The 113798-nt window shown below is 42.2% G+C and overlaps 6 protein-coding genes and 5 long non-coding RNA genes across 19 annotated transcripts; 6 read left to right on the forward strand and 5 right to left on the reverse strand.

Annotated features, from left to right (window-relative positions):
• Window positions 1-2011: 2011 nt before the first annotated feature.
• On the forward strand, window positions 2012-5942 carry HOXD10 (homeobox D10). The gene is made up of 2 exons (XM_034428086.2): window positions 2012-3085; window positions 4868-5942. Exons 1-2 carry the CDS (start codon window positions 2269-2271, stop codon window positions 5143-5145), a joined length of 1095 nt encoding a protein of 364 aa, XP_034283977.2. The 5' UTR covers window positions 2012-2268; the 3' UTR covers window positions 5146-5942.
• A 2535-nt stretch (window positions 5943-8477) lies between these two features.
• HOXD9 (homeobox D9) lies at window positions 8478-12837 on the forward strand. The gene is made up of 2 exons (XM_034428074.3): window positions 8478-10514; window positions 10974-12837. The coding sequence occupies exons 1-2, from the start codon at window positions 9692-9694 to the stop codon at window positions 11204-11206; spliced, it is 1056 nt and encodes a 351-aa protein (XP_034283965.2). The 5' UTR covers window positions 8478-9691; the 3' UTR covers window positions 11207-12837.
• A 3293-nt stretch (window positions 12838-16130) lies between these two features.
• LOC117671879 (uncharacterized) lies at window positions 16131-18851 on the reverse strand. 3 transcript variants are annotated; one of them, XR_009621527.2, is made up of 3 exons: window positions 18713-18851; window positions 17914-18045; window positions 16131-17432 (listed from the first exon to the last, which is right to left on the reverse strand). It is a non-coding gene; the product is annotated as an uncharacterized LOC117671879 (long non-coding RNA). The 3 variants fall into 3 exon arrangements; XR_015731162.1 differs by having other exon boundaries at window positions 18616-18713; XR_009621528.2 differs by lacking the exon at window positions 18713-18851 and adding an exon at window positions 18283-18397.
• HOXD8 (homeobox D8) lies at window positions 18271-20669 on the forward strand. Its single transcript, XM_034428098.3, has 2 exons — window positions 18271-18862; window positions 19722-20669. Exons 1-2 carry the CDS (start codon window positions 18271-18273, stop codon window positions 20015-20017), a joined length of 888 nt encoding a protein of 295 aa, XP_034283989.2. The 3' UTR covers window positions 20018-20669.
• A 4747-nt stretch (window positions 20670-25416) lies between these two features.
• Window positions 25417-27141, reverse strand: LOC117671884 (uncharacterized). The gene is made up of 2 exons (XR_004593040.3): window positions 27002-27141; window positions 25417-26044 (listed from the first exon to the last, which is right to left on the reverse strand). It is a non-coding gene; the product is annotated as an uncharacterized LOC117671884 (long non-coding RNA).
• Window positions 27142-27203: 62 nt separating this feature from the next.
• On the forward strand, window positions 27204-82900 carry HOXD3 (homeobox D3). 7 transcript variants are annotated; one of them, XM_034427984.3, is made up of 5 exons: window positions 27204-27450; window positions 49140-49166; window positions 69374-69457; window positions 76642-77264; window positions 80094-82900. In XM_034427984.3, the coding sequence occupies exons 4-5, from the start codon at window positions 76721-76723 to the stop codon at window positions 80846-80848; spliced, it is 1299 nt and encodes a 432-aa protein (XP_034283875.1). In that variant the 5' UTR covers window positions 27204-27450; window positions 49140-49166; window positions 69374-69457; window positions 76642-76720; the 3' UTR covers window positions 80849-82900. The 7 variants fall into 7 exon arrangements, with proteins under 7 accessions (XP_034283875.1, XP_034283882.1, XP_034283889.1 ...); XM_034427991.3 differs by lacking the exon at window positions 27204-27450 and adding an exon at window positions 28306-28416; XM_034427998.3 differs by lacking the exon at window positions 27204-27450 and adding an exon at window positions 47974-48098.
• Window positions 52120-58173, forward strand: HOXD4 (homeobox D4). The gene is made up of 2 exons (XM_034428123.3): window positions 52120-53679; window positions 54146-58173. Exons 1-2 carry the CDS (start codon window positions 53238-53240, stop codon window positions 54454-54456), a joined length of 753 nt encoding a protein of 250 aa, XP_034284014.1. The 5' UTR covers window positions 52120-53237; the 3' UTR covers window positions 54457-58173.
• On the reverse strand, window positions 65457-68163 carry LOC148116600 (uncharacterized). The gene is made up of 2 exons (XR_015731164.1): window positions 68024-68163; window positions 65457-67710 (listed from the first exon to the last, which is right to left on the reverse strand). It is a non-coding gene; the product is annotated as an uncharacterized LOC148116600 (long non-coding RNA).
• LOC117671889 (uncharacterized) lies at window positions 73654-76647 on the reverse strand. Its single transcript, XR_004593041.3, has 2 exons — window positions 75729-76647; window positions 73654-73957 (listed from the first exon to the last, which is right to left on the reverse strand). It is a non-coding gene; the product is annotated as an uncharacterized LOC117671889 (long non-coding RNA).
• A 15328-nt stretch (window positions 82901-98228) lies between the features above and the next one.
• On the reverse strand, window positions 98229-104430 carry LOC117671900 (uncharacterized). The gene is made up of 2 exons (XR_004593044.3): window positions 104311-104430; window positions 98229-100430 (listed from the first exon to the last, which is right to left on the reverse strand). It is a non-coding gene; the product is annotated as an uncharacterized LOC117671900 (long non-coding RNA).
• On the forward strand, window positions 104344-107896 carry HOXD1 (homeobox D1). The gene is made up of 2 exons (XM_034428163.3): window positions 104344-105282; window positions 105809-107896. The coding sequence occupies exons 1-2, from the start codon at window positions 104748-104750 to the stop codon at window positions 106132-106134; spliced, it is 861 nt and encodes a 286-aa protein (XP_034284054.2). The 5' UTR covers window positions 104344-104747; the 3' UTR covers window positions 106135-107896.
• Window positions 107897-113798: the final 5902 nt, after the last annotated feature.

Raw genomic sequence — 113798 nt, forward strand, 5'->3', positions numbered from 1 at the left:
AAAGGTCTGTCTCATTGTCACAGGGAGATTGTTAGTTGTTGTTTTTTTTAAGATGGGGGAGGTGTGCAGAAAAAGGCCAAGGAAGGATTTTTAAAAGAAAGAGAGAGAGAAAGAGAGAGAAAGAGAGGAAGAAAACCGTCCCCGACAATCCCAAGGATAGAAAATGATTTTGAAGATAGTAGACTGGTTGAAGGAGCAATTTGTCAAGAATAGATGGTCAAGGAGGCTAGGAATCAACCATTAAAAGATTTGAGGTTTGGTTTGACTGAAGTTTTCCTTGAAAAGAAAGGAGGGGAAAGGGAGGGGACCAATTCAATTAACAAAGAGGAGCTGATGGCCGCAAATATGTCCATGAAGCAACACAATATTTATTCTTTAAAAAATGGAGGATGAATGTGGTATGCTGGACTGTGCATGTCAGATACATTTTGGAAAGGAAAGGAGAGGGCTGGAGAAGGGAGAAAAGCATATTCTAAAATTTTAATTAAAACCCAGTCAGTTCACCCCCATGCATTCTTTAACCTTATTTCATAGGAGAGAGAAGACAAAACTTTTATCCTAAGCTATATTGGGAAAAAAGTATATTTAAAGACATAACCTCTAAGTTGTCAAACAGGCAGAGGTAATGTTCTGTTTTTACCGTTGGTCAGTTTGTACATCCTTGCCATTTTTGAAATGTATGAAGTTAGGCCAAGAAAACTATAGGTTTTGTTTGCTTTTGTTTTAGGTGAGTTCATTGGTGTTTAAGCAGTTCAGTATTATATAACATTACTGTAAAATACCTTTTAACATAATAGCTTTTTTTGTTCTGTTGTACTGGGCAATGCGATATTGTTCATATGTATATTAAAAGAAAAGTTTGTGATTCTCCCCTTTCCTTTAACCTAATAAAAGGAGGGGGGGAGAACAAAAACAAAAAACAAAACAGAATAAGCCCTTATCGTAATAGGCCAGCTTTTATATCTGACAATTTGTATTAAAACAAAAGTTGACCTCGGTTAAGAGAGAAAAAAAAAAGGAAAAATCAATGGTATAATTTTCAATAATTCATAACGTGAACACTATTATGCTAAATCTTAACTATTAATCTTCTCCTTCACAAAGTCTAGATTGATTTGTTAATAAAGTATCTTTCCTGCGTGTGGCTACAGAGGGAATAACTCTTGAAAAAGCTTCAGAAGCAAGAAAATTACCAACTGGCTTGGAGCATGTAGATGAGGATTGTATTGATCGCCCTGATTCCTCTTAATCTGTATTAATCAATTCTGTTACCTTTTGGATCTTGTCAGAAGCCAATGCTTTTAAAAAAACCCATAAAAGGAAAACGTTTTCCCACCCCTGCATTCTTCCCAAACAATGACATTTCTAGGGAACAAACATCCCGCAGATATTCTCTGTTGCCAACTCACCCTCCATGCCTTTCTTTTGTCAGGGAGATCTTACTGGTTGGGGAGTCTCCCCCCCACCCCCACCCAAAAGAGAGAAATTTTGAAGAGAAAGACAAAAGTGTGTATGGTCTAAGGTCAGTTCTTCTGAAGGCCTAGTAGAGGCCAGTTTATGGAAGTGGACCACAATGCTGTTGGAGACAGAAACAGACCAGGGTGGTGATGATGATGACCAATGCTCTACATTTTGCATTCTTTCACTGCATGTATTCGGTGCCATCTTCTCCCCTACCCTCCTTTTGCCCTCTGTGCAGCTTACTCAGTCTTAGAACTGAAGTAGGTGTTCTACATTTTTTTTTTTGGAACAAAAACAACAGAAACTGCTTTAAATTCAGGCTCAACTCAATAGCCTCTGTTGTAATAAAAAGGAACCGGGGGTTTGGAGAGAAGAATTAGAACAGCCTATTGCATTTCCTTCTTTTAAATCAGCAGAATTGCACCGAGGATTGACTTTTGAAAATACACATATCCCAAAAACGGGTATCGGGGGGGGGGGGTTTACAGAGAGATAGAGAGAGAGGGAGGGAGAGAGGAAGAGGAGGAGGAGAAAGATGGCAGGGGGGCTGCGGCGGGCAGGCTGAGCGCCTGCATTTCCTCCTGGGTATCCTAGGTGTCGCTGTTGTCCACCTTTGCGCCGCAGCTCGGCGTGTCTCGGGGAGCACGTGATCGGCGGGGAGGCCGCGGCTCCCGGGCCGTTTTGGAATCTCATTGGCTCGCCTGTCATGTGGTCGTGCGGAGGCATCCACAATTACACCGGGCATGTTTTCGTAGAGATGTCAGCCTACAAAGGACACCCTCGCTCTTCTCCCAATTCCTCCCCAAAATGTCCTTTCCCAACAGCTCTCCTGCCGCCAACACCTTCCTAGTCGACTCCTTGATCAGCGCCTGCAGGAGCGATAGCTTTTACTCCAACGGCGCCGGCATGTACATGCCATCGCCCAGCACAGACATTGGCACGTACGGGATGCAAACCTGTGGACTTCTACCGTCTCTGGCCAAACGAGAAGTCAACCCTCAAACTATGGGCATGAACGTGCATCCCTACATCCCTCCGGTAGACAACTGGAGCGAGCCCAACAGGCCGTGCCGAATAGAGCAACCTGTTACTCAGCAGGTGCCCACTTGTTCCTTTGCGACCAATATTAAGGAAGAAAGCAATTGCTGCATGTATTCGGACAAGCGGGCCAAGCTGGCCTCCCCTTCCGACGTTCCTTCCTACCAGAGGTTAGTCTCTGACTCGTGTCCCATTGAAAACCCCGAGGTCCCCGTCCCAGGGTATTTCAGACTGAGCCAGACCTACGCCGGGGGAAAAGCCCAAGAGTACCATAACAGCCCTGAAGCCAGCTCCGCTCTCATGCTGCAGTTAAACCCGCGCGGCGCCTCCAAACCGCAGGTCGCCTCCCAGGTTCCGATGGACAAGAAAATGAATGAAAATCCCAGCGCCAACGCCAACGCCCCCGGCCACAGTAACGGCAACGGCGGCGGCGGCCATCAGCACCAACATCAGCAGCCGGAGAACTCCGCCAAAGCCTCCTCCCAGGTGGAAAGTCCCGAGTCTAAGTCCGCGCTGCCGGACGAGCGGAGCTGCCTGGCCGAAGCCGCCGTCTCCAGCCCAGAAAGCCAAGAGAAAGAGAGCAAAGGTCGGTATGGTTTGCCAAGTTGGGAACGTCCGTAAATGCCAGGAAAACGCTGCCATCGTTGCTCGGCTGAAAAGACGCTCTTTCCCTCCCGCCCTCCTTCCCTCCCTCCCTCCAGCCGTCCCGTCCTGTCCTCACTCGCCCGCTCGCCCTCTTCCCCTCGGTTGGGTACTCCAGGTGTTTAGACGCCCAGGGAAAGCGGGAGCAGCTGCTAGGGGCTCAACTGCAATCGGTGTCCTACTTCTCTTTCCTGGCTCTGGAAATTGCTTTTTGCCCCCTTCGTTTGGGCTGGGCGTCCAAACAGAATATTCCAAGAATTGTGAAATTCAGCACCCCCAGCCTCCACCCTAGTCCCACTAAGATCCAACCTTTCCTCTGTGGGTTTTCATTCATCTAACTGGGGTACTGGCACTTCAAAATAAGAGTATTCTTCTGCCGGAAGAGGTGGCGGCAGAACTGGATAAAAGTTTGAAAGAGGGAGGCAGTTAGAAACAACCTTAAAAAAAAACAAAACACTAAACTAAACTAGGATGCACAGCCTTTGGATCCAGTTTAAATCTCCAAAGGTTGGTTATAGTTTGGAGGAGAAAATTTTATTAAATACTTAAAATAAATGTGCTTCGTTCATTATTCTTTTAAAAGTAAAGGGTGGTGAGCCACAGGAGATTTCATCTCCGGAGGGGTGGAAGGAGAATAAGCCCCCGCCCACAAATAATTTTGCAGCCGCTGGTCAGAATTTGACCTTATTGTGTACATTTAAAATAAAGAACAACAACGGGCATTACACACAAATCAAAGATAAATTCTGCATCTAAGGTGAGGATGGAGTGGGGAGAATACTTAAAATGAAAGGGAAAAAAATCTTTGCTCAGTTTGGTATTCATTGTTCAAACTTTGGGGTTAATTGAGAGCTTAAAACATCCCTGTTTTAATATTCAATGGCAAGAGAGTTATAGGTGAGGCCCTTTCGAAATGAGTGAGATCAGAGGGTTTTTAACTCAGGCTTTCCATCCAATCTTTTGGTTAAAATCAGTGTTTTACAAGACATGGGCTGATTGTAAAAGTCACACCCATTAAGTAGTATTGTTGACAAGGTGGCAGGATTGAAACAGTCCCCGTGAAACAGTTGTAGTTGAACCAAAATGTGTCTGTTCCCAAACAGAGTGCCTAGATATTCTCGTGCCATCACTCTGTTGAACACCTAATTCTCACAATACTGTCTATGTCTATTTACCCATGTTGTATGGCATTATTATTATTATTATTATTGTTGTTGTTGTTATTATTATTATTATTATTATCACCATTATTGTCTTTTACTACCCTCTCTTATTGCTATGATGATTATGATGATGGTTACTTTGTTGCTTTGCATGTACACTGAGAGTTTCAGCACTGGAGACAAATTCCTTGTGTGTCTAATCCTACTTGCCCAAATTAAATATTCTATATATTCTAGTATATATTCTATATGCCACAAAGAATATAACTGAACATTCCCTATCATGGGAAATTGTGTGTTGCTGGCATTTAAAAAAAAAAGTTAATGTAGAAAAAAATGGTTTTTTTTAAAGAAAAAAAATCACACTTCTTCCTGAATTAATGTAGGCACCTAGCTGGCAATGTTTCATACCCACAAGGAAAGAGGCATCCTTTCCATCAGACACAATGGAAATGGGTTCATGGCCAAGGCTATAGTATAAGAGACTGAGGTCCTTTCTTTTCTGTTTTGTTTTGTCTTGTCTTCCTCCCCCTCCCACTTCCTTCTCCCTTCGATTTCACTAGAGGAAGCCAAGTCTGATACTCCAACCAGCAATTGGTTAACGGCAAAGAGTGGCAGAAAGAAGAGGTGCCCTTACACTAAACACCAAACACTGGAATTAGAGAAAGAATTCTTGTTCAATATGTACCTCACCCGAGAGCGCCGCCTAGAGATCAGTAAGAGCGTAAACCTCACTGACAGGCAGGTCAAGATCTGGTTCCAAAACCGCAGAATGAAACTCAAGAAGATGAGTAGGGAGAACCGAATCCGAGAACTGACTGCTAATCTGACCTTCTCTTAAACTGCACAACCTGGTCTGGCCACGATGCTGTTGCCATTGGTTGGCCCATGATTACGAAAGACTGGCCCAGGTGGGTGGGTGGGTGGGTGGGTGGGTAGGTGGGTGGGTGGGTGGGTGGGTAGCGGCGGAGGGTACATGCCTTCGTGTTCCATTTTTTAAATTTCTGATATAATGTGTCCTTTTGTTATTATTTTTAGTGATGCAAATGTCCATGTATGTTCCTATGATATGTCTTTCTCTCTGACTCTCTGTCTCTCTCTGTGTGTGTCTCTCTCTCTGTTTTTCTCTCTATCTCTCTTTCTCTCTCTGTCTCTCTTGGGTTCACATGTATAGTTTATTTGTTTTTCTTCATCGTAATGCAGGGTAAACTCTGATTGATCCTTATAACTTGGTCTTAACTTATTAGCGCTGTTGACTTATTCCGACAATGTACTTTTTTTTATGTTTTTAACTAAACAAGGGGTATTTATGTGGGGGTTACTACATGGGCCATTACATTTGGAATATATACAACAGTTTAACAATAATTGAATAAAATGAATTAATAAATGTGCTCCCTGGATTTGGCAAACGAAAGAAAGGACAAGCAAGCACATTTGACATGTAAATCTCCATCTCCATCCTTCCGTGTGTTAGGCTTGTGCTTTACGCCAAGGTCTCTTTCATCTACAGCTATGGACGTATCTTTTTCTCTCTCCTTGTGGTGCATACGTGGAATTGTGGTCTTTACAAGCAATATGTCTCCTTTTTGTGCATGTCTTATTTGCATGTATAATGCAATAAATTCTGTAAAGTTATTGAGTTCTATTCGTCTTTCCAGAAAAACTGAGCAGCAAAGAGTTGGCTGAATCCCTTGCTGCAGGCCTGGGAAAAGACAAGCCTATAGGAAAGGGAAGCTGCTGGCCACTGACTGGTTCCCATTTTCTTCTTCCTTTTCCTCTTTCTCCTTCTTTTCTGAGGACTATTAAGTGTAAGATCAAATGCAATGGCTAAGCGCTGGTTGCAATCCTTTCAGGATTGACGAAATCTTTGACTTAAGGCCAACACAAGAGTCCTTTTTACAATTACATGGTTAGTGGATTTAAAAACAAGCAAAGCAGAAACCGCAAACCAAAGTAAAGCAATCTTTGGAGCAGGATAAACAGGATGTTTTGTAAATACTGGCCATGGGCAATCTAGCAGGCAAGAGAAACTTAAGTGAAACCTCCTACACATCATGCTTTATTTTCTTTTTGTGTGTGTTTAACTAGGCAGAGGAAACTATGAAGAGTATTATTCGGTCACCTTCTGAAAATCAGAGAAATAATTTTGTCTGTCTATCTTACCTAGCCCTTTTCTCTCCACTTTCAAAAGTTGCAATGGGTGCGCTGGATTTGTGGGGGCATGGATCAGTGCAAATCTGTTCCAATTTCCCTGCAATCTACGCAGGGAAGTTTTGATTGTTCTTGTACCAAATGTCAAGATAATGGAGCCTGGGACTTTTTGCATCCCACATTCCTGCAAAATAAATATTACTAGCAGTCACTTTATCTTCTGAAAAAAAGAGGCTGGAAGAGAGGGAGGAAGGGAGGAAAGAAGAAGGAGGAAAAGGAGGCAGAGAGAGAGGGGGGGAGAGAGAGAGCTTGGGGCAAAGAAACATTGAAGCAAAAACGACGTTTAGTGGGAGTTTGCAAATGAAGGTGACTCTCAAATGAAGTCCAAATGGTACCATGGAAGAGAACATTTGTAACTCAGGATTGGACCGTGGGGTCCTTGGTAGTCTCTGGGCTTGGTTGTTTTTTTTGCAGACGTTTCATTACCAAGTAATGTTTGTCTGCAAGAAAACAACCAAGCTGAGAAAGTACCAAGGACTCCATGGAAATTCAAATGCTTGGATCCGTGTTCAGCTTCAAAGAGTAGGCACCCCATTGACCCCCCTTGCGTTCTAAACCCAGACTTTCCGAAAATACTGCATTGATTCCCTAGTGATACCTGAGTACGTTGGAAAAGGAAGCCCAGAGCATTCGTTGGGTTCGCTGCTTTTAGTCGGGCGAAGGAAGTTTTTTGACAAACTGGGGAAGGGCTCCGTCCAGAAGAAACTGTTTTGAGTGTTACTAACTTCCAGGGATGTATTGAGAAAACTTTTCCCATTAGTTTACCCACTAGTTTTTATTTCTTTATCTGCTGATGTACCTCGCCTGTTTCTAAACTAAATGCGTTTTGATCTGGTGGATCGAGCACGTTTTCCCTTATACTTGAGTGGTTGAAATGTCAGTAAGTTTGGTATCCGGACACTTTACTGTACATAACGTAAATTTGGATTTGTTAACATCCTTTGAGGGGTGAAGAGGGAACATATATTTTCAAGAAACACCCACACGCTGCCATTCTTCGGCAGCGTCTCCGAGCCCACTTTATTTTGAACATAAATTCTGCGCCAGCCGAGGCCAATGGATTCCACAGTGTTATACCAATTAGGATAGGTACGTTTCTCAGTCTTACGCGTGGCTGGCTGAGTTGTGCGTGCTTGTGCATCGACACATAGGCACGCAGGCACGGGCATCCACCTATAAACGTGTGCGTTCGCCGTAATAAACAGTAAGGCTTTCACGTTGTTGGAAATTAAAAGGAATAGAGCTGCAAACTCGCAACACGCCGCCTTCCAGCAAATCTCCGAAAGGAGGGGTAGAAAACAGGAAAACGCCCCACCTCGTCTTTCTCCGCCTTTCGGGAGGCCAACGTGTCGGACAGAGGCGTCCGGCTTGTTTAATAGACGCAAGACCTTGGATTCGCACGGATCTTGCCCCTCATTCAAAGCAAAGCCAGGTTTAGCCTCTCTGAAAAAGAAAAAAGGGGCGCGCTTGCAAAAAAGGAAGGAAGGAAGGAAGGAAGGAAGGAAGGAAGGAAGGAAGGAAGGAAGGAAGAAAGAAAGAAAGAAAGAAAGAAAGAAAGAAAGAAAGAAAGAAAGAAAGAAAGAAAGAAAGAAAGAAAGAAAGAAAGAAAAGGGGGGGAGGCAGTTGAATTACTAGAAGCCCGGCGAGACCATTGTTCCTCTAGTGCTAAAACCTACAGCCGGAAACTTGGCCTCCACTAGTCCATAATACAGGCTGTAAAACGCGGCTGAAGCTCCTCCATTTAATTGGGTCGAAGGGGGGGGGGGAGAGAATGGAGGTGGCCGGAGGCTCCCGGCTAGTTTAAAAAAACAAAAAAAAAAAAGAGAGCATTTCTTCCTGGAAGTTGGCAGGGGCGCCCCCACCCCTCCCTCTTTCCGACTGCTGTCTTCCAGCGGGCTGGGCGTAGCAAAGCCGAGGCCGCTCCATTCATTCACTAGCGCACTCATTCATTCATTTTTTTTTTTTTAAATTCTCTTCCCGAACTCCTGGAAGTTATACTACCGCTTCTTTGAAGTCCTTTGCGGTTCAGACGTCTGGGAAGCGCCGGCATTCAGCTTGATGTTAGCCCTGAACGCAGAAGTGGGGGGGAAAGGAGGGGTGGTGGTGGAGAAAAAGGGATGGAAAAGGGGAAAGAGAAAGACAGAGACTGAAAGAGAGAGAGAGAGACAGTGGGAAAAGCAGAGGCTCCGTGCCATCAGTCCGTTTTATTAGACGACGAGCACATTAATCTGTAATCAAATGCATCTCATAAAAAGATTTATTGAAAAGCATAAAATCATGGCGGGGAATGAGAGAGAGAGAGAGAGAGAGAGGTCTCGACTTCCACCTGTTTCCAAACAAGACCAGGGGGCAACCCTCCTTTCTTCCCACCCACCCCCGACCCCTTTTCTCCCACTTATTCAGGGGTTCCCATTTCACTCGGGCTCTCCCGGTTTGTCAAAGAGATTCCCTGGCAAAGCGAGCCCCGCACTGCGCAGTTGCACGAGGTGCCTCGCCTCTCGCTTCTCTGTGGGGCGAACCGGGATCGCGACGGGCGATCCTTCCTTTCTCCCTCCTCCTCCTCTTCCTCCTGGCGATCTTTCAGGGGTTCCTGGCAGCGGGAGAGGGGCGAGTTTAGCCGGGCCAGCGCTCCCCGCTCGTCGGATAAACGACTGGCAGCCCAAGAAAGGCGAAGAAATAGTCCGCCAATTTGCGCCACAGCTCTCTCTCTCTCTCTCTCTCTCTGCGGGAGGGCCACGCCCTCCCGGACTCTGGGCTGAGGCAGGGCTAGCCGTGGAAGGATTCGGCTCTTCTTCTCGCTCTCTGGCCCCCCCCAACCCCCCGCGGCGCACAATATCAGGGTCTTCGTGTCTCCAAGGCAGTTGGGAGGGCTGCGCTCCCCCTATGGCCGATGTGAGAGAGAGAGAGAGCGCGTGAGGGGCGCGCGTGCTTTTACGGAACGCTGCCAGCCGCCCTTGCCGAACGCCAACCTAGCGGATTGATTTACTTCGAGTTATTGGTAAATATGATCACGTGGGCGGAGGGACCAATAGTTGACGCTGGGAAAGGCTGCAAAATTCCAAGCAGGATTCTTTTCCCCGGACCGGGAGAAAATCCCCAGTTAACAGTGTTAACCACTTTTTTTTTTTTTTTTTTTGGATCTCTCTCTCTCTCTCTTCTCCCCCACCCACCCCATGCCGTGCCACGGAGGGAATCTCCCCAAAATGTCGTCGGGCGGCGGCGGCGGCACCCTCCGCAACTACTACGTGGACTCGCTCATAGGCCCCGACACCGAGGAAGGGTACTACGGAGGAAGAGCAGGCGGCGGCCCCGGCCGGTTCCTACCAGGGGGTCACCCTCTGGCCGCCCCCCGGCTGCCTCCCAGTGTGGCAGCCGAGGGATCGGAGTTCGCCCCTTGCAGCTTTACCCCCAAGCCGTCCGTCTTCTCCTCCTGGCCGGCCCGTCCTCCTCCTGCCGCTCAGCCCTCCCCTCCGCTGCAGGGCATCTACCCTCCGTACGTGGCCCCGCCGCACCTTGGAGGGTCGGGCGAGGGGGCCAGGTACGTCCCTTCCTGGCTCGATCCCTACGCCTCCTTCCGCGGCAGCCACCACGCCGCCCTCTCGGTCTCCGACCCAGGCACCGTCGCAGCCCCCGGACGCCTCTACGGCATCGGCAAGCCGGAGCCCGCCGCCTCCGCGTCGCTTGACCCCCGAGCTTTCGCTTCTGCTGCCTCCGTCCCGTCCTGCGCCTCCGGTTCTCCGGCCCCACGGACTGAGAGGTTCACCCCCGGCGGGGGCCGTTCTCGCGGACTCGACTACACGTGCGACTCCTCTCTGGCCGAGGCCGGCGGAAAGGCAGCGGAGGCGGCGGTGACTGCCGGGCTGGGTGGACCCGCTTTCGCCTCCACGGCCAGCAACGCCAGCCTCAGCCCGGCCAAGCCAGCCTCTGGAGGCAGCCGTAACCCCAGCCCGCTCAGCGACCTGAAGGAGGAAAAAGAGGAGCAGCAGCTTGGCCCAAGTAAGTCTTAAAAACAAGAAAATAAAAGAAGGAAGGAAAGGAAGGAAGGAAGGAAGGAAAAGAGAAAGAAAAGAAACCACACACGCACAGACACACAGAGGAGCTGATTTATTGCCCCAACCTGTAAGGCTCCAGTGTGCGAAAGGGATAGTTTTACAAACCTATAAAAACGTCTAGACTCCTATCCCAGCAAAGCAGCCACAGGCACCCATAAAAAGGGAACCCCATAACCGCCTTCTATCATCAAGAAGTCCTCACTCATCCAGCCCCACAGACTGGGCCTTTCAGGCTTTTATGATAATCTCTCTCCTCCGTTGTGAAAAGCGCAGGGATCCTTCTGAAATTAATTTAACGACCTTCCTCTCATTTCTCCCCCTTCCCCTTCGGCTGCCCTCCTCCCCTCACCAAATCCCCCTCTCCCTTATTTTCTTCCCCTCTCCTGTTACCCCTCCTTTTCAGATAACCCGGCTGCAAACTGGATTCATGCTCGCTCCACCAGGAAAAAGCGCTGCCCTTACACCAAATTCCAGACTCTGGAACTGGAAAAGGAATTCCTCTTTAATATGTACCTCACCCGAGAACGGCGCTATGAAGTGGCTAGGATTTTAAATCTCACAGAGAGACAGGTTAAAATCTGGTTTCAGAACCGGAGAATGAAAATGAAAAAAATGAATAAAGGGAAAAGGGAATAAAGGAGAGTAACACTTTGAGGCATGTATTTGTGAAAATATTGTAGCGTGGATATTATTATTTTTTTGATGATGATGATGATGCACACAAACACACATGTATACACAGCAATTAATTGTTCTTAAATGTTATTTTCTCAGGTGTGTTGATTCAAACTTTAGATCAGAGGGATTTTTTTTTAAAATGAAAGATATCGGGCGAATGATACTTTAGAATGAAAAGGGGTGAACGGGAAAGCCTACTCAGGGCAGAAAAGACTTCCGCGAAAAGGTGGGGTTTTTTTCCTTTCACCTTCCACTTGGTTTTGAGATATAATGTGTGCATATTGTTTAGGGGCAGTTTATTGTGTGATGTGCTTTGCACAAGTGACTTAGAACACCCTCCTTTCCAGTGTCTTGCCCAGAGTTACAGCAAAGTTAAGGAGTTTCAGAATAGAGCTGAATGGTCAAGCAAGCTTTTTTAACACTAGCACTAGCACACAAAGCCTGCACTTCCTCAAAGACAGCTTGACTGTTTCCCCAATCTCTCTGGGTTCTGTATACTTTGTTTTCCAAGACTCATGTCAGAGAGGGGGACTAGGATGGGGATTCTTATGTGTAGCTAACCTACAGTTAGACTCACCGTCTAGGACTGGTGGAAACTTAATAATTCAAGTCTTAATCAAGAACCTAAGAATTATTCAGGTAGTCTCTAAGAATGTAGGCAATTCCAAACAGGGTAGGGTTCCGCCCCCCCCCTAAAATGAAGGGGGATTATTATTATTATTATGGTTAATTAAATAGCCAGATGTTTTTTTAAAGAAGGTGAAATCACAGCTGCCAGTTATGAGATTGGCCTTCATTCTCATTGAGTTCTTCCCAAAAACCTAAGATGTCATAATTGTAATCGTAATCAGCATAGTATATGTGTGGATCCAAGCAGTGGCCTTTTGAAATTGGCAGATGGAAATTTTGTCACTGAGAAGTTTTCTAAATGCCATCCAAGATGTTTTGGTATGGCATCGAGGGTGCCATTATTATTATTATTATTATTATTATTATTATTATTATTATTATTATTATTATTATTATTATTATATTTAAACACAGCTTCCTTTCTTCAGTGCAGTGTATTAAGAGTGGTACTTGAAGCTTTATTAATATTCCTAGTGCTAAAACACTTTGGCTCACAGTCTGTACTTTTGTTTTATTTGCGATCCTATTTAAGAATGAATTATTATTATCCATTCACAACAATGTGAAGCACATCTGCCAATTCTTTAACTAGTGTTGGCCTTTATACCTATCGAGATCTGCCATAAATTGTAATAATACATTGGCGTAGTATATATGTGGCTTAAAGCAGCATGGTCTTCTAGAGTTGACAGAAGAAAAAGTTGTCAATGCGCAGATTTTCTAAGTACAGCCAAGATTTTTGGGTTTGGCACCCAGCATGCTGAAAATCACTAGGACAACCACAGCCAGTTTATGCCATAATCTTTCAATTTTGATTTTCAGATCTTGATACCTCGTGATAAAGAATTCTGCAATCCATTATGCTCTAATATTAATTTGCTTATTGTTCCCTGTTTTTTGTTTGCTTGCTTGTATATGTCTCAGGTTCTGGAATAAAATTTTGGCTCATGAAAATAAAATCTTCAGCTTTTGAAGGGGAAAGCAAGTGGGAACACAGATTATCTAGGTGTGACATAGCTTGCCTCTCTATATCCCCAAAATTCCCTGCAACACTGCAGGTAGGTTGCAGGCGCGGGGGGGGCTGCAACCCCCGTGCCATTTCTACCAGATCATCCGTAGTCTAAATACAGTGACTGGCAGCATAGAAAGACCAACTCCATTCTTCAAAAGTCTTTTCAGTGACTGAAGGATTTTCTTCCAATCCCAACAGATTACCAACCTAGGAAACAACAGTATTTTTATTGCTGGCATCCTACAAACATATTGCTTGTTCAGAAAATAATAATAAAAAAATAATACAAATAATAAAAAAACAGTACAAAGTTTTCTGGACCTATTTCTTTTTATGGGATGGGAAAATGGTGAGATTAACAAATTTCTATTTGAGATTTTTTTTAAAAGCAGAAATTAGTTATAATTATGGTATTCTATACCTCCAAATGGTATCTTCTGGAACTTTTTTCTTAAAAAAATAAATAGATTTATGCCAGAAAAAAGTGATAAATTCCGCTTTTACCTGGCCAGTTGTGCCAATAATACTCAATGTCTATTTAATCCTGGCCTTATATCAATCAAATATTTACCCAAGTGACTTCTTGTGACTATGTTTACATGCCTGTGTTTTTTTAAAAAAAAACTTGCTAAAATCCACTAACAAGACTGAAGTCCTATTGACTTCAAGAAATGAGATTTAAAAACCAGGGATGGATGGATGGACAGATGGACGGACCGAGGGAGAGGCGAGGGTGGGGGAGAGAGAGAGAGAATAGAGGGGCATAAATGTTTTTTGGAAAGAGGGAAGTATTGCTCCATTCTGAATTTAAGAATCTAGAAATAAATACTGCCTTTTAAGGTATCTGAACAACTATTTAAACACAGAGAAACTGCCTCAGGGACTTTGAGTCTTCTTAGATCTGGAGATGGTATCACACTTCCCTTTTCTCTGCTCCCCACTCAGCAGGCCGAAGGATAAAGGGCCAAGAAAAAGGTGCTGGATTGGTGCTCTATTCATCGCCAGCTCTCTGCCTATCATTCTTTTTGAAAACAGGAAGAGCCAAGGTATAATAAAACCATTGAAAAGAGCAGACGTCTGGACCTAATGAGTTTACAATAGGGAATGGTACTTTGAGACTATCATTTTGATGTTTGTGGGGTATTTTGGAAAGGGTGAAACACAAATGCTAACAAAGTGAGGTCTTAAAATGTTGGACCATAAATATCAACGTATAGACGCCAACATCGGAAAAGTTGGGACAATTCTTGGGTTGAGATTGCCATTGGAGGATCAGTTTAGAAAAACAGAAATTGTTTTTAAAACAGATTGGGAGTGGGCTAAGGGCGGGCTAACAGACGTGACAAAATTAGACCCCTCTCAGACTTACCAGACATAGCAATTTAGAGCAAGAAAAAGCTCATTTCAGTCTTCGGAATTGAGCTGAACTGAAACTAAACTTCCCAGGGTTAATCCAAGTCCATGTGTATTGATTTCAAAATGTCACTAGTTAGTCTGGTGGATTCTGTCTGAAAACATGGGCATCTTCAATCTCTTCCAAGTTGCCTGTTCTTACATGTGCTTGAGAGTTCATATTTAGCATGACATGGAAGGGAAGAATTATTACCGTAACATCACGCAGGGAAATGAAGGTTAGGGTTAGGATTTTAATATTTAAAATAAGTTCAAAAGCAAGTTCAAAAGGGAAAGTGTATAATATGAAAATAAAAAATGTGAAAAATTCAGACTGCATCAAATTAGTTCAGATTTCATAGTGCCTTCAAATTATTTTTATATTTTCCTCTTAAATAAGGCATTTGGTTAATAAAAAGACCTAGTAATGAAATAACCTATGTGCAGGCTAATAGAGGACAACACTGAAATTACTGTATCTATTTTGCAATTTCTAAAAATGTCAAATAATAATATACAATAATACTTTCTCTTACAGTTCATTGGTAATTTTGCAATAATGCATACTTTGCTTTAAATTTTGGATTAGGTCAATAATATTCATACAAGGAAAACTAGCATAGGAGATTTTTTTTTTAAATTAAAGGAGATTAAAAGACAATGGAGTTAATTTTCTAATCTTTGTTGAAAAAAACTGATAAAAGATGGGATTTTATTCGGAAAGCCAGTTTAGATTTTGTTTGCCACTAGAGGGCGATATCGCTCTATTCTCTTATAATTTCCCAGCTTTGTCCAAGAGAATAATTGTTTAAAATATGTATACAGTTTGGGTTTTGTTTTTTGTTTTTTTTGGGGGGGGGGTGGGGAGGACAGAAAAGAAGAAAAAACATGGATTTTATTTTTTCCCCATCAGCATAAGTGAACATGACTGTTATTTAGTATGTTTTATTAATTAAGGGGTAAAAGAAGCAATTCAGCATTTCCAAAGTACTTATAATAATTTATCAATTAAACTTAATATTATCAATTAAACTTAATTATTAAAGATTGCATAGGTGCCAATGAAAAATATGAATATTCAGACCATTCTTTTGTATTTAAAGCACACGGTAGGAAATTAAGTGAGACCTATAGAAATGTGTACTTTGTTTATTTTACTTTATTTTATCAAGAGGTTAATGTTGATTTTATGGAAACAAAACAGAGCTTGAAGTTTGTCCCGCAAGGGGCTTCAAGTTGCACTTAGGGACATTTTATTAATTAAACTTGTACACTGCCTCAATCCCAGAGGCAACTTACATATTAATATTAAAGCAGCAAATTTATATTGGTAAGCAAAAAACACGATACCCAATTAGTCATTAGAGAGGGCGTGGGTGGGGGGGGGAAGCAAAATCTGGTGTCAAGTTTTATAATCTTTTGTTCTTCCACTCTGGTTTCAAATGCAGCAACTATATCATTCAGTTAAAGGTCTCAGCAGATGGCAGCACTTGGATGAGCCCAAATTAAGCAGGGACACAGCTTGGAAGGAACACCATCAGGAAATCTCAAGCAGAGACCTAGCAGGGGTAGCCCCGGAGTCCCAGAAGAAGCCAAATGGTAAACCACTCCTGTCTCCTGCTAAGAAAACTGCTCAAATGTGTCCATGAAGTGACCCAGAGCCCAGCTTGACTTTTTTCATTCCTGGAAATATACAGGGTGACTGGAAGACAAATAAGGCCTTCTGTGTGTGTGAGGATGGAAAAAAAGTCTCAAGACAATCCAAAATCTGTTTTGCTATGTTGCCAATAGTCTCACATTTAATATCTTTGCTGTATGAGAGTTCAGAATAAAAACACAGACACAGAGTTTAAAAAGAGACATTTATTTGAAAGCGAGGCCCATGACAATGGCTAATCAAAAGAAACAATACTTATATGTTAACAGGGCTCAGATCCTCTCCCACTCCACCCGAAAGAAGACATACATGGTAGATACAAGCTGGTGGAAATCTTTTAATGATTTAATGCTGAGCTGGGGGATCTGACTTTATGGCTTGCTCTGTGCGGGCTGAGTGTTGGGGCAGAATTTCTCGTACCACTGCTGTCTGCCATGCCAGACTCCCAAATCAAGGATTTGAATCTGGCCCGGACGGCCCTAAAACAAATGCCTTCTGCGGGTTCTGTTTTCTTGCCTGGCCACCACACCTTTTCCACCGAGAGCTCTCCGTTGGCTGGGAAGTTGCTAGGGCCTACAATTTAAGAAGTCTCAGCTGGGCAGGAAGGTTTAGAAAAATTTCTCTGATCTTTCTCTCGCTGGAGTTTCACCACTCCTTGCCTGCTTGCCCGCCGGGAGGTTCCCCCAAGACTCTTGGTCCGATTCAGGGTCCAGAGACGTGCTTTGGGCCAAAGACACAATCACCAAACCACCTTCGGCTCTGCTTTGGAAAGGCAGCTGTTGAGAGAGAGAGAGAGAGATACAGGCCGGATTCGGCTGTTCCCCGACTTTGTGCCGCCTCTCCTGGGGAAACATTTCCCCCCACCTCCTCTGCCGCACCCCCCTTAATGGGGGTGATGTTCACTTGCTTGGCTGGGCTAATGACGCCCGCCGATGGGGAAATTGTGGAAAGCGTATTCATGGGCATGATTGCCATTAAGGGCCAATGAACCCGGGAGCTGCAGCACTGCGTCAAGGGGAAATGGGCATCGCATTTGCCCGCGGCCTTCCCAGTCCCACTGCATCTGCCGTCCTCACTCTCCTCCCCCGCTTGGTGGGCTTCACTTTTCTGCGCTTTCCTCCTCTGACCCAGGCTATCCTAGCAACCCCATCACAAACATCCCAATTCGGCCCAGAATACCTAGGCCCGAGCCACCAATATATTTTCAAGGGCGACTAACATGGCCTCGAAGACATGTGTGGTGGTGGGATACCACAAGTCCCTCCGTCCCCTGGTGCCCTCTCTGTCGCCCTGGTCCCTTGTGGGGTTCTCGTGCCTTTTGAGGGACCCCGCTTCGACAAAAGCGCCGGCCCAGGGAATTGGATCCGCCTCTCCTAACAGGCGAGGTTTTGGGTTTTTCTGGGAAGCTGGGCGAGGCCGTTTGATCCGGAAGCAGAAGTCCTCTTCCCTATCCAGGCTGGCCACCACTTTGCACATGTCCAGAGGCACGGCTCCTGAAAGAAACAACTTCGCTGAAGGGCTATAATAACCTTAACATAGATCACAACCACAGCACAATCCTGAGCGATCTCTGCCCCCCAGCACTACCCTTCTGTAGCCAATCCCAAAGGTTGTCTTGTCTCCCCAGAAGTCCTACGGGCCTTCTCCACTCGGTCGCTTCTCCTCCTCCTCCTCCTCCTCCCCCCCCGCCGGAGATCCTCGGCGTAGTCCGCGCTCTGCCTTTCCCCTCCAGCCCCTCCAGCGCTCTGCTTTATCTGCCCTTGATCGCTGCCCGCTCGCGCTTTTTGCGCTCAGGCCTCGCAGCGTGGAGAGCCCGGCGCTCACCAAGGGGCGGGCTGCGGGGTGGGCAGAGAATAGAGGCTGCTTGCCAGGGGCATCGAGGGGGCTACTGTAGGAAGGAGGGCAGGCGGGCTCCGATTCCGGTTCTCTCCCTCCACTCCCCCAGCCCCCCCCCCCCACACACACACTCCATACTTAGTCTGGGGCTTGGTTGTGGCCTCCGGAGGCTGAGCGCGCCAAGCCAAGCCAAGCCGCTCTCCTGCCTTGCCCTGAACTCTGGCCCCTGTGAGTGAGTGTGTGGCGGCGGGACGGCTGGTTGGTGTGTGCCTAATAGGAAATAGTAAAAGCAGTGAGGCAGGTCAGTCGGCCAGCGATCACGGCCCGGCTCTGCTCCACGCCGCCAGCTCGTCCGCGAAGGAAGGCAGCCGCCGGAGCAGCCTGGCCTAGCCGCTGGGTTATCCGGGCGGCGGCTGCGCAGGCCTCGGTTGGTGGCGGCGGGCGCTGCTGCTGCTGTTGCGGCTGGCGGCGCCTCCGCTCGCCCCCCGCCCACCGATGAGCTCCTACTTTGTCAATCCGCTGTACTCCAAGTACAAGGCGGCGGCAGGAGGGGGCGAGCCGCCCATCAATCCCGCTTACTACGACTGTCACTTTGCGCCCGCCGCCGCCGCCGCCGCCGCCGCCCTGCTCTACGAGAACAGCGCTGCAGCCGCCGCGGCCGCCGCCGCTGCAGCCGCGGCCGCCGCCTCAGGCTACCCCCCTGCGCCGTCGGCTCCTGGGCCCGGCCCGGCCGTCAGCGGCGCGGACTACTTCCATCCTTCTCCCCACGCTCCTCTTCCTCCTCCCCACTCGCAGCAGCAGCAGCAGCAGCACCTGGCCGGGGGGAGCCCCTCGCCTTACCAGCCTCCCCCGCCTCCCCCGCCTCCTTTGCAAGCCCCCTGCTCCGGCCTGCCTTGTTCAGCGGAGCCGACCAAGTTTTACGGATACGATAACTTACAACGACCGACGATTTTTACGACACACCAAGAGGCCGAGCTGCTTCAGTATCCCGACTGTAAATCGTCCTGTGCTAATATTGGCGAGGAACCAAGGCCCTTAAATCAGAGCGCGTCTCCTTCTCCAGTGTTTCCCTGGATGAGACCACAAGGTTGGACCCAAACTGATTCCCTTTATTCTTCCCGTTCCCTTTCTCGGCGGCGGCGAAGTAACTTCTTCCTTCTTTCCTTTCCTTTCTTTTCCTTTCCTTTCTTTTCCTTTCCTTTCCTTTCCCTCACTTTTCTTTCTTTTTCTTTCTCTCTCTCTTTCTCTCTCTCTCTCTCTCTCTCTCTCTCTTTCGTTCGTTCGTTCGTTCTTTCTCTTTCTTTCCTTTCCTTTCCTTTCTGTCTGTCTCTCTCTCCTTTCTCTCTGTTTTTTCTTTCTTTCTGTTACTTTTTTCTCTCTCTTTTCTTTTCTTTTCTTTCCCTCTTAAACTAAGCTGCCAGTTTTACCACCAATCCCCTTTTTCTTTCTTTCGTTCTCCTTTTACAGTTACATTATACTGTAATATTGTTGTTATAGTGATAATTCCTTGTTAACAACACACTCGGTACAATTGTTTCTGACAATATTAGGATTTCTTAAAAACGCCCAAACCACAAATGATTTGAATTGTGGCATTAAAACGATATTTTGAAAGAAACAAGAACAAACCAGAGAATATTTCAGATGTTATGCCGAGTGTTACTGCGTTTGGATCACGTACGGTACACTCAGAGTACTTGGATTTATAGCGACTTAATTCACTTTGTTAGTTGTAACTGAGGAAGAGATTTGAATAAATAGCCAGAGCTCATGCTTTGTGCGCTGGAAAATAATTTGTTCAACATACTTTACTCTCTGGGGCAGGAAAGCTAAAAGCGCTGGGGCTGCGAGCCAAGCTGCTGCTTTTAGTTGTTTTGTTTCCTGGTTTATTATTTTTTTCTTTCTTTCCTTTTGTAAAGAAACGCTGTGGTTTTTGTTTCCAACAGCAGCTCCCGGGAGGCGGAGAGGGAGGCAAACCTACAGCCGTTTCCAGACTTTGGAGCTGGAAAAGGAGTTCCTGTTTAACCCCTACCTGACCAGGAAAAGAAGGATCGAGGTCTCCCACGCGCTAGGACTGACCGAGCGGCAGGTCAAGATCTGGTTCCAGAACCGGAGGATGAAATGGAAAAAAGAGAACAACAAGGACAAGTTCCCTGCCACTCGGCAAGAGGGGAAGGAAGGAGAGGTCAAAAGGGAAGCCGACAGAGACCTCGAAGGACAAGCCTCGGGCCCGGCAAATTAAACTCTTCCTCTTCCTCCTGCTGCTGCTGCTGGGAACCTTGGCCAAAGACTTTGGGGCATCAACGGATAGAGGGGCCAGGTGCTTGTCTTGGTCTCTGCCACGTCCATCATGATTGGGACTAATCTCAAGGCACCTTTTGTTGTCTTTGAAACTACCTTTTGACATTTCTGGGCTAGATGAGAGTTAGGCTTTTGTTTCTGCACTGGGCCGCCTTCTTAGTTCGATTCCTATATGGCTACTGCTGCTGCACTTTCTACATTTTTTATTGTCTTTCTTTCCTTCCTTCCTTCCTCCTTTCCTTCCTTCCTTCCTTCCTTCCCTCCCCCCCCCAATTTCCCTTGGCCTTTGATACTAAAAAGGGTAGCAGTTTTTTACCTACAGATTTTTACTGGGGATTTATGTTTTCCTACAAGGACGGAATGTCCGGCCTCTCTTATTATATTTTAAGAATCAAAGCAGCTAAGTGCACTTCTTTCAATCGCTTCAAATTCTTCAGTTCCCCCTTCTTTCTCCTAAACTAAGTTAATTAACAAAGGAAATAATTTGTGGGCCGATGAGGGAGATAAGGAAATATTTTAATTTTAAACACTGATTTTTTTTTCATTATCGATAATCAAAATAATAATAAAAAAATCCGACGTGTTATTTATGACCCGGCTTCTTCCTTCGTATTTTCCTTCGTCTATCACAGAAAGTAGCTCAAGGCAAGCGGGCAAACTACGGAGGCATTTGGGCCCCGTTTCTCCGAAGGGTCCTCGAAAGCGCTTTGTTCCGGGACCCCCTTCCAGCGTTCCTTGCCCTCCTCTTTGGAAAAGCTGAGCCTGACCCGAGATCCGAGCCGTGAGCCCAGCGCCTGCGACAGGAAATCGAAGCCCCTTCCTTCCCTTCCTTAACCCGCGTGTTTTGGGAGGAAGGCGAAGCCCGTTTTGTTTCACACGGCCCTGCTTCAGGTAAACGCGTCTCGCTGTGCTGTACGCTGGAAAGAACGGCTAGATTAGTAGTCAGTTGAAGGCAACAGAGTATTAAGGCAGCCAGGCTTCTGTCCGGCAGGCCGCGGAGCCCCCACTGTAAACGCAAAGCCTCCTAGATTCCTGCCGGATACGCGAGTGCGAAGATCAGCTTCCGATTGATTTTCATGGGATTTCAAAGCAAGCGCCGATTTCCTCTGGTTTGGGAGAGGGAGTGAAAAGCCGACAAACCAAGGCTGACTTCCTCTCAAAAACCGTGGACTGCCGAGACCCTTCTTTATAACACCTAATGTTGCTTCTGCACCAGTCTGCTGTTGAGAATGGCTATTGTATATTCTCATCTCCATTGTTGAGAATGGACGTTGTACATTCTCGTGCATATTGTCGAGAATGAATATTGTCTATTCTCATATTGCTGAGAATAAATAGTGTGTATTCTCACATATTGTTGAGAAGGAATGTGGGCGTATAAATTTAAATGCACGCTTCTTTCTTTCTCTTTCTCGCCAGTAAAAGAGCCCTTGTAACATTTAGGCTTATTCAAGGTTAGTTGATGTGGCCATGCCTTACTCAATGAACACAATGTTCTGCCTTTGCATGACCCGCTGGGCTGCTTTTACTAATAACACATTTGACTAAAATGAGGTTGGCTAGTTTGTGCTCACATATTCACCACCACCACAAGTTCTGACCAGATCTTCTTGAAGACAGAATGTTGGATTTTGGTATCTGGAAAAGGAAGTCTAGTTATACATCCAGTATGCTATCCACATACAATCTATCAAACTTGCAATGCACATATGTGTTGTTGTTGTTTTTACCGTTCAGGGTGAAATAGAAGCTTCATTATAAATATGAATCTTATTCAGTTTTCATATTAATAACACAATTCCAAATATCAGTTATTTCCTATTTATAAACAGTTGCCTTCTGACTAGTTAGTCTGCTGGGATTATCTTTAATCTGGGTATTTCCAAGATTACTTATTCCCTATATATATATATGCGTGTGTGTATGTGTATATGTATGTATGTGTGTGTGTGTGTGTGTGTGTACACACACACACACACACACACACACACACACACACACACACACACATATATATATATATATATATATATATATATATATATATATATATATATATATATATATATATTTGTCTATGTAAGTTTTCACGGGTATATATGTGTGTATAGTTAATATTTCGGGTTTCTTCCCCTGTAATTGTGGATATATCCCTAAAAGGGTAGAAGAGACATTTGGACAGAATCTCATCTGCCATCATCAGGCTTATGTGAGGAGTCTTTTGCAAAAGAAACCCGAAATATTAACTATACACACACACACGCGCGCGCACACACACACACACACATATACACACATATATATATACACACACACATGCATAAATATTATATAAATATATAAAAATATATGTGTGTATATGTGTGTGTGTGTATGCTGCCCTCAGTCATTCTGGCTATTAGGCATGATCTGCTGGGATTATCTTCATTTTGGGAGTGGTGCTTTCATTTGGATCGATTGGTGTATCTTCTTTCTTTTCTTCCTGTAAATAGCAGTCCAAGCATGCTGGTCTATATCTAGGAAGATATGGAGATGTTCAGAAGCCTGGTTGCGGAATCAGAAACAAAGGAAAGTTGAGGAGGCGGTCCTAGCAACAGCAAGGACATTCCTACATACCTTCTCCCTGAAAGCCTTACAACAGGCTCCTCAGAGGGACCAATATGGTGGGATCCTTGTATTGCAGTGTGAAAGGGAGAGACTAGTTTACCTAAAACCACCTAAAGAATTCTGGAATAACTGGGCCAAGATTTGAAGGTGGTTTATGTTGAAGATGGCAACAAGATTCTGCAGCTCAGGCTCTTTAACTACCATGCTGTTACCGTAACTAAGATGCAAACTGCAGTTAGTAACAATTAAGCTCACAGGTCTGTAGCAACCCCAGATCTCATAGAAAGAGAGAAACCTCTTTAAGCACCTTCAGCGAACTTTACTCTATGCTGGAGCCACTGTGTGTGTGTCATGTTTGTAGATAATAGGTAGAGTAGAAGGTTCATAGATTCCTCCACAATTTGCTTAAATCTCTGGTGAATTCATTTCCTCTTCCTCGTCTATTTAGAAAATGGACTGAGTTTGCTTGTGTGCATGTATTGCTTATTTATTTTTATGTATTTGTATCCGCCTTTATTATTTTTACAAATGACTCTGCCCCCAAATTTACAATTTACAACAGAATTACTGAGCGGGATTAGCCTGCTACCCTGTTTTTTCTGGTTTGTAAACTTGTATACAGCTGTTTTATTTTACATTCTTTTCTCTGGTATAATTCTCCCCACTCACCTGTGGGGAGATCCACCCTCTCCACGATACAAGTAAGACATATAAAACAGCACCTTTTCATATCTATGGCCATTCTTATCCTACCAGCTCCATTTATTTCAATGAAATTGTGTGATGTAGTCCAAACTAGCACTTACAGCCTTTAATGAGGAGTTGTTTTTTTTCCCCACATCGCCCAACGAAGAAACCATTAGTATTCTCTTGACAATTTTAAACAGGATGCTTTTCCGCCTTAAAAATGCAGCTAAGCTAAACAAAGAGCTTTCTCCATCAAGAAGCCCCTGGTTGATTGTGGTTCAGAAGGCTGTCATCTGAACCGCATCTGAGCTTTCATTTCACAGCTCCAAGATAATTGTTTAGAATTGTGCTTCCCCAAGCAATTCACAGCCCTGTCTTTGGAATTCCTGCACCTATCGACCCCAGCTGGCAGTGGGGAATAAGGGTGTCATCCACTGTATCTAAAAATCAGTAGTTGAAAGGGACAGGTTTACAACTGACCAGTACATAGAGAGCAGCATTCCATACAGTGAATTAGGGTTACATCTTTTTGAAACCAAGAACAAACTAGCCCATAAGAGTCTTGTTCTTGTTGCACTGCTAACCAAGATATTTTTTTAAAAAAGAAGTCTTCTTTCTCTTCTTTTCTTTCCTTCCTTCCTCCCTCCCAACCCAAAGGTCAGAAGTCCCCCCAAATGCTAAAAGGCAAGCAGAGAACAGTCTCTGGCAACCTTTGCGATATGGTATTGGGAGCTTTTTGAAAATTTAGAAACTGAGGACCTTCCTCCTGTGAATCACCTCCAACAGCATTTCTACCACTTCAGAGCTGCTTTTTCGTAACTTGTGTATAGAAGCTCTTCCCCCCCACCCCCAACCATATAATTCTCTTTTCTTTTAAGAAATCTCGTTTGGGCTTGAATGAACACACAGTTGTTGAATGTTGCACACACAGAGTTCTTTGCTCTATAGACTATCTGCTGAACCATTAGCCTAGCTAGTCTCTTTCTTGGATCCAAAGGAGTCCCTCCCTGCCTGAAACACACCCCCACCCTATATTTTCAGCATTACAGTAGCAGACTGGGAGCTCATCCACGTGAAGGGTCTGCGGCAAAAACTGCAAAGCAGACGATTTGGTGCAGGAATTTGCATAAATGCGGCAAAACGCCTTGCTGGTCATACTGCCCTTAACTTATACAGATTAAGTCTAGGGAAGCAGCCCAAAAACCTGGCAAAGGAGAAAGTGCATTTGTTCTAAGTATACATATTAAACAATGAACAGTCTGTAGTATTATATTTTTAATTGTTCTAAATTAGTATTGTATTTTGTAAGTCATCCAAAGTCCACTGGAGCGGATGTCTATATTAAATCTAAAAAGAATAATAAAAAAATAGAGATGAAGTATTTCTTGCTGGAGGAAAGCAAGACTTGGCTGAATGTTACAATGCAGGCTTTGTACAAGTACAGCTTCCTCAGAAGTTAAGTCTTGAAAGATTAGGTGGAACTTACTTCCAGATGAATATAAGCATGCAAGCAAGATTGTTTCTAAAGTTTATAGAATCAATGGGGGAAGGGGGCAGATGTGTCTGTGTTGGATTTTGGAGATTTCATACAACCGGCAGCACCTTAACTGAAGGAGACACCCATTTTTTTCCAAGTTGAACAAAGAGAGTGCCTCACTTTTAGGCAAAGCTAGTTCAAAATTAAACTAGGATGCTTTGAATGAGGAAAGCACTATTCTTTGTTGTTCTTTTGCTAACTGTAAAGTGTTATTTTTCTATAAAGCATTCTATAGTAAAAATCACCCCCAAAGCTGGGCTTCCTCTTCTTGGCAAGTCTAAAAATTGGCATCAAAAGAAACACCGCCCTTTGTGTCCTTTTTTTGAAGGCAGCAGCCATTTTGGAAGCAGAGACTATATAGTCCTTCAAGGTGACACATCTGCATTTTAAACATTGAAACTGAATCTATTTGTGTTACTGATTTGGGAGCAAAACCCAAGTGGGCAGGAACTTACTTGCCAGGATGGCCGCTTCCGTTCTACAGCCCACTTCATAAACCAACTCCACAATATGACCCATAAATGTTTATTTCATACAACTTCACACAGAGAGAGAAAGCATGAATGGGTTTACAACAAGAGGCAAAAACATTTATTACAGCGAATTTCACTTGTTTGCTTTTCTGGATCTAGGGCAGTGAAAATAATGATTTCTTTCGCTTCCCTTTCCAGCCTTAACATCTTCCTTAGAAGAAAGTCTTGTTGATTTCAGTCCTACTTTATGTCCACATAAAAATAGTCATTTCCAACAACTAATTAAGGTTTCATTTTTTAGGGATGTTTTGTTTTGTTTTTCTTCTTGAAAAGAATCATGTACCAACCTGTCAACAATTGCAGTCAACAATTGCTAAAACAGCACTCAAAGCAACAAGATTTAGGCAATGGCGATTTTTTTAAAAAAGAGGGATTTTGAGTGGCTAATACCCTAAGAAAGAATAGAGGAACAAGTCATTGTGGCGAGTCCTATATCCAGATTCAGCTGAGCTTTGGAAAGCCAGTGGTTTCCCTTTTCTGACTTTTTTTTTTTTTTTTTTTAGCAATTCTGGGTGCATTCATTCTTCCTTCTTTGGTGTTCCGCACTTCTCCATGCTGCAAGGCTACTGGATCCCCACAAAGCCTATCTGGAGAAAGCCATTTTCTGCAACCAGAGAGAGAGTCATGAGAACCTGTGATTTTTATTTCTTTCCCCCAAGAAAGTTGCTTTAGGTGCCACTGCTAGTGGTAACCCTTTCTCAAGGAGGGGGCCCTGCTCTTGCCCGAACACCAATTTCCAACACTGTGCTCCAAATAGATAGATAGATAGATAGATAGATAGATAGATAGATAGATAGATAGATAGATAGATAGATAGATAGATAGATGATAGAGTAGTTTTAATGTGAAGGATCTTCCACATTTGGAAAACGGGACAAAAAAGGGTTAGAACGGAGCAGGCCGTGTTTCTACCTTGACAGGCCTGCTAGAGCCGCCTGGCCAGAAAGGGAGGGCGACTGGGCTTTCTGTCCCGCGCTAAGGAGACAGAAAGCCTCGCCTGGCACACAAGGCGAGGGATCCCGCCGCTTCCAACTGGGCCTGAATGAGAAAAATCCAGTATAGAAGGAGACTCCTCTACAAGCTTGGCTCTACAGACCTCCCTCTGGCTTCCCTCCCTCTTCCTAAACTGCGTAATTCAAGGCCCAGTCAGCAGCCACTCTCTCAGGCCTCGGACGCGGTTCTGGTGGAGCTGGGAGCAGGAAAGCGCAATGGCGGGAGCAGGCCAGAGAGAGAGAGGGAGAGGGAGAGAAAGCGGAAAACAGTACTCTACTGGGGGTGGGGTGGGGGGTGGGGGCAGCTGCAGCGGCCTGAGCTAAAAAAAAAAAATCCGCAAGGAATTGCAGTAAATTCCTTTTTGTTTGAAGAAAATTTACAGCTCGGTAATAGAGCTTTTACGACCGACTTGGGCACGTCATTGGCTGCGCCTGGTCATGTGCGAGCGCTGCTGGCTCTCCGGGCCCTCTTTCCCCCCCTCCCCTCTCCCCCCTCTGCCTGATTTCCCTGGCGAATTTCACCCCTGCATTCTCCTTTCCCAGCGCCTCGACCCCCGTCTTTTCCCAACCTTTGTCTCCGATGTGTGGCGCATTCCGGCTGGCTAGGCTCGGCGATCCGACCGAACCGGGGAAGGCTGGTTGGTTTTTTTGTGGGGGTTTTGTTTTTGGTTTTGCAAGCCGCCGTCCCCAACGCTCCCCCTGCCTGCAGCCAGTCCGCTCTCCTCGCCTTTGCCACCCCTGGACGAGGCGCGGAGTGCGGGCAAGACGGGTGGGCGGGGAACGGCGGCGGCTGGGGGTGGCGGGAGGGCGGCGAGCCTAGCCAGCGGGGCAGCTTGTTTAGTCCTGGCCACAAAACCCCCCTTTCCTTCACGCCCTACCTGCCTGCCTGCCTGCCTGCCTGCCTGGCGCCTGCCGCTCTTCAGGTTATAACTGGACTCGGCTCCCGACCGAAGGCGCCTTGCAATGGATTACAGGGATGCGCCCGGATTCCTCGCCGCTCCACCCTGGCAGCGATCGGGTAAGGAAGTCCTTTCGTTTTCATTTCTGACTCTCGCCGCGGGGACTTCCCCTTCGGCGCTGGAGACGCCGCTCCAGAAGTCATAAAAGAAAGTGGAAGAGGTTGTGGGGGGGGAGCCCGACAGAGCAAGCGCCCACCCTGCGTTTAGTAAGTAGTAGTAGTAGTAGAGCACTCCCAGAGAGGAAAAAAGGGAGAGGTGAGGTCCTGCTCCTTTTGTGCCCACCTGCCTGCCCCATACGGAGGCTCCCCCGGCCCCTTCAGACCCACCTGAGCCTCTCTCCCCGACGGCTTTGTGAAGTGCGCTGAGCCTCGGAGAAGCTCGAAAAGGAAAACAAAAAAAAAAACCTATCAACGGGCAAATCCACAAAGAACCAGAGCGATTCCAGCAAAAAGAAAGAGAAAGGGAGAGGGAAGGAAGGAAGGAAGGAAGGAAGGAAGGAAGGAAGGAAGGAAGGAAGAAAGAAAGAAAGAAAGAAAGAAAGAAAGAAAGAAAGAAAGAAAGAAAGAAAGAAAGAAAGAAAGAAAGAAAGAAAGAAAGAAAGAAAGAGAAAGAAAACAGCCCTCACTGAATTCCCTCCTCTGCGGTTTCCTCTCTTTCACACCCCCTCTTCCCCATTTTAGAACACTCCCCCCCTTAATGTTTGGTCTACTAATCGTAGAATTCCAGCGTCTAATGAGCAACAGGTGGCTCTCCTTCCTTCCCTCCCTCCCTTCCTCCCTCCCTCCCTTCCTCCCTCCCTGTCTCATCCGGGTCCCTAAGAAGGCGCAAACCTGAGGTGCGGCTTGCACCCAGGTTTGCTGCAGGGTGATTGCGCTTCATGCGCCAGCCAGAGAGGTCCTGTGGCAGCTTAGGTGCGGGAATCCCACCGACTGAGTAAACGTCTCTTTTCGATCGGAGTAGCCGCGCCGAGATGTCTCGACAGCTCGACCCTTCCTTCTCTCGCAAGGCAGAAAACGACAGCCCAGGTTCGCGTTAAATTTCTGGTTGCTTTTGGAGGGCGAGGGGGTGGGTTGGGGGGCGTTCATAAGATTCTCTCCAGACCGTGTTCCGATGCTGACAATTCCTGGCCACTTTTAAAAATGGGGATCTTGTTTCTTTTTCTTTCTTTCTTTCTTTCTTTTTTTTTTTGCTTTCTCGCTTGAAGGAGTGTATTTTAAGCAGAGCAATTAAACTGTTCTTTAGTATACAGTCCTGCAAATCTGATCTGCACTGAAAATCTAAATAGATTTCAATGGTAAAGTGCAATGGGGAAAATGGCACAGGTATGAATGATATCCATTATGGTCATCTAAAAAATGGAGTACACATATTTAGGATTCAGACATTACTAATGCGTTATACAGCCTATGGCTAACTGAATGAACTGTGGGTGGGTGTGTATATGCATGCATTGGAGGATCTGTTGTGTTCATAATAACAGCAGAATGGATTTTTTTTCCAGCTATATTCCTGATATGTGTAAGTAAGTTATTTCAGTAAGGCTTGTTGCTAAATAAATATAGGTAAGATTGCAGACAATATATTGTATTTGCCCAATAATGTTATTGTCTTTTACTTTTTAAACAATTCATTCTTTGCAATGTACGATAGTTTCTGCATTGTTGCCTGGGTAAGGAAAAATGTTTTGCTTTTCTATATATTCCTAAATAAAATTAATATAGTTCCCCAAAGTCTGTTATTTATTATCTCATTGAAAAACAAATGTGCATAATGTAATTGCTAGAATTATATTATTTCTGAATTTATATACAAATACTGTATTATAAAATGTTTAATGGTTCAATAACCAACTAGAGTGATAGGAATAATCCTCTTTTTTGGAGTTTTTGCTGAAAAAATATAAAGTGTTTAATTTTGTCCTTCTCTTGAATTATTAAAAGGGAATGTATATTCAGTTGAATGTATATTTTTAATTACTTTTGTAGAACATCACTTTCTAAATATTAGCAACCATTCTAGATGGAAGAATAAAACATCATTAAAAACTCTAGTCCAAACTGCAAGGTGATTATAGGATTACTGCATATCGTAATGGCTCCCATTTATATCTGAGATTGGCAAAGCATTACAAACAATAATATTCATCTGTGATTAGGGAAGTCCGCCCACTTTTTCTTCTGCTATACAACATCTCTCCTCCCCCATAACTCTAGCCATTAGAATTGAGTTTAGTGTAGCTGCATTGATGACACAATACACACCTTAGCTAGAGGTATTTAGGATTTAATTCCTGAAATCTTATTGTTTGCATCCCATTTCGCAGTGGGGTTTTTCAGCTGGAAATCTGTCTCAATCCACAACCCAATTAAGATTAGTACTTAGATAAAAGTAATTCTTCTTATCTATATAAATTTAGGGGATAGAAAGAGACTATATTGGGATACATAATACAAACTAATTAATAGGCTGACAAGACTCTGGATCAAATTCCTGCTTCTGGACATGTCCCTCCAGTGGAAGAAATTCCATTGGTTTCAGGCCAATCTCCCCCCCCCTCCTTTTTTTAAAGTAGTTAGCAAATATCTTTGAGATGGCTTGATTCTTCACAGAAAATATGGTATTTGTTAGCTGGAAAGAATGCAACCAGACTCCTTCTGATTTTAAGTTCCATTAAGAAATGCCCAAAATTGTACAAATGTATCTCTTAGGGTCCAGTGCTGTTCAGCCCTATTCATTTTTCAAAGAAAATTTATAACATTCACATATTAACAAAATGAAGCCTTGCTAATCAAGCAAAAAATAGAAAAAATAGTTTCATCAGATGCCTAAAATTAAAATATGAAAAATGGGGAGAAGAGCCACATCAAAGTGTAAAGGGTAATTTGTATGGCATAAAACCACTCATTCTTGATGATCATATCCTTGCAGATGTTTTGTATGGGAAGCAAGGAGGGAGAAAATAACACTTAAACCACTAGTTGTGTGTATATTAATCGTAGTCCTGCAAGATGAGTGTGTGTGTGTGTGTGTGTTCACACATACATACACACATATTCATTCATTCGTTTCATGGCTTCTTGTTGAATTGCTTTGTGTTTGTGTGATTTCTGATAGAAATGTATTTCTGGTGGGCTGTTTTATGAGATCCTGGAGCTGGGATGGGGGGGGGAGGTGGGAGGTGGGAGAGAGATTCGGAACAAAGACAGTATTTCACTCCTTGGTTGGCAGGCAGCTGTTAAAGGTATTTACAGCTCTACTGCATTGCGGCACTGAATGCAGCTACAGCGAGTGTTAGAGCTAAAAAACAGGAAGTGAAGGGGGGGAGGAGTCGCCATAAACGCTTCATTTGGTCGGTGGGGTACAAGATAGAAAAATACACCCACCCAGAGATAATAAGAGAACATTAAAACACTTTGCATTGTGAAAACTGCTTCTTTCCTAACGAGGAGTTATATTCAAATTGGTACTTATACAGTAATTGGGATAGGAGAGAGAGTATTTCCTCCCCCCCTTTCCATTATCTTCTAAAGAGGAAGCAGCACGAGGGGGCAAACTACCCACAATAAAACAAATGTGAATAGGAGGACGTTCATTTGTGTTCCTAACTTGGGGGGGACAGAATTAAAGGAAAACCAGGATGGTTTTGAGGAGAGGAAATCGGGCACTAGGCTCAGTTCTTTGTAATTAATGCTGGGACTTTCCTTCCTTGGAAGCACTTTGTTGCTTCCCAAGTTGTCTGTTGTGTTCCACATTTTTGGATAGTTTCACACCTTGCTCTTAGATGAAGCTTGCTGCTTGACGGAACATTGCCCTCTGGTTCTCAAATCGCAATAAACCATAAAACCTGGTTTAGGTGTCCTGTTCAATGATGGCTTTGTTTGCCCACGACTCGCACAAAGCCGAACACCTGGCTTAGCACAATGTATGAAGCCAACTGTTCAAGGCAAGTTTGGTTTCTTGAATGGTCAAGACATCTAGGAAGCAAATTAACAAAAATCCTCCCAAAATGACTTAGTAAGGGGCAAAATAATAATCTCTAATGGTGTTATGCCCACCACATTTCAAAGCTTTCCAGTGGAGTCCAGGCAATTGTGAGGATGGCATTCAAGATACAGACCCTCTGCAGTCCTCTGCAGGGGTGGGGAATCTGTGGCCCTCTAGCTGCTGTTGAACCACAATTCTCAGCAACCCTTGCTAGCACTGCTAATTATGGGGGATGCTGGGAATTGCAGTTCAACAAATGTGGCAGACCATTGGTTCCCTTTTCTTATATAGTATTGTAAGGGGTGGGCGGAACAAACGAGTGTATCATAACTAGACAGGATTAGGTTTACACTGGATTTAGGAACATTTATGAGAATGAAATGGGAACAAGTACCAAACTGGTTCCAATAATAGATGCATTGGAACCAGAAAGGCTTATTGTAGGAAATTTGATTCCTTTCACCTTGGTATCTTTGATAGATGTTCCTTTTTAAAAAAGGAGCCCATCCCAATCTGCCTCAGACATTGACTAAGTGACAAGATTTCCTTCATTTGAACAAAGGTAAAGAACACCCAGTGGCTGGCACCTATGGTTCGAGATCAGGAGACCCAGATTCAAATTCTGACCAGTCCTGGAGGGCCAATTCCTATGTTTCCTTAGTCCCACAATATCTATACAGGGTTGTTGTGAGAACAAAAGGAAAGGCACAACAAGAGAGCTGCGTATTGCCTTGAGCTCTTTAAATGGAAGGCACGTTTGGATTGGGAAACGCTGCACAAAGGAAAACATCACCGAAGCCCAGAATTCGATGTCTCGACTCGCTCCACAAAAAGCGAGAAGACCAGTTCAGTGCATTGGAAAAGGGGCCAACCACGACTGGCCCCTTTCTCTTGCCTTTTATTTGCTTTCTCCCCCAAGCCGGTCCTGCGGGCGTGCCTCAGTGTCCCCTTTGCCGTCTCTTAAGCAAATCGCCTTGGCCATCCCACCCAAGGCAACAAAGCAGCTCAGCCCCGCGTTTCCTTCTCCGATCTCTGCTGGGCGAAGCGATTCCAAAGGGGAAGGGGAAGAGTCCTGCGGGTACCGAGTCAAGAGCCATCCCTTCTTGTCCAACCTTGCAGGCGGGCACTTTTTGAACGAAAACAGGGGTGGGGGTGGGGGTTAGGAATTGCCCTTGAGGTTGGAGGCCGCTGCCCTGCGGAGACACTTCCGCGGCGATGCTCAAGGGGGCGCCCTTCTTGCTTTCGGAGGGGACCGTATAATGCCTGGTGGCAGGCGAATATGGGGAATGTGGGTGGCATAAGCGTTCAGCTACCACTCCGATGCAAGGGAGGGGGGGGCATGACACGAACGCTGCCACACTAAGGATTGCTCGTGTCTAAGATGCCCCTCTCTCTCTTTTCTCTACCCTGTAATTCTCTACCTCTCTAAGAAATAAGTCTTCCTCGCAATAGTTGCCCTGATTTGAGTTAGGAAAGGCCTAGGCGGGAACGCCGTTTCCTTCCCAGACTCCCTAACTATTTCCCCGAAGGGATTCTTCGCCCACGCCAAGAGTTGCCAATCACCTCCCCGCCCCTCCTCCGCAAGAACGGGAGGGCGACCCGGCACCAAGGAGACCTCCCCCCCCCTCCCCACCGCCGGCCTTTTGCTCTAGGAGTCCCCTCTCTTGTCCAGGAGAAGGCGCTATAGGACAAGCCTGCAGCGCCTGGGCCTGAAGCCTTGCCCTGCCCCCCCCCCCCCCCGAGAGAGCAGGAGCCACTGTGGCCTGGCTCGACCACCGGTCCCGGGATCACGCTGACCGCAAGGGCAAAAGCAGCAGCAGCTCCTCAAGGGAGCGCTGCGCAGCCGGCCATAGAAACGGCGCTCTTCGGAGCCCTGGCTTCTTAAAGAAGCGCGACGCCGGCATCTCCCCCCAAATAATCCCATCCGCGATGGTGGAGATGCAAGGGCCACTTAGTGATCGAATGGGGGGGGGGGAATTGGACGGAGATGGCATTTCTATTGAGCCCCTGCAGCTTCGTGCTTAAACCACCTTTGGGACGCAGTCTGCGGACCTGGGAATCCTGGGAATCGTAGTTTTATCAGAGTCTCTGTGTTCCTCAGCCTTCTCAAAAAAAAAAAAAAAATCCTACAGTTGCAGGTGTATTTCAGGGGGAAAAAATGGAGAAACCGATGCAGATAAACTGGTTTCAATCTAGTTTATATTTCTTGTACCTCATCTAGAGATATAAGGTTACCCTATGTATGCTTACTTGAAAGTAAGGCCTGTGGAACTCTGAGACTTGTTGACAAATATAGTCTCTGACTGTACACTTAAAGATGGAGTCACTAATGGTGAAAAATGATAACATGCTTGATTTGATTTGATTTGATTTAACATGTGACATGAACCCAGGAATTGTGGTTTTTATGTCACTGTATGTGGTATACAGTAATATATTCACATGATTATGAATTCAGTCAATTATGGTTTATTCAATAAAGTATACTTAAACAAGCCATGGTTTAATACCAGTAATTGGATTCAGTGCTACTGAACGTAGCCCTGCAAACTTTTATCTGCAAAGAAATATATAGGGTTGGGATCCTTACTAGAATGAATCCCAATAGCACTTGCTCCTGAGTAAACTCAAATGCATGGATTTTCCCATTTCTCTGGGTTAAGCCTTAAACTAATCTTCCAAAGAAGGATATTGGACTCATTTTGGACTCACACAGTTGTTTATCAATCAAAACATTATGAAGGTTCCTATGAAAGGATTAGGGTTATCCCATAGGAATGAATTGGGATTGAATGGGACTCTTATGCAATTAATAGCCAAGCCAGCCATATTAATAGCCTTCTCTACCTGGCATCTGAAAAGTGCATTGGGCTTTAATTTCCACTTTCACCAACCAGTGTACCCCACACCCCAAAGCATGACAATGATTGGGTTGATAATTATTATAAAACACATGTGAAGGAATTATTATTTTATTCTTTTTAAATACACACACACATTATCTTGTATAAATAAAATAATTAAAATAAATAATTAACAAATATAATAATATAATTAATATAATATAATATAATTAATATAATAATATAATATAATATAATATAATATAATATAATATAATATAATATAATATAATATAATATAATATAATATAATATAATATAATATAATATATCTCAAGGTACCAAACATGCTTCATACTTCAGCCTTTTGTTTTTTCCAGTCAGGTAGATTAGGCTGAGAGCAACTGGCCCCAAATCACCTAGCAACTTTCATGCCTAAAGGAGGCCTAGAAATCAGTTTGCTGATTTTTAGGCTAGCATCTTCACCACTACATCCAACTGACTCTTGATACTAAGAGATAAGAACAGTGTAGCTAGATTTTTTTTTTTGACCACATACAAATCTGTGTGGTTTCAGAAAAAAGGAGTGTCGGCCTCAATACAACTACCACAAAGAATCTTAATCATACTATATTTCCAGATCTTAACTAAATCAGTACCATTTAAACTACCCTCAGTCAGCCTTCTTCATTCTCAAGTACGGCCTGTTTATGTGGCTGTATAGATGAGTGTCCCTTTGTATAATGGCAAACAAGTGGTCACAGCTAGTTACTTTGGGGATCATAATCTGCCTAGACTTTGATGTTGTCCCTTTGATTGGAAACAGCAGTCATTCTTCTTAAAAAGCTTGTCTTTTGCCACAATCATCACTAGGGCAGTGGTGCAGAACCTGCACAAAAGAAGGCGATAAAAGCAAATTGCTAGCCTAACTTTCCCTCCTTCCTGTCTGTCTTCCTGCCCCAGTTCCATTCATCTGACTCTTTCAAGGTTCATCTTCCACTGTCATGACACAAGTACTTGCCCTAGCTTGAACTTCCCCACTATTTAGTCAACCTCTCATTTCACCACTTCCCTTTTGCTAGTAAGTAACTGTCACAGGTGAAATGGATAGGTCACTGCCCTCCTATCAAATATCTAATTTCTATCCCCTTCATGTTTCCACATTTCTTTATAATACTGTACCTAGAATTATACAGCCCATACTGATTCATTGAGATGAGAGAAAGACAGAGTTTGGATTTGCACAATTTAATTTTTATTTTTCTAGGATGTTGCGATGCCAAACAGGTGTAAGAAAACAAAGGTAAACATTTTCTTATCTCCATGAAAAACTATACATCTGCATCTGAGTTTATCTAGGATTTTAACATTAACCAGAAAATTGTTAAACTGTTGGCAGTCTTCTGGTACTTTTGCTGATTTCTTACAAAACACTTTTTTTGGGGGTATCTTTAAGTCAATATTGACTCCTAGCAACTGCAGGAATTGCTGTTTCCTTAGCAAGATTTCAGAAAACCATTGCCTGATTCCTAGGGCTGAGAGAGAGAGACTGGCCCAAGGTCATCCAACTGGCTTTGTAGGACTAGAACTCATGGTCTCCTGGTTTCTAGCTTGGTAGCTTAACCACTACAGGTATCCCTTAACTTACAACCCAGTGGTGGGTTTCAAATTTTTTTACTACCGGTTCTGTGGGCATGGCTTGGTGGGCGTGGCATGGCTTGGTGGGTGTGGCAGGGGAAGGATACTGAAAAATCTCCATTCCCTCCCCAATCCAGGGGAAGTTTATTGCAAAAGCCCCATTTCCTCCCGATCAGCTGGGACTTGGGAGGCACAGAAGAGATGGGGGCGGGGCCAATCAGAATTTTTACTACTGGTTCTCCGAACTATTCAAAATTTCCGCTACTGATTCTCCAGAACTGGTCAGAACCTGCTGAAACCCACCTCTGCTACAACCACAACACAAAGCCCAAAGTTTCTGTTGTTAAGGGAGACATTTGTTAAGTGAGTTTTTTCCCTATGACTTTTCTTCCACTGTTGTTAAGTGAATCTCTGCAATTGTTAAGTTAGTGATACAGTTGATAAGTGAATCTGGCTTCCCCATTGACGTTGTTTGCCACATGACCCTGGCACACTGCAACCGTCATAAATATGAGCCAGTTGCCAAGCATCTGAATTTTGATCACATGACCATGGGGGTGTTGCGATGGTTTTAAGTATGAAAAACAGTCATAACTTTTTTCAGTATTGTTGTGACTTCGAATGGTCATTAAACTAATGCTTGTAAGTTGAGGACTCCCTACACATCAAACTGACTCTTACAAATCACCTAGAAATGTACCAAGATATCCCTTTTTATCTACTGATTGAAGAAAGCTGTACCTATCTTTTTTGACAGCCAAGTGAAAATACCATCATCAGAGTTCTATTAACTCTGATTTCTTATGATGGAAGAATTCTGTTTGAATACTTTTCTCAAAATTAGCTATCTTCCACATGAGTTGGGCTGAACACCAATCACCTACGGCTAGTAAGTGAATTTAGAACTTTCTATATGAAACATCTGGAGCATTAGGCTGGAAGAACATTGCTGGGCACCATAAGAGAAGAAGTCCTGCTATGAATAGAAACCAATAAACAAACCTCCTTCAGTTTGGTGTCTTCAGGAAGTTCCAGGTTTTAATTTCTCTGACCAAAAGGAACAAATATTTATGTCAAGTATGAGTAGTCTGGCAAGTTTCTTCCTGGGTTAATTTCTAGTTCTTGGAGTGATAAATAGCTTTGTAAATGTTAGCTGTTTCTAACAGAATGCTATTGGCTACAAAAGCGCATTACATATTTCTTGCTTTTGATCAAAGATGCACATTTGGTCAAGGCATCCTCATGGATACAAACAAAATTTGGTTCCAGTTCATCACAATTGTTGGGAAGGACCTAAGGAAGGTAGAAAGGAAAATTCTATTTTAAGGAAACCTTGACTAACCCATTGATATTTATTTCAGTGGGTTAGTTGGGGTTTCCTTAAAAATAGGGTAGATTGAAAGAAAGGCAACTTCAGCAGATTGGACACTAGTTGGGTAGGAGACCACCAGAAAATTTAGGCTAAACTGGCAAGCTGAAAGAAGTTCCTGGAAGATGCAATGGCAACCACTTCTTTGACATTGCCTAAAAAACCTACATGGACCCATGGAATTGCCAGAAATTGAATCTTACTCTGGCAAGTCTTTATATTTAACAGGCAGCCTCAGCTTATCTGATAAATGGGTATCTATCTAAGATAGGATGAAAATTTTAAAAGTAGGTGGGTGGGTGAACATCTAAAAAGGAATGCAGTAGTACAGATTTAAGTATGAAGACATTTGATGTCTTTACTTGAGCCCCAGACTGGATGATCAACAGATTTCCCAGTAGGGGGAGATCCAAAAGCATGGAATACAAGAAGCAATTGGACTTTTTCCCAAGAAAATGTTACAGTGCCTCTTAACACAGTGTCCTCCAGATATATTGGAGCCAGCCTTCCTCAGGTGAACATCAATCACATTTTCTGGGATGGCAGTTCAAAGATCTTGAGGTCCCCCATGGTGGGAAAAACGCTTTTCTTTCACAGGAGAAAAAGAGCCCCTATATTTTCTCTTTCTAGAATTTGCCTTCCCAAATACTTGGTATATCAGTTTATCAATTTGATTTTGACTTAGTCTCTTGATCAAAGGACTATGTGTGTGTTTGGCTTCCCTGCTGGAACTGCTCTCTCCCATGCCTTTACCTTCTTGGGAAGACTTTCCAATTGCTTTGAACAGAGCCCTTTAAAAAAAACAAAACCCTCCCATTTTCCACCTGAGAACATTCTGCTTCCCCTTACTAATGATGCATTCCTGACCACATTAATGAAAAGCCACATCATCTGTTCCTCCAGCCCATTTGCTTTATTTCCTACCTATATGATTTTGGAATATTAAACTGTCTGTAATTTCCCTGGGAGGCATTTATCCTGAAATGTGTGGATTACCACAAAGAACCTGATTTCTCTTTTTTTTAAGGCCTTGATGTTTTGAGAAATAAACAGGTCATTGACTATGCCATTTCCAGCATGATCCAATGCGAGTGTAATTTTGTTTAGTATAACCCTCGTAATTTGTTTCCAAATACCATTCATCATGCCTTCCATAGGAAGTTTCTGAATTGGATTGCCATTCTGTGCAATTGGAAAAACACTCCCTCCCTCCCTCCCATCCATCCATCCATCCATCCATCCATCCATCCATCCATCCATCCATCGCAGAACAACCCAGATTAGGTTAGGCTAAATTCTTTTGTTCATTTGCCCTGACAACTGGAACAGCCTCATTTTACCCCAGCCCATAATTGAAACAGTCTTATATTTTTATTTGGAGCATTAGAATAAACAGATCTCACTCCCTACAATAGTTGATCATTTTCCTATTTCAGATTTCAAGTACCACTCACCCTTCTTTGTGGATATTCAAACTAATATCTGCGTAAAAGGGGACCTTCAAATAGAACCTGGTGATTCTATTTGAAGAACCACCAGGGGACCTTCAAATGGGCCTGGTGGCTCAGCAGACTAAAAAGCATCGTGATTAACATCAGCTGTCTGCAATTACTGTAAGTTCGAATCTCACCAGGCTCAAGGTTGACTTAGCCTTCCATCCTTTCTAAGGTAGGTAAATTGAGGACCCAGTGGGGGCAATAAGCTGACTTTGTATAAATATACAAAAGTATGAAGGTTATTGCTTAACGCATTGTAAGCTGCCCTGAGTCTCCGGAGAAGGGCGGCATATAAATCATTTTTTTTTTTTAAAAAGAACATCCCTATCTGTTCTTGACTTCTGCCTGCCCTGTTACTATCCAGATGTGCAACAGTGCTGGTCCTTATAGTCCATGGGTGTTAAACTCGCAGCGTAATGTCGAAAAGGGAAAAACACTAAGTATATTAGTATATTTATATCTACATTTTTTATACTTTGTACTTAACAAGGTCAAACTCAAAATACAAAAAGGTATTTCACAGAATCTCTTAGAAACTTCTTCCATTGTAAACTGGTAATGATGAAAAATGCTTGAAAGTGGTTATGTGTCTTTAATTATATTTGTTAGGCTATGGATTATTTTAGAAGATGACCTGAGTCCTAGTTGTTTTGGGGCAATACCTCCTGTAATACATTACTATTGGCATAGAGATATTACTATATCTTTGGAAAGCCAATGATTAAGCTCTGGCTCTAGAAACCAGGATACAGTGAATCCTAGTCCTGCCTTAGGCATGAAAGCCAGCTGTGTGACTTTGAGCCAATTACTCTCTCTCAGCCCAATCTACTTTACAGGGTCATTATTGTGGGGAAAATAGGAGAAGGAAACATTTTGACATTTTTCCCTTTGCGGAACTTGGGTGGTCGTGGCCTGCATATGATGCATCTGGCCCTCAGGCCGCCAGTTTGACACTCCTGTAATATAGTCTGTCTGAATGGTTTCCTCATCTGGCTTTTCTACTATGCTTTCTTTCATACAACCAGTGGCAAAGCAACCTGGTGTTCACATTACAAAATAAATGAAGCCAATCTGAATTTGTTGTACAGCTACACAATTTTGGGTGATAATTAATGGTGTTGTGCAACTCTTCAAATTGGGATTCTGATTTTTAAAAAATTAGTTTATCTGCCCTCCTGCCTCATCTTTCCATAACCCAGTTGGTCATTTTTCAAATTTAAAAGTAACTCATATTGAGAGAAGTAGCCCATGAAAACCTGGCTCCCCCCAAAAAATTAGTTTTTACAGATTTTTAAAATGTAATTGTGTAGCATCAAACAAGTTGCAATCCACAGGAGTTGCACACACAGTCTCCAATACTGTGTGCAACAATAGCAATAGCATTTAGACTTATATACCACTTTACAGTTCTTTGCAGCCCTCTCTAAGAGGCTTATAGAGTCAGCCTATTGCCCTCAACAATCTGGGTCCTCATTTTACCGACCCCGGAAGGATGGAAGGCTGAGTCAACGTTGAGCCTGGTGAGACTGGAACTGCCAAATTGCAGGGAGCTGGCAGGTAGCAAAAGTAGCTTGCAGTACTGCACTCTAACCACTGCACCACCATGGCTCAAATAGAGTTCTGGTCACTCTTCCCATACATTTTTGGAAACCTGGAGAGAAATTGTATTCAAACACAGCAAGGATGAATATAGCTGATGAATATAAAAAGAACTCAGGAAAGCCAGCAACGAGAGGATAAATGCTGGGAGAGGAATGGCAGCAGCCTGATTGAGCTGTGACCCAAGGAACAATCATGCCCATACGTATCAACAGGCCCAAACATATTTTTCTCATGCATGGAGCAGATCACCTAATCTACCCAAGGTAACAGTAGGCAAAGCATGTTACACGCCTTTGGACTCTGGTGGGACTGCGTGGATCAAGATGGAATTTTAAAAACAAACAAACTGTGAAGTTATTCAATTCATATGCTAGAGACAGCAAGGGACTCAATCAGGAAGACAACACTGGTTCTCAAGGTAACATGATAGCAATAGGAATAGTACTTAGGCTTATATACTGCTTCACAGTGCTTTACAACCTTCCCCAGTTTACAGAGTCAGCATATTGTCCCCAACAATCTCGGTCTTCATATTACCAACCTCAGAAGGATGGAAGGTTGAGTCAACCTTGAGCCGGTGAGACTTGAACTACTGGCAGTGGGCAGCCAGCAGAATTAGCCTGCAGTACCACCTTCTAACCACTGCACTACCATGGCTCTGATGCCTATCTAAATGGAAAAAAGAATCGTACTTGTGCCACAGCATCAATATGGACAAAATCTAAGACACTCCTGTCACTCTCATATGAAGTCAGGTGACCTATCATAGGTATGTGTATAGATGTTAGGTATAGGCACAGGCTCTTTCTCTTTTAGGCTTAGCCAGTTTCCACTGCAGCTATTTCTTTTCCAGTCCTTGTTCTCTCTTCTGGGGCTGTGCTTCCTATTAGACTTACCTATTTTTGAAATCAGTTTCTCTCTGGGCTTCCAGCAAGATAGAAGAGAAGCCTCAGAACTCTTTTCCTATTCAATTTAGGAAACGAGTGTACCGTAATTTGTGGAACTCTTTGCCATTCTAAAATGGAATCAGGACAATTGTATCAGACAACCTTTGTCTTCTAACCATATCCTGCAAATAACGATGAGCATATTTTATAGATAATTTGCCCGTTTCATTCACTTCCCCCTGGAAAAAAAAATCAAGTACAGTGTCACTCTGCAGTTTGGCAGTCTCTCCTCTGGGGCTGTTTTTCTCGCCAAGTATGTCTAATTATACCTCTGTTAAATAGAATTGTTTGGTGATGCTCAGTATTAATTTTTTTGTAAACACCTGCTTATGATTGCAGGTTGTCTTCCCATGTTTCTTAATTTTGCATGCCTTTTAAAGGGCAAGATGCCCAAATGAGACATGGGAAGAGAGGGACACCAACCAGTTTAAAAAAGGTCTAGACCCAAAAAGATCCCAACACTGAAGCATTGCAGAATAATGTTAGATCCAACCCAAATCTGCCACCATAACCAAACTCATGGATGGATTCCCTCTACTTGGGGTGTGCTCCAGGCAGAGAGCAGAGAAGCTAGAAGAGAAAGCACGCCCACATGTACCCCTACAAAACTGGATAACGCCATTGGGCACTGAGTCACAACCAACACAAAACAGGCTATGTAGGGATTGGTGATGTAGACCAAGGGTTCCCAATCTTGGCAACTTTAAGATGTGTGGACTTCAACTTGGCTGGTTGGAAAATTCTGGGAGTTGAAGTCCACATGGCTTAAAGTTGCCATTGGGAACCCCTGAGGTAGACATCAGTGTTATATTAGGGTTGTTTTTCTTCCACACCACAATTTGCAGAATTTTCCAGCCAACCATGCTTTGTTTTAAAGCTGTCCAGGTTGGATGCCCCTGTTCTATGTAATACAGACTCCAAGGTTTGGACTCTGAACTTGCATTGCTGTGCCAAGGCTCGGGGCAGATTAATAGCACTATAGTAATAGCACTTAGACTTATATACTGCTTCACAGTGCTTTACAGCCCTCTCTAAGCGGTTTACAGAGTCAGCATATTGCTCCCAACAATCTGGGTCCTCATTTTATCGACCTCGGAAGAATGGAAGGCTGAGTCAGCCTGGTCAGATTTGAACTGCCAAATTGCAGTCAGCTGGCAGTCAGCAGAAGTAGCCTGCAGTACTGCACTCTAACCATTGCACCAACGTGGCTCATAAATGGGTTCTTCACATATATACGGTGCATTTTCCTCACTAGGAAAATAACTCAGGGCATATCTGAGATTAGGGGGAAGAGTTTCTTATAAAAGGACAGTCCATTTCAAAAATTGTTCAACTTTAGTTAACCTTATTACAGTTTTAATGAGGTGGTGAGCCCTAGTGACGCAGTGGTTAGAATGCAGTATTGCAGGTAAACTCTGCCCACAGTCTGGAATTCGATCCTGATGGGGCTCAAGTTTGATTCACCCTTCCATTCTTGAGTTCAGTAAAATGAGGACCCAGGTTGTTGGGGTTGTTGCTGATATTGTAAGCTGTTCGAAGAATGCTATAAAGTACTATGCAGCGGTATATAAGTCTAAGTGCTATTGCTATTTATGTTTCATTGATGGCAAATGAAAAAAGATTCTTGTAGGATTTCTGCCTCAGGCCAACAAAAGACTTTGCTTGCCCTGTGGGCTGTCTTTACAGGAGGTAGTTGGCGGTGATAGCATCTCCAATCAAAGACTAAACTGATTTGGAATAGCATTACATGAAGCCTTCTTCCTTCCTCTCAGAAGAATTCTAAATATCTATTTTGTGCCTTTTAATCACTTCCTGTCACTGATTTTGTATCCTTATAAAGCATCAGGATTCTTGTTGACCTATTTATCACTGTTGGAAAAAACACAAATAGGCAATTTGATTACAGACAGATAGAAATTCACAAGTGCAGTACCATACTCTCTACTATACATAAATGTCCTTGTATCGAAGATACAAAATGTCAGACAGAAGGATTATAGATTTCAATCTTGATGTATATCTGCAGGAGGTTGGTGATTATTATTATATTATATATTACATTACATTACATTACATTACATTACATTACATTACATTACATTACATTACAATACAATACTATACTATACTATACTATACTATACTATACTATACTATACTATACTATACTATATTATATTATATTATATTATATTATATTATATTATATTATATTATTATATTTATTATATTATATTATATTCTCAAAGATGTTCCCACATAGAGACAATTTTTAATAAAGTGCAGACATCTTTTTAGTCATAGCTTAACCTTCTAATGGCACAAACCATGAAAGGCATGCAATCTGGACCATACCAGAAGCAATTTAGGCAATTTTCCATGGGGCCAAAATCACCTTTATCAAATGCTTGCCAGTTCTTTGATAAATGTCCAAATGAAGATCCATGATGATTCATCTCTGTAGTTCAGGCTTTTCAGAACTACACAGATGTCCTTCACACCTCCTAGATTATAATACTATAATTCCAATTAAGTAAGGATATTTTCACTAACAATCCAACTCCTAAGCGCACAAAGCAAGCAGAAGCTGTGTTACTTAAAAGAGTCCAATTGTGGAAGTTTACAATCCATGAGAGTAGACCCCCAGAATTAAACTTTGGTCTTCAGAACTATTTTGTGATTCAATAACACAGTTAAAGCATTTGAGGTGATAAATAGCTAGGTTTGCCATTTTATTAAGGCACATCATTAATTTTTTGGTGCCCAAAGACTGTATTTAAGAGACTGGAGGAGCAATGATTGAAAGGTCACAAATCCACTTTTCAACTTCTGTTTCTCTCCTGAAAATAAGGTTTGTAGACTTGCTTTGTATTCTGAACTGAACTGAACCTATTTGGGATTTACACTGAAGCTTTGATGTCTTTCCTCCCTAAGAATGTCAAGAAATCCTACCTCAAAGTCCCCATGAAAGGGATTTTGGAGCCTGCAGTAGAAATGTTCCTGTATCCCAGTTTACTGAAATATAAGAACCAGTTTTTCCACATTAAGAAAATGATGTGACCACAATAGTCTGTGTTATGGAATCAAGGAACACAAAAGCCATGTGATCTCCCAGTCTGAGGTCTTGTCCATAGTGAGAGGGTGTGTAAACTCCACTTGCAGGATTCAAGCTGGGAAAGTGTTCCAAGAATTAGGATAAATCTTATTGAAGTCAGCGGTATCAAAGTAGTGTAAATCTTAGGATTTTACCTAGCCTCATCCAAGAGATCAACTGAAGAGACATTGACTTCAGTGGCTTAACTTTATGTGAGATCAAATTCAACTCTGTTGTTTTCATTTCATTTGGCTCTTTGCTTTTTGAATTTTTGTGTTAATGGAGTATCCTCCAAATATCTTGGGTTACAGCAGAGCTGAAGGCAGTACTAAAATATTGACAAAATACAGATGGGAAGCCAATCTCCCTGCCATGGTATTTCCCTAAACTCCAAGCAGACAAATTTTGAAACCTATATTCTTCTATCTCCGTTATTTGGAAGCAAGTCCCATTCGCTTTGATAGATCCAATGGTCTTCATTTCCATCCCCTTCTGCAGGAGTAAGTAAACCTTACAGGGATTTCATTCCAGATGGTAGGCATACATTGGGTACAGAAGACATCCTTTTCTTGAGCCTTCCTTCCATCTAACAATAGAGAAAGGGAAAGAGAGATAGAAACAGAGAATGAATGGCAGGCTGAGATTGGAGAAAGAGTGTTCTCCATCATCAGTTTGTTTTAGTTTTAAGTATTTAAACATTTGAAAAAGTTACCAGGTTTATTATAATGAATTATAATTATTATAATTTCTGGAAAGGTTTGGATGAGGATGGGAACACAGACCACAATAAACCTTTCCATAAAACTTCATCTGGAGTCCTTGGGTATAAACAGGTGTAGCTTCAATTCCATTTATTTTCTTTAAAAAGTTTGTTTGACTTAGCCACTTGAATTATTAAGTAAGCACAACTAAATATAGATTTCATCCAATAAGAGCCCACTTGATTTACCTAAATCTGATCATGCTTAAGTAATGGTACAGATTATTATTACTAGTTTTTTATCCCACCTTTTTATATGTTCCTACCTCCTATTTTTCCCACAACAGCTACCCTGGTGGGTTGGGCTGGGAGGATTAGTGCACTGGGCTGAAACAAAGGCAGTTGGCCTGAGGTCACCTAACCAACTTTCTACAGTTTATTGACTGAATGGATTTATTGCTATCAGCCTATTTCATTACATAATTTTGGGATAAGAGTTTTGATCTGAATACGAGCCATGCAGATTGCTTTGCATCCTGGTTATAATGAAAGATTTGTTTCACATTTTCAGGTAGGCATTATTGGAGTCTTATTTCCTTAAAAATCAAAATGGATTTTTCTTTTTGGCTGGTATCATCTTATTACTAAAAATTACATTACTGGAGCAATACTTCATAATACCATGGGAATCTCTACTTTTTCCAAATTCTGACCATTTGTTTCATGCTGTTCCTTAAGATATCTCATAAAATAAAATTGGACTTAACAGATGGGGCTGTGAACTTTTTTTGTTCCCAGAAGACTGAAACATTAGAATGGAATGGAATAAATTGGAATACAGTTGGAACCAGAGGTAAACGTAGGTTCTATGCATCATAGTATTCAGACTAAGTCATTCTTAAAATAGACCGACTGAAATGCATGATTAATTTTAGATCTATTCATTTTGGAAGCCCTGCAAGAAAGGAGTCCTTTCCCCATGGAAATCTACTTTTTTCAAGAGAGCTGAAGTCTAAACAGGGTCTTTTCAAATATATTGGACTACTACTCAACAATTTAACCAGAAGTCAGGGATGGTAAGAACCATAGTCCCATATATATGAGGAATGGCAGGTGGGGAAGATTAAAGAAATGACTACACACTTTTGAAGGGTTCCCCATGCCAATGCTGGCCAGGTCAATCTTTTTTAAAAAGTTTATTAAAATAATAATAATAATAATAATAATAATAATAATAATAATAATAATAATAATAATAATAATAATAATAATAATAATAGGGTCTTGAAGGGGTCATCAACTTTGTGCTCCCCTTAATGATGCAGAATACCTCCTGCAGAACTAAAAGCCTATTGAGGGGGGGCATTAGGAGGTAGGGGTTGTACCAATTCTAATGTTGGGATCTTGTGATGAGTTCACAAGGCAACAGTGGGAAGAGGAGGCCCCTGGAAGCCATCTCCAATCAACTCTTTTTGGCCTACTCCTTTTCCAGTGTCAAAGCATAATTGTCCTGTCCTGTTTCATTTTGGGACACGATTATTATCCTTATTCCGCCCACAAATATTGCCTTATCCAGCTGGAGAATTTGTTTCTTTTTTTTTTTAATGATACACCTATAAAGGAAGATATGAAGCTTTTCCTGCCAAAGCAGGTCTTTCTGAAGGACCTGTAACTTCCTGTGCTCTAGAACTCCTTTCCTTTAAAATTCACTTTGGTTTTTACTGCCAACATCCATTTCTTCCAACACCTTCCCACTTTTCCTCCCCACTAGACTTTTTATTGTTTTACACCCGTCCCCAAAGCACCAGCTCTTCAGGTTTTCTGGCAGAGGAAGGAGATGGAAACAGTTCTGACACTTTTTCTTTTCTTTGGTTTTTTTTTAAACCAATCTTGCATGGGTTTCCCTCCTGTTCTGATAGTGATGACAGCTGCCAAAAAGCCCCAGGGAGAAACTCAGAACAGTTCATCCAGCTTTCTGCCTCTGAGAACCACACATCCCATGGAAGAAGCCCCGGAATGGTGGTCTTTTCAATTTGTCTAAACCCATCCCCAGCCCCCAATTCAGAAATATACTGCCTCAGGTTTTGCAGCTTTCAAGCCCAACTCTTCCTTTCTTCTTCTTCCAAGAGAGTCACTTCTGGTAGTTGCTTAGCAGGCAGAAAACCTCATGACCCTGGATGAAAGAACAGGAACCATTTCTGAGCCCAGCATTACATTTTTAAATAAATTCATGAGCCTTGATGGGATGATTTAATAAAATGAAAAAAAAAAAATGAAAATGATTCCCCTGCGCCATAATATGTGAATGGAAGCCTTGAGCTGAAGAGTCTAGATGGGATGGTTGTAGGTAGAGAGTGGGAGGGGAGGGTTTTACAAATGGGATGGATTTATAGAATTCCCTCTCCCCCCCCCACTCCCTCCCTCCCTCCTCCCATTTCCCTTCCAAGCATATTCATCCAAATAAACTTTGAATCGGTACTCACTTCGCAACGGAATTCACATGTTCTTTCTCCTCAAAAACTAGACAACCCACCAATTTGGCTGCCAAACGATTATTTTAAAATCCTGGCTTAAACAGCTGCCTACTGCGCATACACATACATGTACACAAACCTACCCGGGCCATCCTTTTTGCTCTTTTGAACCATTTAAATTTCGACCGACCCATTCTGTCCCTCCTTCCCTCCCTCCCTCCCTCCTTCGTCTCTTGATCTTTTTCTCCTTCTTCTTGTGGGCTCTCTTTTATTTAAGTGAATAAAAGTTTAAAGCTGGAGGTTATTTATTGTTCCGTCGAGATAAGTCCTAAGTGGCTCTTTCGAAGCACGTGATTCCAATAAACTTTGTTTTATGGCCTGAGAGTTGACAAGCCAAAATATAATTCCCACCATAAATTAGTTTAAGAGCATACAAGTGCAGATGCTTTCGTTTCTGGAAGCAGTGACAGAAAGAGTGTTTAAGCAGGAGTCCTCTGGCTGAAACTGAACTCCAAGGAGTCCCCTTTTCTCCATTCCTTTTCCCTCAGGGAAAGCTTACAGTAAGTCTCTTCTTATTGCCCCTTAGATAGAAAAACGATTTTTGCCTGGGAGCCGGGCGTTTGGATGCGGGCAGGTCTATCCGCTGAAATTGTAGAATACAAGAATCACGAAGAAGTGATGGGATCAGATTTGTTCCCGTTAAAAACTAGAGACAGTTTAATGGATGGCTCACCTTCGAGCGATTTTTATTGCTTCTTTTACTCTTGTTGTTGTTGTTGTTGCTTTCGTTGGACAAAGCTAATGGAGAATTACCAGCTCTTTTATTTTCATCAATTCAAGAAGCTGGCCTGTTTGTTATCTAGAAGTAAACCGGAGGAGTGGGAAGAGAGAGAAAATCCCTTGAGATTAAAAAAAAAAGTTCCTGCTACGCAATTATGATTTACCCACTTAAATTTGTCTCTGTGTTTTTATAACCCTCGTCAGGAAAAATACAAACAAAAGGATGAAAAGTTATAAAGGGATTTTTTAAAAAAAAAAAAGAAAAGAAAAATGATTTGTTCATTTTTTGATGCATTGTTTCTAAATAATGAGTGGGAGATAACATAGAATTGATGAAAGACAAGAACGATTATGCGGTTAAATAAACATCTTGCTTTAACTTATGTGAATAACATTCTTTCCAGTGAGGATTTACAGATTGCCAGAATATGAGAATAAAATGGCTGTGGGTCTTCAGGAATTCTCTACCATTGTAATGGTTTTAAGGAGGGTTGCCCTGTGCTCCTTGGAAAGAAAGCAGGACTGTTTTTATTCTCACTGAATTTTAGAGATGTGTTTTGTTTTATTTATTATTTTTAAAAATCATTTGGCTATCCTATATATGCCTTTTGGAAAAAAAAAACCAGGATAAAGCACAAGGTGTGCTAATTTCTTGTCCCTGTGATCTCAACATTGTTCAAGAATACTTCTTGGAGAGTTGTAAGCTATTAAATTTTTCTAAATCGTCAATAACAAAAGCAGGGATGAAATACAGCACAATTCAACTGTATTCAAGAGGATTTCTTCACCTTCTTTTCTTTCTCTCTTTTTAATTACAACAGGTTCGGGACAATGGAAAGACAGCTCCAGTAAGTGTGAACTCTTCCTTTTTTGCTAAACCTGTTGGGTTTCCAAATATTGCTTTGTACATTTTTGCTGATACAAAAAGAGAGTGAATTCACCTTTGCTGTGCTCATGAAATGCCTCTCTAAAGTTACTTGTACTTGAGAGTTTTGGGGTGGAAGGGTGGGGGGAACAGTTTAGCTTTCTTCCATCCTTTTCCATCGCTATGATGATAGATCACTGCAAATGCTGATCACAGTTTCTAGGGAGGTAATTTTCAGGGCTTCACAGGTGTAAAGTGTCATAATCTGCCTCTCATCAATATTTTCCAGCTAATGATCAGGATTAGCATTTTAACTGGCTCAAGCTATATAGTGTCTCCCTTTGCAAACCTGGGCTGTTCGTTGACTTCAAAATACATTGTACTCAGCCTTTGGGGTTGTCTAAGGAAATAACCGGCTCTAAAGATACCTGGGAATATTTCTTTAGCTTGAAAGAGTATATCTGGAAATAAGGCCCATTGGTTTCAGTGAAAACATCTATGCTTAGACGCTATGCTTAGAATCAGAAGCACGATGATGTAATGCAATCTAAAATATTGAAATTAAATGATAACTCGATGAAATGAAGTGTTTTTGCAATAGGATGATGGATTATAAGAGGAAAGGTGATATTATTGGTGGATGAATTTAGAAAAAAAATGGTTAATTGTCATTCAGTGTGGAGGAACAAAGAATAGGAGAAAAAGATGGATCTGTTTCAAAAAATAAAGGAGAGAGAGAGGGGGGGAGAGAAAAAAGTGAGGTCAAAATAAAGAGAAAGGTGGGGGGGGGGAAGGTGAGTAGAAAGGAAACCAAGGTGGAGGTTGCTTAAATATTGCAGGGGTTTGAGATATAATGAGTTAATCTGTTAATTGAACTACTGAGAATTACAATGCATTGTAGGGGTTTTTTTAATTTGGAAAAAAAACATTAGCTCATTATAATGATCAGCTTCTAAACATCATTCTTTGAAGTGACTGTCTATGACTTTCCCTTTCACACACACGTTCTTGATTTTTAAAAACTTACCTTACTGCTCTTAAAATCCAAACTGATGTATTGTGTATCTTTACGTTTGTGGATTACTTTGAGAGCTCTAAACCACTAATAAAGCCTTTTATTGCATTTTCTTCCGTAGATAAAACCTCCCTATTTTGGGGGTCAGTTTTCTAGCCCTATAACTCTTTAATTTTTTTTTTAAAAAACCCTCCCTTTCATTCTGTCTTTCCTTCCTCTTCTTCAAAAAAAAGTCTTTCTTAAACTTAGTCTTAGCATACTGATTATGAACCAGCATACAAAAAGGCCTGATGGATCAAAAGAGTTTGTATGGGCAGTTGAGCAGGAGGTGAATATTTAACGCTTTTGTCCATCAATAACTCTTTGGCTTTGACCTGTCTGAGCAAGTCGTGCAATAAGGTGAAACGCAGGTCACAGCGTCTAACAAATATGAAAATCTGTGCCATTGCACGAAATATTGGGGCGATTTCTTTTTTTTTTTGCTTCTTTCAGTGATTTCTACCTGATCCTTCCAAGGTGTTGTCTTTCAAACCACACACACATATAACGTGCAAAGAATTGACTACTTGAGTACATTTCATTATTTTTTAACTGAATAGGCAAAAAGAGGTAGGGGTAGTAGGAGTCACTGATTTTCCTCTAAAATGCATTTTCAGCCAACTCTGGAAAAGAATTGGACTCAGAAATATGTTAAGAGATCCAATTCGATTCTGTTTCCACGGAGAGATAATCACTTTTCGATGTAAAAAGCGCTCTGCCTCACAATTCAACAAAAGAAAACAAACAGAGCAGTCCTTTAAGCTTACTGTTCAAAGATACACCTACATATCCTGATATTTGTTTTATTTTATATTATTTTTGAATAGCCAAACCAGAGAACTAAAGGGAGATGAGCACAAGAGGGCACTTAGAAATGGGTCAGCCACAATGCATGAACTTTTGGACTCAAGTGTGCTGCTGTCGACAAACTAGAAATAATGAAATGCTGGGATATGTTTGTAAATGATTTAGGGTGACCTCCGGCCCTGCCCTTCGCATAAATGCAACTGTCTGAAAACCAGAGGACAGGGCTTTTGTTGCCTATATAAGTATATATCTATTTTAAACAGATCCTCTCTGCTTTTAAGAGACCAATGGAATCTTTAAAATGAGCCTTTTTTTCCTCTTACGTTATTAAAAACAAAGCTAAATATCTTTTTCTTATAAGAGATTCTCCATTTGCACAACATCTTTTCTTTGGTGATGAAAGACGATTTATGTATTAGTTTGGATACCTTCCTCTTTTTTACAAAGAGGACCTTAACTTGTCAAATCATTTCCCGATTCAAATGTGAAGGTATCTAGATTCTCGGTTCTGTTAGACCGGGTCAGCTCTGTAAATTTAGAAATCTGGATGTCCTGCTCGCTGTTCCTTGTCACACCAATTGTGCTTTTGTTGTTGTTGTTTATTCGTTTTTCTATGAAATTATACATATCCTTCCCTTCATACCCATGACGCCAGGTCTTTCCCCCAACAGAGCCCAGTGTGTGTATTCCTTGGATGAAAGTCAAAGGGCTGGAAACAGGACAGTGTGGCTGCCTTTCAGAAAAGGAGACCAGAATGTTGTTACGTTGTCTATATATACCCTGTAGAACCGAATTTGTGTGGTGTTTACGTAGTCACAGATTCGATTCTAGGGGAATATATGGTCGATGCAAAAACTTCACTTTTCTGCTCATGGTTAGGCGACTTAAAGGGAGAAGACCTGCAAAGATGCCCTGCCTTCACGCTAGAATAGGAGTCACGGTCTTCGTCACATTTTAATTGTCCTTTGGCAGCACATCCCATCTTAAACATGCTCACACCCACAGTACAAAGAACCTGGAAAAAGGCTAATCGGCTGGTTGAAAACCTTCTCTTTCGATATCAGCGGCCGTTTGTGAAAGGTGAATAAAATCTTGATATTGGCGGAGGGTTTTGTTTACTTTTTCTTTTTCTTTTCTCTTCATTTAACGTGCCTTCTTTCCAAACTAATATCGGGTGTCTCGGAAAGCATTCCTATCTTTGTGGCAGAAATGTCGTGTGCAAACGAGCTGATGAGTAGATAGAGGTGTTTTTTTTTAACGTGGGTTTGCTTTTGTTTCTCTTTCGTGTCTGATTGCTTTTACCAAGAAAAGAAAGGAAAAAAAAAGAGGGAGAGAGAGAGAGAGAGAAAAAAAAAAGAATTGAACTTCCAAACTTTCCCAATAGTTTCCTGGGCTATCCGATTTGTGTTGCATTTTGACCCAAACCGATTTTTACGCTGGCGAGGCGGGGGACACACAAGGACTCCGAAGCGAGTTACTCATTGCCTAATTGCACGCCGCGCCCCATCTAGACGAGGGGTAACTTTGGATTGACCCCCGGCCACAAAGGCGAACCAGGTCCATTGTAGGCGGGGTTGCTCGGGCGTTTGATGCTGCTGGCTCCTGGTTTCCTGCCCTTTCCCTGATATTCCGGTGCTCGCTCGCCCTGCCTCGTTTCCATTTGACTTGCCCCCCCCCCGCCAAACTAAAACGAGCCTTTCCCGCGGCGCCTTACCTTGTCAAAGGCAGGGAAGGGCATCCCAAGGTTAGGCAAGGCGGGAGAGACAAAAGGCACCTGGGGGAGCCTGCGGGCGGAGAGGGGAGAAAAGGGGGCAGATGGAGGGAGGTTGGCCACACTGCCCGGGGGGGGGGACCCTCGCTGGAGGAATGGGGCTTTTTTTTTTTTTTTACGGAGTCGCATCGCCTTTGTAAACATGTGCGGGGGCGGGCGGGAAGCCAGGCACACGCATGGGAGAACACGCGGGTCCCCCTTGATTCCCCGCTCGATTATTTAGTGAAATTTGAGGAAATTGTGGCGTACACACACAAATCCCGGGGATAAAAGCCCCGCGTCTCCCGATTGGCTCAGCCGGTCACGTGGACGCCTAACTTTATTCAGTTGACAGCAAGTAGGAGGGCTCTCTGGAAGGGGGGCCAAAAAAAAAAGACAGCGCGAGAAAAAAAAAAATTAGTATTTTCTATCTTCCGAAATTAATGGCCATGAGTTCGTATATGGTGAACTCGAAGTACGTGGACCCCAAATTCCCCCCTTGCGAGGAGTATTTGCAGAACAACTACCTAGCCGAGCAAGGCTCGGATTACTACGGCGCCTCGCAAGACTCGGATTTCCAGCACCAGGGACTCTACGCGCGGCCAAACTACAGCGGGCAGCAGTCCTACAGCTGCGGCAATGCCCAAGGCTCGGCGGTGCAAGCGCGGGGTCACGGGCAGGAGCAATCCGGCCTGACGGGCCCTTTTCCCGGGCAAGGGGAGCACTGCCCCCCGCCCCCCGTGCCTGCTGCCCCCAGGACTTGCAGCCAGCACCCAAATCTCAAAAGCCCCAACGGGTCACCCGCATCTGCAGCAGCAGCAGCAGCAGCCGCCAAGCAGCCAGCCGTGGTGTATCCCTGGATGAAGAAAGTCCACGTTAACTCTGGTAAGCCTCCTTTTCTTTTCTCCATCTCTCCTCCTCCACGCCTCTCTCTCTCTCTTTCCCCCCCCTTCTTCTTCTCTCTCTCTCTCCCTCCTCCAAAGGCCTTTCCAGGTTCTACCAGGAGAAAGTTAGGGGGAAATCGAGGTTGCCCACTACTCTTGCCATAAATGTTTGGGGCTTGGATGAAATAGGCCTCTTGGCCATGTGCCCTGAGGCAGAAGGAGATTCTCTTTCACAAAGGGTGCTAGGATTTCTGAAGTCCACTCTTTGGCTGAGAAAGGAAACCAATGAATGAATGAAAAGCCCACTTGCTAGTAATAGCCAATGTAGAAGAGTTTGAAGTGGAGTTTATTTAGCCTTGGCAAGTCTAATGAGGAAAAAAAAAATACATAAATTGACTTACAGATATTATTTGGGGCAGGAAGGGTGTTAACAACTTCCTTTGATTTTTTCCCCCCCTTCCTCTCAGTAAATCCAAACTACACAGGAGGAGAACCAAAGCGCTCCCGCACAGCTTATACCAGGCAGCAAGTCCTTGAACTGGAAAAGGAATTTCACTTTAACCGGTACTTGACCAGGCGCCGCCGAATTGAAATCGCCCATACGTTGTGTCTTTCCGAGCGGCAAATTAAGATCTGGTTTCAGAACCGAAGGATGAAGTGGAAAAAAGACCACAAACTCCCCAACACCAAAGGCCGCACATCCAGTTCGTCCTCCGCCTCCAGCCAACACTTACAAACTGTTTCCAAGGAACACCAAACGGATTTGACCACTTTATAGGAAACTTGGAAACAAGCCCCTTCTTTTTTTTTCCCCCAGGGTTTTTTTTTTCTTCCTCCGAATTAGGCTGCCCAGAATGCAGGCAGTCCAATACAAGCACATAGTGACACCGATACTCATCCTGGTGAAAGGGAAAGCAAGGTGTAACCCTTGACAACTTTCCAATGGGTCGCCTCCTGTTTTCTAAGACAGTGGAGACAAATGTTACGGGGACCACAGGAGTGAAGGAAGTCAACCTAAACATTCAAACAAACAAATTCTGCTTCCAGGTGGTGAGAAAGTGATATACTGTATATCTATCTGTCTCTCTCTCTATATATATATGGAAAACATAAATGAATCAAATTAATATTTTTAAATGAAATTCCCCTGGCAGCACACAGTCAGGCGCTATTGCAGACAAACTATTTGGGATTGCCCTTATAATCTGCCAGGAAGGGTTTGGGTGTTTTGAGATTAGCTGTTTTTGCTTGGTTTCCATCATTCCAGGTTGTAGAGCAGGGCACATCCAAAACTGACCTTTGCCTTGAAAACAGGCAAACATTCTCTTTCTATGTCTTTGAGTACTTTCCAATAAACAACCTTAAATTAAAAGCTTACCCAATTCCTCCACCTTTTCAGGAAAGTCTTTAAACAATGAAGTGAAACGGGTTATTTTCATGTGTTGGTGATATTGTTATTAGCCTGTGTATTTATTTGTTAGTTAGAAAAAGAGAAAAAAAAAGAATCAAACCAAAAATATCAACAGAGATTAAAAACAAATCTTACTCTCCCTCCCACGCCCCGCTTCTTGGATTTTGCTTTTGAAAAACTGATTTCCTTTGCTGCTTTCCTTTCAGGTGTTTCTGTACATAGTTTTTTTTTTTTCAGATGAGATGAGAAAGAACTGGGATCTTTTAAAATTTGAAATGGACTAAGGGTTCCCTTTTGTTCATGGCTTGTATTTTAATCCAAGAGAGGAGGAGGAGGAGAGGAGAGGAGGAGGGAGAAAGTGGATTAAATCAACCACAAAAGCCAAGCCTCTCCCCTCACCAGTGTAGTAAATATTCCACGTGATTCCTGACCCTCAAATTTATTTTATGTTCATCCTAGATTACTATTTTTTTTACTAGCCTCTTGATTTAATTTATTGTGTTGGCATTAAAAACAAAAGGACAAAACAGGGAAGGGGGTAGATTCTATGGTTTGGATGGAAAGATCAGTGCTTTCTTTTGATTCAGATGTAAATACAAGAACTTGGATATATTTTAAACAGATTTTCAACATAAAGGCAGCTCTTATTGAGAGAAGAACAAGTGACGATAAACTTTGGCAGAAATTCATGTCTTTTGCACAGATGAGTAAGATTTTTGTACTCTTTGGGGGTTTTTTTCCTTTTCTTTTCTTCTTTGAAAAAAAAATAGGTTTGGCCAAAAGAATTTAAGCTCACACCGTGATGACATAAAGGAGGTTTTTTCCCCCCTCTTAAAATAGTTTATTTTTTCCAACCTTATCTTGTGACAGGAACAAAGCAAATGCGTCCCTTCTGCCCATTTTCAGTTGGAAAAGCAGGGAGAAAGGTTCCGGGTTCAAGTATTAAACTCACAGTTCCTTTACATTTACAATTTGTGCTTAAGCATGTTTATTTCCAAGTAAATTCAGTAGGTTTAGTGGAATATGCAATCTCAAATTCTATCGGTGGAAAAGTTTTGAACTCAGGAACCTCACACTAACCTACAGGCATCTCATTTCTATCTCTTTTTTTTTCCAGGCAGATTGATTTCTAGGCGTGTTCCTTGATTTAAAGGAAAACAATAAAAATAATAATAGGAAAAGGGAAAGAAAAGGACATTTCCTCCCTAAATAATGGACATCTCAGAGACCCACACTTAATGTTAGTGGATTTTATAAAGCTTGCGGATAGGAAAAATTTAGGATTAATCTCCTAGCAGGCTCTTCCTTTCTTTCCCTTTCGGTGCCAGAGCCCTTTCTTTGTCCCCTTTTGAGCTGAACCTTCTCTTGGTCTCAGGCTCAGCCTCCAGCGCTGGCTCGTTCCGGTTTTTCCGTTGAATATGTGCCCGTCATGATATTAAAGATGGATATTTGGGCATTATTTGTGTCATTGTCTCTATGACAAAAAGCACCCCGTCCATTCAGGGGGAAGAGGACGCCTCCACGTTGAGAGGCTCAAAAGGTATTTCTTTGCTCTCGCTCCCTTTTTCTTTCTTCCTTTTTGTTTTTACTGAAGTTCAGCTCAACTGTAGAAACAGGTTCATCCAGAGGACAAATTTTCTATGCGATTAGCCGTATTGCAGCCTGGAGGAATGACCTCTAAACCCTTAACCTCTTGGACGGGGGAGTCCCCCTTCCTTTTTGGCCGCCTGGCAAAGCACAAGACTGCTTCAAACCCCCCCCCCCCGAAGTCTAAATTCTGAGGTTCTTTTTTTTTTTTTAAGCACCCACCTAACTGCTAACTGGGGTGGGTTGTCTCTGGGTCTTTTTCAAAATTCTCCTCCCGCAATTGTTTGAATCCAGAGGTAGGGAGAGTTTGCACTGGGCCTGGTTTGAACCACTACCGCAGCCCTGTTCTGGCCTGAGCAGGAAACCGACAGCTTCAGTTCCTTGGCAGCCTCAAGCTTGCTTTACTAGCAGGCAAGTCCCCACTGCCTTCAGCAGCCTACGTCTTTCAGTCTTGCTTCTTCTGAAGTCTTTATTCTAATGGGTCATTTCCCTAGTAAGATATTTCAATGTGATTGCTTGGGAGGAAAAACTGGGAAAGGCGAGAACAAGGGAAATTTCTTTGATGTTTTTGGGCACAAACTGTTTCTCCTCCAAACAACTTAACAGGGGAGTTGTAGTCCCGCCTCTTTGGTAAAGCTATATTTTTTAAAACTTAATCCTGTTTAGGACCACAGATCCAAAACCTAATGCTACCATATTTCTTCAGAAATGAACTCCAGGGATTGGGGCACAGCAAAGGCCAGTTAGCAAACCCTGGTTCACTAACAGGATGAGGGTGAGGAATGCTGTAAAATTAAACACCCTAGGAAAGCTATAATCCCTCTCCGCCGCTGTCCCCCCACCCCCCTTTCCCCACACACAATGACACCTATTTCCCAGTAAACATGTTCTGAAGAGAACTGCTGTTGGGACAAATTTTACTCCACTATATAGCTCATCCCTCCTCAAACCCATGAATTGAAGAGGATGCAGAAGGTGTGAAGAAAACAGAACTGGCCCAAGTCCTTTGTAATGTTAATGTCTTCTTGACAAATGTTTAGTTCAAACTAAAGTTGACTTGAGAGAGTGGGTTTGAGTGCAGGGGAATCCTCTTTGAGCTTTTTTTTTTTTTTAAAGTCTTAAATCTTGGTGGTATGTATGTTAGCTCACTCTTGAAAGGAAATGATAAAGTGGCCGAGTATCAAAGGTTTTTCTATTTGATGGCTCCACATTGTAAACATTTGGTCAAAAATGTGAATGAAAATGCACGTGGGTGCCCACTGTTTACTTCCTACTATCCTTTTTCACTGTTTTTGGGAGGGAGGCAGCAAAGGAGACAGTTCTGGCTGTGAGTTAAGCTAGGATGGTACATCCAGCAAATGGAAGTTGAAGTCATTTTCCTTCGTCATGCGTAGGACTATCGCCTTTGGGTCCAACTGCATTGTCCAACAAACAATCTCTGTTTACTAGACTTTGCCAATGTTTTGCTGCCTCTGAATAAACAACTATTTATACAAACGGCTTTGGTATCATCATTTGCATACCCAGTTTTGATGCACACATACAAAATGTAAAGGCTGATATTCTGCATAGAGACTTTTGCCCAGGATAGGGAGGGTGGATGCTTGTCAAAGTATGGGGTTTTTTTTAAAAAAAAAGACAAGATGGTGTCCTCAGTACAAAATGTTTCGAGGAACAAGCAGAAAAAGAGTGAGTGGGATTGTTACTTAAGAATCCCGTCTCTCTCTGATTTTAGGAGGTCATATTCCCCAGATAATATGTAAAGGTCTCCATCTTTAAGCACTCTCCCTTACAGGGTTTGGTTTCAGTCTGCAGAATTCCAAGTTCTTCTGCATGGAATGTTTCAATTCTATCCATAGTTACTTAAAAATAAGTCTGATTCCAGGACCAGCTGCTTCTAAGTAAACATACTTGGGATTATAGCTGAATTTGTGGCTGCAGTCCTCTTCCTGCTTGCCTGGGAATAAATTCTACTGAACCTAAAGCCACTTCCTTCTGAGTAAACGTGGATCACGTTGTAAATCACTCTGTTCAGTGGAGCGAAGTCGCCAGCAGATATGGCCAGTATCAAGAGTTCCTTATGTCAGGAGGAAAAAAAAAGAGAAGGTACTTTGAAATATTCCTTGGTTTAGTTGAAATTACTCATTTAGCCAAAGTTATTTCCACTGTACAACTGGGAAGTTTTCAGAGTGCTGTAAAATACTCTGCAATGTTATTTACTTTCACTAGTATTATTTACTTTTAGATTTTTTTTCCAGTGACCTTTTAATGGCATTTTGTGTATGTCTACTTGTCCTAAACCCTGATCCTGAAACTGTTATTTCACAGGCTCCTCTTAATCCAATGGGTTTTCCTTTCCAGAGAAAGTTGTGATTTGATCCCAACTCCTTTTAGAAGTGTTTAGAACATCTGCATTAGAATCTGAGGGAAGTTTCATATACAGTTTATATTATGGCTTCCATCTGCTGGTGCAAGTCTGTGTCTGCATGTGCGCATATCAACCCATGTTAAAACAACAACATTGAATTCGGGAAATGACTATTTGAATCAAGGCTAGAGGGATGAAGAGTAGGATGCTACGAATCATAACCTTTCCCCCCCCCCCTTTCTAAAGGATGTTAGATCCTTTGGCTGGGATAATAGTATCAATGAAGTAAACCACTGCAGTAAATTTTAAAATTATTAATATTGCAGCTGGAGGCTGAAGGTGAACATTAGCCTATTCATTTCCCAATATATTCTAACTTCTGTATTGTCCAACCCAGCACCACACAATCAATCAGTTCTCAGGGTTGAGGTTAAAAGTCGACTTGCTGTACCTAGTCAAGTCTCATGTCAGACCCTCTTCCGTTTCTTCAGGGCAAAATCAGGCTAGAAAAAATAGTGGTGGCTTCATTTCAATAAATAATTTCAATTCCAAATCACTCTTCTTCCCCCCCCCCCAACCCTCCAAATTTACCCTCTAGAGTTTTGCAGAGGGTATGCATGTTCCTAAATTTTTATTCAAGAAAAGGCAAAATTTTGAATGAAATTTATTTCTGGATCAAAAACATGCCAAGGTCAGAAATCTTTTATCTGCACATTTGGGCTATTTAAATCTCGAACTCTGTTGAGGGGGAAAAAAAAGAATAGAATTTAAAGTTGAGTGAAATTGCTCCTCCCTTGCTGCTTTATTTTTTTATTTTCCACTTTTTTTTTATACCTTCACCTTTCTAAGCAAGGTTACCTTGGACAAGAATCCACATTCCTGTAGAAGGAGTTCAAATCCAATTGCCATGGGCCGAAATGAAGTGTTTGTATCCTTTGACTAGAATTGTCCACTCAGGCTATAATGGAGACCATTCTTGCTTGTTTGTGACCTAAGGCTGTGTTGAGGCCATAGTAAGACACTATGAACCCCAGAATGGCCAATGGCCTTTTGTACTCAGGCCTTTTTTTTTTTTTTTGCAAGGGCCCCCAACCTAAGGCTTCAGGCCTATATCGCTTTCTAAATTTAGACGCAGCCCATAGAGTCTCTGCTAAATTTCTCCCCAGTTGTAATTGTTAATGAGACCCAAAGGGAAACTTAGTATATGCATGGGAAGTAATCATGGGAAGTAAATGTATTTAATGTAATGTTAATGACACTTCAATTGCATTTGGGTTTCTGTCCTGGCTCCTTCCACTTTTGGCAATGCGGGTCTGGAGCAGCCCCTTACCCGCAAGCAGTTGAGGCCAGACTGCTGCTACTGCTTTCCTTCCTGCAAAGGGAGGGAGGGAGGGAAGGAAGGAAGGAAGGAAGGAAGGAAGGAAGGAAGGAAGGAAGGAAGGAAGGGAAGGAAGGAAAGGACGGAAGGAAGGAAAGGAAAAGAAAGGAAAAAAGGAAGAAGGAAAGGAAGGAAGGAAGGAAAGGAAGGAAGGAAGGAAGGTCAACGGGAAAACCGAGCGCTGGCCTGCTTGGCTTTCTTCAGCTGTTTGAAATCGCCCTCATATCTGCCCTTTGGACATGTGGCTGATGGGCCTTTCAACCAACCCATCTGGAGGGCGCCGGGGGGAGAGGGAGGAGGGAAGGGGAGAAGACAGAAGGGCAAGCCAGACCTTCCGTGGCCAACGCCAGGAACCGGGTGACCGAGGTAGTAAATACGGGCTGAAAAAGTTCCTGGAGCAGTTTCTCTCGGAGAGCTCCTCCTCCCTTCCGCCATAAAACACCCCTGACAGTCCGTAGTCAAACATTTCTCTTTCCACGAGGTCGATGGCGCTACAGTATTTATATCGGAGATATTTTGATTCCACCAGCCAAGCCCGCCCTCGCCCGCCTCGCACATGTTGGCTTATCTTCTCCCGAAGAGTGCCAAGGCTGGAGGCCAAACCCCAAAGATCCAGCCAGTGGGGGGTGGGGATCGTGGTCTGACCTCCCTATTATTCGGGAGTGGGTGAGGGCGCAGTCTCGGGGCTGAGGTGGGGGGGTGGAAAGGCCTCCCTGCCCTCAACAACCATCACCATCCAGGAGACGTTTTATCCAAAGGGGTTTTCTCCTTTCTCGCTTTCGGCTGCCGCGCCTCTCCCGTTGCCCTGAGCATCTTTCCAAAAGGCGGAGGTGCTCGAAGGCAGCGCCGAGAACAAGGGTCTCTCCACCCGCACAATAAATGGGACGCCTGGCGCTGCTCGCCACGGCTATGTTCTCCATGCCTTCTTCCTGATGTGTGTGTGTGTGTGTGTGTGTTAACGCGCGCGTGTGTGTAATGAAGGGGGGAGGGTTGGCGGGGGAGGAGGAGGAGGAGGAGAGGGTTAAATATAACGATGTAGACCCAAATCATCTTGCTCTGGAAGAGTCGCGGCAGACAGCCTCTCGAAGTGCGAAGGAAGATGATAAGAATAGATTTTTCTCCAAGTCCTGACCACGTGATGGGCGAAATAATTAATTCAGCGCGTCCCTTAAGAAACGCGGAGCCGTCATTAATCTGCCAAGCAAAGGACTCTATCAGACTTGAAAACTGAAGAGATCCCAAGAATATAATATACAAAGGGGCGCGGGCTCTTTCTATGCACACCTAGGCTCTTTGGCTAAAGCCGAAGGGGGGAAAACAAAACAACACAAAACTAAATATATATACATTTGCCACTAATAAAAGAAAGAAAGAAAGCGGAGCTTGGTATGTACACATTTTCTTTCTTTTCTTTTATATTTCGAAATCCTTAATGAACTTAGCTGTCAAATGCTTGACAAATAGGGGCCCTTCTTTTTCCTGATTTGTAACCCTGCCCTAGTCCAACGCCGTTCTCGGCGGCCGTGCGTGTGAGTGAGTGAGTGAGTGCGTGTTGGGGGGCGAGACGCCCCAATGTGTTGACTCTTGATGATGGGAGATTAAGAAACGGAGCCTTCTGAGGACCGCGGTGGGGGAGAGAGGGAGAGAGGAAAGGGACGGCTTTTGACCAAAGGCTGCCGAGGGGAGAAATAGGGGTAAAGAAATACTGCTCGTTTCTCTCTTACGGGGGGTGGGGGGTGGAGAACAATATTAGCTGTCAGGGCATCTGCTACCCATTCTGAAACGGTGAGAAAGGGCCTGAACTTCTTTTCAAGCAAAGGTCGTAAATTTTGCTTTGCGTCATAATAGAAGGCTATAAAATCGAGCCGAAATTTTACCCAAGGCAGACTTTAACTAAGAGATAATGAATTCTTAAAGGTACTTCGGCACCGCCACCTCGCGAGGCTGCCGGCGTGGGCTCCATCAGTCCACAGAAGCCCGGGTGGGTTTGGGATACTTCGTTTTAAGGGCTTCTGTGCTGGGAGGGTGGCGAACCCGGAAGGATCTCGAGGAGCCAGCTGAAAAAAAGGGGAATGTTCCCACTGGAGAGAGGCCAGCATTTGAGTCCTTTTGTGAAAGATACTCTAGTGTAAACAAGCAAGCAAATGAACAAACACGTGGTTTTGTATTGAAACAACTTTTTTTTAAAAAAAAAATGGGACTGTTAAAAGGTTTGAGTAATATAGCTATAAATTTGTGTGTGTGGAGGGGGAGGCTATAACTATATATCTATCTATAACTAAAGAGGCTCCCACATTGATTGTGATAGGTGTATGGAACAAAGCGATGAAATTTCTGCCTGTTTGGAGGTATCTTTTTTGTAAACAGCATAGTCTTTATTAAGGCTCCCTTTGAAACCTTTCTCTTGTCTTCTCTTCAGATTGTTGCCTTTTTTTTATGACTTCCGTTGTGTGTCAGGACATAGACGGAGTTTCCTGTGTTATGAATTATACATTCAAACAATAACACATTAATTCAATTATTCAGATATGACAAATGATTTTGCTTTGGGTTAGTGACTAAGAAACATATTTGCTCTTTCACAATCCGAATGCACAACACATGCAGGTTGCATATTCTCTCCGTTGGTCCCAGTGAGAACCCAAAAATTACACGAGAAGGAGGGAGGGAGGGAGGGAGAGAGAGGTAGAATGAGAGAAAGAGAGAAAGAGAGAGAGAGAGAGAGAGGGAGAGAGAGGGAGAAGAAAGGAACTCCGAACCTAAACAGAGAAGGCCCTTTAATGATAACGCTGATTCCTGCATATCGCCCAGAATATTTTATCAGTTTGACAATTGCCGTGTTTGTTGTTATAAATCATCGTAAGTAATTCCTGGAAGGATGCTCGTGTTTGTGTGTGTGTGTGTGTGTCTGCGCGCATACGATGGAGGGGTGGGGTGAAAGACAGAAGGAGAGACAGAGACAGAGAAGGCCCTGCAAGGATTGTAAATCTTTCCATTTTATTGCTCTATGAACAGATGCTTAGAAGGAAAAAAGCCTTAGATCCTTTTCTCCAGCCACATCTTGGCCAACTGGATTCCCCACACTCGACCAGTTTCACACTTAGCTTGTAGGGTCCGCAGGTTTTCTTTCGTTTGCTCCTCGTTTGTTTGCTTGAAACACAATTTCTAGGGGGCCTACATGTGCGATTTCTTTTATTACTACTTCCCTCCCCTCCCGCAATTATCTTTGCAAGTTGGTTTTTTTATTATTATTATTTCTTCTTTTATCTTTTTCCCCCTTTGATTGGTGATGGGTGTTTCAGGTTCTGTTCTACTTAATGGGGAAAATGCGAGAAGAAAATGCCTCACTCCCCTCTTCCGCAAGTGTTAAATTTTAGAGGAGTCCTTCCATTTCCGATACTGGAAGGTTCTTTGGCAGGTTAATAGATTATAAAGGGGATGCCCAGGCTCAGAGCTTTCCAGTCTGGTTCCTGTGCTTAGCTCCCTATTAAGATCATTGGGATAAAATTCTGTTAAGCCACTTTCAGGGAAGTAAGCTTCACATCAAAAGGGGTGACTCTCCTGCCTGGATATATGCCTAAAGCCACTTTCCAAGAGCTACTACACTTTGACTGGATTGTGCTCCTGGAGGTGATCAATTCTTGAATAAAAGTTTCCTCTGGACCTTGATGTCTGGACTCCAGTCTTATTCTTAGTCGTTCAGCCCTTAGAAAGCAGAATAATGTAGATAACTGAAATGAAATATATATGCATAAATTTCTGTCCAATTGTCAGATTTTGAATGGTAAAGAAATCTTAGCCTATCCTGGATTAGACTGGACACTTCCATAACTTCAAAGTTAAACTTTAGAGTCGTGAGAGACATAAGAGGTGCGTTCCTTTCACTGGGACGAATAGTAGATGTTGGTAATATCCTTTGTAGGAACAACAACAAAAACTATTGTTTTGTCTAAACCGGCTTTGTGTATAGGCAAATCATCAAGCTTTGCCAGACAGGGACAGGAAGGAAGGAAGGAAGGAAGGAAGGAAGGAAGGAAGGAAGGAAGGAAGGAAGGAAGGAAGGAAGGAGATAGATACATAGTGAAAGCGCCAACACTGTAGTTTTTTATCTCAGTGCTGACTAGCCAAACCCAACTTTCTCTATATTTGTCTCTGAGTCTCACTCCACCCTGGCATGCAAACAGTCGGATGATTCCATTCTGCCGGACTGAGGCAGACTTGCAACCATATAGCAGATTGAACAGAGAATGGCTAGGAATCCAGTGTTGCCAAGCCAGGCTTCTTGGATCACCACCCAATGCAAAAATCTCCCTTCCACCCCGAAGCTTTGAGACAGAAGTTAAATCGAGCCAAGAGGGAGAAGCCCCTCTTGTACCATTTATATGAGCCCCCACCCCCTGCCTTTCTGCTCACAGATGATGGCGGTGGTAGTGGTGGTGGTGGTGGTGATGATGATTAGGAAGATGATTAGTCCTATGTAGGTACTTTAACTAGGTTAACCTTGGTAGCTTAATTTATCCTGAAAAGACTACAAAGTCTGCCCACCCTTGCATCACTTAGCCGGAGAAAGACTTGACTAAGAAGGATCGCACCACCCAGATGTTATCAGGATTTACAAAGAAGCCTTGAAGTCCATGCTGCGATGCCCCTTGGCACTGGATAGTTAAAGGACACCACCGTGGAAGTGCCAGATTTTCTGAAGAGACCTTTTCTCTGTCGGAAGGTCTGGGGGAGCCTTTGACCCAGTGGGCTCAACCCGTCTGTATGGCACAGACCCCCATCTGAAGGATCTCGGGGCTGGATCACTGAGGACAAGCCGGGTGGAAGTTTCAGCCTTAATCAACACCATCTCCACTCTCAGGATCACGTGAACAAATATGCTCTTATTTTAAGGCAGCGCCTCTATTTTTTATTATACAAGGCTTCCTCCACTGATTGAATATATATTGAATATAGGTATATATATTCATTCATATTCATATAATAAGCCTCGTCGCTTATTATTTACAAACAAAAGAAAACGTTAAACCGGCATGGTTTTTAAATTTATTTTGTAGGCTTGTTCCTGAATGATTTTTTAAAAAAAGTATATAATTGCTATTATGAAAGCCAGCAAAACCAGGGTCCACTCGCTCTCTTTTATTGGAGCTCCAACAGTGGTTTTTATTCTACCGGGAATACTGGTCTATGGAAATGCCTGGGCAAATCCGCAAGATCAGGTTTAGGAGCGTATTGTCTCCAGAACAAAGGAGGAAGGATATATTCTCAAAACGGCCAACCTCCAGATTTTGACCTAGAAGGACAGCATTAGGATAAGCAAGGTTCCAGGTAAGCAATTGCATGAGTTTTCATGAGCATTCATTCGTTCTGCAAAGAACTGCAGAATGTACCAATGTCTGGCGTCTGTCGGGGCACCTCATTTAAGCTGGGACTGGAGCCTTTGTTGGAAACTCAACGCTTTTCTAAATGGCCATTTTCCTCCAAAATAACGTGGGGGTTGGGTAATTTTTTTCGGGGGAGGGGGTGCACCAGGATTTCTCTTAAGCGAAAAAGGGAAGAGGGAAAAAAGACAGACATCTCTTCGCTTCGGATAGTGGGCTTCACAGGATCCCAAGTTATATTGGAAAACCCTGGGTGAAAATGATGCCACTGCCTGTGGCACTGTGGACTGACTCTTTCTAAAAAGCAGGGACTTCCCATTATTATTCTTTGCCTTTTTGGTTTATTCTGCTATGTTTCTTTCATTTTCTCTCCCCCTCCCCGCCCCAAATAAACCACACGCTGATAAAGCAGGTTGTCATTATTCCACCCTAATTTTTACGGAGGGGTAGATACTAGCGGTTGAAAAGTTCATGAATCTTCGTGTCTTTGAGCGTTTCAACAGAGGAGTCACAATCTAGGAAGGTGAGAGGTACCTGCTCCCATCGATTCTAATGAGCTAGGCAGCCTCCTCTTTTACATGTCTACTCGCGGGCAAGTCCCGCTGATCTCAATGGGACTCGCTAACAAGGTTTCCTTAGGATGACAAACAGGGATCCGTCCTCCTTTTCTGCTGGAATATGGTTAATAATTAAATCATTCGCCAAAAAAATGTACATAAAATGTTAGCCGTTTTCGCTTCTACTCCCTGATCAAATATTTTTACAGTAAAGGACATTAAAGCTTGCCAGATTGAAAGACCTTTTCTTGGACTGAATATAGAAGGTTACAAAAGAACTGACATCTTCTGTCCCTTATAGGGACGCTGCTGAAGCCAGACTGGATTTTCTTTGGAACTGGTCTTAAAGTTATGGCTAAGTCACAAGAAGTTTTGGTCCTAGACATATTTACCCGGAGGTCAAGCCCGACTAAATTCAATAGGGAAGAAAATAACTTTTTTTTTTTTTTTGGGAGGAATCTAAAGTTTGCCCGGACTTCAAGATACTGATAACCAGCTCTCCTTCGTTTTCTATACATTAGCAATTCTATACAATTCTATACATTAATGATTAGCGAGATCATTAACAGTGCTGCCAGGCAATAGAAAAGCGTTTTAAAAAATGGTGGGTTTGGGTTCCTGTTTCGGACCGGTCTGGTTCAGAAAATCCAGAAGCCTCGAATCTCTCCCCCCCCCCCGCGCCGCCCTCTTCCTTTTCCGTTAGCTCTCAGGCCTGCAAGCCGCGGGCCTGACAAGTTAGTCATCTGAATCCAATTAAGGCAAGCAAGGCATTTCATTTTGTTACGTGACAGGGAACCCTCTGGCAAGGAACTTCACCTAAAATTTCAATCATCTATTTCCTTGCTTCCTTCCTTCCTTCCCCTTCCTTCCTTCCTCCCTTCCTTCCCTTCTTCCTTCCCCTTCCTTCCTTCCTCCCTTCCTTCCCTTCCTTCCCTTCCTTCGTTCCTTCCTTCCTTCCTTCCTTCCTTCCTTCCTTCCTCCCTCCCTCCCTCCCTCCCTCCCTCCCTCCCTCCCTTCCTTCCTTCCTTCCTTCCTTCCTTCCTTCCTTCCTGTGGGCCTGCAACCACATCCGAGGCCGGCCCTGCTGCGATCTCAGCGCAGATCCTGAACTGGGGAAGAGCACAGGTTGAGGGCTTCCGATAGGGATGCGCGGCAGCAGGAGGAGGTGCAGGAGGAATGAATGCAGGATTGGAGGACCGAGGACAGCCGGACGGAGCTTCCTTTCCTGTTCCAAGACGGGTCGCTCCCCAGCCAGCTCGGAAACGGCCGGAGTAAAAAGGCTGCACATGACTCCGCTTCTTTCTCACTATCTGGGAAAAGCCACATTTCCCTGCCGGGTCGCGTTTGCTTCTGCAGAAGGATTCAGAAGTCGATAATTAATTAGGCACAAAATGAAAACCTACCACGTTAATCAACCGCGAGCTTTGGCAAATAATGACCCTTCCGCCAGACGCTTCTATAGGGTGCCCTCCCTTTACCGCCGCCACTTGTTTTTCTCTCCCCCCCCGCCCCAAATTAAGCCTTACTCTGCCACTATACGCAACATCTATTCCTAATGAATTCCGGGGTTTTGGGTGGGGGTGGGGAATAAAGGAGAAAAATAAATAAAAGCCCTTAAATTGACGTCCTCCCCACCCCCACGTGAATATATGCTGTAAAATACCGACTGGGCCAGGTCAGGCCAGGCCTTGAAGGACCTGGGGTCCAGGTTGCAGCATCGGGGGGCGGCCAGTCAGCTCCGCTTTCCCGAAATCCCATAAATTGAAAGTGGCTGGAGAGCAAGAAAGAAGGCGGCTGCCTCACAGCTGGCTTTGGCTCAGGCTAAGAGAAGAAGTTGGGAGCTGGCTTCGAGGCCGGTCTTGGAGGGGGTTCCGAAGCTGGGTTCTTCACTGAGCGGTGAGTTATTGCTATCCCAGCCAAAGGTCATTTCAAAGGCTTAGGCTGGTGAGACGGTCTCTTTCTAATGACTGAGGCTTCATTGTGGGGGAGCCCCCCCTCCCGCCCCGCAGTAGTTCTATTAATGTCCTCCAAGTTGGGGGAGCAGAGTTAGGGGTACAGGCGGCTATAGGCACAGCGTGGGAATGATTTTAGGTGCGCGGGGTGTGTGTGTGTTTAAAATTGATATTGTCTTCGATTAAAACAAAGCAAATGCCTGCCTAAGCTCTGCCTGTGAAATCCGTACAGGGGTGCGCTAAAAGACTGAATGGGGAGTCAGTCTGATGGCTGGACTTTTCGAAGGGGGGGGGCAATAAACTCTAGCCAGCCTTGAGACACTTAACATGGAAGCCACTGAATTAAGTGTGTGGGTGTTGCAACGGATTAGGTCTTTTGGGTGCAATAGTGTGCATTGAATCTCCTTTCTCTTTAAAACGCCAGAAACATGGGCCTATGGCGAGGCACAAGGTTGTGTACAATCAACCCCCCTCCCTTCTTTCTCGGTGCAAAAAAAGTTACTACTCAACCCGAGTAGTCTAACTTTAGAGTAGTCTAAAAGAAATACTAATTTCTTTAAACACTCCTACACAAAGACAAACAAAAGCAAGAAAGGCTCTTCCTCATTGCAAATGTTCAGTTTAAAAATGTTATGCCTCTGTATGTGTATGTTTGTGTGTGTGTGTGAGAGAGAGAGAGAGGGAGGGAAATTAAAACCACAATTGATATCCTAGCATGCTTTTGCAATTACTTATGTCCTTAAATGGTTATATATTAGGAGAGGATGTTCCTTCATGTATACCGGATACAATACAATTATTCGAGTGTTTGGACAATAAAAGTTCGCAAATATTAATTGCCTTTAAAACTAACCGAATTCAGATATATACTCCTGATAGAGAGTAAATCAAAAGAGGCTGCTATTCCAGGCCTGTGAATCTAAGAATAAGATCCATTGTATTAGAGCTCTGTGAGAGAAATAGCTCTGCCTCACGGATACATTATTTATGAAGTCAGTGGTTCAGAACTGCGGGGGGGGGGAGATAAAAATGCATCCACTGAATGTGCCCCTTTGTTCCAGGTGCATCTCATTGTTTTATCCGAGGGAACCACAAGAGCGGCCCCACAGCTTTGCAGATAAAATTCAAGAAAAAACGTGAAAGGGGTGAGTTTGTCTGCAAATTTTTTTTAAAAAACAAAAACAAAAAACCTCCAATGGTTCTGTGCACATTGCCTCTCTCCTCCACGTGGGTTATTACCGATAAATGTTGTTTCCAATGGAAGAGGTCGGAAAAGAAAAAAAAAACGATCAAAAAAGGAAAAAAATCTCTCTCTCTCTCTCTCTCTGTCTCTCTCCCCGTGGCTCCCTCAGGAGCTTTAATACACATAATGTAATGTAAAGTACCTGACTATTCATAAAAAGGTTGATATACAACTGTCTTAAAAATGCACTTGGAGCGCAGAGATAAAAGGTTATTACTACCATAAACGTTATCCTCCGCCCTCAGTAACATTTATATCCATCCCAGGCTTTAGTAGATCATTATTTATTCTTTTTTTTTTAAGGAATGGGAAAAGTCTTTAATGGGCCCATATCACAGTGATCCTTGTGGAGCCCACAAAATGTACTTTCTTCCTCCATTCTAAACCTTCATCCTGATGGTACCGGACGCTTAAAAGAATTGGGTCGACTCGGTGCTAGTCCAGCTATTTCCAGCCCTGTCTCCCCGTTTGAGGGGGTGGGGGGAACTGGAGACAAAACTCCCTAGGTCCGATACCAGACCAAGGGAGCTTACCAATGCTGAATTCGGATCAGATCTGGAATGGTCCTAGCAGCCTGACTGCGTTGCAAACGGCGAGTTAGCGGTAAGAGGCGAAGAGGGCCGGGACAGAAAAGGCGAAGCAGATTTTTGGATGGCTAACAGGGCTTCTCCAACCGCAGAGCATTAGGAAACCCCAGTGAAACGGGGTATCGGGCCGTCACGGTCCATTTTCATCCATCACCCCGTTCCTCGCCCGGAAGAAATGTGGTTTTATTTTATTTTTTCTTCCCGGCTCCTCGGGCCTGTCTTCCATCGAAGACCTGGAAAGTCATCTCTGGCTCGGGGGGAAAAAAAGGCCATTTTTCGAGCTAAAATACGCGGCGGGGCTCCCTGTGGGCGAAAAAATCTCTTCACCTCCGAAGCAAGGGTACGGCCAAAAAAAAAAAAAGAAGAAGAAGACCGGCGCGGCGGCCTTTTATATACAGATTCTCCGCCTCGCAGGCACTTTTGGCGGCGTCGGGCAGCGTCGAGAGGGAGGGGGGGAAGCTTTCTTTCTATGGTCGGCCTTTCCCCCCCCCTCCTACGCAGCTGTTGTGGCTGCTTCTCCTGCTTCTCCTTTCTCCGCTTTCCATTTCTTACTGAAGCGTTTACTGCCCAGCGCCAACAGTCATAAATTTTGCTACACGCCGCCGTGACAGGTGCATTGATATGCGCTGCGAGAACTCGGCTGCTTAATAACCACTCCTCCGGCCTCTCTTAGTGCCTTTTATTTATTCGGTATCATATTAGATATTGATCCCCAGCAGAATTAAGTGTAGTGGGACGCATTGGTCGAGAACCTTGTTGGTAGGAATATGTTGGCTAGGCACCGGATCGAAAGCAGTTTGTGAGCGCCGGGAAGTTATCAAGAGCCCGGGATAGCTCGGGGTTCCCCCGTGGCACCTAAGACCTTTGGGGTCCGCCGAGGAGGAGGAGGAGGAGGAGGAGATGCTGTGCTTTTTTTAGTGCCCCCTTTGGTTTCTAGGGTGAGATGGAGAAGGGTGAGGAGATGAAGGGATTGCCTAAGGGCGCTGCGGTTCAGACAAGGTTAACCTCTGGAGAGGCATGGCCACGAAGCAGGGTCCTGGATAGAGAAGGACTTCTCCACAGCCTCCCACCGTGAAAAGCTGTATCTTCAAATTTTCCCGTTGCCTTCAAAAAAATTAAATTAAAAAGGTGCTTTCAACTTAGGGCAAGCCATGTAAAGCCAAATCGTGTGAGGAAGAAGAAGAAGGGAAAGAAAAGAAAGGAAGGAGGGGTGTAAAGGGGAGGTCTGTATGTGTGCGTTCACAACTCTGAGTGTGTGCCTGTGTGAGATCTAAAAGATGAGCCCCCAAACAGTAGAGCATTGTCCATGTGATTTATGGCCCTCTGCCTCCTTTTTAGGTTCAAGCAGAGTTCACAAGCAGTTGGTATGTAGAGAAAGAAAAAGAAAGAAAGAAAGAAAGAAAGAAAGAAAGAAAGAAGAAAGAAAGAAAGTTAGTTCTCACTTTGCTGTAATATTCTCTCTGAAGATCTTGTGTGTTGTTTGAGAAAACCTGGTTTTAGTGAATGAACCAGGAGGCACCAAGTCATGTGTTGATTCAGAATAAACAAAAAACCCCTATGAACTAGTGAGGTTGTAATAGGCTAAGAGGTGGACTTTATGATTATGAATGATTATTTGTGAATAAATGCAGCCTTGAAGGCTAATAATACACACACCAATGGAAGGAAATCCTGGACATCCTCTAGGTAAATTTTTATTTTATTTCAATTTGCTTTTTAACTTGGGCCCCACTTTATATATTTTTTCCTCTTTCTTTTTTTTCTCTAGATTCTTGGGAATGTGCATCTATAAATAAGTATATCTTCCAATAAAGATAAAACATGTCATAAAATGAACGCTACTTCATCATCTGTCATGCCACTGTAGGTCGCCAAAAGTTTTTTTTTGTTTTGTTTTAAATTATAAATAACATTCTGGAAGCTTATTTTTCATTTACTTAGTGCATTTATGTCTCACTTTTCCTCTCAAAATTCTGACAGTATTTTAGCTATTTAAGAGTGTATGCATGTCTATATTTTCAGTGTTATGAAGTAAGCATTAACAATACAATACTTAACTATTTTCTCTCTATAGCTTATTTACATTTATTTTAAATAATTTTTACAATTAAAATACATTAAAGAAACTTGTGAAACCTATCATAATTTAAGTAATGTTCCTGGCCTCTGTATAAAAGATACTGTGATTATTTGCCAGGCAGCTAAAATGTCTTGTATTACAAAGATGGGAAAATATAGCAAATTTAAAATATTTTAATTATAAATATTTTGTATTATGACAATTACAGCCATGATGTCCCAAAGTGATACCTGAACAGTGTCTTGTAATGTGAAATAAAAGATATCAGTATATTTACCAGGAACTAGTACAGAAATGCAAAAGTTTCAGAAGAATTAATAACTCCTTTTTTGTGTGGTCTCTATGTACCACATTTGTAAACCAATTTAAATGCCTGGAGTCTGTGATTTTAACTTTGTTATCTGAAAATAAAAATGTAAATGATCACAAAAAAGCTAATCATCCTTCCTGCTTCAATTTGAACAGCAACAATTCTTGAGTTTATTTGGGGACCCAAAAGTTCAGTGATTTTGAATGGTGAAAGTGAAAACAATGGAAAATGCATTGTGGTTCAATGGCGTATGTGTTCAGCACTTAATGAGCTTATGTGGAAACTATATTAGGGACATTTCTGGAGAAACAGAACTTTATAGCAGTTGGAATGGGAAACCTTATAGTTATGATCCCTGTGGTGCAACCTTCCCTACACTTTAGCCATGGATTTATTCCACTGAGCCCAGTAGGCCTTCTGAATAAACAAGGCATAACATTGAACTGCTTGATGCTTAGTTATAAGTACTGTTAAATTGGAAACAATGTCTAGTTTCTAAAGTATTTACTTGTTTTTCTAGATTGTTGATGCTACTTCTCTTATGAAATAGGATACTTAGCAAATGTATTTGAGAAGATTCAGACTTAAACACTTTGTTTAAAACTAAAGTCATGGGTTTGACTTCTTTGTAAATGCATTATGCATTTGATACCAAGCATCAATTAACATGCATTTACTTATTTATTAATATACTTAGCCTGCTTTCTAATTTTCTCCAAAGACATCTATTAGATAACTTTTGTTCAGATAGACTTGTGGTCCCAGGGTCATCCAGTGGATGAACAGAAATGAAAAGTCTGGCCTTGCCAAGCTAAATCCATAATTTCCCCCCATCCTCCCCTTGATATTTCAAGTCATTGGCCCATATAGAGCTAATGAGATATGGAGACACCCCTAAACACCGAGAAAGGAAATCCTAATATTTCTCCCAAGCATTGAAGGCCATGTTTAATCTCAGGAGGGAGCAAAGAAATAACAATGCACAGACCATTATGAATATTTTGGAAAAAAACCCTCTCTTTTGTATATGAGCAATTCTTTTTTTCTGAAACAGAAATGGGATTTTCTGCATGGCAATAAACCTACAGAAGAGCTTCTCAATGAAAAGCGGACTCTGAAAATAATCTCCTATAGTTTATGTAGCTTTTAGGTCAAACTACCCCACTACAAACATCTGCTGAAATATGTCTGAAACAGAAAAGAAGATAGCTGACGTTGGTTTTTTCTTCTTCTTTAGCTTGCAAATGAAAGTTACTGAATGCCCTCAGTTACACTTTAACTTCTTAGAACTCTTCCCAGGAAAAACAAAACAAAACGCTAAGAGTCAGGATTTACAATACAGATCGACTTTTCTCCGGTTTTTCAGGTTCCAGTTCTGGTTCAATCCATCATGTCACCCTTGGCTATTAATGCACGCATGCGCAACTTGAGGGGGAAAAACAAAACAAGATAAGGGGGTGAAAGAGAAAATGCAACAACAACAAAAATGTTGGTTAATATTTATACCGAAATAGAATAGCAGTCAAACACTCAGGATACAAATATACTTGTGTACAACAAGGTAGAGAAGACTTTATATTTCTTAAAAAGAATTAAAATAATCCACACAGAAGCAATAAGACTGCATTGTGAAACTGTAGGATGAAATACAAAGTTTAAATCAACATTTCCTTTTAAATAGCAGATTGTTATTTAACAAGGCAGACTAAATGGCAACAACTCTCCATTCTTTGCTAAAAGTCTATCACCTTTTAAAGTAAGCAATTAAGTGCAATTTATAATAGGCAGTGATTGTCTTTCAGGGAGCGTGGTGATAGTGTCTCTTGGACTTCCCCAGGAGATTGATTTGTATAAACTATCATCATTTTTGAGGACCAAAAGTGATATTAATCACTATATTTGAAGCAACTTCTTTCCCTCTGTTATTGCCCTTATTTTCATCTTTGTTATTTCAGACTGATAAGATACGATGCCATCTGGGTGGTGGGGGTAAAAAAAAAAAGCTTTAATGTACTGTATTAAAATAGACTGTATTAAATATTATGATTAAATGCTGGCTGCCTGCTTAAGGTAGTGGCCACAAACTTCATCCTAGATTTACATTTTATTGATAAGAATTATATCAAAATTACCTCTCCCCTATTGCCCAATGTGACCAATCCTGAGGCTCACTCTGATACTAAGATAACTTGTCTGGCCCCTCTTTGACAATAAATAATGCCAATATCAAATCTCCAAAAAGATGTTCTCCAAATATATACCTTTCCAGGAAAGCAGTGAGGAACATTTCAGTTTAGGTTAGCTTTGCAAGACTGGCATTCTCCTAGCCTGTAAGATTGTAATTCTTGTTTTATCCTACCAAATAGGGTGGGCATGTTAGGTATTCTAGATTAAGACCTCTGGAAAGTATCAGTTTAGGCAAAAGAAGGTATCACTCAAACATGGAAACATTAGTGCCTTTTTGCTTGCATGAGGCTGATTAAGTTTAAATTTCTATTTTCCTGGATTTTGTAGAGGCACACTTCTATGTGAATGGGAATGCAAGATATAAGACCCTGACTGAATCAGGACTACTCTCTGCATATCCTGATTCTCAGTATTCCTATTGGAAGAAAAAGCAATTGATTTCAATGGCATTTGTGGCATGTAACTTTGTTTAGGATGTAGATGAAATCTATGAATAGCTGACTGCCAGATATCTGCTTAGATGGAAGGGGAAAAAAGGAGAAAGAAAGTTGGCAAGTGAGGCCAATGATGAAATGTGTGAAATGCTTGGATGGCTGCCTATGTGTGTATTCAAGGGTGAACGTGCAGGTAAGAGCACAGCAGCAGAAACTACCCATAAATGACAAGGACTTCCTTGCTGTGGAGGGGCAGATAAGTCAAATGTTAGACTAGACTATTGAAGGTCTGTGGTGATTAAGGAACAAGTGAACAAATGGGATTCTACTGTTTGAACCCATGCTTGTCATTGACAGGTTGTGCTAAAAGCATTGGGCAGTGTCAGCCTTGCCAGGTAAACCAGACAGGAAATATCAGAAATAACATAGCCTTTATTGTAAGGCTTAATTAACAGAATCTTGAAATTCTGAAATTATTTATCTCCTGACATCTCCTTTACAGCCTGAAAAGCTAGGGAGGGTCACTTCAGAGCTTTTTGCTCTGCTTTGTAGCTGTGGGCTATGCCATTTCTTACCTGGCTATTCCCATGGCAGTATCTCTTCATCCATCTCTCAAAGTCTTCCTCACATACAAGTGGGTAGGGTGCATCACGAAACCTAGTGTAGGAACTGCTCGAATAGCCAACAAGTCATTCTTTAGACCAGTCCTTCTCAAATTGGTGCCCTGGAGATAAATTGTACTGCAGCTTCCAGAATCGTCAGCTAATATAGCCTCTGCAATGGGGCTTGTAGTTCTCTCTGTACTGTGATGAGGTACAATATTTGTAGACAAACAGGTGTTCTTGGCTGTACAGACCTGGGTTAAAAAGACCTCAAGATAGCTTTCTTTTGGAATTAGGTGTCTGGTCCATAGACAGTTGTGCCATTTGTGGAACCTTGGGAACTATTCCAATGGCTAAAATGCAACTGGAACAACAGGAATCGTATTTATCTCACACTTTAATGTATGAGAATGAGGATAACATTTCCAGACGATAACCTCCTCCTCCTCTTCTCCTTTGCTTGACTTTTAAAACCATGGCAAATGTGCTTCAGTACAACTATATGCATAGTTTTGCATTTATTTATTTATTTATTTATTTATTTATTTGTCATGTTTATGTAGTGTATATTAGAAGTTCCCTTTGAAAGCTGTATGCAACGAAATTTCATTTTAATGTATGCCGACTAGTGGACATTCAAAGTGACAATAAAGTTATTCTAAGTCTTCAGTGACGGGTTGTGTCAACATTACTTGGTGGCCTGTCACTGGGTGTCTGGATTAAGGTAACCGAGGTGGGGTGGGAGAGTGACGGAGTCCTGTGGTGCATAACTCGAAAACTGAGCCGCACCGTGTCTGAGGAAAACAGGGGACACGGCCCAGTCACGCCTTCAGACACGTGCGCTCTCCCGCCTCAAATGGCTTCTCGTCTCCTCTCTGTCCTCCAGGTGTTCCTCGGGCAGCGACTGGCCGGAGCCCAAGACGTGAGAAAGCAAAGGCCAAGCGACGGGAGGGCCGTGACGGTCAATGTTGTTTGAGCAGGCGCCCGAGGCCTTGGCGACCGCAGAGCCCAAGATGCAGAAAACCGCCTACTACGACAACTCCACGCTCTTCGGGGCCTACGGCGGCAGCGGCGGCTACGGCAAAGCGGACGCCTACGGCTACACCACAGGCCCGCCTCAGCCCTACGCCCAGCCCGCTCTGGAGACTGACTATCCCGGGTCGGCTTGCTCCCTCCAAAGCGCCGCCCCTATCCGAGGAGCGCCCCCTGCCCACAAGAGCTCGGAGCTCGGCGGAAGCTGCATGCGGCCCGGCGGGGGGAGTCAGGCGGTCCCTCAGCCGCCGCCGGGCCTGGGCGACCAGCAGCCGCCTCAGCAACAACCGCCGCCGCCCCCTACGCTGCCCTCCCCCTCCCCGCCTAACAACGCCGCCCACGCGGGGTCTGCCAAGAAGGGCAAAAGCGGGCCTAATTCTTCCAACGGCTCCCCGGCCACGATTAGTAAGCAGATCTTCCCCTGGATGAAAGAATCGCGGCAGAACTCCAAGCAGAAAAACAATTGCCCGCCCGCAGGTATCCAGCTCGCTTACCTGGGTACCTATGAGGGCGGGGTTCTTCTTCAGCTGGCTCCCTCTGAGAGGATGATGTGGCATGGAAGTCATTGAAACATGAGAGGCCCTGCTAGGGCAGACCCAAAGCCCATCCAACATTTCCCCCCCCCACCCCTTGCTACTAAACTGATACCCAGGGAATGCCCTCAGTAGTCGGCCTGCTTCTAGCAATCTGCCTCTGAAACCATTCTGAGACACCATTTTGTGGTGGCCCCTGACAGCCCCTTTGTTCCATCCGAGAGGAAGAATGCCATAAAAGCAAATAAACAACTGCATAACTGTAATTAATTCTTTTATTGCCCTTTTTAGAGCCCTTTGTTGAGCTATCAGGCAAGGCCACTTATTTATTTATTTATTTATTTATTGGATTTGTATGCCGCCCTTCTCCCAAAGGACTCAGGGCGGTTCACAACAATAAGAAACAGAAAATACAAAAGTTAAAGGACAAAACAGAATATCCAATAAATAAGGTTAAATGTGGGAATACAAATTCAAATTTAAGATTTAAGGATTTAAAAAGCTACAAAACCAATTTAGAGTCAACCCAGGCCCTCCCGTTGGAAGAGCCAGGTCTTCATGTAACAGCCAGGTGAAGACACCATTTCTCCTTCCACACTTGGGGCCTTTTGGTGGGACTGATTGGGCACAATAGGAATTGTAATCTTACACATTTTAAGATCGCTAGTTTGGGGGGAAAGCAGCCTTTAATTGATATGTAGGCAAGATTCAAGATTCTGCTCCCTCCCCTCCATTTGGTGAAAAGACTTGTGGTGTCACACCCCAGTTTTTGAAACTTAGCTGTCTGTCCTAGGCAGGCAGCTGGGTGGAGATGTCTTGTAGACATAAGTACAGCTTGTAACATCAACCCATCCTTGTATGAAATGTATTCCTCTTCTAGACTTGATAATGCAGGATTCCTCATAAGAAGTTCCCTACTGAAAACAAACTTTATAAATTATATTAAAATCAATGCCACTTTTCATGTAAGAACATGTACCTGAAAATGTCCTATATCAACCTATGGGATTTAGTTCTTACTTGGCTGAATTTGTAAATTGAACAGAAAAGAAATGAGATATTTGAGGAGCTCACTCTCTGTGTTACAGTATTTCAAAGTTGAGTAACTCAATATATTTTTCAAAGTAGGTTGCCGATGTTCTTTATTTTTAAAATACATCTTTTCTTTTTCAAAGAGCCTTTATGTTAACACGTCATGGCTCTGAATTAAATATTAACCATGCTGCTTAACTTTTTTTAAAAAATAACAAGCTGTACAGCCAGGGCTAGCTAATAAGTCCTTGCTTGAAGCCAAGGACCAAATTATACTTTCCCCAGCTCTGTCCAAGTCATGGTATGTTCTGCTCAAAATTAGGCAACTAATTATGGCATAGGAAAAAGAAATCCCTCAAGTTCTTCTCCACACCACCTCATTACAAAATATATAAAAAAACCACTGCCCTTTGTGATATGCATAGATCTGAAGCCTGGGACAGTTGTGTTGGTCAGCCTAATAGCTGTCTCTAGGAGACCATCCCTCTCAATTTCTTTTGCTCTTTTATAGAGAATCTAAAAAATCATTTGAGATGCCTAAATGCTAGTAATTCCAAAATGGATGATGAAACCAGAGATGAGACTGTCTCCAACTGGGCGTGGCCTCCTCCTCTAAAGCCACCCTGCTGACATAATTTTCTAATCCAGCAGGAGGAGGTGCTGGGACTTTACTTGATGGCCCCCACATTCCTCCCCTTTTCAAAATTGTCTGATGTGCAGAGAGAGGGAGGAGCAGTGCAGACCCAGATCCTGATAGTTGACTCTTTCTGATTTTGCTGCTCAGTTGGGTGAGGGAGAGGCGGGGACTTTTCCCATGGGGATCTCCAGCTCAGCAGCCTTCCCAATAGTTAGAGCACTATCTCAGAGATAATCAGCTCACTTGGGGCTCTCACTGCTGCATTGTCTTCAGAGTTTGGAGCCTGGGTCCTGTCCTGTTTGGATCCCTTCGATAGACCTTCCTGAGTTTTGTCAGGGGATCAATTGATTTCTCCAATTAAATTAGATGATTTACAGCTCTCTTGCCAGAAACTGGAACTTTTCTATCCCTTTGAGGCTCCTCCCGCCCCCCCCGCGCCCCCCCCCCAAGCATCCAGCTTCAATCACTGGCTGTCCAAATAGGTATAGAGATGAACCTAGTTTCTTGTTATCCACTTTGTGGAATGGGTGGATGAGATGAGGTGGAGGGCTAAGAATTTCAATGGTACGGCTGGTGAGAAGAAAAACGCCAAAATGATCTAAGGCTTTGTTGGAAGCATCCCTTGGCGTGCATTTTGCTTTCCCTGATTATGAGGCAGGGGCCTTCACATATTGATTGTAATTGTGCAAAGCGCTGAGACCTGGGCTCTTTTGAATTTACTGTGAAAGCCAGCTTCAAACGGAAGGGAGGGGAGGAGGGCAGGAATTAAGGGAAGGGAATACAGCTGAAACTGCAGTGGCGGTGGCGCTGTTGATGCCCTGCATTGATCATCTACCCCAGAGACTGCTCTGAAAATTACTGAATAGTGTCCGTTCAGAGTGCAATGTGAATGGCTGGACCCAAATTGAGCATTCAGAGTTGTTCAGGCATATTTTTCACATTGGCATTCAGTCCACTCCAGCTTCGGAATACCAAAAGGTCTTCAGCTTTCCATTCTACAACAACCTCTGCCCACATCTGCCAGGGCACTCTGCATGGTGGATATCACCCAGTGGGGTAACTCAAGCAGCCCATTGACCTATCTCTTTTCTTTCTCTTTGACAGGAGAGAACTGTGAAGACAAGAGCCCGCCTGGCCCAGCTTCCAAGAGAGTCCGCACAGCCTATACCAGTGCTCAGCTGGTGGAGCTGGAGAAAGAATTCCACTTCAACCGCTATCTCTGTCGTCCGCGCCGTGTGGAGATGGCAAACCTTCTCAACCTGACTGAGCGTCAGATCAAGATCTGGTTTCAGAACCGTAGGATGAAATACAAAAAGGACCAGAAAGCCAAAGGGATTATGCACTCCCCGGTCGGCCAGTCTCCAGACCGAAGTCCACCCCTAAGCGGTCCGAGTCACGTTGGCTATACCAGCCAGTTGCCCAGTGTTGGGACCCTGAGCTATGACACTGCCCCATCACCAACCTCCTTTGCCAAGTCGCAGCAAAATCTGTATGGCCTGGCTGCCTACACAGCTCCTCTCAGCAGCTGTTTGCCCCAGCAGAAAAGATACCCTGGAGCTGAGTATGACCACCACACCATGCAAAGCAATGGGGGTGGTTTTGCCAACCCTAGTTTGCAGGGTAGCCCTGTCTACGTTGGAGGAAACTTCGTGGATTCCATGCCAGCCTCCGGCCCGATGTTCAACATCAGCCATCTCTCTCACCCTTCCTCTGCTAGTGTGGACTACAGCTGTGCTGCTCAGATCCCCGGCAACCATCATCATGGACCTTGTGACCCCCACCCCACCTACACAGATCTCACTTCTCATCACACATCTCAGGGAAGGATTCAGGAAGCCCCCAAACTAACACATCTGTAGTAAAATGGAACATATGGAGAGAAAGAGAGGGAGAAAGGGGGGAAGAGAAAAGAAAGAAAGAAAAAGAAAGAAAAAAGGAATGAAAGAAAGAAAGAAAAAGATCCTCATGTTTCAATTACCTCACTTTTTCCTGATAATTATTTTTCAGAATCCTGAGTGTTAGTGGATTGTGTGTATGCGTGTGTGTCCAGTAACAGCTAAATTATCTTGTTTATTTCATTGACAACTCCTGAACTCTATGGTTTTGTTTTCTTTTCTTTTTGAATTAAAAGAAGTTTTAAAGCATGACAGTGCAATATCCTTTAAAAATAATTCCCATAAGGGAATATTAATTGGTAAAGATGTACTGAAAAGTAAGTTGTAGAAATTTGTTAGTATTAGCAAAACATGAGTACTGATGAGTTAAAGACAGTTGGGACCAAAATGAGGACCTTATTCCAGAGATGTTAATTTATGGGATCCTTCAGCAATGTGGACAATTGCTTTGGACTGAAATAAGATGTATTTATTATTTTAATAACTTTTTAAAAAATACTCATTATTTAATCTTGGCCTTCAGTGTATTTATGTGGATATTTGTAGAATTTCTTCATTCCCTTCTCCCTAATTTTGAAAGTTTAATTCAGGTCTTTGATAACTATACATTTTCACCTATTTAGTATATTTGATCTGAAATAGAAAGAGTAGTTTTGAACAGTTGTAACAGTGGCTGGTGTTTGTAGTTTATGTAAGGATTAAGCAAATTGTAAGTCAAGTCATAGATTAATACAAAATTGAAGCATTATCACAAACAGCCGTTACATTTTAAAACATATAAATATACAACATATTAATTTATTCCATGATTTTTTGGTATCCTTTTACTTTTAAAATGTTTAAAAATATTTAGGGTGGGAGTGCATCTTATTTAAAACTATTCTCTCCTCTGGCAATTGGGTTTTGGCCATCTTTGACATCCATAAACCATCCAAGAAACTATTGTTATAATGCAGTTCCATACTTGTTTTCTCAGAGGTAAGCTCCATTGAGTATAATGGAATTACTTCAGCTATGAGTGTCTCAAATGAGATCTTTACTATCTATTACAGAGACCATTTTGTCGTGTTGTTTTAACGTAAAATAGCCAAAACCTTCAGATAGATTAGAAACAATATGCTATTGATGTCATTTAGTATTTCCACAGTAATTCAAACTAAGAACTATCCCTTTCAGTTGTTATTATTATTGTTATATTATTTATATGCTATTTATGCTAATCATAGATCAATTTTGTACACCTTATCAGAAACCAGAACTTACTTTTGCTGATTAAGGAGGAAAAGGAGAAGACAAATTTTGAATGAAATATTGACAATCAAGTATCTACAAGGAAAGACTGTAGTAGGGTGTAGGGAAATCTGAATGGCTTTTGAGATAGGAAATTACTAGATCTATCAATATTTAATATAGTTGTTTGTAGCAGGCATTGATGCAATCCTCATGTAAACAAATGTTTCTGCCTGAAGCCTAATATGGACAAGGAACACAAACATCCTTCCTGGGCTCCCACTTTCTTTATTTATGTGTTGTATTTAATCTATCCCTGGATTTATTATAAAGTGTTCCTCAGCATAAAAGTGACACTAGGTAGATGTTAGAAGCTACAGCTGTCCATTCATTCAGAAAGAAGCATTTCTTACTGTCTTCCAGATGGCTCAGTTAGGATGCAGATCTTTGGAAATGCCTTGGACAGGGGCAGAGGGAAACCTCCCATTTCGGCTTGACTAATAGTGCCATTCCATTTCTGTGCATCCTGATGGCAGCTCCTGCAGTTCTTTTTGTTGGAAGAGGATTTTCACTCTTACATTTGTGTCTGACTGAACAATGATGGTGACAGTATATTTAAAAATCATGTTATTGCCCCTCATTCCTTTTGCTGTTTTTTTTAAATATACCATGTTAACAATGAAGATGGAATATGTACCCTTTTGTTAAATCTCACTTTTATCCAAGTGTTGTAAATCTGTAAACAAGACAGAATAAACAGCTTCGAATGAAGAAATATTTTAACCACTTCTGGATCTAAAGTTGCTTTCTATGACATTTTGCTTTTTCTAAAATGCACACAGAGCTATTATAAAACCATAATATGCACAATCAGTAAGCTCTGATTTGAGCAAGTACACAATCCCTAGAAAGTCTTCCAGGAAATTCCTGGATATCAACATTGATAAATAAATAATACGTCTAATTTATTTTGTGTTCCTCATAGGACATATTTTATTTTCAACGCCTATAAATCAAAACTAGGCATATGGAATGTAACTTGATAGGCCTTTCTAGGATGTCCTGATATGATCCACAGCTTCATGTTTTATGGACTTAACTTCAAATCGCATCTGAACTGTTTTGTGTTATTTTTCTTCCCTAAAGTCACATGAAGTGAAAGCAAGTTATGAACCTTCTGGGAATGGGAGAGAGAAACAGAACTACTAATACACACAGATAAACACAACTAGTCTTGGTATAGAGATAACTTTATTTTCAAACTTTTCATTGGGAAATCTTGCAAATCAAGCCTGGCATTTTGGTAATTAAACTGTGATCAAGATCATTGCACAAAGATTTTTATTTCTTTTGATTGAAGTCAAGTCGTGCCTGAAAGACCACGTTTAGAATTGTGTTGGGTGATGTAAGTTGAGATGGGAAAATCATAAACCAATTGGAAATGAATCTTGCCTTGCCTCTATTTTCTATGGGTGTTTTTTTTTGTCTGACTGCAGTGGGCCAAGAACACCACTATTCAGGGGTTAAAACAAATTACTTGGCAAAAAGCCTCTCCTATTTCATTAGCATTTACTTCCATATAAACAGGTGTGGGATTTGTGTCCAAGAAGGAAGAGAGATGGAATGCCATTTTTTGCAATGGCAAAATTCTATTTATTTTATTCAATTTCTATACCTGTGCATAGCAATCCAATTGATTCTTGCTCCTGAGTGTAATATTGTGTGATAATAAAATATAATTTCTGGCTCAAAGTTTCTCCTGCTATTTAGATTTTAGTAATGTAGAAACGAGCCATTTCCACATGTAAAATATGCTCTGCCCTGAACTATTGTGTTATCTGAAAGAACTACAGCATACTGGAATAGGGTCTACTCTTAAGATCTCAGCCTTTATGAAAAAAACAGCGTTTTTTTCCAAGGAACTTCCAGGCTCTGTGGTTTCTAAGGAGAATAGGGAAGGACAGAGGAGGACATTTCCATTTAACTTTACAAAATCAAAGCAAAGCTGAAAATGCATTTCTTGAAGATGTGCCTCTTTTTAATTATTTGAAGCTTAAGGACCAACCTTGGGGCCAGGTGTCTTTATTTAGCTATCTCAGGTCCTAAACCTGCACCAAAACCAAAATGCGATCTGATTTTGAAATATAACCTTTTTCAAGTCTGTACTACCGCAACTTTCATTACAGACTTACCGTTGTCTCACCTTAAAAGTTTATTATCGATTTCCACCACCCACCCCTTGTTTTCTGCAGCCTGTGGGGTGGGAAGAGCAGCACTAAAGATCACATCTGTAGTGCAGGAACCTTTCTGAAATCGTTCTCTTCTCCCTTTACGCCTAAGCATATTTCTCGGAAAATAAATCTCAATCAAAAGTATTGGGCTGAATTACCAGGAAGTTTATGTGAATGCCTCTCCATAATCCCTAAACGGAGCGGGTATATATTTTCCTCTCTTCCTTTCCAGCTACAGCCCACTTCCCTCTCTTTGTAGGCAGAATTGCCGACCTTCCTAAAGCTGGAAACAGGTCTGTATCCATCATCTGTACTGCCAATTACTGGTAGTACAGTAGTCAGATAAACAATACAGTAGCGTTAACAACAGCAATAGCAGCAGAGCCATCATTTTGGGGAGAAACTTTGAGTTGATCGCGAACGTCTTGCTCCCTAACTGATTGTTCTTTTGTCCCCGTGGTCAAAAGAGAGCATGCATTGCTTGTCCTGCCTGCCTGCCTGCCTGCCTATCTTCTCCCTCATCCTTTTGACTGGCCCCCTTTCCTCCATTCTTCCCTTCTTCACCATCGGCGGATGAGCTTGTCGAGCTGGCCACAGTTGGATCACGCGGGATCTATTCTACTCGGCTTCAAATCGGCAGCAACCTGCCCGCGGATTCCCATTTCCCTGCTGAGCTGCGACCCGCGGGGCTTAAAAAAAAAAAAAAAAAAGGAAGGGGGGGGGACAGCAGCGAGCGGCTCCGCGCGCCGAAGAACCCTGGAAGGGTCCCCCCCGCCCATCCCGCCCCTAGCGCGAGGCTTCGTTCCAAAGGGCAGCGGCGCGGAGGAAGGGCTCGAGGCGCTCAGGGATTCATCCTCCCACACTTGAGGAAAATTGCCGCCGGCGTCCTCTTCCCTCATTGGCTTGGAGCAGAGCCCGGTAGCTAAGCAACCCCGCACGGAGAGGGCACCGCTAAGGCGGGGTCAACGGGGATCGCTGAGCCGAGTTCTGCGCCAGGCTGCAGAGACGCGCCGGCAGCGCCTGACGCGCCTCGCCTCGCCTCTGCCCGTCTTCCCGCTTTCCCGCCTCTCCTTTCTCTTGCCTCTCGCGCTGCCGTGTGTGCGAACAAAGGGGTAGCCATGTTTTTCTTGTAGTCCTCCCTCAATGCCGAAGTCGCCCGTTTCTACGAGGCGGCGCGGTTTTGGATCCTGGAGGCGGGGGAGAGACGAGAGAGGAATCTTTCAGGATGGGAGGCGGCTCCTGTTCTTTTTTTTTTTTTTGGGGGGGGGGGGAGGGAGCCCGAAATGCTTCTTCCTTCCCGAAGAGGCTATAAGTTGCAGCAGCCACACTCAACCAAGGGGCATCCCTCAAAATAACTCCAGCAGGCTCATCCCGTGCATCTAGGAATGGAGGAGAGATAGCCTTGTAAGGTTTACCACCTCTGAGAACAGGCCTTGTGGAGGAAAATTGGGAGTTGCTATGCTTTTGTCTGCCGTTCGGAGGGCATCAGTCATTGTACATGTACTTGGGAGCTTTTCCTTCTAAGAGGATGAGTTCCTCCCCACACCAACAATAGTACACTGTGTATGCTAGCTAAAGCAGTTCCCTTTGGTTGAAATAGTAAGATGCAAAGGATCAGGCAAAGAGTATTGTATCAATGGTTGTTTTTTTTTTTTAGAATGGTAACTCAAAGCAAGTAGTGTAGTTCTGGTGGAAAAATGTCTTTTGTCTTGGATCCATTGCAGAGATTCAGATGAAATATTTGAATTTGAGATTACATGTCATCCTAAATGCAAGCACTGAATTACAAGTGCATATTAGATCTCCTAGTTTCATGTGTCCAGTGTATAACCAGCTCAAAAACACCTTAGTAAAATAGAATATAATGAAATAGAGTAATGTCTTTGTATAATTAAGCCATTATTCAATCTTGTGCAGCTTTTCTGAAAAATGCTGAAAGATATTAGAAATATGTCTAAATGAGGCAATGATTAGGACTAAAAATAAGGAATTACATATCTAAACTATACAGGGAGCCAACAATGCAGTCTGAACATTGCAGTCCAACAATGCATAGCAAATGCAATAAATATGTTCAAATGATAGTATCTGATGAAGTGGACTACGGTCCATAAAAAATTATGCCGTGGTATATTTGCTAGCCAGTATGGTGTAATAAGACTTTGTTGCTTTAGGAAATCATGTCTTGTCTTGTTTCTGCAATAGGCAAAATTTGGATGCCAGCAGAATTTCTGCTATCAAACAAGGGCAGCTGCTGCTGGGGGCAATGATAGAGAGTGGTACTAAAGAAAGGCAGAAGGAAGAGGAGAGCTGGAGACGCATCTGGAGATGAGGCAAAAAACCCCTTTAATTAGGATCTTGTGAGACAGACACAGAGAATTGTCTCCAAAATGAAGAGGAGGAGGAGATGGGAATGACAAGAGATGCAAGGTTGCCTTTTAAATTTGGAATTGGTACATCTGCCCACTCTAACTGGGCATTTTCCAGTGAAAAGTTTGACTTGAAAGATCTTTCCTGGTTGATATTTCCTTGACCATCTTACCGCTGTCACCCTTTCCCCAAACACACCCTAGAAAAAGAAAAACATTTCTGAGTGAGATTTGTTCTCTCCAACAGCCAAAATAGAAATGGCAATGGAGGAACCAGAGCCCATTTTAAAATTGGAAGGGCAGTCCTGTAGCTGGCCAACTGGACACAGCAGATCAAGAACCCTCTAAAGATGACTTTCATATGACATTGAATGTTTGCATAAATTTGTCAATTTAAAAAAAATGAAAAATATCATTTTCCTACCTGCTTACTTTGAACAATCTTCAACCTGCCTAACAATAGTATGGTCCCAGGATGGGGACTCCATTGTAAGGGATGTTTCCTCAACAAATAATCAGCAAGTTGTCTCAGAGCTAGGGCAAAGAGGCCTCAAGGCCACATGGATAAACAGAGATGGAGGAGCAAGATTTCACAGAAGTTCTATTGTATGTATGCATCATATTTATGTAGCTGCCCATATCACAGATGTAAAATGAGGGAAACAACTGGATGTTCAAGCCCTAGAGAAGAGAAGATTAAGGGGAGATATGCAGACAGTCTTTCAAAACTTGAAAAAGTAACCTGCAGAGGATGGAAAAGAAAACCTTTCTCCTTTGCTTCAGAGAGACTACAGCTGTTGGGTGGAAATAATAGAGAAGCCGATGTCAGCTTAACAATAGAAGAAACTCTGAAAGCACAAGCAATTCAACAGCAGAAAAGACTGATTTATAAGGTAGCAAAGATTCCACTGCTGAAGGTATTTAAGCACAGACTGGACAACCAGCCGTCAAGGATGTTTTAATTGAATTCTATACTGCTGATCCTAACTGGCAGGAGATAAAATAGGTGACCCTCGTCCATTTCTAATTCTATGGTTCCTCTACCATGTATCAGCAAGCAAGTTCTGTTACCACAGGAATAATCTAAATTATTCTAAATAATCTTGTAATAGAATCATAGGATTGGAAATAACATCAAAGGACATATAGTCTAGTAGTCAATCGTGTACTAATACAGGACATAATTCTAGTCGGAAACTCTAATGAAAGAAATTCCAGTTCCCTTTCTAGTCATTCTGTTCAATTGCCAAACGGCTTTTACCATTAAGTTCTAGTTAATGTTTAATTTTATTGAAATTTGTACTCATTGGCTCAAGTCCTATCATCTGGAGCACCAGAAAACACATTTGTTCCATCAGCTATATGGCAGCCCTTCAGCACTTGAAAATTACTATATTTCAGGCTCTTAGTTGTGATTTAGATTGTAGTAAAGCTAAACAAACCTAACTCTAGCAGTATTCCCTCAGGACTTCGTTTTTAAGGTTTTGACCAATTTTGTTGCTCTCATTGGTACATACTTAATTTTGTAGAAATTCTTATTAAATGGTAAGCAGTCTGGATGAAATTTTCTCAAAATCGAATAGATTGGTTCATTTATTTTTAGTGTCTGTAGCATACAGTACTTCTGTTGAAGTACAACAGCCCTAAATACAGAACTTCAGATTTTTCTATGTTTGGGAACTTTAATCTAGTTTACATTTTGTCAAAATCATCTTGAACTTTCTTTTTGTTTTCCAGGGCAGGAGTGAATAAACTTTTTGGGAGCAAGGAATTACATTTTTGGAACAAGGAATTACATTAAATAAACTTTTTGGAGCAAGGAATTAAATTTCTATCCTCTTCATTATTCTGCTTCTACCCACTTTTTGAGTGTATCCTCTAGCATGATTCCCAAACTCAAGAATGTTTCTTGACTTTGAGAATCATGCTAGAGGATACACTCAAAAAGTGGGTGGAAGCAGAATAAAGAAGAGGGTAGAAATTTAATTCCTTGTATCACATGAAAAGTGTTTAGCAGCAGCTTTTGGAGGTTCTCAGGGAAAACGCATGCCAGGGTCTGGGGCAGCATGGCTCTCTGCAAATGTATCACACACAAATATATAGATTTGATGGTCCCCTACTTAGTCCAAACAATTTAAAAAGATAATTTTTTAAAGCATTTATTGCATTGATATGATTACTTATCAAAAACATAAACATAATTATATAAATCATTTATAAATATATTAAAACAACATTGGGCAAGATGCTCCAGGAACCTTTTTATTCTTGGTGAAACACTATATTTTGATTGGGCTTAGGTAGGTATTAATGCAAGTATGTTATTCTGTTTATTGATTTTGTTCAATACAAATGTCCATTGATATTTACATTCCATTTTTATTATTACTGTATTATCCAAATAATGATTCAATAATTGCATTATTTAAATAACATTTTGAGACATTATAATATTTACTCCAACCTTCCCTTTTTAGACAACTTAAGATCACAATTTCCATAACTCCCACCATCATAGTACAAGAGGCCATCTCCATAATGAGGGAACTAATCTTTCTGATTTAAAAAAAGTTATCTCATTGAAAGCAGTAGGATACAAATACCGTAGTTAAACAGCTATTTTAAATGCAAATCTATATAGCTAAAATGTGATGGGAACACTAACTTATCTTCTTAAGAATAGGCTGTTCCACAGGTTGAGGCTACCTTGTAAAGATTCTGGCTATGAGTTCTTGCAGAGAAGTGAGTGTTCCCACTAGTAGCAAATGCATCAGATGGCTCGTTCAGCTATCTGGAGGAAGTGGTCCTTAAGATACCTAGGAGCCAAGCCACATAGGGCTTTGTAGATGTAAATTAACACTTTTAATGGTACTGAGAAATCTGCTGAAACCCACAGCAGTCTCTATAATATAGGTGTAATATGTCCCTAACAGCTCTTACCCACCAGTTATAGTTTCTGAGTAGACTTCAACGTCTATGTAAAATGTATTGCAGTGGCAATGATGGTGTAATATTAGCAGGACTTCCTGCTTTAAATGATGCAACTGCAACTGATATATCAACCAAAATTGGCAAAAGCCCTCCTGGCCAAAACTTTCACCTGGAAATCTAACAATATCAGCAAGACTAGAAGGACACCTAAATGGTAGATTTCTTTCTTCTCAGGAAGTACCACCCCACTCAAGAGTTAAGACCAGAGCAAAAACACAGCATGATGATTTCTGCTGTGGAGCAGCATCAGTTCCATCTTATTAGGGTTCAGCTTCAACCTGTTCCATCCCATTCTGGCCTTACAACATCCAGAGAAAGGGTCAAGACCCTGAGGAATTGCACAAGAGTGCTTGAATGGGATGAGACCTGCCACTGATTGGTACTGTCAATTTAGAAAGGAGTGGAATCTGTATAAAGCATTACCCCGACCACCAACCCTACAGGTAATCTAGGAGAGAAAATACCATTGCCAATTATACTAGACACAAATCAGAGGTCAAATGGGATTAAGAGGGCTGCTCTGTGTGCTCCTCCCATTCAATCCCAAACAAGGTTGTCTGCCAGAGCAACCATGCTGTTTCTGGTCTAGGTACACAACATTCAGCCCTGCAGAATGAATACACATTCTTAAACATATGACGAAATTCACCATTGAACTCTTCATCTATGACGTGACCCTCAGTACTAAGATCACCAGATGAGAATGTATCATTAAATGGAATGTACCATTAAAATGAATCGGTTGGGCAAAGTGATTTCTCATTTTTTAATTTTACTCACTTCAAGTACTGCACTGAGCACACAAAGCTATCTTCTTTTATACTTAGTTGTAAGAACTGAAATTGAGGTCAATTGACATTTTTACCAAGATCAGTCAAATATGAAAACAAGCATGATCAAATTCTATGGACTTCTTCAGAATGAAGGTGTATAGAATAGGACTGATAAGATGTTCATCTCTGTCTACATCAGATGCAATGGTTTTAAATGACATGGGAAAACATTAATGTCTTGGTCCCAACATTAAATCCCCACTGATTTCAATGAGGGTTATTTCAAGACATCTGAAAAAGGCAAACTTGCAAGAGAACAGTGAGCCCTTAATCTTTTCTGTTTGATCTGTTTGTTATCCTTATGTTGGGCAGTCCTGTACTTCAGTGGAGAAAGGCCTTGGGTATCAAGGCCATGTCAGAGTAGGTTAACTCTTCTATTAGGATCAATTAAATAAAAAAGTGTGCTTCCTGGATTTCTTTACCAAGGTTTATGTATGTTTCATTTTACAACATTAGAAGAACTCAAGTATCTGTTTTGATCCTTCCTCGTGGCTGAGTTGCTTCTCACCCATCCCTGAGTTAGGGGAAACTATATTGGCCTGGAATTGGCTGATCCTATTGCCAATTCCTATTCTGCCTCTGATGCCTATTTCTGATGATGAGCTGAAGGCAACATTTGGGGGTCATACAGAAAAAAAAAGATATTTCCAGGCCAAATTTGTGCCTTAATTAAGGGCATCTGGAAAAAGGTCCCTTGTATCATTTGATAAATAGAAACACTTTAGGCACTTACAGTATTTTTCTGTTTTCTTAGGTTTCTGGGTTTCTGGGACCTGCATGGCTATCTTTTTTAAACTACCAGTTGGACATCCTAATGGGCCTTTTCAATTTCTCCAACCTGTCACTTTTCAGGCATCTCTGAACGCACCCAATTCAATGGCCATCATAAACATGGGGGCGCTGGGAATGATGAGGGCTAGAGTTCAAACATTTCTGAGAATACCTGAATAGTAAGCCTGATTGTGAATGTGTGTGTGCGTGCATGCATACAAACATTGTCTTTGAGTCAGTATTGATCCTAGTGACTGCCTTGCAATTTTCTTGACAAGATTTCAGAAGTGATTTTGCCGTTGTCTTCTTCTGACTCCAGGGCTGAGAGAGAGTGGCCCACCTGGCTTTGTGCCTGAAGTGAGACTAGAACTCGCAGCTTCCTGATTTCTAGCTTGCTGCCTTAACCACTACATATTGTCTCTCTAAGCCCACCTTAAAGCAATGTAACTTTTATGATTAATAATGGTACGTTTCCTACAGTCAAGCTTGACTCCTGGTGCTTTAACAGATCAATCCAGGTAGTTTTCCAGACAGCAAAACAGAAGTGGGTTTTCACTTTTCTTTTCAGATTTTTGTTTTTGTTTTACTTACCCATCTAGTTTACATTCCTGGGATTCTCTTCTCTCATTTACTTTCTTAAACAACCTTGACTCTACTTAAATTTTGAACCGGAATGAGATCATTCTAGTCCTGTCACCTTCTGAGATTTTGAAATACCCATATGCTGCAGAACACACCAAGGCTAACATTTGATTCTATTTATACATAATCCGTGTTAGGCAAATCTGTATGGCTTCAACTTGAAGCAAAACAGCAGCAAAGATAAGATTTAGACTATCTGCTCTTTGGAGTATCTGGCCACGCTCACATGTTGGCCTACACACTGTCTTGGTTTCTGCTTTCCATATAGTTTGTGCCCGAAACAAAACTCGAGCTCAGGGATGAACTTCCGACTCCGCATTCTGCTCCCACTTTGGATAGCCATGCCATTCTGGAGAACAGCGCCACCAACAGGCCCAAGGGGAAAAAGAAACTGGGACCGCAGGCAGGCGAGCCACCTGGCTCCTCCTCTCGTCCCCGACCGGGTGACTTTAGCCAGAGAGGGGACGCTTTGTGAGGCTTGCGTGGAAGACCCGCCCCGGCCCCGCATGCAACCAAAGCCGCAATTTTGAAAAGACGCGGGATCCGGTGCGGGGTTTCTAAGGAGCTCCAAGGGAAGCGACTCCCCCAGAGAGCAGCACGTTTCCTCTTTACAACAGAGCAGTTGTTTTCACTGGGAGCTGGCTGGGAGCGCATTGCTGAGAGCAAGAGCAAATGGGGGAGGGGGGTCTGTTTTATTGAGGGCTCATCAATCACGCCGCGTGTGCACTCTCCGCTGGACAACCGCCCCTCCTCTGTCCGCTCCAGTCCCGGACCAGCTGGGACCCGACCAGAAAGCACCGGTCCAAGGCTGGACGGAAGCCAACACGTCCCCCAAGCCTCCTCCACTAACATTCGAATAGCCCGCAGAGACAGTACACCGGAGAACTACAGAGAAAGAAATTTGCTGCGTTAACAGCCATCCTCTGCTCCTTATATTCTCCATCTGGCTACCTCCGCTACTTGTAAGTAGCAGCTCTTAGGGAGCTTACAAACTGCGGATGGCGTAGCGAGAGACTAGTACGAGTCGCCAGATCTCAAGCATCTTTCTTTCTTTCTTTCTTTTTCTTTCCTGCTACACATCCCATGTATTAATAAAAGGGTGTAGAAGCCGTGGTACCGACCAGCTGCTCGAATGACAACTTCTAACTTGGAATCATCCAGTTCTGTGGCAGCATGGGCTGATGGAAATTGTAGTCTTGAAGATCTGAAGGCACTAAATTGCCTTTGTGTGTGGGTACATTTTATTCTATACAAAATGCAGATCCCCCCCCCCAGAAGATCTTTGGATAGGTCTGCTTCCCAAACCACCATATTACCCATTTATCTTCACCCCCTGCATCCCAAAGAGCAGAGGAGGAACAGGGTAATCTCCCCCCCCCCCTATTGTATTGCCTCAGATATAAAGCAAGAAAATTGCAATAGCTGTTTCTCCCACAGCAGGTGCTAGAGAGTTAATCTTTTTTGCCTCCTCCCTCTTTCAAAATTAGAGATAATGCCTTCTCAGCTTTGGAAAATATTTCTTTCCAAAGATACTCCAGCTTTCAGGGGATACAGTAAAGTTTTGAAATATATATGTAGAAAAACCATTTCTAGGTCCAGCAAATTCTAAGAAGGTAACATGTTTGGGCACATAACAAAACAGACGTTTTTCATGTCACAGATTTTAAATGATCAAAATTAAATCTACACCCTACTTACCAAGAAGTACAACCTACTTCTTGGTAAGCTAGAAAAATGTGGGATAGACAGCATCACCATCAGGTGGATTTGTAACTGACTGACAAATCACACTCGAGGTGTAGTCCTCAACAGCACTACATGTACATGGAGGAAGCAAGTAGTGGGGTTCCTCAAGGTTCTGTTCTAGACCCAGTACTCTTCAACATCTTCATAAACTATTTAGATGAGGGAATAGAAGGGAAGCTCATCAAATTTGCAGACGACACCAAGCTGTCAGGAATATCTAACTTCCCAGAAGATAGGCTCAAGATCCAAATAGATCTTGACAGACTTGAACGCTGGGTCCTATCTAACAAAGTTAAATTCAATGTAGAGAAAAGTAAGGTTCTACACTTGGACAAGAAAAATCAAATGCACAGGTACAGATTAGGTGAAACCTGCTCAATAGCAGTAACCACAAGAGGGATCTTGGAGTCGTAGTGGACATCACTTAAATATGAGCCAGCAGCATGCTTAAGCCACCAGAAAAGCCAATGCAATCCTCGACTGCATTAACAGAGGGACAGAACCAAGATCACATGAAGTGTTAGTACTGCTTTATAATGCTTTGGTAAGACCACATTTTGAATAGTGCATCCACAATATAAAAAAGATGTTGAGACTCTGAAAAGAATGCTGAGAAGAGCAAAAAAGATGATTAGGGGGCTGGAGACTAAAACATATGAAGAACGGTTGCAGAAATTGGGTATGTCTAGTCTAGTGAAAAGAAGGACTAGGGATGACATGATAGCAGTGTTCCAATATTTGAGAGGCTTCCACAAAAAAGGAGGGAGGGGCAACCTCTTCCAAAGCACCTGAGGGCAGACAAGAAGCAATGGATGGAAACTAATCAAGGAGAGAAGCAACCTAGAACAACCTAGAACCTAAGCAGTGAGGACAATTAACCAGTGGAACAGTTTGCCATCAAAAGTTGTGGGTGGTTCATCACTCTTCTTCATTTTAAGAAGAGACTGGGCAGTCACTTGTCTGAAATGGTATAAGGTCTCCTGCTTCAGCAGGGGATTGGATTAGAAGACCTCCAAAGTCCCATCCAACTCTGTTATTCTGATTCCAGATAAGAGCTCTTTAGACTACTTCATAGAAACAAAAGTCTGAATCAAAAGTATGTTCATATCAGTCTAATGGTTTGTCTACATATAGAAATTTCTAGAGTAGTTTTAAATGTCAGGCTTGATTGCTGTTAATCTAGGAATAATGTCTATTGAATTCAATGACATTTATTTCTAAGTAATAGAATTTTATTGTTGGCTTGCAGTTCTATGTATCTACAAAGAAACTTCATGGAAGTATGTAATAAAGGCTGCATTTAAATAGACATGCATATACAAAAGAGCCAGTTTGTTTTAATGTTTAAGGCATTAGGCTACTAACTGGGAGAGTGAGTTCTAGTCTTCTTAGGCATGAAAGTTGGCTGGGTGACTTTGGACCAGTCACTCTGTCTCAACCCAACCCATGTCATAGGGTTATCGTTGTGGGGAAAATAGAAGGAGGGAAGAGTATTAGGTATATTCGTCACCTTGAATTTTTTGTTAAAAACAAAAAGGATAAAAAACAAAAAAGGTGCTTTAAATAAACAATGATGTTGATATATTAGCAGTACTGAATACATAAACTAGAATCTCAGAAACCATTAGTTTTATCTGCTTAAGTATTTTCTAGACATTTGTTGTGTATTCACCATCCTCACATAAAATAGAAAAGCATTTTTGAAATGGATTTTCAAAAGCATTTTTGGATGTGGCTTTGGAGATAACAGCTGCTGTTAAAACACACGCACACACACACCCATTGATCAAAGTTTAATTCTGAGGTCAAATGTATCTGAAATAGAAACCACCCTCCTCCAATATTTATACTTACATTTCCTATCACTTCAAATTTTAGAATGTTCTTTTAACCGAATCATTACAGGAAAACATTTCCACGCCAAAAAGCAATTTGGAAATAGAAGACAATCTAAGGTAGCAAACCTGTGGCTCTCTAGCTGCTGCTGAATACAACTCCCAGTAGCCTCAGCTAGCATAAGAAATTGTGAAGAATTAGTAATTTGGCATGATAGAAAGGATTTTCGGGTTTCCCAGTTCTGGAAGTTTGTTAGGAACTTGATAAGTTTCCATATAAGTTTTTAAGGTACTTGAGTATCCTGGGAATGCTTAAACTTCATATATCCTGCCTTAAAATGTGAGATTAGGATCCATATCTGTTAAATTCCTTTCTCAGTATGGCTATGCTCACACTGTTTTTGCCATAGTTAAGGGAACCATCATTTATTAAATTAACCCAGTTTCTGAATTTCTGAATACATTAACCATTAACCTAGTTTCCTAGAGCACATAATATGGTCCATGTTCCATGATATGCCTGATCCATCCCAGCCACTAATCCAATCAAATTTCTTTACCGATGTTTCTGGAAATCATTGTAACTGGGTCAAAGGTCAGTTTAGGAGTTACAGTAAATGCTGAAGGTTGAGATGGTGATGGCCATTTAAATTGCCTTCTATCTAATATTTCAAAGTAAAGATACATTAAATTTTGAGTAGCTGAATCTTTTCCAGAGACTGAGAGAGAATAGTGGGGAAACAAGAATTGCTGTGGAATAACTCTTAAAAGAAATATTGCTGTTACTAAGAAATAAAGACCCAGTTCCAATATCTAAAAATAAGCTCCTCAGTTTGAAAGGTGTCTTAGTTTGGATAGCAAGAAGAGCTAATCGCTTATATTCTCTAAGTATGTGGGCCAGCCTTGCTGTTTGCTTCTGGAAAAGCTGCTGCTGTCTAATGATTTAGGGAAGTGTTTATGTTTTCAGTTTTGTTATAAACATTGGTTGTACCTTAGAGCAATTCCCCATTTACCTGGCAATGTGCTTTCCTCCCCTTTCACAGTGGTTCCTTTTGCAGTACCTCAGAAATGATGCCATAAGAGTTGTATCGCTCAAGATGGACTCATTCTGGAGTGACAGGTTTACAAGTACTGAATAATAGTATACAATAACAACAATGGTTATCACAAGTGCTAGCTACTCACTTTCTGGGCTGACCTGATGCTACTACAGATAATTCTCCACTTATGACCATTTGTTTAGTGACTGTTTAAAGTTAAGATGATGCTGAAAAAAGCAACTTATGACCTGCACTTATGACCATTGCAATGTCTTCTTGGTCATGCAATTGTGATTTGGGTGCTTGGCAACCATCATGCATTTATGATGGTTGCAGCATCCCACAGTCATGTGTTCAGCATTTGCAACCTCCCAAGTCAGTTTCCGATAAGCCAAGTCAATAGAGAAGCTGACAGGAAAGGTTGCAAGTTGTAGTCACATGATGTCCTCCATTATGACTGTAATGATTCCCTTAACAACCATGGCAAAAAAGGCTGTAAAATCAGGTGCAGTCACATGATGCCTCATTTAATGACTCCACCATTTCATGACAAATTTTCCAATCCCTATTGTGATTGTAAGTCAAGGACTTAAAGCAACCCCCTCCTCTCTGCTCCACTCTTTTATGGTCCTCAGTTTCTTGCAATGCTCACATAGATGTGGGTGCTTAGACTGGCTGTGGATGACCACAGCAGCTGTCCAGAGAAGGAATGGTGTTACCAAGAGGAGGAGGTAGGAAGGACATCAAGGTAGGACCCAGAACTAGGATAAACAGTATAACTTCCCCCCCCCCACAAATGGCAACATTAACCATGGAGAGTCTTCCAGGAGGTTGATATTCCTCTGAGAAAGCAAAAAGGACTTTAGTTTCCAGGGAGGCCCTGATCAATCTGGCAGCCAAATGAGAAGCAGCTGTGGAAGCACAGAGCCTCCTGGCAGGATAGGAGCAGGTAAATGGGAGCCATGCAGGTCACTAACCTCCCTCATGTATCATAAAATGTTTGCATAGAGGTAGGCATATTCATTTTCCAAATGAAAACATTGGTCTCCTGTTGATCTCTTTGATCTGCCTTAGTAACAGTCTGAGCCAAAGATGAAGGCCTTTTTAAAGCTATGTTGTCCACAAACTCTAAGCAACCTATTTTCGCACTGTGTTGTGGGTGAGCCCCAAGTGTCAAATGGTGTCCAACTGCTATTGCAAATCCCCTCTCTTTAAGGTTAGTGAAGAGTGAACTTCCATAAGCATAACTTTTTATCATAGAGAAAGCTGTTACTATAACAGCCAGTTTGGTGAAATGGTGAAGAAGCTGGGCTAGAAACCAGGAGGTGCTGAGTTCTAGTCCTCCCTTAGACAATAAAAGCCAGGTGGGTGACTTAGGGCCAGTCATTCTCTCAGTCCTATCTATCTCACAGGGCTGTTGTGGGGAAAGTAGGAAGTGTATTAAATGTGTTCGCCACCTTGAGTTACAGTCTATATAAAAAAGATGGGATAAAAACATAATAACAAAATTCTCAAGCAACTTTTCAGCATTTAAAACAGGGGAGCAAAGCCAAGTTGAAAACTTGCCTTTTTCATAACAAAGTGAGTTTCCTGGGCAAACCATTTTTTTCTGAGACATTTGTAAAACAGGAATAAAGATTTGCATATTACTTTGTCTGGTATTAGAATAAAACTTATTTTGTGTTATTTTTATTAATGATAGTACAGTATGTAATTCTATTATAAGTAAGAACTAGGTAAGAAATCACATAAGCTGGATAATGAATCTTAAAATGTTGCTCAAAAAGCGTTAAGTGTTTACATGCTGTAACAAAAACATCAGAAAGTGTTGAATATCTTGAGGACTAGCAGTTTATATCATCAGATGCAAACTGATGATTTCCTTATGATTCCCACCATAATATAATCAATTACTTCAGATTATTTTATGGTAGGGATCATAAGCAAATCATTAGTTGTATCAAGGAAATTCAATTAGAAGATTCCTGCTTTTGGTGATCTGGTATCAAAATACTTTGGTATATTATGCATCCTAACTTGTGTGGGTAATAAGGAAACAGCCATCATTTGCTTTTCTTCGGGCAATAATTTATTTTGGACTGGGCTGGTCATAAGGCTCATTAAAATATTCCTCTTTCAACATCACAGAGGCATCCTTAAGCTTTTGTTTTTTGCCCAGAGTAAACTGGATCAATCTATAATTACTTTTGATAAAGAAAAATGATAGTCCCTCTGCAAAGGAGCAACTGAACATGGAAACCAGTGGTTTCTGTACTAGTATATTTCACCTTCTGAAGACCACCGAGAAATCATTCAAGAAATGAAAACAAAATCTAACTCAGATGTGTTAAAACTTAATCAAGAATATGGGATTTTTGCTAAAACCATTCAATTATATAAAGCAAAATTTGGAAAACTTTTGTTAGCAACATATCATAAAGGTACTGTGTTTCTTGCATTTCTTAGACTTTGGGATCCTGTAGTTCAACCCACAGGATTGTATGTGCATGGACACATTTGTTTCATTTGAGAATAGCACTCCCTTGATTAAGTGTGGAGGTGAGTTCTAGTTAGTCTTAAAAATTTTAATAGAAGAGATTATGTGTATATGAATTATATGAACTGTGGAGTTATTTGTGCTGTCTGAGCTTGGTTGTTTGCTTGCAGATGTTTCACTATCCAATCAAGTAACATCATTAGATAATGTTATCTAGCTGGGAAATGAAACTTCTGCAAGCAAACGAAACACCTGCAAGCAAACCATCAAGTTCAAACAACACTAGGAACACTATAGTCTCTCTCAGTAACCCCTACTATTTTTCTGTATATCTGCACCAAATATGAATCAATGAACTACAGATAGAATTATAGCGTCATCATGCTATTTTGTTCTATATTCAGTATGGATCTCATCCCTGTAGGCAAGAGGATTATTAAACCAAACCAAAATTTCAGCATCAGTTTTCATAAAATATATTACATAATGGAAATAATTAAAAACAGTATTTCTATCCATTTGTTTGCCTCATTGTACTGCACATGAGGAACAAATGCGGACGGCTGTCTCATATGGTTTAAATGTGTTTTTTCCACTTTTTATGTCTCTGGAATTCTTTCCTATGCAATCTTGAAGATCCCAAACTCCACCCACTGGAAACTTTCATGCTATGACTTTTCATCACCAGATATCTTCCAAGAACCCTTTTCTGCTACACTGACTATTTTTGCAACTGGATGTACAAGCCTAGCCCTTCTATTAAGCACAGCATTATGGCTGTCCCAGGCAGATGTTGTGTGACAGGTAATGTCAGCAAGGAAAGAGAAGGCAGCTTTTCCCTATTTTTGTTCTCCTATTAGTTGTCATACCTGCAAACCTGAGTTTGATAAAGGATAAATGATCTTCTGTTGCTAGCATTCATCTGCAGTCTGGTCAGTTTGTGTATCTAGGTCTTTTGGTATTTACCTAGAGTACCAAATGTCTTGTAAAAACTTGAGATCATGAAATGATGATGTAGTGCACTGTTGTTCCATTTGTTCCCCCCTCTTCAGTTCATATGTTTAGTTTTCTAATGTAGCAATATTGCTTGGGAATGGAGATACCTCTTGTACTACCATTTCGTCCCTCCCATTATTAGTTCCAGTCTGAGTTGTGACACAGTTCTTCCCATTAAACCATATTGAATGTTTCTCTTTTTCTCTCTATTGAAGTATTGCTTTACAGCTTCAGAAAAAAGTGTAACAAATGGCAACCCCTTCCATTTGCCATTTGTCACCCCATTTGTATTTACTTTTCGGTTTCCTGTAAAAAAAAAAAAATCTTCAAGGTCCATTTCTTCAGCACCAAGGTATTTGAACTTCCTGTATTATGAAAAAAGAAATATAGATTTTTTTTTAGCTTTGTAGAGTTTGTATGGTACTATCTTACAAAAACAGTTTCATGTATATATTCAGTTTAAAATTTAAATATATGCAAAACTCATTCAAACTACATGAGATTCAGTTTTATAACTCTATATTCATTCAGTGCAACAAATTTCCCACAATTAAAACATGGAGAAAAATCACACATTGCTATAACATGTAGAATAGTACTAAAAAAAAAAATCAAAGCCCAACATCTTTGCCTTTTTTGAGCATATCTATATCAATTTTTGTACTTAAAAGGTGTCTGAGTTGAATGAGAACCTCATTAGTAGTTTCCATAAACAATACATACAGTTCTAATAAAAAGACAATTAGGTGTCCTGTTTATCACTATAGCCTACTGTTTTATCTTCCATTTATTTTGTAAAGGTTCCATGTTTTATAGTAAACTCAGCATATGGTGTAGGGAGAGCTACCATTTATATGGCTCAATATTAGCCACATACCACTTTAGGAATTACTTTCCATGCACATATTTGCCCCCAGGACAATTCTTAACAGAAGATAATGGCATAAAGCCAGGGTGGGAAACCAGGCCTTCCAAGAACACTGTTAGCCTCTATTTCTTTTCTTTTTAAAAAAAAATTGAAAAAGGAGAAGAGAAAGAGGCTTAGTTGCAAAATTCATGGAAATTATGGATCAGTACTTGTTTTTCTATACATCCGCTGTACAGTATAGTTATTGGGGGTAGAGTGGGGAACAGGCACCAATGAACTAGTATAGTACTAGATTACTTCTATGTGGATTTGTGGGGAGCAACAGGAACAATTGCGTAAGTTATAATGCAATAATGGAACTAGACAGGCCAAGCAAGCATGCATGAAAAGGGGATGCATTGGTTTTAAGGACAATATGTCTTAGATTTTTGGTACAATTCAATATAGTTTGGATTTTACTATTCAATATTTGTTTAAATCACCCTTTAAAACCTGCAGCAGATGCACCTTCTCCCTCCTACTTTTCTCTACTAATCAGACAGAATAGTGGTCACATCCTCCTCTATTGCAGGTTGTTTGCAGAAACAATAGAACAGGTGAGAATTTCCAGGAATATAAAAGGGAACGGGTTATAGTAGGGTGATTAATTCCATGATGGAACAAATAACTCTTACTGTATTTCAATCTTCTCTATCTTTTGTTCACACTTTGAAGTAAAGTCTTTGAAAAAGAGAACTCCAGGTACTTTTATGACAGTTCTACCTGAAATGATAGGATTCTCTGAGTATCTCTGAGAATGTGGCTCCCTGAGACAGGCTTCTCCAATAAGATAAATTTGGGAAGAATGGTTGAAAGGCCATAGTATAATTTGCCATTTTCACCTCTAGGCATACATATTAAGTAATGCTGGGAAAAATTGATATTCTAATTACAAATTATTACAGACACCCCTGGATTTGAACAGATGCCCAAAGTGAATTTTTGAAATTCAGAACTATTTTAGAATGTGTTTTCTGGTCCAGAAGTTCACATCTTCGGATGATTACTTGTGAATTACTTTAGAAAGGTTATGACTTAATATGCCAACATGGGAATTTTTTTCTGCTTTTGAAGGAAAATATATCTCCCCTCAAAGCAGGAGGCAGAGGTTTGATACTTTGGTTTTAAAAAAGTACCACTTGTGTGCCTTCTTCTTTCTGTTTTTCTACTATGCCAACTGAAAGCAGTCATTAAGGAACAAGACTGTTATTATTATTACCAAGGGAAACAACGAAACCCATTATCATCATGAGGCCTCACATTCACTGGCAAGGAAGACTCACAGAGCACTTACAAGCTGGCCAAGGACCATTAATAGCTACTACTCAGTATAGTAGCATGCATTGTTGATACCATCCTGATCTGTATTGGCTTCCGGATGCTTTTTAGTCTAGATCAGAGAAAGCCCACATGGAGCAAGAGATGAAATGCTTCTTAGATCATAAAGACAAAACTAAATATTGCACAGACTCATCCTTTTGGGCAATTGTTATTAAGTTCTGCTGAAAGCTAATTGTGCAGCTCTTCCTAAAGATGCTAAGGGTATAAATTTAAAAGAAAGGCAGCCCTTTCGTCCAGTACTACAATTAGTTCAAGGTATGAGACTGTCAGCCCTGGAGGCCATCTTTTTCTTTGGATCTTTCGGGCTGCCCCACTTAGTGCTGTGTGAAACTGGGAAGGGGGATTGCATGGAGTAGCAGGGATATCTAGCCATAGTAACATTCTTTTCTTTGAGAGTCAAGGACATCCAGCCTGCACCTGGTATGGCGTGACTGGGAGGCATCTCCATTTGGGATGGTGCATTGATTGGACCATGTGATGGACATGTGAGTGCAAGGGGAAGGAACTTGGACTTTCTTTTGGATGGGGAAAACCTGGAAGTGTTCAGATTTGGGTATTCCCAGATGTGCCAATATGACATCTTTAATAAAATGGAACTTTGAGGAACTTCTAGCCTCGGAGTCTTCTTTCGTTGGGGTTGTTACTTGGAACCCTGACAGAGACTGCCAAAAGAACAGTGTCAAATGCCCCACCCTATCATAGTAGAGATACAAGGCTAGTCATGAGATTCTAATTCTAAGGGAGAAAAAACAACAGCACTTCTTCTCTTCTGATTAAAGGGATGATTGGACCTAGACTTTGAGCATAACCATTAAGAAGAATGAGATGTAGGTATTTATTTCAGTGATTTTACTGGAAGTACGATAATTTGGATCCATATCAATGCTAAAAAAATTAACAATTACAAATTTGTTGCCTTTTCATCATATTCAGATTGCTGCTTGACATTTGTTTCTTAATGCTCAAAGATAGGGGGAACCTCTCCATTGCCAGGATTACACAGAGAATCTTAATTTCCATCATGTTTCATCCCACAGAATCCAGCTCTTTCAGGGCAGAGGTTAGAAGAGAGAATTTTCAGTTTAGGTTTGCAAGGCCACATGGGGAGAAAAGGACAGTTTCCATCAAAAAGTCAGTATGCCTTAGACTGTCTCCTGCAGTAGCTCACAAAAAAAGTGAGTATCTTGGGCAACTGGGATGCATTGTGAGATTTATTTTACTGAAAACGAAGCAGGAAAGTAATATCTTGGTTAAGAAGAACTGGTTTAAAAATCAGATACATTTTTTAAAAAGACCAGAAATAATTAGCATTAACAGTGTAGCAAAGTGCTTTATAGTCCAATCATCTACAATGTTAAGTACTCCCGGTAAATCATTCGCTGTTTTACAGAACTCTACCCAGAATTGCAGTCCCACACTGCAACACATAAATAAAAAATCTTTGCCAAATGCCTGATATTGAGACAATGAATACTTGCACAGTTAAAAAAAAAACATTCAGTTTGTTCATCTTTCCTCAAAAGAGAAGTTCTATAAAGCCCCATGAAATAGGTGACGATTTCTGCCTATCTCTATGCCACCCTGTACAAACTTAGCAGAAGTCTGATTCCCAGATCTTTTGCAGCTTAGAACCTTGATAAAGAATTCCAAACTGGAGGAGAATAGAAGGTGATTGATTCATGGAAAGGACGGCTTGACTTGATCCTCACCTTCCAGCCCCTGCCTTCACTGGCCCACTACCTATACCAAACTTCTTGAACACCAACCGACCCTATCAGGAATGATCTCTCTTGACCTGTTAGGGAGGATCTCCTGAGTCTGGGCTGAGCAGGATCATCTGCACCACGATTGGAAGCTCTCCATTGCCTAAGAAGACAGGTATTTCCCATTATTGGGTATTTGGAAACCGTCCCCCCCCCTTCTTAATGTAAGCTGTGTCTCTCCGGTATGAAAGGGGGAAACGGGGTTTGGTTTTGGGGGAGGGGTCTCTAACTCACCTCTACCTCAGGGTCTTTCCTCTCCCTCGCTTCACTCCTATCCGACTCCGGGTTCTAGGCAGGACGAAGCAGGCTCCAAACGGCCCCTGCCTGAGCCCTTCAAAGTTGGAAGTGCTGAAGACCAAGCCGGGCCAGCAGCAACCCAGGTCGCGCGCGCCAAGGCTCCCGAGGCCCCTATTGGCCGGCGGACAAGCACGTGCCAGCCCTCCTGGCTGTATATTAGGACAATAGTTGCCTCCCGGCCACTTTCCTGGGGGCTGAGAAGAGGAGGGGGGGGCAGTAGCAGCAGAAGAAGAAGAAGCTGGTGCTGGAGCAGGTAGAGGAGGAGAAAGGGAGGGGAGAGACGGGTGCCGCTGCCCCTTCGCACTCCTGCCTGCCGCGGTGCCTTTCTCGACGTTCCTTCCTCTCCTTCCTCAGTGGGGCGAGGGGGACGGACCATGAACTCTTTCCTGGAGTACCTGTCGCGGGGCGGGGACAGCTTGAGTTTAGCCGGGAAGTTTAGCAGTGCAGAGCCCGGCAGCGTAGTTTTGCGGCCGCCCTGCGCCCTGTCAGCCGGCGGGGACGGCGCTTACCAGGGTCCTCCCGCGGGAAGCTTGCCGGACTTCTCCAAGCGCTTGACGCCTCACCCGCAGGCGCCTCGGTTCCAGCCGCCCCAGCTGGCGCCCTGCGCGTTTACCGGCTCGCACGTTTTCCCCTCGGCCGAGTTCAACCTGCTCCGTCCCGAGGCGCCATACTCGGGCCAGGAGGAGAGCGCTCCGCTGCATTACGCCACGTCCATTTTCCCCGGCGGCGGCGGCGGCGGCGGCGCCTACCTGCAAATGGATTACACCGCGCTGGCCGAGACTTTTCAGCCTTGCCTCAAGGATGCGCCGCTGCGGCCGCCGCCCCCGGACTTCTGCCCCAAGGCCGGCGGCCAAGCGGCGGTCAGCACTTTCGAGTGGATGAAAGTCAAGAGGAACGCACCCCCTAAAAGTAAGTGCGGGGCTTCGTCAGCGCGTGCCCGGTGGGTGTGTGGTTGGTCTTGGGGAAAAAACAAAACAAACCGGTCCTCGGCTCCTTCGATGCCTGAATTGTTGCTGCTGTGTAGTTGTCCAAATGCGAATACTTTTTTTAAAAAGCTTTTTCATTGTACAAACAGCCTCGCAGGGCTTTTTTTTTTTAAATTAAAAAAAAAACTTATCTAGTGCTCTATGCTGACCTGGCCACGAAAGTCATTAGAATAGTCGCTTTCAATGCTGAAAGCGACTATTCTGGAAACTCTCTAAGATGGGCTGGATTTAATACATTTCATTCGTTTCGATCCTCTTTATCTACCGTAATCCAGATGGAAACATAGTGTGCTTCCCCCAAGGGCTCCATACATAACCTTGAATTAGAGAGGAACGTGGCAAAAGTCCCCCCCCAAAGTGTAATCCTGATGATCTAATCCGAAAAATTTGCATATTTTATGGCTGTCCATAACAGTTCAATCTTTTCAACCAATGCTTATTGTTTTCAGGTAAAGCCACAGCTTGTGGGTCTTCCAGTTTTCCTAGTGTGGTAAGAACCAATTTCAGCACTAAGCAACTGACCGAATTGGAGAAAGAGTTCCATTTCAATAAGTACCTCACCAGAGCCCGGCGTGTGGAAATAGCGAAGTCTCTGGGCCTCAATGACACTCAAGTGAAAATCTGGTTCCAAAATCGGAGGATGAAGCAGAAGAAAAGAGAAAGGGAAGGAATAGTGATTCCTGGAGTACCTACTCAAGTCTCTCCTTCAGTATCCAGCCCCAGACATTCAGGGATGTGCTCTGTGGCCTCTTCTCCTACCAAAAATTCACCTTAATACTATGGCATTATGACAACACTGAGAATGGATACAGATGCATGATACTGAAAAGACTCAAAAACTTCAAAAGCAAAATCAGACTGCTCTGTAAAGTGTGAACTCATGCAAATTTGAATTCAAGGTACAAAAGAAGACAATAATTGCACTAAGTTTTACGCTGACCGTGGAAAAGTCCATTGTATAGAATGAAAACCTGCTGCTTTACACAGAACTGATTCAAGGCACAAAAGGCATATGATGATATGTTTACATTTTATTTATATGTATTTTCAGGGAAAGCTGCTTTCACCTTCTATATGCTGCTAAACTTTGTTGCTGGCCTGGCTGAATTTATTTACAGGCTAATATTACATTTGTTTACTTAAAAGGAAACCCCTTAAGACTGATGTGGGGGATTCTACTAATAAAACCAAAGATAAGGAATAACTCATGGATGGAATCTACTCTGCACTGATTTTAAATCTATTTCAATCTAATCAACCTGTGTTTTTTAATTTGAATATTGAATATTAATTTGAACGGGTTCCACTAGGTCTTCTCCATACTCCTTCTTTGAGGTATGTGTATGGAAACACAAACATTAGCCATCAGGGATGTTTTGATTCCTTTTTGTTTCTGGGACTCAAGCAGTGATTCTTCTTAACAAAGATTCTTGTCAGAAAGTTCTGCCAGTAGACTGATTTAAAATACTTTAGTTTAAAGTTGGGTGAGGGAGAAAGAGAAACAAATGGGTTTAAATTATTATTATTTATTGCACTGATATATACCAAGATAAAGTGTAGTAGGTTAACACAATTCCAAACCAAAGGATGCCCTGCTTTTTTTTCTTTTTTTCTTTTGCTTCATCAATTTGTTCTCTGGTTCTGCATTAACTAGCTTCTGTTTTATTTCCAAATGGGTTCTTTAAAAATACATAGGCACACATACAAATAGCATAGTCCAGTGATCACTCTACACAGTGTATGTTTTTAAAGTTCTATTTTAATTTTGAACAGCAGAAACTATTCATAGTAGTCATGTTCATAGTTGAAAATTGAATTGTAATTCTGAGAGAATTTCCGTCACATGGGAATAACAAGCATTGGTAAAGGAAGAAAGGCAATTTCCTCAGGGCCTGGTGGCTCAGCAGACTGATAGCATTGTGATTAACACCAGCTGTCTGCAATTACTGTAAGTTCGAATCTCACCAGGCTCAAGGTTGACAGCCTTCCATCCTTTCTAAGGTAGGTAAATTGAGGACCCAGTTTGTGGGGGCAGTAAGCTGACTTTGTATAAATATACAAAAGTATGAAGGCTATTGCTTAACGCATTGTAAGCCACCCTGAGTCTCCGGAGAAGGGTGGCATATAAATCAAATTAAAAAAAAAAAAGAAGAAAAAGTTAATGAAAATTCCAGAGTCAGAGTAAAGTCCTTCTGGTTTCAGTAATGGACAGCTATCCAATTCTTTATCAGATTTCTGAAAGTCCCCTTTTCTGACAATTTTTTTTTCTTTTTTAGTAAACCCTTGAAATTCTTCTTATTCTGAGAAAAAATTAACTGAGTATGAATATGGTGAGAGAAATATCTGGCAGTTAAATCAAATGTCCCATGTTCATCCTTTGAGGGAAGGAGAACGGAGATGACAGGGAAGTGAAGGAAGCACTATGTCTCAGGAAATTAATGTAAATAGAAAGTCGCCCTTTATTCTTGTGTGAACCACATATGATGAACATTATAATTTTAACAGAAGTACAATTTATAAATAAATTTTGAGAACTAGTAACATGCTGTTTCCATTACGTATGTGGCAATCTTGGTTTTTAATTTCATGCTAATCAGCGATTTGAAAAAAGAGAGAGCCCTCTGAGGCTTTTGATATTTAAAAAAGTCTCCAGGCTCCCATTCCAGAGTTCTTTTGAGGAACATGATGTGTTGCTAGAAGAGAGCTTACAGCTGCAAACAAAGAAGAAAAACAAGTTATAACAGCCCAACCCAGAATTCATGTAAGGAAGCCCTTGGGCACTGAAGCTAATTAAACCCATTACCAAATAGTCAAAATAAATCATAACTCAAAGATTTAACTGGAACAGAAGTACATCCGTTAAGCAAACTGGAATTGTCATTGACTTGTAAGTAGAAACGAATTGATCAAAGATTAGAGCGCTAACTTTTTTGTCGAAGATGTACATTATAAGTGATATCAGATTGCTGTACTTGACAGAAGTATATCTGAAGTCTTCCTGCCCTATAATATCATGGTTATAGTCAGGTCAATATCTTAGTGGGCTCACTTAAACAGTTATACTTTCCAGAGCAGAAACTGAGGGCTACTTTTTCTCCAGGGGAAAAAAAAAGTCTTCAATAGTCTTAAAAATGACCATAAGTGTTAGACACAGTGGATTGTATATTCCATTGTATTCGGAAAAGTTTTGTATTATCTGATTATTGCTTACATTATTTTTTGACTTTACACTTATGCAGTATGATTCCAGGTTTATATAGAAGTCTGCCTCAGTGTGTTCATGAGCTGGGCTACCAATTTGGGCTGCAATTCTGTATACTAGAGAGTAAGATCTTTGGCCTCTAGCCAGACTTATTTCTGTAACCATGCATAGTTTCTTTGATCAAACAGGAATGTCAATACAGGTCTTTTTAAAACCCCTTTGCTTTCTTGTTTCCTCCTTTGACCCTTTCCAATAAAATCTATTTGATGTTTTAGACCATTGGAAGTCATCAGCAAGACAATGCTCTGTTTGAATAAAAATGTCAAAAGAAATGTGGTAGGGAGTGTTTTATTAATGTAAAGCTTGGAAGAAGGTTTCCATCACATTGGGAGATGTGATACATATGATGCTGTTTTCATCCCATGATAGGTCTTAAAGGAAGAAGACCGGGTCAAAAAGAATTCATGTTAGGAAAGAATGGGAGGTTTTTGAGTTCTTCCTATTCTTCTTCATCTCTCTCTCTCTCTCTCTCTCTCTCCCTCCCCCTCCCCCTCCCCCCTCTCATCCATCCATCCATCTCTCTCTATACACACACACACACACACACACACACACACACACTGTGTTTTTACACATATATAAACACACACACACACACACTTTATTGAAGTTCTACAAAATATAAAATATAAGGAAAAAAAGCTGCCATTCAAGCACCTGAGAGGCATTTCTAAGCATGTCATAAAAAGGAGATCACAATCCTATGCATATTTCCTTGGGAGTAAATCCCACAAAACCTAATGAGATTAATTTATTCTAGGTACTTTGAAGTGGCTAAGAAAAGGAAAGGTCTTATGACATTATAAAAGCAATTTATTTGAGCATACATTTTTGTGTTTTGCGGCTCACTTATTCAGATATAAAGTAAAGGGAGAAGTAAGTAGGGAGGGAAGGAATGAAAATAGTTAACTGGAACCTTTGAAGTGAGTGTTTTTAGTGAAATTTTATATTGCTTAGCTCGAGGGCCCTTTTACAACTGAATTTTTGTCTTTGAGTTTATTGGTACTCATTCTATAGATAAGTCAAAAGAATTTAGTGGCTGAAATAGACATTTAGGATAATTTATTACCTTAATACCACTGCTCAGCTTTCGGAGAGTTTTACAGTATGTTTGAGTTGATCCTGTTAGATTTGAAGAGTTGAAATAATTTTTATACAAATGATAAGCCACCATGGACTCTATTGAACTAAGCTAAAATTGGGAAAATAATATCATAGATTGATATTACATGTGAACTTAGGTTCTGAACACTCACATAAGTATAAGAGACTGAGTAAAGATTCAAACAGTGATAGCCCTAGGTAGCTAGATACAGGATGGCACATTTGCTTATAATAATATGGAAGTATTTAAGGCAGTGGTTCTCAACCTGTGGTCCGCGGATCCCGGGGGGTGGGGCTTGATGTCATCACAGGGGATTTGCAAAGGCTTGAAGAAATGCTATGATTTAAATTGTGAGTTAAGTCTTGGGGGCTTATGGCCATGGTCCGTGTCCACAAAAGGTATTTAAAGAGGGTCCATGGTGAAGGAAAGGTTGGAAACCACTGTTTTAAGGTATTATTCCTATTCACATTTCTTAATAGGATTATCTTCTGAGTAAAAATGCATATATCGGTAGTTATATTAAATGATATTACTCTCTCTTTGACCTGTTGCCCAAAGTTATTACAATGGTGCTGAACAAGGAGCTTATGGCTAGTTCTTGTGGCCATTGCAGTGACCTTATGGATATGTGATTGCAATTCAGGTGCCTGGCAACTGGATCATCGTTATAATGGTCACAGCATTCTGTAGTCGAGTGATTATCATTTATGACCTTTATTGCTGGCTTCCGACAAACAAAGTCAGTGGAAAGCTGGCAGGAGGTGACCAATGGTGATGATGTCACACTTAACTACAAGGGAGTTGATTAACCACAGCAAGCAGAATTGCTACCACTGCAGTCATGAATGTGATCACATGACATCATGTTTTATTACTGCATTGCTTAGCGACAGAAATGCAGTTCCCACCATCATCACCAAGCGAGGACTATTTCCTTTTGGTTTGTGGTTCCGAAACACTTTCCGTCTCCTCTAATTGCACATTTATTCAGTTGCAGTTGCAGTAACAGTTTTTTTCCCTCCTGGGTTCCTATTTGCCTTCCTTCCCTCCCCTTGTCCTCTGAAACTTACTAAACTTTCCCATGTGTTAAACTAGAACCACCAAGAATGTCCAGCTAGCATAGTCATAAGACTTTTCGAAAGGCCAATCACTTTCTCTCACCTTTAGGAAACAGGCAAGGGCAAATCACTTTCAAAATCTTGCCAAGAGAACTTCAAGGACTGGTTCAGGCAGTTGTCAGGAGTCAACAAAAAGAATAGAATAGAATAGAATAGAATAGAATAGAATAGAATAGAATAGAATAGAATAGAATAGAATAGAATAGAATAGAATAGAATAGAATAGAATAGAATAGAATAGAATAGAATAGAATAGAATAATTTTATTGTCACTTCGAATACACACTAATCGGCATACATTAAAATGAAATTTTGTTGCATACAGCTCTCAAAGGATCACCACCTCCAATATACTATTCTACTAACTTGAAGGCACACACTTTTTTTTGACTGAAAATATTCCCCACTCAACATAATGTTCATTCCTAGAACCAAGCATCTCTATTAACTCCATGTTATAGTTTGGAGGAGAGCTAGAGAACAATCGTCTGTCCAGGACCTCCTAATGAACAGAAGCTGAGCCTTATGGCATACTTATCTTTACTAATACCATATGTTTTCCAGAAAAAACAGATATATATGCTGACTTTGTAGGGTACTGCTCAATATCTATATAGTGGCAAAGTCCCAAAGTTGAGACTGATTCCAAGCCCTGCAACTTTTCACCGAGAAGAGATAAGGGAAGAGACACATTTTTTATGATGAACATTTCTTATTCAGGGTAATTTTCTTCCCATGTGAAAGAGGCAATTAAATGAGGCCTTATTTCCTGATGAACAACCTGAAGAGTGTAAGTGTTAGCTACTGCTCCTTTGCATTATTCTGTCAGCAAGGGGGCCCAGAGGAATGAGATAATGCAACTCATATGCCAATTCCTGAATAATTAAATAAAAATGTCTGTAATATATATGGGCATACACATGAGACAAATAAATGATAGATAAGGTCTAGCATCCATTCATACAACATTACGCACAGCAGTTGGGTGCCACATATGTTCAGCGGATGCCAAACAATTGGAAACAGGTTGTAGGTTATGCTGGAAGGAATTAAAGCATGGTTCGGTATTCTCCCTGGAATTAGGACAGAGAGAAAAAGGTTTCCACCTTTATTCTTAACACTCATTTTAATACTTATGGTTATTCATCTATAATACTTAATTGTTTGATTTTATCACCTTTAACCCCTACATTATTCTTGGAAGCTATTTGAATCTTAGAGTGTGTTATATTTTACCTGGGTATTTCAAAAATATACAGAATCATAGACATTTCAGAGAAGAACAGGCACAACGTGATCACAGGGGATGTTTACAGCTGCTAGACAATTTAGTAAACAATTTAGCAATTAGATTAAGGGCAGCATTGTATAAATAATAAACAGCTCCATAGAACAGTACATTCCATTAATTGTGATAGAATAGGCCAAGCACTGCTTCCCCCAACTTTTTATTAGCAATTTCAATGCTTATCGTTCTAAACAAGGCCACCCCAGAAGAAGGCTGTGCTTTATTATACATTCAAGATGCAACAACATTTATTTAGTTATTTATTTGTCAAACATGTACAAGATAGCAGGTATGAATATGAACATGGACATGAATGAAGAAAATTAATACAAATAAATGGGGACATTAGGACAGGGATGGTAGGCACGCTGGTGTGCTTATGCACACCCCCTTTACGGACCTCTTAGGAACAGGGTGAGGTCCATTGTAGACAATTTAAGGTTGAAGCTGTGAGGGTTTGAGGATGTAACAACAGAGTCGGGTAGAGCATTCCAGGCATTGACCACTCTGTTGCTGAAGTCGTATTTTCTGCAGTCGAGTTTAGAGCAGTTTATCTTGAGTTTGTATCGATTGTTTGCCCGTGTATTATTGAGGTTGAAGCTGAAGAAGTCATTGACAGGTAAGACATTGTAGCAGACAATTTTGTGTGCTATGCTTAGATCAGACCATAGGTGGCGCAGTTCCAGATTGTCCAAGCTCAAAATTTCAAGCCTGGTGGCATAAGGGATTCTATTGTGAGTAGAGGAGTAGAGTACTCTTCTCGTGAAATACCTCTGGACCCAGTCAATTGTATTAATGTCTGACATACAGTGTGGATTCCAGGCAGACAAGCTGTATTTGAGAATCGGTCTGGTAAAGGTTTTGTATTCCCTAATTAGCAATACAATGTTACTGGAGAAGAAGCTTCACAAAATTAGGTTAACAATTCTTAATGCCTTTTTGGCAGTGCTGTTACAGTGAGTTCTGGGGCTTAGATCATTTGAGATGAGTACTCCTAGGCAGGGGTGAAATGTAAAATTTGTTACTACAGGTTCTGTGGGTGTGGCTTAGTGTGTGGGGGTAATGTGACTGGGTGGGCGTGGCCAACTTTTTTAAAAAAACTTTTCAAAGCATTTTTTCTGCAAATGCAAAAAAATGCTTTGAAAAGCCTCTGCCGATCAGGAACACAGCTGGGATCGTCAGAGCCTTTTCAAAGCATTTTTAAACTACCTCTTCCGCTGAAGAGGTTGCAGAAAAAAATGCTTTAAAAGTCTCTCTGATGATCCCAGCTGAGTTGCCTGATCGTTTTAAAAAATGCTTTGAAAAGTCTCTCTGAAGATCAGGCAACTCAACTGGGATTGTCAGAGAGATTTTTAAAGCATTTTTTTCTGCAACCTCTTCCGGGGCAGAGGTGGTTAAAAAAATGCTTTGAAAAGCCTCTGACATCCCAGCTGAGCTGCGCGATCATCAGAGGCTTTTTTTTTTACTTTTAAAAGCATTTTTTTGGCGGAAGACGTTGTAGAAAAAATGCTTTTAAAAGTAAAAAAAAAGCCTCTGATGATCATGCGGCTCAGCTGGGCATGGGGGGGGGTGCAGGAATTTTTGCTACGGTTCTCCAAACCACCCGCCACCATCGCTACCGGATCGGGTGATCCGGTCCGAACCGGGAGCATTTCACCCCTGCTCC

Source organism: Pantherophis guttatus, chromosome 1 (assembly GCF_059756535.1).
Source record: "Pantherophis guttatus breed Tessera chromosome 1, ASM5975653v1, whole genome shotgun sequence".
Taxonomy (NCBI): Eukaryota; Metazoa; Chordata; class Lepidosauria; order Squamata; family Colubridae; genus Pantherophis; species Pantherophis guttatus.

Coding starts and splice junctions, on each gene's coding strand:
- HOXD4 (XM_034428123.3), top strand. CDS start 53,238: ATGGCCATGAGTTCGTATATGGTGAACTCGAAGTACGTGGACCCCAAA. Junction 53,680..54,145: donor GAAAGTCCACGTTAACTCTG/GTAAGCCTCCTT, acceptor CCTTCCTCTCAG/TAAATCCAAACTACACAGGA.
- HOXD8 (XM_034428098.3), top strand. CDS start 18,271: ATGAGCTCCTACTTTGTCAATCCGCTGTACTCCAAGTACAAGGCGGCG. Junction 18,863..19,721: donor TCCCTGGATGAGACCACAAG/GTTGGACCCAAA, acceptor TGTTTCCAACAG/CAGCTCCCGGGAGGCGGAGA.
- HOXD1 (XM_034428163.3), top strand. CDS start 104,748: ATGAACTCTTTCCTGGAGTACCTGTCGCGGGGCGGGGACAGCTTGAGT. Junction 105,283..105,808: donor GAGGAACGCACCCCCTAAAA/GTAAGTGCGGGG, acceptor TATTGTTTTCAG/GTAAAGCCACAGCTTGTGGG.
- HOXD3 (XM_034427984.3), top strand. CDS start 76,721: ATGTTGTTTGAGCAGGCGCCCGAGGCCTTGGCGACCGCAGAGCCCAAG. Junction 77,265..80,093: donor AAACAATTGCCCGCCCGCAG/GTATCCAGCTCG, acceptor TCTCTTTGACAG/GAGAGAACTGTGAAGACAAG.
- HOXD9 (XM_034428074.3), top strand. CDS start 9,692: ATGCCGTGCCACGGAGGGAATCTCCCCAAAATGTCGTCGGGCGGCGGC. Junction 10,515..10,973: donor GGAGCAGCAGCTTGGCCCAA/GTAAGTCTTAAA, acceptor CCTCCTTTTCAG/ATAACCCGGCTGCAAACTGG.
- HOXD10 (XM_034428086.2), top strand. CDS start 2,269: ATGTCCTTTCCCAACAGCTCTCCTGCCGCCAACACCTTCCTAGTCGAC. Junction 3,086..4,867: donor CCAAGAGAAAGAGAGCAAAG/GTCGGTATGGTT, acceptor CGATTTCACTAG/AGGAAGCCAAGTCTGATACT.